The 143,367-nt window shown below is 48.8% G+C and overlaps 1 protein-coding gene and 1 long non-coding RNA gene across 3 annotated transcripts; one reads left to right on the forward strand and one right to left on the reverse strand.

The window, feature by feature from the left end:
* Positions 1-742: 742 nt before the first annotated feature.
* On the reverse strand, positions 743-62,228 carry Dap (death associated protein). Of its 2 annotated transcripts, XM_047555599.1 has the most exons (4): positions 62,026-62,228; positions 49,073-49,169; positions 2,136-2,178; positions 743-1,030 (listed from the first exon to the last, which is right to left on the reverse strand). In XM_047555599.1, exons 1-4 carry the CDS (start codon positions 62,078-62,080, stop codon positions 917-919), a joined length of 309 nt encoding a protein of 102 aa, XP_047411555.1. In that variant the 5' UTR covers positions 62,081-62,228; the 3' UTR covers positions 743-916. The 2 variants fall into 2 exon arrangements, with proteins under 2 accessions (XP_047411555.1, XP_047411556.1); XM_047555600.1 differs by lacking the exons at positions 743-1,030; positions 2,136-2,178 and adding an exon at positions 25,617-28,075.
* Positions 62,229-76,366: 14,138 nt separating this feature from the next.
* On the forward strand, positions 76,367-87,726 carry LOC124986501 (uncharacterized). The gene is made up of 3 exons (XR_007109014.1): positions 76,367-76,709; positions 81,374-81,523; positions 85,838-87,726. It is a non-coding gene; the product is annotated as an uncharacterized LOC124986501 (long non-coding RNA).
* Positions 87,727-143,367: the final 55,641 nt, after the last annotated feature.

Consider the following 143,367-nt stretch of genomic DNA (forward strand, 5'->3'; position numbering starts at 1 on the left):
GAAGGTTCTAATGTCTGGCTGAATGAGCCCTCTGGCGTTTTAGAAAAGCAGGGCATGCCTGGGCTCGAGGAGGGACAATCGAGGGCAGGAGAGCTGTACAGTCTGATGGGCCCAAGCGAGGAGGGTCCGGGCGGATGTGGGCCGGGCAGGAGGGATTCTGGACGGGGAGACAGGCCCACGAGTGGTCTTTCTAGTTCAGGGGAACGTGGTCATCCCTGGGGGCAAAGGCAGGCCTGGACCCCGCCTTTCAGTCTCAACTCCCGTGCTGAGCACCCCAGAGCTAGCTGTGCCCTCCTCCACCCTGGGCAGTGGTCACCTCCCGAGGGCAAAAGCAGCCTAGAGGGACAGCTGAGCCACACAGGCCCGTCCACTCTCCCGGGGGCCGGCCTGCTCGCCAGGAGCTCACGGCCCAGACCTCAGCACAGCGGGCTCTGGAGTGAAAGGGGCTCCTCAGAGCCCACTGCTTTCCTCCTGCTGGTCCTGTGACGCCTGCGCGGTGGGCTCTATGCCTCCGCTACTCTGCCCTCCTGAACTGACCGCACTGTTCCTGAACCTTGCTGAGTCCTCCCAGCGGCTCCTCGGTTCCAGGACACAGGCAGGACTTCAGACCACTGCAGGCAGATTAGGCCAAAGGGCGAAGGACTTCACTTTACTTGGGTCTCAACAGATTCTGCTAATGGTGCTTTTCGGGGAGGGTGCAGTGATCCTTCAACACACCCCAAGACTCCTACAGACACACCTGGAGGTTTGAGCTGTTTCTATTTTACATATGGAAATTTAAGACAAAGGAAGGAGTGCCCGGCTTTGTCTTAGATTTCCCAGCTGCGCAGCCTTGGGGAGAAGGTGCTGGTCTCCTTGGGGCCATCACGGGAGGCGAAGCGGGGCACCGCCGGGGCGCTGGGGTGCAGGCGCTGCGTCACTTGCGCGGCTGCTGGATGTGCTGCGTCCGGGGGGAAGAGTGCCTGTCCATGGAGGCGTGGGGCTTCTGGTGAGCCACCTGTGCAGCCGCTGGGGGGAAGTCCTTGTCGCCCTGTCAGGAGACACCGACACACAGGCTGAGCCACGGTGAAAGGACAGCTAGCGAAGGCCCCGCACCCAGCGTGCACTGGCTTCCCGCAGGGAGAGCGGGGACTGAGGGGTGGCGCAGCAGTGGCCTCTCAGCACCAGGAGCCTCTCTCCTGTGGCTGGGGGCCGAGGCGCTCAGGGGCCCTTAGGACCAGGGGCAGCGCGGGGACTGCAGAGACAGGCACAGGGGACCCGGGCCCTGCACGGTGCTGGCAGCTTTCCTCTGCTAGATCTGCTCTGTGGTCGTCTGCACTGGGGGCAAGAAAGGACCAGAACCAGAGCCTCAAATTCAGATTTGCCACCATGGCCAGGGCCAGGCCTGGGTGCAGCGGGGAAGGAAAGGCCCAGCAGAAGCTGGCGGGCTGTTTTCCAGGGAGGGATCAGTCGGCCTCTGGCGCCCACAGTGGGTGTGTGTGGGGGGGTGGCAAGCGAGAGCCCTGGCTGAGGTGTGGCCGCACACTTGTGCTGGTGTGGCGGACATGTCACTGTCTGTCCCACGGTCTCTGGATGGCTGTGGCTACGGCTCCATCAACAGAGCGGGTAGTGGCGTGGCGTGATGGGACCTGGCTGTGCTGAGAGCAGCAGAGTCCGGTGGCATCATGGAGTTTGCAGGGAGCCTGCGGACAGAGTGCCGGCTCCCCAGGGCACGGGTGGGACAGGAACCATGCATTTAGCCAGCAGGGGCAGAAGGAGGCAGCCATAGGAGGAATGGGCACGGGCTTGGCCACGTGCTGCTAAAACTTTATTCGAACACACTAAATGTGTGTTTCTTTTAAATTCTCATCTGACCAGGCATATGATTCTCATGTTGATTTTTAAAATCATTTAAAATGTGAAATCACTTTTAGCTCAGGTGGCTTAAAAACACCTGAGCCGGGTGGTCTGCGGAGCCTGGCTGAGCGCAGAGGCGGGGCAGAGGCAGGTGGCTCGGCGTCCACTCGGCTGCCCGCTCCGCACCTCTTAACTGCAGACACACGAAAGTCACGGCCCGGGAGGAGCCTCGCAGCCGTCGGGGGCTGTGGACTGAAGGCTCAGCGGCGGGCCCAGGGCAGGCGCGGAGAGCGACTTACCCGGGCGATGACTCCGGAGATGAACACGGTGGGTTTAGGCGGGCTGGAAAACAAGGAGGGAAGAGGCAGGTGTGACGGCCGCCCGCAGAAGGGGCGGGGCTGGCCGCCACGTGGACATGGACGGGATGGTCCCAGGCGCGGAGCGAGCCGCGGAGAGGCAGAGGAGGACCGGGAGCAGACCTCTTCCTGTTTCCACTCCCACCCGGCCAGCCCTGGGGCTCAGGAGCCTCCTTGTCCTGAGGTGAGCCACGCAGAGAGGGAGGAGAGCAGGCTGCAGAACAGAGGCCAAAGAACTTTTCTTCGTTTGTTTTTTGATCAATCCTCAAATTTTCACTATGATTCCATGAGATCGTGGAAACAGGTGTGTCCCTCACTCCAAGCAGGAGCTTCACTGGGGTGAATTCCCTCCTTACCCACCAGGGGCTTCCCTGCCCGTGTCCCCTCAGAGTCCATGACTTCCAGAAACTTCTAATCAGTGAGATCCCAGAGCCGACACAAACTCCTGGCCCCTGCGGATCCCCAAACATCACAAATGCAAGGTCCTTGTCACGCTAGCTGTCCCTTCTTGTTTGTTTGTTTTTGGTACCGGGGATTGAACCCAGGGACACTGAGCCACTGAGCCACATCCCCAGCCCTGTTTGCTTTATTTAGAGACAGGGTCTCACTGTGTTGCCTAGGGTTGCTGAGGCTGGCTTTGAACTTGTGGTCCTCCTGCCTCAGCCTCCCGGGCTGCAGGATTACAGGCATGCACCACTGCGCCCAGCGAGTTCTCACTTGTTAACATGTGAATTCATACCTGGCTCCCCAAACTGTCAATGGTATTGAGGGGGCAGAACATGGCACCAAAGTAGCACAAGTTCCTCCCTGTGCCAAAGCGTGCTGAGGATGACCACTCTTGACACCGTGGACCGTGGTCCATTCCTGTGAATAAATGCACACGCTTTTCTTATTAATTTTGTTCCATACGGAATTAGCCACGCTGTTTTGTGATGCACTTTCTAAACTGAGAAGATGGTGAACCTGCTTCCAAATTGTGACATATGCTGGGGGCAGCAGTGCATGCCTGTGATCCCAGTGGCTCAGGAGGCTGAGGCAGGAGGATTGTGAGTTCAAGGCCAGCCTCAGCAACTTAGTGAGGCCCTAAGCAATTTAGCGAGACCCTGTCTCAAAATAAAAAAATACTAAAAAGGTCTGGGGATGTGGCTCAGTGGTGAAGCACCCCTGGGTTCAATCCCTGGTACCAAAAAAAAAAAAAAAAAAAAAGAAAAGAAAAGAAAAAAAATGTGATATACTCTGCTCTGCCTTTTTCTCTCTCTCTCTTTTTTTCCCCCTGGGAGTTGGTGGTGGTTAGCTGCGTATCTCATGATTTAAAAACATCAGACACAGTTGGAAGTGGAACACGTTTCCCAAAGCGTCTGACATGACTTTCCCAGAGGTAAGCAGACCTGAGAACAGGAGGAGAATACAAGGTCACAGCCCTGACGGACTGGGTGGGAGATGGATGGTGTGGTGGGGAGGGAAAGGTGGTCCCCTTGAGCATGGAGCTTGCCAGTCCTGCTGGGCATCCCACCAGCTCCCAGCCTGCTCTTAGGTCTGCTGCTGGGGGTCATTTTAAGGAAACCACTCGTCTTGGTTTTGTTTTGCCACCGGCAAAGTTCCAGTATTTCGCTGGCTGCGTACATCCCAAAGAGCTTAGCAAAAACACTTGAAAGTCCCCTGGTGATTTCTGTACTTCATGAAGTGAAGGGCTTAAGTCTTTCTATGGGCACAGAAATGCCCTGCCTTGCTTTGGCTTACTGAGTGTTTGTTGTGTGACTTACTGGGTGGAATTTCTTTTTCTTCCTCTATGTGTATGGCTTAACTCTAAGATTAGTAGCAGAGAAGAATCGGTATGCTCGAGTTTAAGGCTTCCTTGTGTAGAGAAGGAGTTCAGGACACGCAGTCTCCAGATACGCTGGGCTGGCGCCTGGGTTACTTCAGGTGGAAATTACCCGGGGAACCGTGATGGCAGGAAGGACCAGGGGCCTGTGATTTCCTATGTGCAGTGGCTGAGAATCTCTGGGGAGGGCTGTCCTCATACCAAGGTAAGGAAACAGCTGTAATCACTAGAGACTGGTAGCTGGGTTGTAATGAACCCGAATAAACAAATTCATCGGAGTAAACTTCACCGTCCGCCTGCATCCGCAGGCCCCCGTCTATCTCTTGATGACATCCCCAGAATCTGCTAGCCTGGTTTAGAGATGCAGGTACCCTGTCATCCTCCACAGATTTATTGTGTCTGACTTTGGTTGCTCCTTCACACTGCACTGTCATGTGGAGACCTCCACGAACACACAAAACTAGTAAAACTCGTGTGCTTTTCTCTGATTAATTGGGTTCCTCGATCTAGCCAAAGGGCCCAGGTAAGAACTAAAGGCAGGGTAGGGGGCCCTCTCGTCCTCTGCAGTGCTACGCTTGGGTTCACCTGGATTCTCAAGCCCCACCATGCGGGCAGGTGGGCTGCCGGCCCCCCCGGGGGTTTGGGGTTGAGGGGTCTGCATGCATCCGGGGCTTGGCAGCCTGGCTGGGTTCTAACTCTTGCAGATGCTGCAGAAGGAACAGGGACGTGGCAGCACAGAGGCCTCTTGGGTCATTTTGGGTGTTCTCTTGAGCACTAGAGCAGCCTGAAGCAGGGCGGGTTCCGTCTGGGAATGGCGGACCATAGATGCAGCCATCTGCACCAGGTGCGCACGCTCAGTCAGTCTTCCCCATGTTTAGCTTTCCGACCTGAGTCAAGGCCCGGAAGGTGGGAGCACAGGGGACTCGTCTCCCCCACAAGAAGGGGGCAAGAGTGCTGCGCAGAGAGCGAGTGCCGTCAGGGTGAGCACGCAAGAGAGGGGCCAGCTTCTCTCTGCCCAAGGCAGCCCCCCAAGGTGGCCGGGAAGCCCAGGTCATTACAAAAACCGTCCCCCTCCCCTGCGCGCTCACGCACACACTCACTGTTGAAAAGCAGGGGAGCAGAAGGAAGTCAGATCGCTGTAGCTCTGTCACTCTGCACACACTGCGCCAGTCCAGAGCTGGACTGTCAGCAGGATCCCCTGCCTGGCAGGTCGCGCTTGGTGGAGCAGGTCTGGCTGACCCAGGGGGGCCTCTGGGCTACCCGCCTCCCACCTCGAGGGCACCAAGAAGCAGGGTGCCAGGCCACAGTGGCTCTGCTTGGGGTTCTGGCCGCTGAATATCTTAGGAACAAGTTTGCTGGATATCTGTCCCCAGCATCTGCTCCCCATGGTGTGCGCCAAGGACGGGGTCCAGGCCCCGTGGACGCCATGGGTCTGGCTCCTGCACCCAGCGACCTGGGAGCTGCATGGGGGGATTGTGCTTCAGCTGTTTCCACGCAGCCAGGCCCTCGGTGTCTCCTGAGTCAAACGCTCAAGGCCTGGGTCAGAGTGGCCTCTGGGGAGGTGTGTGGACTGCATAAGAGGCCACCACACCTGGCCGGGCCCTGGCTCCTAGGCTGGCTGCACAGAGCTTTCTTTTCCGGCTCCACTTGAGCCTCCGGTGGCCCTGGGAACCTCTCAAGGAGAGGGTTCCTTCATGGCCGCTGAGTGGCCTTGAGACTCGGCCGAAGCAGAACTCGGCAGGAGGAATGACCCCTAGTCCCTGTCGTCCTGGGAGTGTCCACGGATCCTGAGCATCCACAGGAGGCACTGCATGGACGCTCCTCGGGCCTCTAGCCCTGCGATGCACCTGCCCCCCTGCTGAGGGTTAGCTGAGCGCTGGCTTCTGCTCATAAAGGGGACGGTCGAGGAAACGCGTGTGGAGCTCAGAGCGAGGAAACACGCTCTGACACATCAGGGTGATGGCGGAGCCAGGCTCAGGGTGCAGCCGCGGGGTGCGCCAGCGTGGTGTCACACTGTGCACTCTGTGGCCAGTTAGGCAGGGGTGAGGGGATCTCTGGATCCTTATGCCTGAAACTGAAGGCGCTCTTCTTGGTTAGGGAAGAGAGGAGGGAAGAGACAACAGCAGCCGTGGCTCCCATGGGGTGGGGAGAGCCCTTTGGGAAGGAATCCAGAAATGGTAAACATTAAACACCACAGAAGTAAATATTAGGTTTTTATATTGAATTAGCATTAAATATTTAAAAATGAGTAAATACTAATGAATAAAGAAGTAAAAGTTCGAGTGTGTCACCTTTTCAGGCTTATTTTGGGGATATGTGTTTTAAGATGTACACAGCCTATCGGAGCGCACCAGAGCACACACGACGGGCACCCCTCGGTGGTGACGGACACCCCTTGGTGGTGACGGACACCCCTCGGTGGTGACAAGCGGGCACGGAGAGCAGCGCACAAGCTCTCACTTCACCCGGAGCCCACTGGGGTTCCCGGGAGTCATGCGGGCTGGGGCAGTGCATGGGTCCCCCCCGCGGTGGCTCAGGAAGCAGCTATGGCCACACCAACCCTGTGTTCCGGCATTGCAGCCACGGCAGGGCCCCGTTTGCCCATTTGGGGTTGGTGTTTGTGACTCTGAGGTGGTTGGCGTGACCCTGGGTCTGGCAGCCCCAAGGGGACTCAGAACAGAAAGGGTGTGCACCCGCCCTGTGTGCCCTGATCCTGAGCTGATTCTGGCCCAGTAGCAGGGACGGTGATGGGGACGGTGGAGCTCAGTCCCACCCTGAACACTGTGCCTTCTAGAACGTCAGCAGGGGCGAGGGTGGGGCGTGGTTCCCGCCTGAGACTTCATCCTGCTCTCCCCCACTGCCTCTGGAGCCAGTAAGAAATGAAGCACTGAAAGAAATGAGGCCAATTCCTGCGTATGAGGCACACTGCGAGCACGGTTCTTGCTGTAAACGGCACTTTAAAACATAAGAATTGTGCTTGCATGTGCAGAGTCTTCTAGCCAAGAGGACACTTGGCGGTAGTTGAGACAAGTCACGAATGAGGACCCCGGGTAGAGTCGGGTGTAGTGATGGGCTCGGAATGGCTGGCGCTTCAAACCCCGTCAGGACCCCGCACAGGGCCACCTGCATCCCGGTTCTGTAGACTGGGAGTGCGGCCTTGGGGATCTATTTAATCTGATGAGATGGTTCTGACAGGCGTTGAAGACACACCATTATTCTCTCTCAGGAAACAGGGAAAGCCGTCGTCCCTTCTCCCCAGCCCTCTGGCCTCGGCAGACTTAATGACACTCACTAAAGGCAGAGGCATGCGAGCTGAGGACGGTCAGTCTGGTCGGAGTACCAGGAGCACTTCCAGTATCGCCTGTCACATTGGGGACTAAGGGGCTGCTGAGTGCCCTGGTCCTGGGCCTCCACTGCTCGCCTGGTAATGACCACAACCCTTACCAGGGTCACTGGTCCTTAACGAAAGTCCCCCATTCCTCATTCTCTAAATGTCCTCGATGAGTAAACTTCCGCCACATTGGCACTTCCTGGAACCTCAGGCTGGCAGGAAGAAACGCCAGAAAGGACAGCGCAGGGAGGAGAGGCCTGTGGGGAGCAGCCGACATCGCGACTGGGTCAGGGACCCAGTCCCTGGCGTCCCGAGGGCTGAGGAACCTGAGTCCCTATTCTTGAAACTCCCCTGAACTCCAAAGCAGCAGTGACTGAAATCAATCGCATCATACTTTATTTATACCCCAAATGCTGCCATCTCAACATGTAACGGGTCAATAAATCACTAGGGTGACGCGCCCTTTCTTGAGTGTCCTAGGACTTCACAACTTCTCGTCTGCACGGCATTCTGCCCCATCTCTGAGCCACACATCTGGCCTTAAGGGCCAGGCAGGACCTTAGGGGTGACCTGACGCCTGCGCTTTTGTGGTTCTGCAGGCCAAGGCCCCCAGGTCTCGGGTGACAGGGCTCGGGTTCCAGCGCTCCGCCCAGAGGCCCTTCCTGAGCCTAATGCCTTCAGGGGGACGGCCCTGCGGCCCTGGGGAATCCGAGGCTCTCCCAGGCTCAGGGCGTGGCCTCGGTTCCTTCTCTCCCAGGCCTCTCCCGAAGGCCTTCCAGCGTGCTTTCTAGCTTTGCCCAGAACGTCCGTAGCCCACAGGGACCCACCCAGCCTCACAGGGCACCGACATCGACATGGCTCTCCCTGGGCAAATGATTCCGAGAGGACTGACGGCTACTGATCGTCACGCAGAGGGCTGCTGCTAGGCAGTGGGGTAATCTACCCAGTGTGAGGTCCCCCCTTCACCCTGGGGTGTCCTGCACCACCCTTGGAAAGAAGCAAAGCCCTCTGTCACCCCCAAGGGGACTCCTCGTGGCAGGGAGGGTTCACTGGCCCTCGACTGGCCGCCTGTCCTTCCCAAGCACCCTGGTGGAGACTGGGGTGGGGGCTGCCGTGTGGGAGCATGGGGAGGGGAGGATGTACCGCCACGCGTGCACGTGGGTCTGACTGGAAGCCAGGCGCGGCAGGGGTCGGGTGGTGGCACGGGCAGGTCTTCAGGTTGGCATTTGACAGGGTTCAAGTCCAAGTCGTTTTCTGCAAATGCTTTTTCCTACCCACATGGACACCCTCTAAAAGAGCCAGCTGAGGTGTTTCCATTGAAGACGGAACACCCACCTTTACGCCCTTCTCTTTTCATTTTTTGTGATGGGAGCCTTGAGCATGCCAGGCAAGCGCTCACCACTGAGCTACACCTCCAGTCCCACATGGGGCCTTCAATGCATGGTCTGCATTCTTCTCTCAAGGACAGGGATGATCTTAGGTGGTAATAGCTACTATTTATTTATCATTTGCTATGACCAGGCTTAGAGTGAAGTGTATTACTTAGAATTATTGCATCTAAGCCTCTCAATCCAATGAGGTAGGAACTGCTATCTCCATTTTACAGACAAGATGGTAAATCAGAGATGGTCAGTCATTTACCTGAAGGCTATACAGCAGCTAAGTGCTGGGAGCCAGACTTGAGACAAAGATCATCCAGGGTACATGGCTGTGGCCAGGAGCCTGACCCCCTCATCTTAAGGGAACTTAAATGATGGATTCTGTCTTTTGTATATGATTTAGAGATGCAGATCTTAAGATAGTCATCTAAATGCAATATAAGAGTCCCTTGTTCAACCAGCTAGTACATTACGTCTATCTAAACATTTACTTTCTAACTTGAAATGGATTTTTTTCTTAAAAGCTATCATTTATGTCTGTAGCACTTAATTGGTATGCAGAGTACTTCTGCATAAATTACTAGCTCACCCAAGTCTCCTCAGCAGGTGTGATTTCTATCTGATGGAGGAAAACAGAGGGTCAGAGGGGTTGTAATGTGTTCAAGGTCCCAGGGGCAGAGCCCAGGGGCTCTCGGGTCATACCCCACCACCCCAGAGGTCTCCGTTCTCATCAGACACGGTGTGTGGTTTCAAACTACTCCCCTGAACAAGATGCAGTGGCCAGGTCGAGGTGGGAGGACAGGAGGCAAGGTGGCAAACACACACCTTCCAGTGTGGGCTCTGTGTTCAAACCTGACTTGCAGTGACCAGCTGGTGGGAGGGTGCTGGACCTTTCTGAGGCCAGTTTTCCTTATCTGTGAAATGGGCTAGCAACAGACCCTACCTCACTAGGTGACTGTGTGCCTGCGAGTGTGTGCGCGTGCGCACGTGTGCGCGCGCACACACACACACACACACACACATGCATGCACACACTGCTTAGCACACAGAAAGCACTCCGTCGGTGCTGGAGTTGGTGACCATGACAAGGACCACACGTTCCTTCCCCACACGCTGCTGGGCATTTCCGCTCATTCATGGCTGCTCCAGCTTGCTCACTTCAGATCCTACGGCCATGTGTGGTTGCACTTTGCTTTTCTGGAACAGACGGATTTCCAAAGTAAGGAAAGAAAGGGCCTCAAACCCCTGGACGGGCTTCTCTCCAGGCCCTCCTCTGTCTGGGCGAATGTTTGACATGATTGAGGCAGCACACTGAGCTTCCTAGCCCACTGAAGACGAGAGAGACAGACGCAAGTGACACGGTGGCGAGCGCCCCGGGAGGCTGGCGTGGCGCCCTGGCTCCAGCTTCCCTGAGCCGGCAGTGGAGCCGGCCATGCTCCGGGAACGTGCTGGAGGGGAGGGTGGGGAGCCTCAGCGACGTGCCACGTGTGATGACAGTCCAGGAAACAGTGATGGAAGAAACCACAAGGTCGACGGCGGTCAGTGGTGCAAGGCGCCATTGGGGCTGGGAAGGGCCCTTCTGTGCCACTTCCCTTTCTTCCTGGTCTGAAAGCAGCCAGTGCTCAGAGGGGATATTGCCCTAAAATCTCCCTGCAAGGCCGAGTTGGCCGGTGAGTCAGGGGCAGGGTGCGAGCTGTGTGCAGAGCCTCGGTTTCACTTCCCAGCTCAAAGCCAAACGGCTCATGAGAAGGCGCCTATCTGAGGACAAACCACAGCAAGCTTGGAAGGAGCATGAGGCTGCTCCAATGCCAGGTCCAAGGAGGGTACCTGTGCCCTGTCAACAGGAGGGGGAGAGGCTGCTGGGCTTCCCAAACCCAGTCCCCCTAACGGACACTCCTGGAGTGTGCCCTCCTGCTGGCGGCCAAGGGGGTCAGCACCCACCGGAAAGAATGCGATCATCCCTCTCTCGGGGCTTCAAAATCACTCCCATGCCTCAGTCGACAGACTGAGTCCTCCTCTGCACCAGGTAGAGAAGATGGGGACAATTAAAGATCAGACGTGGCAGCTGAGCTCTGAGGTGTGCACACGAGTGTGCGTGTCTGTGTACGAGAACAGAGTGCTTGAAGCCAGGGAGCTCAGCGTTGGGGGAAGGGCACATTTTAATTAGTTTTCACCAGGGCAAAGCGAATCAGGTCCCAGGGGCCTCGTGTGGCACCCTGGCGGGGGTGGCCGGCTCTCGTGGCCCTCCCCGGGAAGCCCTCTTCCTGCCCACCCTCCTCCTGGAAGCCCGGGGCTCTTGAGGCAACCTGGAAGCATTCTGAAACTCTACTTTGACTTTGCTCTGAACATGTGGCTTTGTGTTTTCATGAAGTTTATGGAAAAATCTATTCCCACCTGGGGCTTTCAAAAACATTTTCTAGTAAACAGCTGGGAAACAAATTCTTTCCTGCCATTTTTAGCTCTTGAAATATCTTCCTGGCCAGATCTTAATTTATTGGGGTTATTCATTTTCCGGACACGAAAATAACAATTAGCGTGGCTGGTGAGCAGAGGGACGGCCTTGCTCCGTGGCCTGTCCCTCCGCCCCGTCATTCTTCCAAGCCTGACCGGCTTCCCTCTGCAGCTGGGAACGTCCCACAAGAGGGCACTGCTGGTCCTCTCAGGGCTGCTCCCAGGAAGGCGGGAACCAGGCGCCCCCTGCTGGCCGGTGTGTCCCTTCTCCTTCAGGAGTCCCTTAATTGTCAAGTGAGTGACTGAAGGTAAAAAACAAAAACAGGAGCACAACGTAAGTGCTTTAGGCACGATTCTAAACCCCGAGACCACGCTCTGGAGCCCGGTTCCTTCCGGATTTGGTGTGTGGAACTTACACGCTTTCCAAAAGAGCCAGATCAAAGGAACTTGGCTGGGGCGGAGCCTGTGAGCTCCTGTTCAGTCTGGTCCAATGACATCGGATTTCCAGTGAGAAGCCGGTGCTTCAAGACACAGAATCCCAGTCTTCAACTCCTCCAATGAAGGGCCTGTGACCCAGCGAGTGCACTTCCGCCTTCTTAGTGACCCATTCCCTCCTGCAGATCTCCCACATCCGGGCCCACAAATCCGCCAAGCCTCATCCCTGCCGGTTCCCCTGAGAGTCTCAGATGAGAGGGGCAGGTCTCCACTGGGAGGACAGCTTTTGCTGGGGATTCTAGAACTCGTCCCAGAGCTTGGCTAGCTGTTGATGGACACCTGGAAACCTCACCCACCCGCTTCTGCAGTTAGAGAAGGCTTGAACCTCCCTTCTGAGTGTGGGGTGTCCACAGCTTGCACGGAGAGCGGGCCACCGTGGGCCTGTCCCTTCATCCCTACACAGAGGAGAGAACTTCCTGACCGGTGGGGGAGTGCGGTCCCGTGCCCAGCAGTTCTGCCACTGCCCCTCGAGAGCACAGAGATTCTGAAAGCCGGGTAATGGTGCATCTGAGAGCCTGGGCTTTGGAGACAGAGCTCTGGGTTCACACAGGAGCTTCTCTGTGCTCGGTGTCCATCTGTAACATGGAAACGTGACCTGTTTCATAGAGAATCTGGGAGTTCTAGTGAAATAACATTTTTACCCTGCTTAGAAGGCACCCCTATTGACAAGCTCGTATTTAATGGCAACAAGTGATTTAATTGCCTATATAAAGCCAGTCTAGAGCTGGGCATGGTGGCACGCACCTGTAGTCTTAGCCACTTGGGAGGCTGAGGCAGGGAATCCCAAGTTCAAGGCCAGCCCGTGATGCTGGGGAAGGCTCCCAGGCCCGACCAGGAAGTGCCTGCTCATGGCCACAGCACGGGAACAACTTGTGTGATCGTCAGACAGCCTGTATAACTATGTAATGTGTATTAAAACTTTACAAGTTACTCAATTTCAGTAAGTACCACACTTATGGCGAGTCCATCTTTGATTCTGAACACACTGATGTTTTAGGTTTCTTCCTTTGAATTTTAATTATGAGGAAGTGTCAATGAATAACCAGAGCTTATTAGACAGCTGGTGAAAAGCAGAGTATTAATTGTTCCATCTTGAAATGGGACCTTCAGGTTCAAGGGTCATGTTTTAAAATGGCATGGTTTTGGGGAAGAGAGTATTCATGGTTTCAAGTGCAAAGTGTACATTTGGTACAGGACAGATATCATGGCTTAAAAAGGAGAATGATTATGTAGGTAGAAAAATTTGATAAGACAACTGCTAATAAAATCCCTATTAGAAAGGACATGATAATCAAATACAGACACTGAAAATATCATTCTCTGCAGCTCATCCCATCTCCAGAAGTACAGGTGGCTGGCTTTAAATGGGACCAGCTGTCACTAGGAGGTTTTTGTGTAGAACCCAGAAATAAAAGAAGAGACATGAGATTTCCCTGCTCTCTGGATACATCAAGCAAGAGTCAAAGCGCAGCCAGAGTTCAGCACACTGAGCAATGCGAAGTGCTTTCTAACTTCCCTGTTGCTGGATCCACCAGCGGGGCCACCTGTGAGGTTTGCCGGAAGCTGGAGTGGAAACAGGTCATCATGATTTTCTGGGAACAGAGTCGTCCTCATTTCAGTGCGGATAGTACCTGTGACGACCATGAGGAAACTGTGTGCTTATGGATGGGAAGAACTTCCACAAGACAGAGCCTCTGTTGAGAGCGGACTCCCCCAGGGGTTCCTGGAACATCTGGGCCACAGCATCTCCTTAAGCTTCTCATATGAGGGTTCGAGCCACGAGTGAAGGAGCAGGGCACGAGGCATTAAACCACACGACGTCGGTGGCGGTCCCGAGCCTCGACTTCCTCCTTCCCCATGCTCCATGAGGGTCTCCTGCCCTGAGGCCGCCCAGGCTTTCCAGGGGACGCCAGGTCCACTCTCACCAGTGCAGCAGCCAGCCTGCCTTGTTGTCTACAAAGCGAGGCAGCAGACGCGAGCTGGGGCAGCCCCACAGGCAACCCGAGACCAGGGCTGGACATGCATGTTCTAACCAGAGCAGACTTGGACTCTGGACTTCAGCTTCCTTTCTAAATAAGGAGCCGAGCACCCCCTCTGGAGCTTGCAGGTGCTTGGGGAAGATGAAATGAGCCTCCACACATTAGGTGTGCAGCACGTGCAAAGGGTGACTCAGGAAGAAATGCGTTAGCGACATGTCCATTGAAGCAGGCTGTGAGGTGGACGGAGGACAGGATCAAGGCTATAAAGTCAGAGCAGGGAGCACCGTCCTTAGGCGTGGAGGATGCTCCAATCTGGAGTTGGGCTCTGGGAACACAGCTTGACCTGCCCAGCACTCTGCGGACAGACCAATGAACAGTGACCTGGAGGACCCTGAGGGCCAGTGCATCGGGGAGTCACCCATGCCAAAGCACAAAGAGGGAGACCCAGAGGCTGGACAAACTTGCTTCCAGGGACGAGAGGGCTAAGTACACACTTGCTGTTAGGAATCAGAGGAGCGTTCATGGCTCATGAATCTCGCTTTGCGATGGTGTGCGTGAGCAGACCTGACACTGGAAACTTCCCCCGTCCATCATGGCTGGGCCTGTAGGTCCTCTACCTCACTCCCAACCCCGCTACCGTGAGCGAGGGGAAGTGTAAGGACAGTGCAGCTGCTTTTCAGAGAGGTTTAAGAACGATCACCGTCATCACCAGCCAAGGAAACAAAGATGAAGGACTCAGAAGGTTAGGTAAGGTTAGGGCCAGGGAGGAGCTGGAAGGAGGCAGGGGTTGAGCTAGGGGAAGGGCATTTTCTGTGGCATGCCCTGGCTGGGGAGCTCTGCATGGCACTGTGGAGCCCCAGGACACAGTAACTAGCATGTGGGGAATCTGTGCCCGCTGTCACCTACCCTGTGCCCACCCATCAGATACCGTCAGTGAGCAGCCCCAGGGCCTGCCACAGCTCCAGTGCTGCAGACTCATGGCTGTCGGCACCGAGGGGCCTGCCATGCTGGAGCCTGACTACACCAGGTGCTGGGCTCCACAGGGAGTGGGCTCAGGGCAGCTCTGACCTGCTCTGCATACTCACCCACCAGTGAGGAGTGTGTCTCTGGATCAGGTAACCCTGCCGCTGTGCTTTCTCCCATCCAGAACCAGAACACACTGCCTGCCATCCCCCAGTCCTTGCGTGGGCAACAGAGAGAATGCAGAAAACCTGGGGTTGCAGGCTGTGCCTGTGCTGCTCTGTTCTGAGCATCCAGAGGAAGGACCCCAGGGACAGGTGACCCCAGGAAGAAAACCAGAGAGTCTGGCTGGGGCAGTGGGTGCATGGCCAACACCTGAAGCCTCTGTTTTTGATGAAGATTTCTTTTCCAAGAACATAAAAGGCATGGTGCTTAAAATAAGAAACTCGGACAAAGCCCCAGAGAAGCCCTTTGCATCTCTGCTGCTTGTTCTGCAGAGGCAGGTGAGCAAGGAAAAGCAGGGCTAACTCGAACGCCATGTAAAGGCAGTGAATTCTGTCACGCAAGAAGAGTGCGAGTCAAACGGGTTCTTTTCAAGTTCAAGATGCAATTTGTTGCTTTTCCTGAGCATTTGCCGCAAAAGGTACCAATTTGAATATAAAGAAAACACCAGCATCTTTATGGTTCAATAACAGGGCTGAAAGAGAGCCCTAAGATGGTTATCGGGGACATAAGTACAAACATTTTTCTGCACTGTGGTTTTCAGGATGATTGCGATGGCAGATGAGATTGTATTTATCTTCCTCCCTTTTTCTAAAAAAAAAAAAAAAAAAAAAGCGGCAACCAATGGCCTGCTGTTCCTTCTCTGACCAGTAGAGGGAGAAGACTTCACTCAAGGAGGCAGACCTAGGCCAGTGTTCCCCAGGGTGGTCACACGCTCCAAAGGCCAGGGCAGCTGGGTTCAGGCGTCTGTCCTATGTCCTCGTGTAATTTCTGACAGCGCCTTCTTTCTCTCGCAAAGGTCTGCCAGACTAAACATGCCGTACAGTCACTCCGAGCTGAGACATGATTCTGGAATGATCCTCAACTTTACCAGGGCACTCAGGAGTTCCATTTCTGGTGGAAGAAGTGCTGGCATGAGAGCTGGGGCACCAGCTTCAAAGGCCGGCCCACTTCTTAACTTCCCACCGCCTTCCCTGACCCTCCCAGGGCAGAACTTATGCTTCCCCACTGTGTTGCTGCAGGCACTTCCCACTCCTGCTTGCCTGGCTCCCCTTCAAGGTCAAGGACAAGGGTGGCATTTGCTGTATGCCTAGCATCGTGCCTGATGCACACAGGTGCTCAATAAATGCTGTTAGCACCATGAGCACATCTGGCCAGCCAGCCTCAGCTTGGTACAAGTTTGCAAGAGCGATCAGAGAGAGAATTTGCCTGGGTGGCTAGTCTGGCTCTTTGTAGCTCCCTTCTTAGAAACCAAGTAACTCCTTTGTGCACAGTGAGCCTGAAAGGTTTGCAAAAGAGTCACCGGATGTATGTGGATTTATTTTTGTTACCTAACAATCCAGCCAAGCTGGATCCACTGTTGACAGGGCACTGCCTTAGATTTCCCAAGCAAATGGGCTCTTCCTCCAACTTTTGCTGGACCTTGAAGATTAATAAGCAGCTTTTCTTCCTCTTCAGAGGGAACTCAGGCTAAGATGTACTTCTTCAGATAGTCTTGAGTCAAACTTGAGAATTGTGATGGAACCAGGTTGAATCTTAATCAATGAGGTGGCTTCGCTGGGGGCAGGAAGGGAGAAAGGGTGCACATCTTATCAAAGACGCCTCTAAGAGCTGAACGAGCACATTTACCGTGAGAAAGCCCTGCTGCTTCCCACGGGGCAACTCCGGCAGTGGCCACAGGCCAGTGTTTCTCCACAGGACCCTGGCCATAGTTCCCCAAACATCTGCACTTGTTCAGAAGGTACAGGGGCATACTCAAAGGCAGCTGTCTTGTAAAGAAATCAGTGCCTTCCCAATGTGTGAGGTCACTCGTGACACACAACCCAACTCAATGCAAAACAGCCCCCCGCCCCCCGGCATTCTCACAGGACTAAGACCTGCAGCCCCAGTTCTCACCCCCAGCGGGGACCACCTGACCTGCTTTGCCTCCTCAGCCTGAAGGACGCAGGCCTTCATTCTGAAACATTCTCCTTACCCAGGGCCAGCCCACAACCACTAGGCCAGGTCATCACGGGTGACCACTAGGAAACAGGCTATGTCCCTTGGCTTCCTTTTCTCAGTGAGCACTGGGAGCAGGAGCAAGGCACCCAGAGCCTGTGGGAATGACTCTGGGGCTGAAGGCCAGCTTGTGAAGGTGCCCCCGAGTAGAGGCACCCTTGGTGGACACAGGAGGGTTTTCCCAGGTCTCTAAGCTGCTAGAATACGTGGAATCCAGCTGGATACTAATTCTCAGAACTGAGACGTGAGACTGGCTGGCTTCTACAGAGCTGGGGCAGCCCGGGGCCAGGGCCGGGGTCACCTCCCATTCCTGTGGGCAGGTCTATTTACTGTGTGCTGAGTGATTTCAACTCAGGGACAATTGTGTGGGATTCTATTTTAGAATTCTGGAAGCATCATTTCGAGGGAGTAGCCCAGTGAACTGAGCTCTAAAAAGTCTCTTTCCCTTATCAATTAAAAGAAATAGACAAAAGGACCCATAAGGGATAAATAAATTATTAAACTATTAAGAAGTTCCTATAAATATGCAATGTTGGTTCAATAATTCATAGTGGACTAGTACAACAAGATTCTTCAGTTTCATAAAGCACTGCTGGCTCTGGCTGTAGCTAGCATCCTGGGACACGTGCCAATAGCTTCTTCACTCGGCAGCCTGGGTACAGGGGTGCCAGGGAGCCTGTCGTGGGGGGCAGAGCAAGACCTTGCTGTGTGACATTTCCTGTAGCCTAATGGCCTCTGTTGATCCTCTTTCCTGTTTTGAAACTGCAGATCTCTACTTGCCAGTGGGCGATAGCCGGGTTGCATGGGCTTACTCTGAGGAGCAGGTTAAAGGAGCTCCCATTTCCTCTGTAACTGAGCACTGAGTGACGTTGCTGCGACTCTGCAGGTGAGCTCCTGCACGAAAGGCCTGTGGCAGGAGCGGGGTTTGTGACCGCATCACATGTTCTTAGACCCTGTGACCAGGCCTGAGGGAGCACAGGGGATCGTGTGTGCCTCTCAATAGGGGAATCGTGTCCCCGACAGACGCAAGCCTTATTTAGCTGAATTTCACTAATTTGAAGTTTGTGCTTATTGGGTAAAAGGCCACAGGCAACATAAACAAGATGGATGAAGAGCAAAAATCCCCAAGAAAACAAGGTTGGGAAAACCCAATGATATCCTGTAGTGAAAGCTTACGCACAAATAATTGATGTGCTTATTACAAATACTCTATTTGTGCATTGAATCATGTGCCCTCGAGAGGAAATTACTGGGCCCCTCTGCTACACGAGTCTGAGCCTTGGTGTGATCTTAAAGTAGCACCACACTTCCTTATAAATATTTTATAATTTGGATTTTTAGAAAGCAGATCAAACTACCACTCACTATAATTAATACAAGCTGTTGAGGTTCTACAGAACGAGGCCACTGCATAAACGTTTCTATGTTTGCTATTCAGAATACGCGCACGCTTCCTGCAGAGACCCAGAGGAATGGCTTACCATGGAGGATAAGCCCAAGCCAGCTCCAGCCCATGCGGCTGTCTAGTTAGTGGGTACAAGACCCAGACGCAACACACAGGAAGAGCAGGCAAGGTGCTCAATAAGTTCCCCTGGAGAGCCCAGGTGGGCTCATAAACATTCCTCTGTGCTGCTCAGGGGACTGCTTCGTGGCCGAGCGGGTTTGGCAAGTGTTGGGTTAAGCAGGGTTGTGTGGCTTTCCCTCAGGCAGGGCCACCCCTTGGCTAGGTTCTAAGCTAGGATGTGAATTCCCAAGAGGCGGCCCTAGGAGGATCTTGCCTATGTCTGTGACCCCTGACTGAACTCGTCTTCAGAGTATTTCATAGAACGACTAAGAAAGATGTCGCACAACAAAGACTGCTCCCACACTCCTCAAGGACAGTCAAAGGGCCGTGTTTAGGAAGGGTGTGCCATGTCCCTGGCCATGCCTCGAAGGGAACAGTAAGGGCTGCTCCCCAAAATTTATCAGCGCTTCTCTTACTCACTAGGGCAGTAGGTCAAAGTGGGGTCACAGGACTTAGGCATGAGCATCGCCTCACCCCGGAAACAGTTAGAGCTGCATATTCTGAAGCCACACTCAGACCAGCTCCATGGGAATCTTGGGGCCAGTGACCTGCTTTGAGCCAGCCCAGGTGATGCTGGTGTGGCTCACGGTTGAGAACTTGGCTCTGCTTGGAGGGACTGGCGTCCACAGGAAGGGACAGCCCTGGGGGCCTCAACCACTTTCACCTTTAGGAACAAATCAGGGAAAAGCCAGTCCCAAGGCTGAGCGATTGAGAAAAGGAAGGAAGCACTTTTCAGTCCCCCTCCCTGCCAGCCCTTTCGAGAAAAGTCTAGAGCTGAGGCCCTGGGTGAGCCTGCTGCTGGCCAGGTGCCATTCACAGGCCTTGGACCAGACTTGATCATAGAAAATTCTATGGGCAGGACGTCACGGGCCCATCTCCAAGACAGGAAACTGAGGCTCAGAGAGGTAGAGTTATCTGCAAAAGACACAGAGCAGTCATGCAGACCTGAGTGGGCCCCCGCTCTCACCCTGTGCTCAGCTCACCACATCAAGTCCTCCTGGGAGCTGTGTCCACAGTCAACACCACACAACACTGAAGGGACCACGGGATTCTTAGGGGATCCGGGAGACAGATGGCTCTGGTGAGGTCAGGCTGCCTTTGTCACCGGGTCTGGATGCCTGGCAGGATGTAGGGAGCACAGGAAAGTTCAGAGAGGAAGGAGGGAGGGACCGTCCTGGAGGACGGGTCAGTGACTGGGGCAGTGTGTGGACAGAGGTCAGAGAGGCACCTCCAGGAGGGTGACCGTGCACAGCCTTCTGAGGACGATGGCGGCAGCTGGTGGGCTTGCTCCTCACCTGAGCCTGGCACGGCTGGGGTACGGGCAGTGGGTGGCTTCCACTGGAGCCTGTGGCCCTGCCCCAGGGAAAATGCCCAGGTTGAGGCCAGGGCCAGGCCAGCGTCCCCGCTCCAGCCCCTCCCAGAGCGACACACATGACCCTGTGGACGGGAGGCCTGCCACGGAGCGCAGCACGTGTCCACCACTCTCATGGCTTCATCTGCTTCTTCGTGTGGCCAGTGAGGACTCTACGGAGGGGAGGCAGGTTAGAGCCACCCTGTCAGCACACCGCGGCTTAAGGAGAGTCAGAGGGTTCCACGGAAGCCAGGAAGGGGCGTCTCCCCTGGCGGGGAGCTCAGTGCGGATGTGAGGGCGAGCTGGGGTCAGGAGGTGGGGAAGGGGAAGGCTGGTGGCCTTTTGCCGTTGTAAGATGGCCCCATGCCAGGGATGGAGAAAGCACGATGGCTGAGGCCCCAGTGTCCCCAGGGCTCCCACCCGCTGGGGCCCCAGAGGGAACGCCAGGCAGAGGAGGAACCGCAGATGAGCTGCCAGCTCAGGAAGTGGAAATTCCCGAGAACTGAACGGCAGAGCGCCTGCTGTGCGGCTCCCGGAGTCACCAGACTGTGTGACTCATTGCTGGAAACATCTAGACATTTCATCCCAGGCAGAGTCCCCTGCACACGGGCTGCAGGCGCACACACAAGGGGTGTGTGCGTGCGTGTGTGTGCGCGTGCGCGCGTACGCCCATACGCCCATGTACGGGGTCACGTGGGGAGACAGGATGGGCCAAATGAAAGCGGTCTGGGGCAACCCAGGCGAGGTCTTTTGGGCACGCCCGTGGAGGGGCAGCGGCAGGGCAGTGACGGTGATGGACATGCACCACGTGGAAAGCTGCAGCTGAAAGGAGAGTCTCCTGAGCATGTGCGAAAGGACAGGGGGCAGAGGAAAATGTTGTGTGGCTAATAAGGAGCCGCGGGGGCGTTAGTTAAACCTGAGCGAATGTGTGACTTGACCCCTGAAACATGTGAACTCTTTAAGCAAGAAAGACATCCTGCCGTGGGCACAGGCTTCCGGGCGTGAGAACAGGGCGGAGGAAGGGTGGCACTCCTCTGCGCGGTGAAAGGGCAGTCGGAGCTGGGCAGAACCAAGACTCGGCATGGCCACCGTGCCCACAGCTGCCCTGGGAGGTCGGCGGCCTCCTGCTGGGTTTGGGCTGGTGCTTTTTCCTTCGTTAGAACCTCAGCCCAAAGCCAAGAGCTGTATGCCCCTGCTACCCCTCTGCCGAAAGCCAGCTCCAGCCAGGGTGGGGCTGGGGACAGAGGTGTCCAAATGGAGGCATGTTTTCCTTGGACCCGGCTGAGGACTCCTGGTGAGCCCCTCCCGAACTCCTGCTCCGGCCTCTCGGCCCCGGCCCCCTCGAGTGCTGCGCTGTGGAGGGCTAGGCTGTCCGCCTCGCTGACGCTGTTGGCATTTTAAATCCTCTGAACTCCGACCGGGCTTTCTCTTCCCCTGTGCACTCGGCACACCCGGCTGTCCTGTCCTACAGTGCGGTGTGTGTCCTGTCTTCTGATCAGACCGTAAGCACCTGTTCAGGGCGAGGTCCTATTACAGCCTCCTCCCAGGTCCTGGGATAGGTCCTCAAGCGCCCGTTACTCTTCGCCGCTCGCAGACCACGCCTGAAGTCAAGGCTGAGCTTCGCTCCTACAGTGGACTGGGGCCCAGCATTTGCCAACCGTACAGGGCACAGCACCATAGTGTTGGACTTTTCCTCAGAGGGGATGGTCTCGGAGGAAACAGGGCACCGGGCAGGGCAGCAAGGACCCGAGGCCATGTGACAGCGAGAGGCTGTTCTGACGTGAGGTGTCCTCCACCCCAGGTTCCTATGTTGAAGTCCCAGCTCCCAGAACCTCAGAAATGAGGCCCTCAGGCAGGCCCGGGTCCAGTATGACAGATGTCCTTGTGAGAACAAACGACTAGGATGGAGACATGTGCAGAGAGAGTGTGAGAAGATGCCATCCCCAAGCCAAGGAGAGCCCTCTGGAGAAACCAGGCCGCCAGTGTCCAGACAATGAGACGGTCAACTTCCGTCCTTTCAGCCACCCAGACGGTTGGGACTTTGTTCCTGCCTCCTAGCAAAGTAATGCAGAGGCTCACACAGGAAGTGCAGAAAAGCCAGGAGGGGACACACCCTGGCCTGCAGCTGCCAGGAAAGGCTTTGTGGAGAAGCAGCTTATGTGGACCTGGAAGGAGCCACTCCAAGGGCAGCAGCAGCAGTGAGCATCGTGTGCTCCCGAGACTGCGTAGCCGCTGGCCGGTTCAGGTCTTGCTGGAGGGGAAGGCCGACTGGGCTGAGACTGGGCAGGGCCTAAAGACAGTGACAAGGAGCAGGAGCCCGTGAGACCCCTGTGGCAAGGTGGGGAGGGCCAGGCTTTGGAGTCCAGGGGAAACCCTCAGCCTCAGGGCTTCTGTTTATTCCGTTCTAGAAGGAAGGTGCTGAATTACAGTGAGGCTATCAGTTCTTTTTGGAGTGGCAGGAGAACACCCTTTCAAAACATCAAATCCGAATGGAACCCCCGGGTATCAAGTGGAGCGGGGGTGGATGCCCTTGTTGAAGTCGGGAAGGGGGCGCTGAGGTGGAGGGACCCCAGGGCATCTCCCATGGGGCCCAGGCTCTGTAGGGAAGCTCCCCAAGGCAAAGACTCTGTGATCTACTCCCTGGAGCAGTGCTTAGCAAGGGAGCCAGAGGGAACCTCAGGAAGGCAGGCTGTATGGGAGTCCAGGCGAACTGGACTCGGGGAGCCTGGGTACAGGGAGGCCAGGAGGATGCTGACCACAGAAAACCACAGCTAGGATCTGCGGCAGTTGGAGCGGTTCCTTCTGAAAGTGATGTCAAAGGAATGAGGAAGGATTGGGCACATAAAAGAGGAGGAGATCAAGCTGACCACTTTTAAAGCCCAGATGGAGTAGAAAACGAGGAGGCCCTTGGCGGAAGCAGAGAATGACCAATGACTGTCCTTTGCAAAGAGCCAGTGCCTTTTCACTGGGAGGGGCTATTGTTTTACCCCATTTTAGACTCAAGAAGTACAGCTTTGAGAGTTTGTGACTCTCCACTGTCCCATAGGGAACAAGTCACAGAACTGGGACGTAAACTTCGCCTTCTGACTCCATCCTTTGCTCTGCCCTCTGCCACACCTCAGAGGTTGAGGGACTCTGGACATTGAGGAGTGCCTGCCCTCCAGCCAGCAGCAGGCTGGGTGGCTCGAGGAGGCACAGAGCTGGGGTCAGCCATGTGAAATGACTACTGTCAGGGACCAAGAAGTTCTTATTCTGAGAACATTCTGATCTTTACAATAAGCAGCAGCGCCCCTCCCTTCCCGCCGGCGCAAACTTCACCTTCCCGGCGGCGCGAACCTCACCTCCCGGCCGGCGCGAATTTGCACCCTATCAGGAACCCAGCAGAAGAACACAGCCAACCAGCCTGCACCTTGTCACACCCCTCCTTCCCTCAGTATAAATACCCCTGTGTGAACAATAAAAATTTGCAGCTTGATCAGAATTCCTGTCTTGCTGCCTCTCCCTGCGTCTCTTGTCCCTTCATTCCTTCTCTCTCAGGTTTGCGGTCCCGTGTTGATGTCCCGCGGGTCGGGACAACTACAGCAGGAAAACAGGCAAATTCTCCAGTGGGTGGTGAGCGGTAACAGCCCAGAGCCAGAGGCGGGGTGTCAGGGACCCTCCTCTTCCGGGGAAAATCCAACGCGCCTGCATGCGTGTTTCTCCTCCTATTTGCAACGGTAAAGGTTAATTGAGACCGGTAACAAGCAGACTTGCCACAGAGCCTCTTAAATGAAGAGGCGGGTTCTTTCCGCAGAGAAGGTGCGCGTGGAGCTTAGAACCATCAGAGCCACACGGAAACCCAGGCCTTTGGGAAGTTGTCCGATGTCATAAAAGTCGAGGAGACCTGATGTGAGTTTAGACACACATGCTTTAATATAAAAGGTACCCCAGCCATCGGAACACAACACACCCAACACACCCACAGACAGAATTCAGGGCACCCATGAAGGAGGCTGGGAAAGCAGCTCACCAACCAAGCGACCCCCACATCTTCACCTCCACCAGCACCTCATAGAACCTGGCATTCCCTCTCACGGAGAGTAGCTAAGCTCCTATTTTAGAAGAGAGGGGAAGGAGGCCCACACCTCAGACGCTGCAGAGGCTGAGAACTGTGGTCCGACGTCCCGCGGAAGTGTGCTGCTGTACCCCACCCTACGGCGACCTCCTCGGTAACAGAAATGCTGACCGAGATCCAGGGCTCAGGATGCAGTGGGAGTAACTTCCCAGCCTGTCCACGGCTGGCACACACCACGACCAGGGCCACTCTAATGCCTGGCCACATCTGCTCCAATCCACCCACAGGGACACACACGGAGCAGAGGCTCGATCCGTCGTGATTCCCAACTCAGTGCGTGTTGACCAAGCCCACACGCTGGCTAACCGACAGTTCCCGGGGACCTAGCAAACGTCCCTTTAAGATAGCTACTGTGTTACTTCTCGGTCGACAGCACCCCTCCAAGCAGCGGAAGAATGCGAAGAGTAAACGCGAATGTTGGGGAGGCAGTGAGTTAACGAGGCCTCAGGAAGACGGGAAGCTCAGGGCAGGCTGCTCTCTGCGCGCGCAAGCTGCCAGCCTCTCCATCCTCCGCCCCACGGCGAACGCACCGTGGAGTTTCAGATCCAGCTATTTATCACATTCTGCACATGTCGGCTTGCAACATGTAACAATTAATTTGATGATCCCAAACTGGGCCTGACGGGACACCCTGGTGATACACCATGCCCAGATTTAGCAGAGATAAACACCCCTGCTAATGTCTCAGGCAGAGGCTGCTAGTATCAGCCCAGGATCTCTTTTCTTCATTTCCAGTCCCCTCTGGGTGCCCGCCTCCTATCGACTCTGCCCCCTGGACCTAATCGCATGGCCAGTGTTGAGACACATGGGGTGCCATGGTGTCTGCGGACCACTCAGCAGTTTAGAGGCAAAGAGGACATGAGGGGAAGGGACAGAAATTGAGTGCTGTTAATTGAAAGTCTGAGGGGAAATGAGGCTGGTGGGGCTCACACTGGAGCTTTCCAGGGACACGTCCACCATGCAAAACAAACTTCTCTGGAATTAGATTCCTGTAGGCAGCAAGAAAAATAATATTATCTAGCCTTTCTCCCCAAACTGTCTCTAATACGTTGACTGCTGCCTGGTGGCTGGCCATTGTCTGTCCACCTGCACACAGATGCCACCGGAATGTCACCCTAATGAAAACCACTGGATTGGTCCTCAGCACCTCCCCCGCAAATCCCTTAAAACCATCGCAGGGAGGGTGACACATCAGCCACCAGCAGTATTGCCCTCCCCAAACCTGCCACCCAGTGATGGACAATTCTTTCCTGAAATTACTATTCCCCAGCATCCTCGAGGGACTGCAGTTAGGAAGGAGCACACAGAAATGGGTATCAATCACAGGAGCCGCTGAGCCAGGCAGTCAGTGCTCCATGTACCGAAAAATCCTCTTTACACGTCTTTATGCTTCTGGCCATTGCAGCCGCAAAGTCCGAGCATTAGAAGGGACAGCCATCTTTCAGAGCTGTGTTCCCTGATGAAATGAAATGTCAATGCCAAAGAAATACAGGAGACATGCCTTACATATTTGTGGTCTCTCTTCCCTCTTACCAACATGTGCTCCTCTAAGAGAATAAGTTATTAAAAATAAAAAGCCAACTATTCAGTTCCTCTAAAACAGCATTTACAATAGACTTCTGCTGACAGAGGAGGAAAGATATGGTATTAATAGCCCATCAGATTAGAAAAGCTAGAAGAATGATAATAATCACAGAAATGAGTTCAATTCTCTCTCTAGTATTTATTTTTCCATCTTATAAACATACTTTGGTTCACACAAGGCCACTGGTAGGTGGTATGGCTGCCCCACCTCGGCTCTTTTATTGGGTGTCTCCTGAGGGTCTTGCACTTCATTCGCCCCAGGCTGTAGGAACAATTCAACCTGCAGAACTTTGGAACCATGCCTGGCTGCTCGGGGTCAGTACAAGAGACCTGAGGGTGAGCACCGGGGGAAGGCGCCCGGAGGAGGGCGGCTCACTCGGAGAGCAGGCCTTAGGACCCAGGCAGGAGATGACGCGAAAGAGTTCCTGAACATTTTCAGTAAAGAAAAAGCCAGCAGGCTCTAGTCCCTAATTAACACATAGCACTTTCCACGCAGAGACTCTAGCCCAGGCTGCAGGCCAGTCACTTCAGCAAAAGAATAGATGCGTGGAATCAGGCTCCCCTCTCATTAGAACAACCTCGCCTGCCTTGGCTGCACATTTCACCACGCGCCACTGTCTCGCCCTCAGCAGTGCTGACTTCTGACAGCTCAGTGTTGGCAGAGCTCCTCAGGATTCTGCAGACAGCTCGTCCACCTCGCTGTGCATCACGGGGGGCTGTTTGTCATCCCCTGCATTTGCCAGGTGTCTGTTTGGACGGTGATGGAAGCAAAGGTCAAAACACAAATGGCACATTGTTTGGGTGCGGAAGAAAAAGAAAACAAACGGCACAGAAGTGAACCTGTGAGGCTGGTCCGGCGCCCCCGGAGCGGGGCGTTCCACTTCTGGTGCTGCCCTACAGTGATTGACAGTCGTTTCTGGTAGAAACTGTAAATTAAAAGCAGTGAAGAGCACAGCACCTCTAGTCTTATATGAGACTGAAATGATTTATCAACACCTACCCAGCACCTGCCCTCCCGCCAAGGCCGAGCAGGACTAGCCCATCTCCGTGAGCACGGGCAGGCTCTGGGGGCTTCCTGCAGATAGGTTTCTCTTTTCTTAATTCCTCCAGTGTCTGGCGAGCTTTCAGCCTCATTAGCAGAAAACACACAAGAATGAGGCTGTTATTAATTCATGCTGTGCTTTTAATCCTTTCCATAACTTTCAGATTCTCGTTTTTATAGCATCTTATTTTTACCATGAAAGTCCTTAAAGAGAAGCAGACACATGCATAAATCTTGTGCTACAGCCATGCCAACAGGTGCCAAAGCCCAGTGATTCACCTGAGGTGCCCAGAAGGCCTGTGCCTGGGACCCTGGGGAGCCCAGGGCTCCTCCCCTAAGCTCTGGACACTCCCAGACAAAAAATGTGTTATGCATACTTCGGGAAGACCGGAGGGAGGAGGCTGGCTTTCAGGGACTGTGTGCACCTAATTTGCTTAATTCAGGGTCATAAACAAGGTCTATGATAAAAAAAGAAGTTAGAAAGACCTCATGGAGAGGGCAGGGCAGTCTGGGTTGGATCAAGGTCAAGACCCAGGCAAAACACTCCCCTTTTCTGGCTCTGCTCCCTTAGGGATGCAGACAGAGCTCAGGGACTCCAGGGAGGCAGGGCCCTTCCGCTCTCTGGGGCCCGGGGCCTGGGTTCTCAGTGCCTGTCACCCAGGGATGTGGGCGGAGCCAAGCTCTGGGGGGTGGTTTCCTAACCATCCCAGAAGCAAGGATTCCACAGCCCATAGGGACCTTCCTTTCTACGGTCCCTGGGGTCCCGCACCCCTCTGCCTTGCGGCAGCTGGAGAAGGTCTGCGTTCTTTCCTGTCTACCATCACACTTGGACCCTCTGGAGAGGAAAACACACGCTTCCATTCTTTAGCAGCCTCTCTTTTGGGCCCAGTGGCACCACCCTTTCCATTTAAGGGTAGTCTGGTTTTTTTTCTACTTAAAGTCATAACGAATTTAGTAGCAGTGAGTCATCAGTTTTTACCCCGACTCAAACTTCCTCTCTGTACTTTTCCCTCCTGATTTCCTTTCTTTGCAGCTGCCCTTGGGGACCTCCACTTTCTGGCCTAGAAATCGAGGTGAGGGCTGTCGGTGTGCCCTGTGTCTCCAGTCTGGAGATGTGGGGCTCCCACATTTGGGGCCAGATGTTTCCTCTGGGGATGGTCCTTTTCCTGGCTCTGAGACTCCTGGTGCGGTGGAAGTTGGGAAGAGGCTAATCCCACAGAAGCGATGCCTCTGCTGAGCATCCTGCACTCCCTGGTACCTTGTAAAACCATGAGCCTAAGATGATGATCAGGGATGGAAAATCACAGAGACTCCTGCATCTTAAATGAGCTTGGGTGGAAACCAGTGCCTACTAATGTACTCTATTGCCAAAAAGATCTCTGAACTTAAAATTGCAGGTAGAATTGTAGGTGTTCTTCTCAACAATCTCCCTGCCCAGCACTTTGGGAAAAGACCACTAGCTGCTAGAAGAGATGGTGGGCAGCGGAGTAGCCTTCAGACTTTCTGAGAGTTTGCTGGAATGACCTTGGGCATATCCTTATCTTTCCACAGCAGATCTCCTTGGTCATCCAGTTGGGTAGCGTCCACACACCTGCAGGATGTGAAGATAAAGGAAGACTAAGGGGAAAGTACCTGATCTAAAGGTGCATGCATTGCCATTATTTGGCTTTTAGACTTTCTGAATGATGCTGAATTGCTTGTTTAACATCCAGGACAATCTTCAAAACTTCTCATTCCCCAAGGCAATGCAAAGATAGACCTAATCATAAATTCAGCAGGCTGAATGCCACACGTTTCCAAAACAAAGTCCCAAGGAAAAAAATACCCAGTTCTGCTCTATGAGCAGTTCTCACTTATACAGTCTCCCTCTTCCCCTCTGAAGTACCTGTAAACAAGGTGGTCAATTTGGAAGTGTAATTATCCAGCCACAACTAACAGGTAAGTCATTCATCCAGAGTGCGCACTTCAGAGACTGGGGTGTGCATGCCTTAGAGCTTTGCTGCTAGTGTGGGTCAGCACAGGCGGTGCCACATCCCGGGGACCTGGGGAGGCTGTAGAGAAATAGCCCCAGGCTCTGCTGGTGCAGAGTCTGAATTCTGACCAGGTTCCCAGGCGATGTGCTAGCACATTAGAGTTAGAGAAGCTCTCTTCACTCCTGGTCACACAGAGGAGGCAGGTCATGCACTGGTCAAGGTCCTGACCAGGAACCCAGGAGACCAGGATTCTGACTGCTGCGCAGCCTCTGTTCTAACAAGTTAGCCACAGTCTGTGTGTGTGTGTGTGTGTGTGTGTGTGTGTGTGTGAGACAGGGTGGGGGGAAGTCAGAGAAAAAGAGCATTTATCACTCACAGCAAAGACAACCAAAACACCCAGATCCAGAGTTGTGTCTTTGCCTTTGTTCCCCAAGCGCTGATTTCTACAGTGACAGTGACAGTGGGGTCCCTGTGCATTTGGGACCACCATAGGAGAGCAACCCTGATCTTATCCTGGACTCTGGTGACCTCCCTACCTCCTCTCTGGAGACACAGGGACAGAGACTTACAGCTGCAGAAAGTCTGCACTTGTTCCTGGGAGGGGAAGGGAGCCTTCACTGCTCGGGTCACCTCTGGGGAGGGAAGGTCCCCTGAGCTCCCCTGGTCTGGAATGTTCTCTTATGCAAACATGATTAGCCTGGCTGTGTAAGTCTTTGCTCAGAGAATCCAGAGTGCAGAAAGAAGCCACGTCTGTGGAGAACTGATGCTCAGTGTGTCCATGTGTCAGGATAACAGGTAGCTGGGACACGGCAGGGGACATTGGCTGCTCTGCCCCAGGGAGCTTGTAGCAGAGGCAGCCATAATCACATTGCCCAGCTGGGAGAGGGGAAGTCCCATGCGTCCATGGGAACACACAGACCACCAAAGCCTGCCTCCTCCGCCCCAGCCCAGGGAGTCAGGAAATGCTGTTTGGGAAGGGTCCCCAGGGCTGCTGACCTCAAGCTGATTCCCAGCGTTCAGGATGTCCGTTTTCTGAGCATAAGGCAAAAAGCCAGGACAGACAGGTGCAGGGGGTACACAGGATGGGGCTCAGCCTTGTTCCCGATGCCGAAGGACCCAAGTTACGCTGAGGTTCTGGTCAAGGGGGACGGGAAGAAGGAGAAATGACACCAGTTACGTGATCCTGGTGTGGTTAACTCAGAACTGAGAGCCCAACACGAGTCTGAGAAGCCAGAAGGAGGGCGAAGGCGGGGGAGGACGGCATTCTGAGTCTGCCGGACACAGACTGAAGTCCATCAGTACGTAACTAGTAGGAACGGAATAGAACGGAATAGAACGTCAAGAGTCGGCTGTGTTTTCAGAAGCCAGGGAGAGTGACGTCTTATTTATTGTTTGTTTGTTCACTAATAGTATTTGTTTACAAATATTTACTCTTGTGAATTGTTGTGTTCTTTCTAATCCATTGGGAATGTGATGTGTTTATTATTCATTTGCACAAACTTCCCATTGGTTCTGACTGTCTCTTTGTGGCTACTTTTAAGAAGCTAAGTATGGAGTTATTTAAAATGCTGGGGAAAGATCTAGAATCAGCTCAAGGGACAGCAGAAAGACAACAACGGGGACCTCTGTGGCCCGCGACCACAATCTTTTCCCCTACTTTTCAAGCTCTGGGGAAATGAGGTATAAATAGATGAACAGGCAGCAGATTCTGGGTTAAAGGAATTAAAGTACTGGGAGAGATTTATAATTTTACTGATTCGTGAATCTTCTTTAGACACTTGACCTGCCAGCAAGTCATAGATAGAGTCACCAAAATCCTACGTTCAAGTTCATGGCAAATCAGGAAAATGTACCTTGTCCCACATTGCAACTGTTTGACCATGGCCCCAACACAGCACTTGGGCCGGGGCCAGGCAGGCGTTGAAACCTCAGGGAGAAATACAACACATGGCCCCTCAGAAGAGAGAGAGGTGACAGGCAGAGGGAAGCAGAGCGGAAGGGGCGGGAGGGAGGCGGCCCCGCCCTCTCTTCAGCATCAGCACCAAGGATTCTACCTTTTCAAAAGGTCCGTGGGTGTGATTCCTCTTGGCCAGCACGGACTGCCTGTGTGTCCACCTATCACACTTCTACGTGTGCTTCTAGGTTCAAAGAGCATCACTTTTACCATATAAGTTAAAGAGCATGCTGATCAATGACTAATTTTAATTGTCTGAGTTCTTCTCTCAACGCACAGAACTTACGTGGTATTACAAGGGTTTGAATATGGTCGGAGTGTGTCCCCGAGGGGTCATGTGCTGAATTTTAATAGCCACTGTGAGGTCTTAGAGGATCAAAACGTCATCACACCATGGTGTGGCCCTTTGGTGATTAGGATTAGATGGGGTCAGTGGTGTGGGGTCCATGACTGAATCCTGGTGGCTTTACAAAGACAGGGGCAGAAACCAGAAGAGGCACACGCCCATGCACACTCCCTGTTCTTGCCATGTGATACCATGCACAGCCTTGGAGTTGCCCCTTGGCCTTGGACCTTTGGAACCATGAGACAGAATAAACCTCTTTTCTTTATAAATTTATCCAACCCCAGGTGATTTGTTAAGATAATGCAAAATGGCTTAATACAGCAGGATTTCAATAACCCTTTTCGCACCGAGAATATAGATTTCAAAACTGTCAAAACAATCCCCTCGCGTCTGCTTTCTATTGAATCCACGTGTAGCTGAAAGTTAATCTTCGCTACAGAGGTCATGCTGTTGCTAATCCGTAGGTAGGGATGCTAGATAAAAAGAATGAATCAGTGCTTGTGAGCAGATAAAACTTTATCCTTGACCATCGTCTTTCAAAACGGGCCCCACATCAGAATGTGTGGATTTCTACCCCATCATCTTGGAGTTTCTTCTCTCCTTTCTCCTCTCCCCTTCCTCTCCTTTCCTGCTCTCCTTACTCCCAGGGAATGAGCAGCCATTACTCGTCTCCGTTGGTCAGGCTGGCTGAACTTCCCTGAATTCCTTTATCGTCGCACTGAGTGGAACGGCTCCGAAGGAACACCTTGCAGGTGTCATTTACAATCTTCTTTATTCTCAACTTAAATGAATTCAAAGTGATCTACTTAGCGGTGGCAGTCCAACTTTTTTGACAAATTCTTGGCACACAAAGACACTCTCTCTCTAGTGCTCTGTGGTTGTCCCGCTGGGGATCTGTGTTGTCGAATGCCAGGGAGGCGGCAGCCAACCAAATTCGGACGGGTGCACCAAACAACTCGCAGTGACTCTGCGTTATTTGCAAAACCCTCAGCCTTAGACCTGCCGTGTCCACAAAGATTCCGGCTTTCTGTAAGCACCAAACTCATCTTTGCAGTGTCCCCAAGTCAGCGGTGGGGTGGAAGTGCTGCCCCCTGGCTCAGAGAGCTCCCGCGCCCTCCTGGGCAGGCAGGCGCTGCGACACCTGCCCAGCCACGCCTCCGCTTCCTCTCTTTCCACGCGCACTCTGCACAGGCCTTGGCTGCCGCCGCGGTGGTTAGGAGCACTCCATCCGCCGTCTTGCATGCGCGGTGCTCTTCGGCTTTGCGGCCCTGGCCCAGCCTGCGCTGGTTTCCCGCAGCACTGATGCCCCCACTTGCCACGGCACGCGTTCCATCGGCGGTGTGGGTACCAGCCCACTGGAATCCAGGGGAAGGGGAGGGATTTCGTTTACGAGCAGGACCCCACTGTGTCCAAGAGTGCCTGGCACGTAGCAGGTGCTTACAGGAGCCAGGGGACAGATGAATGGTCGAGGACCGTGGAGTGGGCCACGAGGATGCACACACCTCTGGAAACGGGTCACAGCTGCTGCTGAAAAGTCAGTGACGTGACGTCCCCGTCCCAAGCACGTCTACCAGATGAATGGGGACGGTGACATTCTAGGAACGTACACGGGGGTCCCTGGTCAGTTCCAGAGGTGGCTGTAGGGACTAACTTTTGACAAGATCTGGCTTTACTCAGAAGCCTGTTTCTCACTCTGAATGTGCCTGGGCACTACCTTGTCTATTTCTGGGTTCACGTGTGCCCATTCTGGGGACAGGTCTGGCTTTCTGAGGGACTCTACTGGGGGCTCTGGGAGGGGAGTCCTTCTGCAGTTCTGGCGGATGCCAGTTGTTCCCGGGCTCTGGCCTGGGAGTCCGACTCCTGCAGCCAGCCTCACGGGGTAGGACCTGGTCCCACGCTCTTCAGGTTCTGATGCATGACTCGGTCCCTCCCTGGCTCCACCCCTTCCCCGCTTATCTGGAGCACCTGCGCATTCCCACGGTTTCCCGTGACCTTCGTGGCCTGGCCCTGCCTGATGCCTGGCCTGTGGGACTGGCTGGGCCTGCTTCCCCATCCGCTCCACTGCACACCATAGATCTGAGACAGCCACCATGTTTCACTCAGGGAGTGACGTGACCCAACGGTGGCCGATGGCTTTGCCAGGGTCTTCCAGAGGAACTTGTCTTCTCCTAAAAAGAGATGCAAGGGATTCCTGTTTTGTCTCCTGGATCCCCCTTGTCTGGGCGTGAGCCTGGACCTGCAGTGCCGAGCCCTCTGTAGCCGGGAAGTGACTCCAGGGGAGCCCAAGGGCCCCCCTCTGCTGCAGCCAACGCCACCCTGGCCCTTCTTCACGGAACCTGGCATGCGCACACTGCCTCAGCATCTGCCCCGCTGCAGGAGCATGCCTCGCCTCCCCCTCCCCAGCACAGCCCTGGTGTCCCGGGGACGCAGCCGAGGCCCAGAGAGCCCTTTTACCCCAGCGAGCTTCGACCTTCCCAGCTAAGCAAACTGGGCTGGACTCAAGATAAAGTCCCCATGTTTTATACATAAAGCCTTTTGTTTTGGGAGGTAACGTTCGCAGGACGCGAAATCCGCCACTCTGACCATCTTAAATCCTACAGTTTGGAGGCTGGAATGCTCAGCATCTTGTGCAGCCGTCACCACTGTCCAGTCCTGGACACTTCCACCGTTCTCAGAAGAAGCCAAGCCTGTCACCCAGTCACTGCACATTCTCCCTTTCTTCCCAGCCATTGGCAACTAGTGATCTGCTTTCTGTCTTTATAGATTTGCTTCCTCAGGACATATAATGTAAGTGGAATCAAATAACATGTGAGCAGTTGTGTCTGGCTTCTTCTACTTAGCATAATGTTTTTCAAGGTCCATCTGACACTGTAACAGCAGCCAGTACTTCATTCCTTTTGATGGCTGAATAATATTCCACTGCACAGATAGACTGGATTTTGTTTATGCATTCACGCATTGATGGATGTGTGGCTCGTTTCCATCTTTTGGTGCCTGTCAATAGTGAGGTGATAAACATCCAAGAATAAATTTTTTTGAACACTTATTTTCAATTCTCTTGGGTAAATACCTAGAGATAGAATTAATGCTGTTTAGTCTTTGAGGAGCCACCAAGCCACCTATAATAGCAGCCAGTGCCTGTTTGTTGTCTTTTGTTTAAAAGATGATTTTAGTATGGTAAAAATAGGTAATAAAATTTATCTTAACCACTTTTAAAGTGTACCCTTCAGTAGTGTCAGGTGCATTGACATGACTGTGAAACAGATCACCAAAACTTCTCTGTCTTGTGAATCTGAAACTGTACACAGGAAACGCTAATTCCCACTCCTTGCCCGGTCCTCAGTAGCCACCGTCCTGCTTCCTAACCTGTGAGTGTGGCCACTTTAGATGTCTCATAAAGGAACTCATACAGCATTTGTCCCTTGGTGACTGGCTTCTTTCAATTATCTCCATGTTCTTGTGGTAACTAAAGACAGGTGGGATACGGCAGGAGGCGGGGGTCGCTGCTTGGTGTGGCTTTGGGGTGTGTATTTTGTTTCTGGCAAGTGGAGCGTCTCTCTGCTGCCTGATCCTCGTGTGAGCTGCTTTCTTCTGCTGCCATGATGTTCAGCCTCACCTCGAGTCCTGAGGACTGGAGCCAGTTGTCTATGCACTGAGACCTCTGAAACTGTGAGCCCCCAAATAAACTTTTCCTCCTCTACAATTATGCTGGTTGGGTCTTTTAGTTGCAGCTGTGACAAACGCTGACTAAAACACTTACCTAGTACATGTTTTGCTTTTGGAGTCTAAATCCTTCTGGGTCCTCAGCAAAGTCTGGCATCTGGCCCCTGGCGGGCCCCACGGGAGCACGTCTGGACTGGGGTCTCTCAGTGGGTCCAGCTGCACCCGCGGCCCTCCACCTCAGCTCCTCCCTTCCACATTATTTCTGTGTTAACTGCCGCAGCCCAGCCTGACATACACAACTCCAAATCAAGCAAACATCCCATCTAGAGAGAGAGGAGAGCCTCCACGACTTGGCTGTATGGACTAAGAATTTTCTTCCCCAGCACTGGGGTGAACACGTCCCATTCACCACTTTCACCAGGTAGTAAGAAGTGATCGTGCTGCTAGGTTACATAATCTTTAAAGAATCAAAGTCCAAGCTGCTTATCACTGATGCACCAAGTCCTCTCAGAGTGCTGTGCCTTCCTACGAACAGGGTTTAAGTTTCAGGCAAAGAAATTTTGACGTAAGAAGCTCAATAAGGGGCCCTTGTTTCTATGTAGTTATTATCACGTGTTTCATTCCACAGAATCCAAGGCAGGTCACTGATTTAAATCTGGCTCACGTATTGACACAGACTCCTGATAAGCAGCGCAACGCTGTGAGTCACGCCATAGGAACAGAAGCGTCGTCTGTTCAGAGGCCGACCCCAGCGCAGATGTGCGGCGCAGGTCTGGGAGGGAAGGCCGTGGCTGTGCTTCCTTCCTGTCTCTCCCCAGCTGACAAGAAGAGCTCTCCTGGTGGGAGGCGGCTCAGCAGCCAGGACATCACACCTGGCTTCCATGCCCGTCATGCAACCAGATGCCGCACGAACACTGCCCAAAGCCTCGCCAGCACCAGGGCCCGCCGGGAGGAAGCCGGCCTGCTGTGCTTCTCTTCCCCAGAAGTGAGGAGTCCAGCCAGGATCCGGGACATATGGGCGTCCATATGCTCTGTGCCTGCACAGCACTCGAACCTGCCAGATTTGGGCCTTCCCCGCTGCCCACCAGCGAGAGGAGGAGCCAGCCCCACGCAGGAGACGGCAGAGATGGAGATCCTGGCAGCACCCTGCTGTGATTTCTAGTGCACAAAGTGTCACATCTCACACATCAAGCTCTGCCTTCACAGGGTGACTCTGGGCAAACTTCTTAAAACACACACAGCTGAACTCCTGTTGACCATGCTAAAACACACATGCCCACAGGGTTTGGAAGAAACGTTTAATTTCTACCGTGCACAACAATGAAACTGTACTGGGATCTCCATGGAGCAAGCAATGACTGAGGCAATTCCTTCCGCTTCAGAAGGCTCTGATTTAGTTGGGAAAATGAAATAAACATGAAAATCTATTCTGTTTAGTTTTTTTATCCAAAGAAACAAAGCACATTATGTTTTGTCACTGTATACTATGTGGATTATTAAATTTGTCTACAGGCAAACTGTCCCTCAGCTGACCCCATGGTCCTGAGGGCTTCCAAGGGAGCTCTAGGTCACTCCCCTCAGGCTCTTTGTCCCAAAACTTGCTTTCAGTGTCTTGAAACTCATGTTTGACTGTGCCTGAGTGACAGGGTGATTGAATTCTCTGGCAATCTTCAATAAATCCCAAGTACCCAACACTATGCTCAAATGTCACATTATGAATGAATTTAAATTAAATTTTACGAAATGGACAAGTGGATTAAGACAATTTCTGTGAGCCAGGTGTGGTGGTGCACGCCTGTAATCCCAGCGGTCTGGGAGGCTGAGGCAGGAGGATCGTGAGTTCCAAGTCAGCCTCAGCAATTTAGCAAAGCCCTAAGCAACTCAGTGAGACCTTGTCTCTAAATATCAAAAAAGGACTGGGGATATTGCTCAGTGGTTAAGTACCCGTGGCTTCAATCCCTGGTACCCCCCAAAAAAGAAAAAGAAAACTTGGGATGCATTAGTAAATCTGTATTCAAGCACAAGTGAACAGTACGAGGGTCGGGCTTACTCTCAACTCATCAACGACATCGCAGACACCAGGGATATAATCAGACCTGACAAGCAGCACCCTCCCCCACAAAACCCGAAATCACCAGAAGGTCATTAGAAATTCAGATTCGCATCCTGAATCAGTAATGAGAAACTTCACCTCAAGGGTATTTGGACTTTGAGATATTAGCTAACCGAGTCTGAAGTCACGATGCTTAGCAACACAGGTAAGACATTGCTCATGTCACCTTTACCTAACACGTCACCTCTCACTTTTGTACACAGGTTGTACCTCACACATGTGTGATTTAAGTTGAACACATGCACATTGGAGATGAATGCAGAACACAGTCCTTGATGGGGTGGGTGACGGGCGGGGGCCACCCTGCTGGAAGGCAGGCTGCTGCAGCGCTCGACAGGAACTGCCGGCACAGGAGGAAGCGGGAGGAAGTGGGACTCTTGGCCACGCAAACCCCAGTTAATGAACTATTGTGCAGCCATCGTCCTTGGGATGTCCAAGGAGCAGGGAGCTGCCAACCCATGCCCAGAGCAAGATGGTACCCTCAAAAAAAAAGTGTGTGTGAGTCCTGACCCTGGGACCCCCGAATGTGTGTGTGCAAGTCCTGACCCTGGGACCCCGAATGTGCGTGTGCAAGTCCTGACCCTGGGACCCCCGAATGTGCGTGTGCAAGTCCTGACCCTGGGACCCCCGAATGTGCGTGTGCAAGTCCTGACCCTGGGACCCCGAATGTGCGTGTGCAAGTCCTGACCCTGGGACCCCGAATGTGCATGTGCAAGTCCTGACCCTGGGACCCCCGAATGTGCGTGTGCAAGTCCTGACCCTGGGACCCCCGAATGTGCGTGTGCAAGTCCTGACCCTGGGACCCCGAATGTGCGTGTGCAAGTCCTGACCCTGGGACCCCCGAATGGGATCTTATTTGGAAATAGGGTTCTTGCCGATGTGATGGGTTAGGAGGAGAGCATCCTGAAGCAGGTGCCTCCAACAGGCCTGCTCGCCTTCTGAAAGGGGACATCTGGACACAGACAAGTGCACAGGGAGAAACGCATGAAGACTGGAGAGCTGCTGCCACATCCCAGGAACTGGGGATGCTGAGAGAGGGACCTGGGCAGACCCTTCCCTGCACAGGGAAGCGCGGCCCTGCTGCACCCTGAAACGTCAGCCCCACATGTGAGTCAGTCAACTTCAGTTCAACCGCCCAGTCTGAGGCATGTTCCTAGGGTAGTCCTGGGAAAGGACTAGTCTGCTCAGAGGACTGTGACCTGCTGGCGGAGAGAGCAAGCCGGCCTGAGCAAGCCAGCCTGAGCCGCCGCAGAGCAATGGAGAGAGAGGCAGCTGCTGGGTAGACTGTGGGGCAAGGGAGGCTTGGTGGTCTCTCGTGACGCCACCTCAGAGGCACTTGGTGTGCAGCTGATGATGGCAGCCAGTCTGGGCTCTGCCCAGGTCACCATAGGCAGGTGGTCACCGCACCTCTCCCTGGCTGGTGTGCAGCGCCCCGTTTTGCCCAGGGTCACACAGACAGTGTCGACAGGAAGAGCCACCTAATAGCCACTGCCTCCCATCGTTCTTACCCGGGCTTCTGGGTGTTTTTCACTGTTTTGTGCTGCCATGAAACTTGCCTTTCAAGTGCTTTTGATCTGAGGCTCCCACTGTGCCTTCCGACAGCTTCTTTACTGAGGCAGGTCAGTCCACAAGCAGGTGACAACCAACCAGCCACTTCATAGGGACACTGTGTGCCACATGGGCACTGAGCACATGAAAGGGCTGCCTCTGGCAGGACGGGGCTCTGTGGCCCTGCACACCACACTTGGTGCTGGCTGGTGCTCAGCATTCCTGCTCAACTGGCATCTCCGCATGCCCCGCAGAGAGGATACACTCTTTAAAAAGGCAGCTGACAGCCGCCGGCACACAAAATCCGACATTGGCCTTCTGGGGATGTCGGTCGACTTTGGTTCACACGAGGAGCCGTTAGTCGCACCTGCAGGCCACGGCTCTCCGCTCAATACAAACGTTCCCAGGTACGGAGGCCATGAAATCCCAGCTGGCACACAGCTGTGCCACTTCTCAACCTCAGAGATCTCAATATTTTTCCTTAACAATTAATTTTACTAAGAGAACCTTTTAAAAACTGCCATGATCACAAGATGGCATCTGTTTTGGGTTTATTTGTGTCCTCCAAAAAGAATGTGTTCAAGACTTAAACCTCTAGGCCATCAAAATACGACCTTATTTGGAGATAGGGACTTCTCAAATGTAATCAGTTAAAATGAAGTCATCGGAGTGGGCCCCAACCCAAGAAAAAGGGGAAGTTTGGACTCAGAGACAGACACACAGAGGGAAACCGATGAAAAAGATGCAGGGAGAGCACCAGGTACAGGCAGAGGATTCTAGAGGTGCATCTGCAGTCCAAGCGTGCCAGACTGCCAGCAAGATTCCAGAAGCCAGGGAGAGGCATGGAACGGGCTCCCCTCCAAGCCTCCAGAGGAGCCCACTCTGCCAACACCTCAATTTCAGACTTCCAGACAATAGATGTCTGTTATCTGACGCTATCCAGTTCACAGCACGTTGTTAAGGTAGCCCTAGAAATTTAGAGAGTATCCTGACAGTGATAATTGTTTCAGACAAAAATCATGAGTGAATGCCAAAGTAGCAGGTCAAAGTTTGATGAGAAGGAGAACATTCAGATGACCTCAAAGCATTTCCCTACAAGACGTGCACTAATTACAAAGGGTAAAATGGAAACTTTACAGAGGGGAAACTTGGCAGAGGCCATCTTGCCCAGGCTGACAAAGTTGACATTGCCAGTAGAAGAGCATGGGGACATTGTGTGCCTTCCAACTGGGCCTCCCAAGGGTGGGGAGTCCCAGCCCCACAGAACCTGGACGCCCTCTTGGAGAAACGTCAGAGAAGTCAAGCTGAAGGACATTCTACAACATAATGACTTGTACTCTTCAAACACGGTGAGATCACGGAAGGCTGAAAAATGGCTGGAGGACTGTTCTAGATCAGAAAAGACTAACAGATAAAACTAAATGAAGTTATTATCCTCGATAGAAATCTGAGCTGGGAACAACTTATCAAATCTTAAAAAAAAGTCTGCAGATTAGATAATTACACTGCTTCAATGCTAGTGTCCTGATTCTGACACTTATGGGGTAAGTGCAGTTGAAGCACTGTTTTGTATCTGGAACTCACTCTCAAATGATTGAGGGGAGTGTTCATGCAGACAGTCAAAGATTTGGATGTGTAGGATGGTAAGAAACAGAAGCAAATGAGGTAAAATCTTACCATGCAGGAAATGTGGTCAGAGGTGGATTAGACTTCTTGGTACCTTTTTTTTTTTTTTTTTTTTTTTTTGCAACTTTTCTGTATGTCTAAAATTATTTCAAAATAAAGTTTTAAAAAATGATCATAGATGAACTGGGGATATAGCTCAGTTGGTAGAGTGCTTGCTTCACATGTGCAAGGCCCTGGGTTCAATCCCCAGCACCCCAAAACTAACAAACAAAAGATCAAAGATAAATTAATGATTATCCTTTGCTGAATATTTGAAATGGTTTGAGGCATTTATATATATTGCAAATATAATTCCCGACAGCACTTCAAGCTTCACCCAGAGTACCATGCAGAGTCCCAGCAAGGTAGAGGGAGACAGGGGAGCTGAGAATCTTCAATTGCACATCAGCAGAGCCTGCTGAAGTCTGAGACTAGGGCAGGAAAATGGAGACAAAACTTCAAGTGCTCACAAACTAGGCCATAATAAGTGGGAAGACTAGGATCCCCACCTCCAATTAACTTGAAATTTGTGGTGACTTGAATCCAACTAGGACAATGACCAGCCCTGGCCCAGTTCAACTATAGATACTAGATTGGCTCAGAGTCCATGTGCGTACACACACACACACACACACACACACACACACTATTGGGCTTGAGCAGAAAGGCATATTATTTCTGAACTAGAGTAAATGTTATTTACATCAACCTTCAGTGTTTTTAGTTCTTCTGCTGCCATTCTTTTACATATGAGTTATTACTTTAACTAGGAGTTACTGGATATATGAAAAGTTGATGTGAACCACTGTAAAGAAATAAGCAGTAAACAGAACCAGGAAACAGACCCAGATGGCCCAGATGTTGGAATCATCAGATATGGACCTAAGAATAACAATGACAAAAGTTTGAAAAGACAGGAAATTTCAGCAGAGAAATGGAAGCTATATAACTTTTAATTAAAATTTTAAATTTTAGCTTTTTAAAAAATTTAAAGGTCAAACGGAAATGCTAGGAATGAAAAACAGGATCTCAGAAGTGAAGAATTCTTTTGGTACACTTAGAATAAGACTGGATACAACAGAGGAGGGAATTGGTGATCATGAATATGGATCAATGGAAACTAATCAGAAATATAAAGATGAAAAAGAGTCAGGGCACAGGAGAAGGACAGATCATCTGAGGCCTGAGGGCATGTCAAATGGTTTACTGTAGCTACTGGAGTCTTAGAAAAGTAGAGTGAAGCAGAAGCAATTTTTGAAATGAAAATGGCTAATAATTTTTCTAAATGGATGATATTAAATCAGACCCAAGAAACTTAGAGAACCCTGAATAAGACAAATTCAAAGAAAACAATACTTCTTATATTACAAATTATTGAAAAACAAAAACAAAGAAAATCTTGAAAGGTACCAAAGGTAAACAGAATGATTATAGAAAGGAACAATGATAAGAATCACGGCTGATTTCTTGCTGTGTACAATGGAGGCCCGAAGACAGTGGAAGGTCACATTTAAAGGATTAGAAGGAAAAAACATAACTAGGAATTCAATAGTGAAAACATATATTCAAAGTTAAAGCAAAACAAATTCATTTTCAGACAGAGACAAACTGAAATAATTCCATCTCCAGCAGACGAATACCTTCTTACAACTTCTTATTAGAACATTTTCTGTTACTATAATGCAATCTGGGGCAGGGTAACTTTAACAGAAAGAGGTTTTATTTTGGCTTATGATTCTATCCAAGGTCCTGAATCTGCTCCAGTAAAGATGCTCTTGCTGGTAGAGTTCCAAGGTGATGCAGGGAATAACAGAGAGTGTAGATGGATTTCCTGGGGTCTCTCTCCCCCCTTCTTAAAAGCCAGCAGGATTCAACTGTGGAGGCTCCACCCTTAAGACCTATCTACTCCTAATTGCTTCCTAAAGGCCTCACCTCTAACCACCATAGTCACATTGCTTTTCCACCCTCCTGAGACTTCACAATGGAAATTAAATTTCAACACATGAACCCCTGGGAGACACTCTCAAGCCACAGCCTGATCAGAGTACCTGCACTATGAGATGTTTTTGTGAAAATACATAATGGATCTTTATGAATACTTCACATCTTTCTTTATAAGGCATTTGCTGGTAAATGGATGGAGTTGGAGAATATCATGCTAAGCGAAGTAAGCCAAACCCAAAACACCAAAGGCTGAATGTTTTCTCTGATATGTGAATGCTAATTCACAATAAGGTGGGGGGTGGCACTAGGGAAGAATAGAGTTACTTTAGATTAGGTAGAGGGGAGTGAAGGGAGGGGAACAGGTATGGGGGTAGGAAGGATAGTAGAGTGAAACAGACATTATTACCTCATGTACTTATATGACTGCATGACTGATGTGATCCTAAAATATGTACAATCAGAAAAGTGAGAAATTACACTCCATTTATGTATGATCTACCAAAATGCATAAATGCATTCTACTGTCATATGTAACTAATTAGAACAAATGAAAATATTTTTTAAGAAGTTGGAATCATTTCATAGAAGGAAAAAAAATCTCTTTAAAAGACAACTGATCATTAAAAACCAAAACTAATAACTTTTCATGTGGGGTTGTAGCCACTAGTGTGCCAGGGCTGACTGGAAGCATCTCTTCACAAGTCCATGATCAGTAATGTCATGAGCTCACTTGAAACTGGCCCCGGGGGCCAGTTACACATAAAGACCATCAAGCTACCAATCAGGCCTTCTGTGCCACTGCAGAGCCAGTGGTGAAGTGGCACCTGCACATTATTCCTTGTGGAATAGGTAGAAGTAAAGTATTCGACAAGGGCACAAAGTGGGAGGTGGCAATTCCAAGGGTACAGTTGGAAAGCTCGTAAGTGCTTATGGAGCAGAACATTTTTTGAAGGTAGACTAAATCAAAATAGGGGCCGGCAAAGCTTTCCTAACAGGGCCACACAGGAAGGAGTCCACGCTCGCTACTCACAGGCCCCGTTGCTGTGAACTTGCCGACCTGCACACCCTGCAGCTGCTCTCAGGGTCGCTCACAGACCTGCACACAGCAGCGGAAACTCAGCCACTCAATACGCGCTTCCCCAGCTGGGGTCTCGCAAACGACACTTGCCTGCATAATCCTGTAAACACAGGTCCTTTACATAGTTTCTATTGTAAAGACACTCTCTTTGTGTTGTTTTGTAAGTAATAAATATATTGAGGAAAACACTTTGAGACTATGCAAATATCCTGTTCATTTTAAATTTTCATTCCCAAATTCTAATTTCCATGGGTGAATTTTGCTTATAAAAATTACTATATTGGGCTGGGGTTGTACTCCGTGGTAGAGTGCTAGCAGCCTAGCACATGTGAGGCACTGGGTTCGATCCTCAGCACCACATAAAAATAAAGAAATGAAATAAAGATATTGTGTCCATCTACAACAAAATTAATTACTGTACTGTTTGCCTAATGGCAATATTCTAGTTCCCTCCTTCTTTACATATTTACTAATTGGAATTATTCAGTAAATAAGAGCTGTCTTTTACCCCTTCTTTATTTATTTATACCAGCATGGACTCATGGATATTAATTTACTGTAGGGGTTACAGCCCAGTGCTACCACTGTATATTTTGTGGCAGAATGTTTCAACTTTGGCCATTGAGAGATCCTCCGAGAAGTGGGCTTCTGTGTGTTCTGCCATGCCTGTGCCCTTTTTGAAGCACTTCCTTATGTTCTGGCATTATGAGATGCTCCAGGCTAATCTGGTCTTTTTCTTGCCGTGGTCCTGGTATCCATGATTTCTCCAAGGGACCTTGCTCCCATGACTGGGAATACTGTGTAGAAACCAAGATGTCAGCCCTAGGATGCTTATGGCTTCATGGGTATCAGTATCCTCTCAGTGAAGAGAGGTAGTGAATATAAGTATGAAATACTAGCATGTATACTAACACCTTATCTTCATTTATTTTTGCGTAGATGTATGCATCTTCTATCCATTGTCCAACCATCTAAAATCATCAGTTCTTACAGTTTTGCCTCTAACACCCATCCAACAGTTCCAAGTTTATCTGAATCTTCCCTCTATTTATAACCTCTTATTCTGACAATGAGAAACTTGGTTATCATGATCTACAACAAATTTACTAACTTGTTCAATTCTAGTGTATACATAAAGCATTTCAATATTGCTACCCAAGCCCCTTTGGAATACCTGTTTACTAACTGGAGTACAGTATTCAGGTATAGATCTTTTTTGTCTTCAGCCTTACGGTATCCAATCAAAATGTTGTTTTACAAAGTTACTTAGGCAAACTCCTACTCCCTTCCATGTGGTGATATTAACCAGTTGTATTACAGCCAGCCTCATCTGCTACTGTTTGTTTGCAGGTTGAATCCCCCACTCCTGCATTTGGTTGATGTGAATGATTTGCTTATTTCTTGGATGCATAGAACAATACCATGGTTCAAGGTCAGAGCGACACAAGAAGCCGAGCTCAGTGAGGAGCTGTTGCTTCCTCAAGATCCTGACTACTCATTCCATCCTCTACTTCTTAGTATCCTTCAAAATGCATTCATTTGCTGGGCATGGTGGCCCATGCCTGTAATCCCAGTGGCTCAGGAGGCAGAGACAGGTGGATTGCCAGTTCAAAGCCAGCCTCGATAACTTAGCAAGGCCTGAAGCAACTTAGTAAGACCCTGTCTGAAAAGAAAAGTAAAAATGGGCTGTGGCTGTGGCTGGGTGGTAAAGTGCCCCTGGGTTCAATCTCTGATACACAAAAGCAAACAACGAAACAACAACAACAAAAACAACGCATTCTTTTCTGGTTTACTCTTTCTGACACTCATTGCTTTTTAATGTCTTATACTAAGCCTGGTTCATGGCAGGTCCTCGATAATACTCAAAAGTTTCCTTCAGTGAATCCTGACTCTTGGAGCCCATTCCACAACGCAGCTCCTGCTGTACACAGTGAAGCTGGGCACGTTGTCTTATTATGCTCAACAAAGCCTCTGAGGACAACCAACCCCTGCTTTCCTCAACTGGGCCGCTTATGAGATGGAATCTAGCAGCCACTCAGGAGGGAGGCTGCTGACAGCACAGCCTCTTACTCGCCTTGCACGTAAAAACTCGCAGACGACTAGAACTCAGCCTGATGGGAATTCTTGGGCAATGTTTTCACAATCCAGTCCTTTCCTCTTTTTTTTTTTTTCTTAAAGTAGCATCTCCCAACAATTTAGCAGCATAAGAGGTTATTTTGAAATCTATGAAAAATTACAAGATTAAAAGGAGTAAGAGTTGCACAAAGATTTCTAAAAAAAAAAAAAGTAATTGCAAAAAAAGGTCTTGGGATTTCTACTGGTCGCATAATAACTTTTCCAATAATCCAGTTTTTTGCTTGTTTGTTTTCTCTGTAATCAGTGCATAATTTCTCAATGAATGGGGAGGGAAGCCACCAGAGAAGAGTTGGTAAATTAAGAACAGTCTCAAGGGGTTGGGGAGATAGCTCAGCTGGTAGAGTGCTTGCCTCGCAAGTGCAAGGCCCTGAGTTCGATCCCCAGCACCGAAAAAAAAAAAAAAGAATAGTCTCAAATATCAACCAACACAACACACTTATCTTCGTATCTGAAGAACATTGCGTCAAAACACGAAAAAACACAAAACTTTAGGATTAGGATAAGGTTGAGTCATATGCCATATGACATTTCCAAGAGGATTATTTCATGTCTTATAAATTCTACAAATAAAAGACCTTCTCATATGTAAAGTGAAACCAGCCCAGCCACCTGGAACCTTGTTGTGAACTGATAATTAGACCATCTCTTGATGATGAGGCTGAAGAAGGGTAGGATTATGGGGTTGAGAGGTATAGACGATATTATGGGTGACTTCACAATACTGAGCTTTATTTATGAAGGGATCCAGACTGCGGTCTATGTTGATCAGGGGCTTCTGTAACAGCTTGGAGATTTGGGCTTCTGTTACAGTTTAGATCTGGAATGTTCCCAAAAGCTCGTGTGTTGCAGCCTGGTCCCCAGGGAGGCAACGTTGAGAGGTAGAGCATTTGGGGAGTGATTGGATCATGGGGCTCACCTCAGTGGTGGGAGGACCCACTGATGCATTCATAATTTGATGGCATTTTGGGAGGTGGGAGATGTGGTAGGAGGTGGGGCCTAGCTGGAGGAAGTAGGTCGCTGGGGCATGCCCCAGAGGGTGTGTCTTGTCCTGGCCTCTTCCTCACTTTCCCCCTTTCTCTGCCTTCTGGCTGTGATGAGATGAGCAACTTTCTTCTACCATGGTGTTCTGCCTTGCCTCAGGCCCAGAGCAATGGAATCAGCCACCCATGTATTGAAACCTCTGAAACTATGAGCCAAATAAGTCTTTCCTCCTTTAAGTTATTTTTCTCAGGTATTGTGTCACAGTGATAAGTTGACCAACACAGCTTCTAGTTGAGACAGACTCAGGGATCAATCCTAGCCAGGAGACTGACAGGCTACATATCAATGGGTTGGATAACCACCTTAGCCTTTCTTCATCTCTACAAAGGGCACATTGACACTTGATGTGTTAATGGTATAAAACCTGATGAGAAATGGGAACCAGTAGTCACGGCTTTGTGAAGAATCTGGACTCAGCTGCCAGCACTCTTCCACTTATTTGCTGTGTGACATTGGAAATATCACTTAACTTTCTGAGCCACTGAAGAGGGAGTAGTAATCTGGAATGGGGATAACCCAACTTTGAAACAGCAAAAACAACAGAGTAGTTATGAGAATCCAATGGATTGAGGACAGAACACTTGGAACAGGCAGACTCACTGCACCATGACTAGAAATGACATTAATGACTGCAATTATTCATTTGCCCAACAGAAAAATAGGTGGGCTTGGTGGTAGAAGAAAACTTACACAGGGTCCCAGGCCTGATGTGGGGTTTTAGGAGTTGTATTGGCGACACAGATCAGAAGCTGAACAACAGGGCTGCCCGCACTCTGCGCACTGTGTCACATGGTTTAACCCATGCTGGTGAGGAGCCAGCCAGAGTGAAGAGGACAGAGCCAACACACTGTAGTTCAGCTGCAGAGAACAACCACAGAGACACGCCTCATGGCGCCCACCCTGCGGCCAGCCTGCTTCAAAACATCAGGTCTGTCGAGACAGAGAGTCATCTTTTGGGGGAAGGAGATGCTAGGACAGGAAGTGCTGGTGTGTGCCACCTTCTCTTTGCCACTGTTCACCGTCTGGCATAGTTAGTAGAATTACTCATCTTCTATAAATGTTGCATCTGAGCTCATGAAAAAATCAGTTGGAAGAAAACCAACAGACTGCTCTGCCCTTCTTTCTCAGCATGCAGATAACTTATCATGTTGGGCTTCTTGGTGCTGCACTGAGCAGGAGACAAGTTGTGTGTCCTCGTCCCAGGGACACTCAGGAGGCACCTTCCCTTACCCTTGCAGGACCTCTTGTCCTCTTCCTGTGTCTTAAGGAAGGAGCTAGACCGGAGGAAGGGCAGTGGCAGCAGGTTTCCCAAAGGAGGAAACTCCTGCAGGCCACATGCTCTTGCCCTAATTCTAGAATGCTCTGAAATTGTGTTTCCTTATGTCCCATATGGACGCAAAACTTAACCTGCACTTACACACAAGTCCCTACAGGTGAGCATTCAGCCCACCTGGCTGGAGGGCAGGGAGCAGCTTGGGACAGGTGCCCGTGTCCCGCCAGCCGGATGGTGTATGCACTACTGCATTACGTCTGCATTACTCTCTAAAGCCCCAGCGCGTATGGCTCGTGAAACATACTGGGCTGCCAGACCCACAGCTGTGGGCCTGGAGGAGTTACTGCTGCTGTTACAGCCTACATGCAGCTCTGTGAAAACAGTCAGTGAGACATCATTGTAGAATTTTCTTTAAATCACTTTCTTCTTTTAAAACCAGACTTCGGGTGCACGCTCAGCATGCGCAGGGCCTGGAGTTCCACCCCAGCACCAAACAAAAAGAGTTAAAAAAAGTAACACCAGAACTTAGGCTGAACTTCCTTTGACGTTGCTAACTCATAGTTCAAAACAGGCAATGATCACACAGAAACCTCACCCAAACATCTTCCCCTCAAGGGGCTGGACGGTGAGGCATCCCATACGCGGCTTATGGAAAATGCCCAGGTGGGGACATACACCAGCAGACACGTGGTACCAAGTACACATGCCCTCTTCTTGGTGTGCTCTCCTGGGAGCCCCCTTTTGGAAACCTGGCCAGCTCCAGATCCCACGAACCTGCATTTAAATGACTGCTATCTTAACCGGGAAAGAGTGGGATGTGGGCGTGCTTCTGGCTTCTGTGGGATTCTGCTTCCTCATGAGTAAGTGGGAGAGAATGCTACCTGCTTCTCAGGACTACAGGAGTGAAGTGGAGTCAAAGCCTGTGCCTGGCCCGCAGGAGCCAGAGTCCACTCTGTCCACACTCTCCTTCCTTCCCACCCTTCGTTTCCTCCTCTGCTGTCTGGAGACAAGTTATGAGCAGAAAATTTGATGTTCCCATTCTTCTTTGTGGACATCTCCCAGAGAGGTGCCTATGTCCGCAGTGCCTGCTATGCACAGCAAGTCACACACAGTGAAGGACGAGGCCCTTGAACCAAGCTTGAACTCAGACCCTCCAAGGAGAGGAGGTGCCCAACAGAACGGTAAGCAGGACCCAGAGGGCTGGGGCAGAGATGTCACGTACAGTTTGCCTGTGAGCATTTCTTAAACCAGAAGTTCTCCATCCTGGCTGTGCAGACGCCCAGTTTCAACGAGTGTGGTACCTCAGGGTTCCCGGGGGTTTCAGAACTGTAGCCCCGGTGGAGAACTGCAGTCCACAGACTGTTAGTACGTACTTCTCTGGAACAGTAAATTGAAACCGAGAGTACAGACGGCCTGCAGCTGCAAGAATTCACCTATTTCCTCCACTCGGGCCTGTGGGGGAGGGTGCCACCCACCAGAGACCCAGGGGCCACAGTCAGCTCCTCCAGGGTCTCCTGCTTCTGCTAGGCACAGCCCCTTGGCTTGCAGGAAGGAAGTAGCCCTAACTTATCCAGGGCACAAGGGAGACTCTGTGCCTGCCAACACCCGTGCAGTCCCTGTACCTGCCTGGGCTTTTGGGTTGTCACCAGGGAAAAAGGTGCATTTTACATGCTTTGTCTCCTGCCCCACAGGCACAAAGTCCTGCCTCACTGACCATGAAACTGAGAATACACAGCACAGGTCCAGCTGCCCAAGTGTTATCAGAAGCCCAGAGCAGAGAAAGAACAAAGGTTAATGTTTAGCAGAACGATGGGTATTTGCAAAGTCTGCCAAGAGTCAGCAGAATTCTCCCACCTGGGGCTTTCCCATTCCTGGTCATCCTTGTCTTTCTCCTCCTTGGTGTCTCCCGCATGCAGGTGCTTCTGAACGATCCGCATTCCGCCCGCTTTCACTGAAATGCAAACAAAGGGCAGGTACGATTAGTGGGGAAGTGGAATTGCCTGGAAAGTTTCTGGTTGCCTAGTGGTGGCAAGTCAGTCATTAACAGTGACTATCATTAACTGGGGGTGGGGGGCAAGTCTGGTTTGGAGGTGATTCAGTGGAGTATAAGGCACAATGCTCTCTCTTGCTCCAGATGTCAGAAAATTCCCAAGACTCTGGGTTTCCTTTTTGGTCACCTCTCACGTATTTCATAAGAACAGTCACACAACCAGAGTATGAAGCATGTGGAGAAGTGGCTTAGTTCTGCACATCTTCTGGACATGAGGGCCCCCTAAACCCTGCCCTGTGGTCATTGTTTCCTCAGATATCAGTGATGTTTTCGACAGGTGACACTGCCACAGGGGACATAGAACAGCTACTGTGCCAGTCACAGAGCTCAGTCAGGAGCAGCAAAGATGTCCAGCACAGCCCTTCCCAGGCTGTGCTCCGAAACCCTCCTTTTGGTAGATATTAATTCTGCTTTTTAAAAATATAGCTTAGTTGAGATATACCTTATGTACAATTCACCCATGTCGATTGTATAATGTAGCGGTTTGAGTGTATTCAGAGTTATGCAACCGTCACTGCAATCAACTTCCATCACCTCGAGCTGAAAACCCCATACCCGAACAGTTGTTCCCTGTTCACCTGTCCACCCCCCACCCCTGCCTCCCGCAACCAGTCACCTGGGCTGGTCTGTCCTGGATGTGTGGAATAGAAATGGAATCACAAAACAATGGGCTTGGGTGACTGGCTCCTTTCAGACAGCACGAGTTCAGGGTCATCTGTTCTGCAGCGTGCCTGAGCACTCATTCCTTCTGGACACCAATACACTGCACCGCCGGGATGCACCACCTTCCATTCCTCCGTTCATTGCGGAGGACACTGGGTTGTTTCCACTTTTCAGCTGTTATGGATAATAAGCTCTGAACACTTTTATATGACTTTTCCTGTGTACATGTTTTCATTTCCTTAGGTAAATAATATCCTAGGAGGAAATGCTGGGTCACATGGTGACCGCATGGACACTTGTGACGAGCCGTGGACTGCGTGCACCACTTTCCATTCTCACCAGTGTGAGGGCCCGCCCTTGTGCATGTGTGCCCAGGCTTGCTACTGTCTACTTAATCACAGCCATCCTCGTGGGCGAGTGCTATCCCACAGCAGTTCGACTGGCACTTGCCGAATGTTAACATGTTAACACTATTTTACAAGGAGGAGGGTGGGACATGGGGACCCCAGGATCTAACCGGTGTAGGAAATACTAGGTTGAACAAAAGCAAGTGCGCTTCTTCCAGAGAGATTTTGGGGCCCTTTAGCATGCTAAGGTGCAACGTGAAGTTTTATGAGGGGCATGGACATGCAATCTCCCCCAAGATGTTTCCTTTTCCTATTGTGTGTGTGTGTGAACTGGGGATTGAACCCAGGGGAGCTTTACCAGTGAGTAACATCCACAGCCCTTTTTTAAATTTTGAGACAGGGTCTCACTAAGTTGTCCGGGCTGGCCTCAAACTTGAGATCCTCTCGCCTCAACCTACCAAGTGGCGGGGATTACAGGCATGCCTGGCCCCAAGTGCATTTGACTTCGTTTTTTTGAGATATTTTTGGTTTTGCAGTCATGCTGTTATCATCTTTTGGCACCACAGTGTCTCATGGAGGAGAGTTTGGAAATGCTAGCCCTATATCCAAAAGGCTGACCTCACATGGCAGTGTGGAGCTGAAGTTCTCTGAAGAAGCTGCATCCTTAGAGAAGATCCTGCAGACTGCTTGTCTGGCTGAGCAGAGCATTGTGATTGTGGAGAGATGGAAGATTCCAGGTCTCTTTATAGCCACTTATGTTCAACCCTGGTATCTGCCCTAACATCCTCATAACTTCAGGTAAAACTCTCAGAATAAACCACTAAGCTCTGCAGACACATAGTCACTACCAAGCATGCATAGGGTAAAGGTGGAACCCACAGGGAAGATTTTCCCACTCTGCTGCAGCCAGCCTACCTGATGCCCCACCAAGCATTTGCTAAATGTTTTGATTAGGACTTCCTCTGTTCTGTGGCTATAAAAATTGCATTGTGAAGTCTGTCATTCCCCGACGGTGACAGTGTCACTTCCCGGACCACAGTCTCTCCTATTTGGCTTGGAGTAAACTCTTTTCTTGTTTCCTTTAAAGCAGTTGTTATTTTACATGGACACTGGTTGCCAGCACACCACTTCATCTGCAGAAAGGGGAGAAACCTCCTAAGATGGGGACAACGGAGGGGACAGCAGTGCGGGGGAGTGCTGGATGGCGAGGAGGGTTTTGCATTGGCCTCGGTTCCCGCTGCAGGCCCCACGGAGTCCCAGCCTCGCCCCACTAGGGCAACCCCTGAGTCTCCAGCCACTAGGCCGCCACATTCCACACTATAGTCCATGTGTCCCTCCAGGTCCTCTGGTGTTCCAAATTTGGGTGGACCTTGCTGATTCAAAAAGTTAAAGCAAGTTAAGAGGTTGAAAAACAGGAAGGAGAATGTGAAGTCACCTCGCTTCACATGCTCCAAGATAATCAGTCTTCAATTTCCCTGGGAGACCCCGCCAGCCCCGGACTTCAGGAAGACCAGGATGCTGGATTCTCAGGGCCACGGGTACTCTAGCAGCTGTCCCACAGACGAGGACAAAACAGGGAGCAAGTAAAATAGAGGGCTGTGTTTAAACAGTGCAGATGCTGGTCTGGGACTGGAACTAAAATCTCCCTAGGGCCCACTGCTTCTTCCATGGAGAGGGCACATTCTACTTTGGAAAGAAAGAAATGGAATCCTGTTCGGTGATTCGCTTCTTATGCCAGCAGTTCATTTTTAATCATTCTGCTTCTCAGACTGCTAGCGCTTATGCTTTGTTGTCCCAAACTCATCAGGTCTTTATTTGATAGGGTTTGATTTGGTTCTCAAGTTCCCCATTACAAAGCATTTAGTCATCTGGGCACACTTGTATATGCAGTTATTTTGTTACCTGAGGCCCTAGCGACTCAGCCTCCTGTTTGTTTTTGTCTGCTCATTCCTGCTTTTGTGCTGATGACTGGATTATGCCCTTGTCTTCACCGGGCCTATCAGTGAGGATCTTATGGGGCCTAGGCAATTCTTTGGAGAAATGCTGCATGTGTTTCTGTTAGATCAAGAGGAAGGAGCCTGGAAGTCCTTTCTTAGAATTTCTTAGAATGGAACAGCCAGACCAGACAGTGTGAATTTGAACCCAAGACATTGAGGTAGGCCACATTTACAAATTCTCAAGGAGTCTTGTGCCCACGTGGACACCCAAGGGTGGGATGGCCCATCTTTGCCATTCCACTGTGTTGCTGGGCAGGTTCCCCTCCACTGGGTCTCCCCCAGGTTTTGACTTCTGAGCATCGAGCCTTATCCCGGGGCCTGGGGTACCACTCCCTGCCTTATGTGGGCCAACTCTCATGCTGTCTGGATTTCAGTTCTTTCCTTGTTTTTGGTTCCTAAAGAGTTCCCTCACTTTAAACTCAGATTAAAAAAAAAAAAGACAAAAAGAATTCACTCTTAGTGGACAGCTTTTAAATCTAAGATTTCCCAGCTTATGTAGTCTGTTACCACATTAGAAATGGAGTTTGAAAATAACATTCTGTAGTACAGTAAGATGAATTTCTACTCTCTTGAAATAAGGGATTTGAGAATTATGAATGTTTTTGACCAAAGGAAGAGCCTAGAGGAACTGTCCCATCAAAGGTAGAATACATTTTCCTTTTCTCGCCACCTTGATCCCATGCCTTTTAGAAATTGATGAAAGATGCTGTTATGTTTCCTCAAAATGCATACATTGAAGTCCTAACACCTTAGAATGAGACTGTCTTTAAAGAGGTAATTAAAACTGGGTTGGATCCTGATCCAATAAGATTGACGTCAGAAGAGGCACATCCCTGTAATCCCAGCAACTCAGGAGGCTGAGGCAGGAGACTGTGAGTTCAAAGCCAGCCTCAGCAACTCCACGAGACCCTAAGCAACTCAGCAAGACTTTGTCTCTAAATAAAAACATAAAAAGGACTGGGGATGTGGTGCAGTGATTAAGTGCCCCTGGGTACAATCACCAGTACAAAAAAAAAAAAAGAGAGAGAGAGAGAGAGAGAGATGCAGGGAATGCATGTGCACAGGAAAAAGGCAGAGAGAATAGCCAACTGCCAGCCAAAGAGAGAGAGGCCTCAGGAAAAACCACTCCTGCCCATACCTTGATCTTGAACTTGCAACCTCCTGAACCGTGAGAAAGAAATGACTTGACATTCTGTTATGGCATCCCTAGCAAACTCATTCACGTGCCTATTTAAAAATAATCTCTGGGGCTGAGGAATAGCTCAGTTGGTAGAGTGCTTGCCTCACAAGCACAAGACCCTGGGTTCGATCCCCAGCATCGGAAAAAAAAAAAAAATCTCGAAATCAATTTCAACTTGCAGACATAAAACATTTAAACTGTATAATATAAACTAAAAGTAAAAAGGGCTCTGAAACTAACTTCAAAAAAAAACTGATGATGAGCATCAAGGTGACATTTGAAATAACTTGTCTGGAAGCTCTGGTGGAAAGGCCTGTCCAGTCTCCCATTGAAATAAGGGCACGGTCAGGGCTTAGTCGGCCAGCATTAGCACTTGCATTTAATTCTGTTTCTAAAAACAATTAACTTCATTAATTTCTCTCAGTATGTTTGGTGATTAATGCAGCAATAAAAAGTGGCAATAATAATAATAATTCAAGGCTGAGACAGATTCATTTTAACTTGCAAAACTGCTCCAAAAGATGACAGCACATATTTCTTGTGATTGTCGTATCTGTGTCTCAAGAACTTTCCACTGGTAAAACTACAATGGCAGAATTATTTTCTCAGAAAACTCTGTAGAACTATTTGCAAATCTAGGTATTTTCATGAGAGACATTAGAAAGAAACTCAAATTTTTATTGTGGCGGTTGTTATTCAAACAAGAGCTTCAAATTTAAGAAATAACAACCTGCCTTTCAGCAAGAGTGCTCTGCAGAGGTGAAGCACATGGAAACTGGGGCCGGACCCCTGGGCTCAGCTTCCGGGTCTGCCTGCGTGTTTGTGTGCATGTGTGTGCACAGGCATCTGCACGTGTGTCAATGTGCCTGAGCAAGCTGCCAAAGCTCTCTGTGCCTCAGGGTCCCCCTCTGTGAAGAGTGACAGTATCCCTCCCTCCCAAGACAGCTGAGGACTATGAATTAGCATCCTTGAAACACCTCCAGCAGGGCCTGACACACGGGAGGTGCGGAACTGGCAGCTAGTCTCACCACACAGCGTTTTGGTCAGCTTTCTCACGCTGTCACCAAAGCACCTGGCGAGAACAGTTTTAGCGGAGGGAAAGTTTATCTGAGGCTCTGGTGTCAGAGGTCTCAGCCCACACATGGCCAGCTCCATTCCTCAGGACCCTCAGGGCTGGAGGCGAGCAGCACATCATGGCCGAAGGGTGTGGTGGAGGAATGCAGGTCAGGACAGGACCAGCAGGAGAGAAGGGAGACAGAGACAGCTCCCCTCACGGACAAAACAGAAACCCCAAAGGCACACTCCCGGCCACCCACCCCCTCTAGCCACACCCCATCTGCCAGTCACAACCCCTATTGGGAAATCCATGCATATTAGGTTACAATTATTTCACCTCTGAACTTTCTTGCCTTCTCTCACTTGAGCTTTGGGCACATCTGAACCAATCAGGCAGGTTTTACAAATTAGGATCGTGTGCCTGGAGACCTGCGGAGCTCAGATCCCTGGTGCTGGCTTGTCTCCTCCGGAATTGAGGACAGGCAGCTAGTGTAGAAGAGGAAATCTGGGCAAATCAAGGCACGGAGGCCACCAGAGTCTGGGAAGTTGGAGGCCCCTGGCAGATTGGAATGTCAGCATCAGAGCCCTTTTGATTACCAAGGTTACCTGCCTAACTCCCAAAAAGCTGCAGGCAAGGAGCTGCTAATTAATGCCCCCTGGGCTCTACCTGCCCGAATCTCCCTGTGGCCCTTCCCCTGCCACCTGCTTCTCACTTTTTTTGCTATGTCACGGGCATCTCCTGGGCCTAGTCACGTAGGCAGGAAGGAGAGAGATAAGTGGGGAGAGAACCGGAGAACAGGAGACCTTAACCTATAAAAAAGATGTAGGGTGCGCTCACTTCCTGGGACTCATCAGCCATGGACCCCTTCTCCCTCCTGGGAGAAGTCTTATTATTACCTGTAAATAAAACCTGCTTCATATGCTTGCCTTGGCGTGCTTCTCTGATGCTATACTTCAACACCTGAGGAAGCAGAACTTGTCACCGGTAAACAGTGGTATCAATGACAGCACCAACCTATGACCTCCAGGTCACTAAGGAATGAAGGGAAGCCTCCAAAGTACTTGGCCACTGTGTGCTGATCATGTGGCCAGCCAGCCAGCCATCACCGGGTAGTCACCACTACTCACCCCTGAAGCAGGGAAGCTTCCAGAGAACCTGGATCCTGGATGATCCTCCCACGTCCACTTTCTCTGTCGCCACTGTGCGGGCACTGCCCTGACCACTGCTGCGCACGGTCCCACTCCATCAGCTCCCCATGGGGCTGGGCCTGACGCAGCAGCCAGCATGCACAGCCAGCCGGCAGCACGGCAGGATCAGACCCAGGAGCCTGCTCCCCTGATCACATGCAGACCTTCCCTTGCTGGGGCTCCTTCCAAGAAGCAGAGCATGGAGGCTCTTCAGTGATACAAAGCCAGGGCCTACAGGTAGGTCCTGACTCTTCTATCACCTCCAGGAGGGACCCGTGAGAGGGAGCCACTGGCACTAGCTATTGCTAAGGCTCAATGGCCAGCTAGAAAACTCAATAGCAGGAAGATGGAGGTGGGGAGGAGAAGGGTCTTCCCAGGACCTCTCAGTACCTCAGCAGCCACAAGAGCTCCCAGGTGGTGCCAGAAGGGAAGAGAGGATTGTGGATGCACACAAATGTCCCCAAAGCACTGACTGTGGAGACTTGAGCATGGCTTAGAAGTGTCACTACCTTTGCTCTTGCCTGAGGAGGGCTATTGAAATGTTATTCAAAGGGACGCTAATCCGCTACAAGAAATGAAATATTCCAAGAGGATCATCCTGGTAGGAAGAACAAAAGAAAACAAAACAGAAAACAACCAGAGTGTTGTAGGTTAGGATTAAACCTCACGCTCTCAGATAGGGCACTGTAGTGACAGATAAGCAAAGGGATGGCATGGGACCTGGCTTGTGAGATTAGAGGGTGAGCCTCCTGAAAGGCACAGGGCATCTAGTTTAGTAGGGAAGTGGCACTAGGGTCCGAGGGGTGAGCCACTGGCAAGTCAAGGACCCCTCTATGGAGTTTATCACCCGGTTCCTGTAAGGACAAAGTGTCAGGGTAAGAGGCCAGAGGCAGAGGGAACCCACCGGACACTGGGTTCTAACATCTGGACTGAAAACAGACACCAGCTGTGGGGGATCCCAGTGAGGCCCTCTCCACTGTGGGCCGGACAGGGGCTTTCTGGTACATGCACACGGGGAAATAACGGCCTGTACTAAAACTTGAGCCCCTGTATCATCGCTGAACTTGCACCCCAGGTGGCAAAATGGCTAAGGAAGCCGAGGAAGGAAGGGAAATTGCTACTGTGCATTAGAATCGCAGATTGTGCAGCTGCTAAGACACTTGGGCCACAGAGGGCGACTCCTTGCACTTTCCAGGGGTGGAAATGAAGTTCAGAGACATGGTGTGACCCGCAAGGCCCTGAGGGCTTTGACTCAGCCAGAAAGGCTGGGTGTGTCTCCCACAGAGTGTGCTCTGTTCACCACACAGCTCTGACCTCAAGGACAAACTGGGTGGGGACCAGAAGGGGACCCTGTCAGATAACTACACCCCTTCAAGCTGAGGAATGTGGGGGACAGCTGTGTGGGGAACCTTGAGTTTAGGGAGAGAAATTAATTCTAAAAAATCCACGGGAGAGTAGGAGCCGCTGCCTGGAGGTGCCGGGGAGAAACCTGGCACTACAGACTGCTGGCTGAGGTTTGTCACTCCAGGGAAAAGTGACTGGTGGGCAGCACAATGTTGTCATCCCAGGAGCTTAATGTGTTCTATGGCAAGGGGGAATCAAGGCTGTGGATGGAGTAGGATGCTAAGCAGTGGATCTTAACATAAGGAGGTCATCCGGGAGGCCCCCCATGATCATGAGGGTCGTTAAACATGGACGAGGTAAGCCGTCAGTCAGGGTTGGAGGCTGCGATGAAAGAAGGACATAAGCAGCCACGGTGGCCTCTGAAGATGGAGCAGGGTCACAAGGACTGTGGGCAGGAGAGCGTTCTCCTGGGCGCCTCTAGTAGGACCCAGCCCTGCAGACACCTTGACTCTTCTGGACTTCTCACCTCCAGAATTGTAACATCATAAAGAACTGAATTATTACCAAAACACACACAGGGGCCCACTTCCCACTTGACTTTAAATAAATACGACCATGTGTATAATCACTCTAAGTTTCCAGTGGTTTTAAACAACCAAGTTTATTGTGTTTTGCTACAGTAGTCATAGAAACTAACCCAGTAGAGCAGGCCACGCGCAGGGGCCACCAGAAAGCCCGAAGCACGCTGACCTACACTTATCCCCTCTGCAGGCTCAGCGTTGAAACAGCAGTGTCCTGCAGCAGGAGGGGTCTGGGCCTCTGTACTCCTCGTAAAATGTCACCCAGGGGAGAAATCTACCTTGATTTGTTCAGCTCACTTAGTGTACCCAATCTAGTACTTTTTACAAAAGTGAATAGTCTTTACATAAGTAAAAAGACTTCTGAGGTTGGGAAGGGAAAACCATTCACAAAACCAAGTCAGAATGTACAGAGCATCGGCTGAAATGGAAAGGACACACACAGAAGGTGCCAGAAGGGGAAAATAAAAAAAGGTGGTTAGGGAATAGTGGTAAAATCTAGAAATGCTGTGGTCCAGCCTGATCAGAAGCTTCTGGAGGGAAAAAAAAAAAAAAAAGGTGCAGCAACTGAAGGGTCTTTTCCCCTTGGCATGCTGGGAGCAAAAGCATACCAGCTGAAAACACCGGGACCCTGTTGGGCAGTCTGTGACTAGATGCTTAATACAACAAAAGACAAGGGAGCTTCACATGTCTAGCAACAGAATGGCCTGGATAACTTCAAACCTTCCCACAGGAAGATAATTCAGGGAGAAATGTGACGGACAACCTATAAAGCATCCTTAACTCATGACCCACTGGCTAATAAAACAGAGAACTGAATTATTTTGATTACTAAAAATAGCAAACTGATCTATTTACCATTTTACTTTAAATAGTCACTTGACTTAGTACTATGGGGGATGCCATCTACTTTTTGAAGAAAGCTATATAATATTAGTAACATTCAACGCTATCACATCAGACTTACGAGACTTCACTGACACACAATTTTGGCCCCTCTGAAAAATGGGGGCGGGGGAATGTGGCCAGCAACATGTATTTACAGAAGAGACTTTATCCATATCACTGCCAAACCCTACAGAGACTGGCAGAAATGAGTAACAGCGTGGCTTGTAATTATGTCCTCCTTTCTGTATGGAATGCTATTACCGCTGTGGGATGAAATGGCAAGGAATCTCGCTAATTTTAACTGTGCTAATCACTCTTGTAAAATAAGCGTTCTCATCCCGTTTCTCTGCAAATATTCTGTAGAGGAGAGCAGTGGTGGGGAATCCAGTCACTAAGACGGATTCCTTCTCCAAAGAGTCGGCAGAATGGTGCAGCGCCATCCATTGCTCTCAAGTGAGGACACTTCGTATCTGCACACGGCCTTCCTCCCATGCTAACCAGGAGCCGTTACAAACTGCCCCAATAATCTCACACCTTCAGGGGGGCGGCACCTGGCAAGTGACAGGGTCCCCTTTCTGGATGTGGGAGGCAAAGGCCCTTCAGGCTAGTAGTCCCCTCGTTACTGGCTCAGAGTCAGCAAGACATACTCCAAACAGTTCAGTTTTTTAAATGACACTGTCCTCAGTGTCCCGATGGGTAAGGTGACTACTAATTTCATGAAAGTGCCACATGCTTAGAACTGTGCTGGAACAGTATTACACTCCATAAGTGACAGTCACCATTTCCTGCACTCTGCAGCATGAGTGAGTGGAGGGGACCCCTTGCACCATCAGCACACACTGGAGAGGTCTGACGGGGAAGTTGCAGGTCGAGCATGCTAGGGGGGAATAAAAGGTGAGAAAGGCCCTGAAGTCACTCCCAGGAGCAAGCTGTTTACTGATATCTTGTGCCGGGCCTGGGGAGGGCCCTGGGATTTAAAGATACCAATGAGACCCAGCCCTGGAAGCCAGGAGAAGAGAGGCAGACAGGTGGAAGTAAGTGCAATAAAGAAAACGGGACTACTGTGGGGAGAGGGAAGAGGGATCTGGTCCAGATAGCAATAAAGAGAAAACACAAAAGAATAGCAAGGCAGTCACTGTAAGAGAACTTTATTATTTCTGATTAAGGATTTAAGCACAAGTCTGTTATCCAATTTAAGCACTTTATAAAAGTGTTCCCCAAGTTTTTAAGGCAATTATTTTGATTTATGAATTATGCTCGTGGCTATCTGTGATGATAATTACAGTGGCTTGCAGCATGGCCTACTCTCTGGCAACACCAGGCTGAAGAACACGGGGAGCTTCCTGGGAAGAGGCTTGCGCACAGGTTCTCTGTAGGGTGGGGAAAGCGCGCCTCCCAAGGGCACTGCTGAGTGGCCAATACTGCAGCTTCCAAGTACTGCACTTTCCAAGTACCTGTCTTCCGAGGCCTCTGGGCCAAGAGCCCTGGGCTCTTCCTTCAACTCTGGCCAAGTCTTACTGGCCCTGAAAATGCTGAGTGACAGTGACAGCTACCCAAAGCACTCCTGCTAGACTTGGGCCCCACAGTTAAAAGGTATGCACTGAATCCCCTGGTGTTTACTGTGGAATTAATTGTCCTGGGGGCTCTGATCCTGAGGAGGGAGGCTGAAAGCAATGGAATAGTCATAGCAGCAAAGGCAGAACCTGGTGACTTATCCAGAGGAAGATCTTCAGGCCATCCTGGAATTTCATGGATGAGGAAATCTGAGACCCAGAGAAGTGAAGTGGCCTCCCTCAACACTTGGAACCCAAGTTCACTGATACATAGGCGCAAATAAATTGCCTCTGCTCTTGTTAGGCATAAATAAACCATTTATTTTTAAGTTAAAAGTCTAGCAGTTTACAATTCAAGCAAAATTAGAATTCTGCATGAAAATTTCTCCCAGAGTTAATACGTACAGTTGATAGTTTTGATCTGAAAAATCTCCATATGGATGTCTCTGTATGCAATGTAATTACTGCTACTTTGATCTGGTATCATTTCAGCAAATACACTTGAATGAATTCATTACCCTGGGGGAATGGACAGCCTCAGTCAGGCAGACTGCTACTGCAAGGTTCTGGAGGGTTAGTCTTGCCACCCAGTGTAAATAAAGGTGCTCCTCCCTACACTGAAGCACAGAGTTACAGGCAGCCAGGCAGGGACCTCTTGCTGTAGAAATTAAAGATCATTTATCCTTATAGGAAATCCCTTTGAGGGTGGTTTTGCTTGAGTTTGTATTGTTTTTCTGTGCTAAGGACAGCAAGCAGGGCGTCAGGTACTCTATTACTGAGCACACTCCCAGAATCTGGGGGGCTCTTTGTTTTTGGTGTTAAGCCAATGTGACACAAAAGCTCCCAAAGCCATTCCTATTACAGCGGGACACTTTTCTAACACAAGCTTCATAAGTCCTTTTTGAACAGTTAGCCATTTTTTCACTCTAGAGCAAGTTAGATTTGTTGCTGTTGGGCAGCTGTCACCAGTGAAGCATAATCCTACTCTGCAGTGTAACATACTTAAAGAATTGTCCCTATTCCCTGTGATGAGGCAGAGAATTTGTGTCCTACAGTGGGAGACGAATTCTTCACTACTACACGGCCATAGATGTGCCACAAAAAGAAGCCTCGGTCCTCCAAGGATTCTGTCAGAAAAAGACAAGAGTCTCTAGTACTAATGTTTGCAATTAAGACCCCAAAAGAACCCCGAACCTTGGTGTGACTTGGCTTCTGCAACCTAAGTACTCTGATCTGCTCACCAAGTATCCTTCCATATGGATCCACTGTCATTTTAAAGGGCAGCAGAAATGGAAATCAACCATTCTGGACAAAGTCAGAGCAAACAGGAACTGTGAACACAGAGAAGAGGAGGCCACCATGAACATAAAGGCTGCTTAAATTCCTATTTTCTAAGAAAGATGGCTACTTCCTGGGTTTAGCTTCTTTGGCTCAGAAGTTTAGCATTTTCTTTCTTTCTTTTTCTTTTTTTTTTAAGCCACTTCTGAGAAAAAGCTGAACGTGAAAGAAAGTGGGGTAAGAGAAGTCATATTGAGTTATCAGTGATACTCCTTTGGTTCTTTCATCAGTACCCTACGCTGTCAGGCTACAACTAACCATCCCGATACTAAAAACACAGACTTTTGTTACTCTTTCTTAAAAAAATATCTGAACATTCTCGGTAAACGACAACGCTCACACTGTCCGGTAAAGTTGTGCAACTGGCTCGGGCGCGCTCCTTTGCAAGGCACGGCCACAGGTACGCTACGTGGCGCGCACGTCGGCAGCGGGTCTTCGCGGGCGCGGGCCGGGGGCTGTCAACCGCAGCGGGTCGGGGCGGCGGGGATATTCCGCACCGGCGGCCGGCCGCGCGCCGCGGGCGCCCGCACTCCCCTGCGCCCCGCGCTCGGGCATCGGGGCACGCGGACCCTCCGGGGCCTCCCCCGCCCGGCGCCCCCGAGAGAAAGCGGAAACGAGTCAGTACCGGCGGGCGGGTGTCCAGCTTTAGTCTCTAGTTTCCCTTCGGGAGGCGAAGACATGATGCCACCGGGGTTCCGCGGGGCTGGGCGGCGGCGGCGGCGCAGCTGGCGGACCAGGAGGGAGTGCGCGTGTGGGAGCGCGTGTGCGTGCAGAGAGCGAGCGAGCCAGGAGCGCGCGCGCCGCGCGGGCACCCCGACCGCCGCCGCCCGGTGGCACGGCCCCACCCCGGCGCCGTGCGCGCTGACGTCACCGCGCCCGCTCCGCCCCTCCGGCCCCCGGCGCGCTCGTACAGAGTATGCGCAGCAGGCAGTGCCACGTTGGAAACCGCGATCGCGAGTGGAGGGGAAGGAGGGCGTAGCGTTCGGGTTTAGAAGAGGAAGGGGTCCCAGCTGGCTGGAGACAGGGAGCGTAGTAGGTGGGTAAAAAGGGCCCAGCTTGAGAACAGCGCCTTCCTCCGCGGAACCGCTCCGGCATTGTCCCCACGTGTCCGGCGACGCGGTGGGCAGCTGAGTGTCTCGTCCGCTGAACATTCTCAGCCAGCCCGCGCTGAAACGAAGCGCGGACTTGAGACCCCTGAGGGGCGAGGGTAGGATTTTATTAAGAGACGACAAAAAGGGATGAACCTTACTCGCCGGAGAGAAGGGCGGCACCGGGAAACCCGACCGAGTCCGGGACCGGTTGCGTGGGTGCGGTCGGGAGCCGGCATCTTCCTGCTGCGCGGGCTCGTGCATCGCCCCAGCCTTTGCCACTGCGGAGCGCGGGCTCCTGCATCGCCCTAGTCTTTACCACTCCGGAGCGCGGGCTCGTGCATCGCCCAGCCTTTGCAACTCTGGAGAACTGAAGAGCCGCCGGTCGCTGCTGCCGGATTAGCCTGCAGACGTGCCTAATGCCTTTAGGAAAGGGAACACCTCCACCTCTCTTGGCTGTGCTTTTGCCTTTGGCTACAACTGTTCAAAGTGCTGGGCACCTCGCCCCTTCTTACCCCAGTTAAATTATTTGACTTTCACTAAGCTCCCCTGCCGCTTGCCCCAATCACGGGAAGTCCTGTTGTCAAGGTCACTCATGACCCCCATGCTGCCACATCCAGTGGTCACTCTTCTACTGTCATTCTACTTGACCTCTTTGCAGTACTTTGAAGAAGCCAACCATCCCGTTCAACTTCTGCGATGCCATAGTAGTGCCTTGTTTTGCAGTTCTGTGCCACCCTAGCTGCACAGTTTAGATTTCTGAATATTTGAGTGTCCCCAAGCCTCAGAATTGACCCTCCTTCCCTAGGCTTTTCTTAGGTGGTGTCTTTGTCTGTTTTCTGCTGCTACAACAATATCTGAGACTGGGTATTTACAAAGAACAGTTTTCTTTGGCTACTGGTTCTGGAGGCTGAGAAGTCCAAAAGCATGATGCTGACGTTGGTGAGGGCGCTGGTGCAGCGGTATCCCAAGGTGAAAAGTGAGAGGGTGAGTGAGTAGTGAACTCACTACTGTAAGGTGGACCCACCCAGTAAAAGCAAAATTAACCCATGGGGGCAGAGCCCTCAGACCGAACCACCTCCTGTTAGGCCCCATCTCCTGCATTGTTGCACTGGGGATTAAGTTCTGCACACGAACCTTGGGTGAACCTGTTCGAACCATAGAACATCTGTGCCTTCTATCACATCCACATGCTTATGGATCCCAGTCTGCAGACCTATTTCTCTGTCCTTGATCTCTTGACTGATATATTCCACTGGCTCTGAATCTCCATCAAAGAAGATGCCTTGTTCAGCGCTGCCCAACTCTGCATCAGGGCCACACACCGGTGCTCACCATAAGTTGACCTCCCCTCCGTGTTTCTGTCATCACTAGGGGCTGTGGGCCACCTGACAGTCATGATACAGTTGTCATTGTCTTGCATTCACATTCAGAAGTCACAAACCAGTACCAGCAGCTTAGAAGGAAATCCTGGAATCAATAGCAGAGCACACTTCTTTTCTCCTGTGTAGTGTTGGGGATCAAATCCAAGGTCTCCCACGTACTAGGCAAGCATTCTATCACCTAGCTACACCCTAGCTCCAAAGTGCCCTTTTCACTTTGAAAAGCACTATTTTATGTAAGAGAATCCTAAGATAGTGACTTGGATTTTGAATGGAGAGAAGCTTTAAAAATAACCAACTAATTTTACAAACATTTTCCTTTTTCTGTATATGCCCTGTGACTAAAAACTAATGCCTTAACAAGCTAAAAGAATCATTTCTAAGAACTACAGAATAAAAACTTTAGGTTGAAAGAAAACATTGTATTACAGTTTAATTGGCAACATTTACCCCCTTTCAAGTTGTCGCATGAGCTGTGGTGTCTCAGACTCAAAAACAGAATTGCTAGGGAATGCTGGGGTAAAAAGAACTTTCTTAAATTTTTTTTTTTTTTTTTTTTTTTTTTTTAGTTGTAGGTGGACACAATACCTTTATTTTCTTTTTATGTGGTGCTGAGGATCGAACTCAGGGCCTCATACATGCTAGGTCAGCACTCTACCACTGAGCCACAACCCCAGCTCCAAGGAGGAGCTTTTTGAAGAAGGATCAGAGTGACCAAGGGTCTGGTCTGGTGACCCCAGACACCAATGGGATAGCCTGAGTTCTGAGAGGATTCATCTTTGCTATCACTTGTCCTTTAAGACTAGACTGATGGGGCACTAGTGTAACTGCATGTCCAATTCCACATGTTCAGAGCAGAGTTCCTGGTCACCTGCTTACCCATCAATAGCTTCCTGTCTGGAGTAGAAGCCAAACTGCTCCAGCAACTTGCCAAATGGGTAGCATTCCCACTAAAAAAGATACTGTCGTTTAAGGAGGTATTGAATTTAGCTTTAAAAGCACAGGTTTTCAACCTCCCTTGCAGCGAGAGGTGGCAAGGTGACATATTTCTGACCAGTGAAATGTAAGTGGAATCTATAAGGGGATTTCTGGGGAAATTTTTCATCCTTGATAGGAGACCAGCCACTCTGCCTGGTGACTGCATTGTTCATGCCACCTTGAATTCTGGCAGAGGGCAGAGTGTCATGGTTTGGATCTGGAGTGTCCCCCAGGATCTCAGGATTTCAGAGGTGGGGATTTTGGGAAGTGACCTCATCAGAGCCATTGAAGCTGAATGGACTACAGGGAGGGGGGACCTCGATGGAGGAAGTAGGTCACTGGGACCTTCCCTGGAAGGGCTGGGCTTTTCTCTTGACCCACCCCACTTGCCTTACTGCCCACATGAGCTGGGCAGTCCTCCCCACACCCTTCTGCCACGGTGTTCTGCCTCACCTCATGCCCAGAGCAGTGGAGCCTTTGGACCATGGACTAAGAGCTCTGAAACCATAAACCAAAATAAGTCTTTCCTCCGTTAAGTTGTTCCCAAGAGGTATTTTGATCACAGAAAAGAAACGTGTTGTAACCTGGAGGCAGCCAAAGGCTTGCAAACTGCACACAGACAGTGGCAGGGCAGAAGGCCAAAGACACACGGGACTCTGAAGAGCCCCGGGGGCTCTGCGGGGCTGTGACTTTTGCTCCAGACCTGTGGAAAACAAGTCCCTGTTATGCGGAGTCCCTGTGCCTGGAGCCTGCATGGACCGCCAAATGCAAGCTAGAGCCTTTGTGGCCCACCAGGCGCGGCACTGTGGGATCCTGCCCAGCTGTCAGCTCATCTCCCTTGGCTCTTCTGGTCACACTGACCATGTGATGCTCCTTTAGTGGGAGCTGATTCTTCCCTGTGGGCCTTAGCATCAACCGTTTCCACCACTAAGAGCCCTCTCTCCAGATTCTGCATGATGGACTCCTTCCTGTCTTGGAATCAACTTTCTGAGGGCTTATCTTGAACCACTGCATGTGAGGAAGCCACCCAGAAACTGGGCTGATCCCACTTTTACTGACTTGAATAGCTTTCCATCCTTATCTGAAATCCCTCATGTATCCATCTGCCCACCCACTGTCCTTCTCCACTGACTACAAGGTCAGCTCTGGGAGGGGAGAGGCCTTGTCTGTCTTGCCTGGAGCACAAACACACTGGATGTCTTCTGTTTACCTAGATGGAGGAAGCACAGGAGGACTACATAGGGAATGAGGATCACACCCAGAATGCACAGGGCACCTGCCTCTAATCTTTTCTGAGATTCATCTTCATTTGTAAACAAGTGTGTGCCTGCCTGCCTTGCTTTTTCTCTTCCTTCCTTCCTCTCCTCTTTCTCCTCCTTCTCCTCTGCAGTGTGGTACTGCAGATTGTACCAGGGACTTGCAAGTGTTTGCACTGAGCTACATTCCCAGCAGTTTTTAAAAATTTGAGACAGGGCATCACTAAGTTGCTGAGGTTGGCTTCAAGCTTGTGTTCCTCCTGCCTCAGCCTCCTGAGTGCCTGGGATTAGAGGTGTGCATCACTATTCATGGGGTCTAAGTAGGTTTTTCTCTGGTCTTATGTTGTTTTGAAAAAATGGTGTCCAATCTGATACTACTTAATGGGAGCACCTGAAACACTGGAAAGAATGTTTGAAGAAGAAACAGAATTACAGATTCTCTCTTCCACATGTGTATTTGGTAACCTTGGTGACATCACAGAAACTTTCTGAGCCTTAGTTTCCTCAGCTGCAAGCCAGACACAGGAACTTGAATCTTGTGCTAGTCAGCTTTCCACCATCACAACAAACACCTGCAATGAATCAGTCTATAGAGACGATTGGGCTGTGGGGTAGCTCAGCGGCAGAGCACTTACCAGCATGCATGAGGCCCTGAGTTTGATCCCCGGCACTGTAAAAATAAATAAATAAATAATAAAAAATTTAAAAAATAAAGAAGAACGTTCATCTTGGCTCATAGCTTTGGAGGCTCTAGTTCATGATTGATTGGCTTCACTGCTTGGGGCCGGTGATGAGGTCGCACGTCACGGTGGGGGTGACGGTGGGAAGGAGCGGTTCACGTTATGTTCTGGGACTTCACCATCCCCGATCCTCAGGACACCCCCCGATGGCCTGAAAGCCTCCCACCAGAAACCACCTCTTAAAATTTCCATCACCTCCCAACGGTGCCAACCTGGGCACTAAGCCCCTACCACATGGGCCTTTGGGGGGTGACCAGAGGAAACCCATAGCACCCCCCAGGGACGTGAGAGTTCAGGGCTTCAGATTAAGGCACCTGCATTTCTGTATCAGCTCATTCACTGCCCACAGGACCCTGAGGTGTGGGGACACCTCTGACCTCCTTGGTGGAGAAACAGCCTGTGAAGAGCCATGCAGTGCGGGCACCTCAGCGGGAAGGCCCTGGAGAATCTGCTCTGCTCACCGCTCCAGCCGCTTGTTGCAAACTGTCCCGTCTAGAGAACGCCCTGTAGTAACAAAGGGAGTCTTCACCAGCCTTCATAAAACGTGCAAATTGTCAGATGTCATATTAAATTAACCCCATGTAGCAATCAGTTCGATGAACATTGCTTTCTTATCCCAGGCCAGCCCCTAATTTCTGTCTTCTAGTGCTGTTGTCTGGTGGATGAGAATTTTTAAAAATTGATTATTTATTTATTTTTTACAGACTGCATTTTGCTTCATTGTACACAAATGGGGTACATCATTTTGTGCAGGATGTAGATTCATACCATTCGTGTAATCATACATGAACATAGGGTAATGATGTCTGTCTCATTCCACCATTTCTTACCCCCCCCCATTTCCCTCTACATAATCCAAAGTTCCTCCATTCTTCTCTCACCTCCAACCCCCACCCCCATTATATATCATCATCCACCTCTCAGGGAAAATATTCAACCTTTGGTTTTTTGGAATTGGCTTATTTCACTTAGCATGATGTTCTCCAATTCCATCCATTTACCTGCAAATGCCATGATTATATTCTTTACAGCTGAATAGTATTCCATTGTGTATATGTACCACAGTTTCTTTATCCATTCATCTGTTGAAGGGCATCTAAGTTGGTTCCACAATCTAGATGTTATGAACTGAGCTGCTATAATGTCGATGTGGCTGCATTACTATAGTATGCTAATTTTAAGTCCTTTGGATATAAACCGAGTAGTGGGATAACTGGATCAAAAGGTGGGTCCATTCTGAGTTTTCTGATGATTCTCCACTGTACTTTCCAGAGTGGCTCCACCAATTTGCAACTCCACCAGCAATGTACAAGTTTGCCTTTTTCCCCATGTCCTCACCAACACCTATTATTGTTTGTGTTCTTGATAATAGCCATTCTGATTGGAGTAAGGTGAAATCAGAGTTGTTTTAATTTTCATTTCTCTAATTACTAGAGATGTTGGACACTTTTTCATATGTTTATTAATTGCCTGTATTTCTTCTTCTGTAAAGTGAATGTCCAGTTCTTTGGCCCATTTATTAATTGGGTGCTTTGTTATTTTGGTGTAAAGTTTTTTAAGTTCTTTATAAATTTTGGAGATTAGTGCTCTATCTGAAGTGCATGTGGAGAAGATTTTCTCCCACTCTGTAGGCTCTCACTTCATATTGTTGATTGTATCCTTTGCTAAGAAAAAGCTTTTTAGTTTGAGTTCATCCCATTTATTGATTCTTGCTTTAATTTCTTGTGCTTTGGGAGTCTTGTTAAGGAAGTCTGATCCTAAGCCAACATGATGAAGATTCAGGCCTACTTGTCTTCTATTTGGTGCAAGGTCTCTGGTCTAATTCCTAGGTCCTTGATCCATTTTGAGTTGAGTTTTGTGCATGGTGAGAGATAGAAATTTAACTTCATTTTCTGCATATGGATTTCCAGTTTTCCCAGCACCATTTGTTGATCTGTTCTCCATTGTTTGTTTTTGGTTCCTTTGTCTAGTATGAGGTGACTGTATTTATGTGGGTTCGTCTCTGTGTCTTCTATTCTGTACCATTGGTATACTTGTCTATTCTGGTGCCAATACCATGCCATTTTTGTTACTATTGCTCTGTAGTATAGTTTAAGGTCTGGTATTGTGATACCTCCTGCTTCACTTTTCCTGCTCAGAATTGTTTTGGCTATTCGAGGTCTCTTGTTCTTCCAGAGAAGTTCATGATTGTTTTCTCTATTTCTATGAGGAATGTCATTGGGATTTCAATTGGAATTGCATTGAATCTGTATAGTGCCTTTGGTAGAATGGCTATTTTGACACTATTAATTCTGCCTATCCAAGAACTTGGGAGATCTTTCCATCTTCTAAGGTTTTTCAGTTTTTCTCCATTAAGAATGGTGTTGGTCGTGGGCTTAGCATAGATAGTCTTTACAATGTTGAGGTATGTTCCTACTATTCCCATTTCTTCTAGTGTTTTAAGCATGAAGGGGTGCTGTATTTTATCAAATGCTTTCTGAACATCTATTGAAATAAATATGATACTTAACTTTAAGTCTATTGATGTGATGAATTACACTTATTGTTTTCCAGATATTGAACCAAACTTGCATCCCTAGGATAAACCCCACTTGATCATGGTGCACTATCTTTTTAATATATTTTTGTATGCGATTTGCCAGTATTTTGTTAAGAATTTTTGCATCTATGTTCATCAGGGATATTGGTCTAAAGTTTTCTTTTCTTGATGTGTCTTTGTCTGGTTTTGGTATCAGAGTGACACTAGCCTCAGAGAATGAATTTGGAAGTGTTCCCTCCTTTTCTATTTCCTGGAATACTTTGAGAAGTATTGGTATCAGTTCTTCTTTAAAGGTGTTGTAGAATTCAGCTGAGAATCCATCTGGTCCTGGGCTTTTCTTGGTTGGTAGATTTTTGATGGCTTCTTCTATTTCGGTGCTTGAAATTGATCTGTTTAAATTGTGTATGTTTGCTGATTCAGTTTGGGAAGATCATATATCTCTAAAAATTTGTCAACGTCTTCAATATTTTCTATTGTTTTGGAGTATAGAATTCCAAAGTAACTTCTAATTATGTTATATATTTCAATGGTGTCTGTCATGATCTTTCCTTTTTCATCATGAACTCTAGTAATTTGAGTTTTCTTTCTCCTGTTTGTTAGTGTGGTTAAGGGTTTATCACTTTTGTTTACTTTTTCAAAGAACCAATTTTTTGCTTTGTCAATTCTTTGAATTGGTTCTCTTATTTCAATTTCATTAATTTCAGCTCTGATTTTAATTATTTCCTGTCTTCTACTATTGTTGGTGTTGACCTGTTCTTTTTCTAGGACTTTGAAATGTAATGTTAGGTCATTTAGTAGTTAACTTTTAATTTTTTTAATGTTTGAGCTCAATGCAATGAACTTTCCTCTTTGAACAGCTTTCAGAGTGTCCCAGATATTTTGATATGTTGTGTTGTTGTTCTTGTTTACCTCTAAGAATTATTTTTTATTTCTTCCCTGCTGTCTTCTTTATAGTCTTATTCATTATGCAGAATCTCTTTTCCATTTTAATTTGTCTTATAAAGGGAGGGCAGTAGTCATTCTTGACTTTGCTTTGTAACATCGAGGATCTATATCTTTCTTTTTCCTTCCTTCCTTTGTTTTTTCTTTTTCTTCTTTGTTTCTTTTTTTGCAGTGATGGGGATTGAACCCAGGGCCTTGTGTATGTTAGGCAAGTGTTCTACCATTGAGCAACATTCCAGTCTGACGCCCGAGATATTTTTTATATTATATTACGGATACTTTAAGTGATATTAATTTAAATATAATTTATTTGACATATGCATAGCCACATAGAATACTAAAAGAGGATACACACCTTCTGTCCCAAAGCCAAATAAAAATGATAGAGCATTACATACCTTGCATGCATGTACTCTCTCTCTCTCTCTCTCTCTCTCTCTCTCTCACACACACACACACACACACACACACACACACACACATGAGGAATCTCAGGGGGGGTTTCATCATCATTTAGTCACAGGGTAATTGAGAAACACTTTGGGGCACTTTTCAAAAGAAATTCACCAGCTAATAAAGAACACAGAGATCAATTTTAGTCACATACAAAGTTTTACTTTAGTAAAAGATATTTGAAGAAAAAATATCCAATTTGAACCTTGGCAAAATATCCCTCTTATCTTTATTTGGAAGTTAGAAAATAGAAACTGAAAAAGAGACGACAGCGACGCAGCCATGAATACTGATTTCCCTCAGAATCTCCAAGTGCTCGCTAAGTTATTTATGAAAAATGTGCTTAGCAGAGGAACGAGGGGGAGGGGAGGGATAAATTGCCCTTCTGGCTCTTCCTGTAGTCATTCTTTGACCTTGTGAGAGCTACTTACATATTCTGTGATTATAATTCCGCACTGGAGGCAATAATACTTATCTTACTTAGGGATTCAAATAGTTATTCAATATTATGTCTTAGCATTTATCTCCTTGTATGAAATTTCTTACAAGGGTATATGAATTGCTATGAGTTAAAAAATAAACATGACAAAGTCATCAAAGACTTATTCAGCAAGACAAAATAATCTCCAGGGAGCCTGAAATTTGAAATTGAAGAATAACAGGTTTTATTACCCTCCCCCATTTTTTAACAGAATCTCTCTAGGAGACAGTGGTATGGGGACATTTTTAAATCCCTCCTTCCTTAAAACAAAGCAAAGCATGAAAACATTCCAAAAGGCTCTTCAGGTCTGAGTGTGTCATGCCGAGTGCACAGTGAGGAGCGCAGCAAAAGGGCCGGGTTCTCCGCCTTCGCCAGCCCCTGAGGCTCTGCTCGGACTTCTCTGGTGGGCTCAGTCTGGAAGGGGCGTCTGCAAATGACTGGGCACTGGGCAGAGGGTGTCTGGACCTAGGGCTGAGGCCTGGCCTTCCGGAATGCTCCATCCTCGCCAAGTCTCAGAGTGCCACCCCGACATGGGGACAGTGATGCCCGCCCAGAATGTTCACAAGGGGCACATGTGACAGTGCTCAGACTTCTTCGTAAACCTTTAGCAAATAAACTCGAGTCTACTGGACGCACACTGCTTGTTGGTAGAGAAATAGCAAAGTAGAATAGACTCCGACTACGGGGCAGAACGGGAGACGCTCCAGGAAGGGCTCGCTGGCCTTGTGTGGGGAGCGAGGTGAGGATGAGCAGGTGCCACGACCAGGAGACGGACTCGAGCCTGTCCCTCGGCAGGAGACAGGAGGGCGTCCAGGCGGAGAGGCACGAGGTGGCGACAGAGCCCAGGCCCAGCATACCTGCAGGCGGCAGAGCTCCTGCCCTGGGTGGCGCTGAAGGGAAGGCAGCCGCCCCTCACCCTGTCCCACCTTCCTTCTCTCACCCTCCTGCCTTGGGGCCACCAGAAACCGCTCTGCACGCTGGAGAGAGACGGCGAGTGGGAAGCAACAAATAACATTCATTATTATCAAAAACATAATTTCACCTGCAATTTGGTGCAACCATTATGGACATTATGGAAAGCAGTGTGGAGATGCCTCAGAAAACTTGGAATAGGGCCACCATTTGACCCAGCTATCCTACTCCTCGGTTTATAGTCAAAAGGACTTAAAATCAGCCTATTACAGGGACTTAGCCACATCAATGTTTATAGCAGCTCAGTTCACATTAACTAAACTATGGAACCAACTTCAGTGTCCTTCAACAGATGAATGGATAAAGAAAGTGTGGAATATATACACAATGGAATATTACTCAGCCTTCAAGAAGAATGAAATTATGACATTTGCCATAAATGGATGGAGCTAGAGAATATCATGCAAAATGAAAAAAACCATCCCCCCAAACCAAAAGCTGAATGTTTTCTCTGATCAGTGGATGCTAACTTACAATAAGCAGGGGGAGGGGGAAGCAGGGCTAGGGAAGAATAGAGGTAATTTGGATCAGGCAGAGGGGAGTGGAGGGAGAGGAGGTGTGTGGGGCAGGAAGGATAATAGAATAAATCAGACATTATTACCCTATGTGCACATATGACTACACAACCAGAAGAATGAGAAGGTTTCTCCATTTACATATGATGCGTCAAAGTGCACTCTACTGTCATGTGCAACTAATTAACACATCAGCAACAACAACAAAAAGACAAAAACAAAAACAAAACAAAACAAACACAAATACCCCACATTATTTCAACCTCCTAGATCCCCTGAATGGGCTTAGGGAACCTCCAGTGTTCCTCCTGGCACACTTTGAGAACTGCTGTTCTGGACATTCCTTAGACACGAGTCGTTGAAGGTCCAAAACTAAAAAAAAAGCAATCCAGATTGATAACGCGACCACCACAGCAGAGGTGGCCATCAGTGCCGGGCCTGCAGTGTGAGCTGCTGCAGACCCAGCGGCCCAGTCAGCAGCTGGGCTCCGACGCTGGAGGGGTGCCCGGGTCTTGTTCCCCGCCAGTGTCCCTGGGCACACAGGGCCTCCACTCTGCTGCTCTGCCTCCGGTGGAGGTTTGGGCAATCTCAGGGTTGTCAGCCGTCACGACACCGTTTTTCTAAGGGCTGTTTTCCCAGGCTTCCGTGTGCGGAATGCCCCCAGTCTTGGACCAGGAGGCTGCTGGCCCCGTTTCCTCCACGGCTTCGTGCTGTGCTTTCTCTCGGTGACACACGTGTGTGTTTTGGCTGTTTTCAAGGGAGAGCTTTTTATGAAGGAACGTTTAAAGAAAAATGCGAAGACTACACTTTGGTTAGTGAGTTTTTGAACAAATACCTGAGATAAACCACTTCAAAGGAGAGAAACTGAGTCCACTCCCCATTTCAGAGGCTTCGGTCTGCGATTGCTCGGCCCAGTGGCTTTGGGACCCAGAGTGAGGCAGTTCGTTGTGGGGAAGCCTCGGCCAGGGAAAATGCCTCCCTCACGGCAGCCAGGAGGCAGAGAGAGAGGGACAGAGAGGGAGGAAGGGACCTGGGATAAACTATGCTCTTTACAGCCCCGTCCCCGACGACCTCTTCCTCCTCGGCCCCCATCCCAGTTTCCACCCCCAGCTGGGGACCAAACCCTCACCACGTGAGCGTTGGGGCACATTCCAGATCTGAACTAAAGCAATTTTCAAAAACCCAAATAACAGAGCAATGCCAAAGGAAAAAGCCAGGCACGCTGTCCACAAGCCTGCTGACGAGCGGCACTGGACACTGACCACATCCTGTGGCACGTTGCTCGGGCCTGCCGGGAAAACCGGCAAGGACTCTCCCCAGCTGTCTCGCTCTGCGATTGTCCCTCAGATCCTGCTTGGTGTTTTTCTCACGGTCAAGCAGCAGCCTCGGTGAGGGGAGGCCCCTGGGCCACTTGCATCTTAGCGTGCAGGGCTGGGGGTGGTGCGTCAGGACAGCTCGTCACTGAGGACAGCAGCCCGGCTGCTGGGGGGTTGTGGGATGTGGTTATTGTACAAGATTTAAGCTCACATGTTGGTGAGCTCCGCTCTTCATTAGGCATCGGTGTGAACACGGGCTCAATTCCTCGTGTTTGGAGATGGTATGCGTGTCCCCCAAGACTTCCTGTGTTGAATTGCATCCCACGGCGAGGCGTTGGAGGGTGGGAACTTAATCCAACTGTAGTGGTCGAGGTGGGGTCTTGGGAAGGGATTACATTCTTTAGCAAGGAGCGTCCATCACTGGATCCTGATGGCTTTGTAAGAAGAGGGAGAGAGAACAGAGAAGACGCACATACACATGGATGCTACCTTTCTTGCCACATGTTGCTTTGAGGCTGTGCCAGCAAGAAGGCCACCATGGGATGAGGCCTCTAGATCTTACACCTCCAGAACTGTGGGCCAAAATAGACCTTTTCCCTTTATAAAGTAGCTTACTCCAAATATTTTGTTATCGCAATGAAAATGAACTAATACAGTAAACTTAGAGTTTTTAAAAATAATTCATAAGAGTCTGTATTAACAAGCATATATCTGGGCATAGTTCTGGAAGATACTTTTAGGCTCTACCCATGTTTCCTTTATTCTTTCTGTCTATTCTGGGGTTAGAGATGGCAAGTAATATCCCTAACACATTTAAAGGCCATTTTTCCAGCTGAAATTACTTGGGTTTCTTTTTAAACCAATTTTCTCCTCAGCAAGGACTTTTCCATCATTGATTAATTATTCCAATCAGGCTGAAGTATCTGTGTGTGACTTTGCAGACTGGAGAAGGTTGTAAATAATGACTTCTGTCAGATCCTGGTCCTCAGTGTGTTTGCAAAAAAGTCAGTTCTGTTCTTGTTCAATGTTAGAAAAGGTCCAAGCTTGGGAAATATGATCGCTATTAAATCCAGAGAAGAACAAATCTCAGGCCCATCCTTTAAGTTTGAAGGGGCCCTCTTGGGTGCCATCCAGGAGCTTTGCCCTGGCATGAATTAATAAATTACCTTTGACCATGGGGGAAAAAAGAAAGAAAATACCCAATTTCAGTAGCTCACTGGAGACTTACAACATGACTATTCTTCACCTTAACTGAGAGTCACGGGGCATTTGAGTGAAGACAAGCTACCCTGAAGCATTCCTTGCCAAGCTGTGTAGAAGGTCTAGATGGCATGACTTCACTCAGCACTACGTCAGAGATTGGCTCGTGGCAGACTGGGCTTGGATTTGGCTTGTTTATGGTTCCTTTGTCCCTAAAGGTTGTTGGTCCCCTTTTCTCTTTCTCTTTTCTCTCTTTCTCCATCCCTCCCCAGGAGAGATCAACTCTGAGTTGGAATATTTGTGCAATACTGGAAGAGCTCATGGAATGAAGGAGGGGACCCTTGCAAGCTCAGGAAGGAGGAATACCAGAGAAACTCTACAAGTACCAGCAAGCAACCTTCTCTCTCCAGGACGCTGCCAGGGAATGCCTCAGAGTGATGGGTCGTTTTGTGTGTGAACCCGACTATACCAGGGGACCAGATAGTTAGTCAAACATAATTCTATGATGTTTCTATGAAGGTATTTTTTTTTTGCGAGGGGGTACCAGGGATTGAACTCAGGGACACTCGAACACTGAGTCCCAGTCCCAGCCCTGTTTTGTATTTTATTTAGAGGCAGGGTCTCACTGAGTTGCTTAGTGCCTCACTTTTGCTGAGGCTGGCTTTGAACTTGCAATCCTCCTGCCTCAGCCTCCTGAGCCCCTGGGATTACAGGCATGTGTCACCAAACCCAGCTGAAGGCATTTTTTTAAGATGGGATTTTAAATTGGTTGATTTTGAGTAGAGTAGATGACCCTCTGTAATGTGAGTGGGCTTCACCCAATCAGTAGAAGGCCTTAAAAATAAAAAACACCCCAAATCAAAAAAACCCAACTGCAGTTCCACAGTTCCACGAAACCGGCTCAATCAGTCATTCTGTCCCTAGTTGATCTGTGTTCCCATCTCCACCTCTTACCCACAAACACCCAGAACCCTGACTGCTGTACTCTGCCATGCCTGTGCCCTCTCCGGGTGACCCTTCTGATTCAGAGAACATGTCACATGCTGGGGCCTCTTGTGTACAGAGGCTGTGCTATCAATGACCTTGCTGGGTACTGATCCATACGCCAAAGTGGGTAGGACACTTACAATCCGGGGAGCAGACCAGAAGTCCCTCTGCCTCAGGTCTCAAGCCATACTGAATCTGCCCAGACGCTGCCGCCTGTCCTAAGTCACCGATCCTCCCTATCAGGGGTTCCTGGAATCTGATGTCAAGAGGTAAGGACGCTCCTGCTCTCCAACCGGACCTCTCCAGTCGGAAAGGGAACCTTCGCCTCAGCTGTGCCTCCCCCGCCCCTGGCCACCGGCTCCTTGCTCCCCAAATGCTGAGTCCGCGAGGTCTCAGCTTTCTCGTGGTTTACACGCAGCCCGCTGGAGGCCCACACTGTGCATGGTGACAAGGGACAGAGGTAGGCTCTATCAGTCTCCTTTTGAACAAGCGGTGCAGCTAGTGACGCCCCTGTTTCTGAAGCTGTGGGCTGTTAGCATGCTCTGTTGTTTCTGGACAAATATTGGCTACGGTTCCTGGGGCGCATTTTCAGAGCCAAGTCCAGCGTCCTGGCACTTCTGCTTCTGGTTCCTTCAGGCAGGCTGGGCGGGGCTGGCCGCACGCCCTTCCCGCCTCCCCGTTCCTAGAGCCTTTTGAAGAGAGTCCTTCATCCTCTCTAGAGGGGTCAGTAGCTGTGGCTCAAGACCAAATCCGGCCAGCTGCCTGCGTTTGTCTGTCGGGTCTCCTGGAGCGCGGCCACTCGCTCTGCAGGGGCAGACGCCGCTCTCCCTTGCAGCCACCTGGCTCAACGGTGCAGTGGAGGTGGCGCGGGCTGCGAGACCACGCTGACCACAGTGTGGCTCTTTAGAGGAAGTCTGGAGACCCGGTGCCTAGAGCAGCAGTTTCCAAGTGCGGTCCCTGGGCCAGCAGCAGGGGCGTCACTGAAAGCCTGTCAAGAAATCCAAGTCCTCACCCCACCCAGACATACCCAGTCAGAACTCGGGGGCCCACGGGTGATTCCGAGGCCCACTGAAGTGGGAGAACCCCGGACCGTCACATGACCTGGTTTCGAGGCAGCACTAGCCTACCAGGAAGCTGGGAACCTGCAGCAGTTTTAATCCTAGTATGTCCTTATTTTTCCGTGATTGCTTAGAAAATGGATGTTATGAAGTATTGGCTGGGGAATTTCAAGAGAGGCTGTTTGTAATGGTGTTAATGATTAAGAATTGTGCTTACCGCAGAAGGGATCATTAGCTGACTTCATAACACCTACGAGGGCTAATATTTAGTTCATTGATTTATGAACATTGCATCAATGTCCCTTTTTAAAGTTAAACCTCTTTAAATTAATTTTTGATCACACTTGAGCGTAAAGCGTTGGCTGATGCCGTGTACTCGTGTGCTGTGATGGCAAACAACTCCCACGCTGTCCCGGGAGGCTGGGGTGAGCCTGATTGAAGACGTCCATGAAAGGCACAGGAAGGCGGGACCCTGGAGGAGTCCCTCCTGTCAGAGGTGAGTCACAACTGGGCCAGCGACTGTGCTTGGTCTGTTTGGTGCGCTGTAACGGACGCCACAACATTTATTCCTCCTGATTTCGGAGACTGGAAGACAGGGCGGAGAGCCTGTGTCGGGGGGCCCCTCCTTGTAGGATGGGCTGACAGATCTGACTCCATGAGAATGTTATAGGCCAGACTCTAAGGGAAATGACCAAACAGACTCCATGTTGCTCCGAGACTCCATGTTATGTAGGAAATAAGCTTCTCCCACGGGAACACCCCGCCTCTGTACCCATCCTCAGTTACTTAGTGTGACATGGTTAGCAATACAAAATGACAATTCTTATGTAATGAAAAAATACCTCTCTTGATTCCTATTGCTTCTAAACAATGTACCATGTGAACGGAGATTGTGTGGATGTTAGTAACCATTCTTTAGTTTGTACCTAGGTAAGGGTCGTTTGGACCCACTTCCTCCTCTGTTGATGATCTCATGATGTTAGTTTGTAATTTCAAATCATAGCAATAGACACTTATGATTGATGGGATTTTTGGTATAAGAACCCCTACAACCCTTGTTGGGTCTGTTCTCCCAATAGCCATTTTGGGGCATTGTGTGAGACAGTCAGCGGCCGGCTTAATAAAGACTCTCAGTGGTGATCGGTCGAGGGGAGCGCGTGCAGGAGAGGGCAGAGTTTGCACTTACAACAAACCACTCCTGCAATAATGTTAGTGCAGAGCCCTGGTGACCAGTCACCTCTCAAAGGTCCCACCTCTCAACCCTCTTGCTTGGAGGTCAGTTGTAACATGTGAACTTTGAGGGACACTTCAAACCATAGCAAGCTCCTCCTCCTCGGAGAGATCTGCACCAGGGTTACGTACTGAACTGAGTTTCAAGGTTTGAGACATCTGAGATGCAGAGGGAAAGGTGACAGGTTGGGTGGGCCCTAGAGTCCTCTGCCTGCCATCTCCAGCGGTGGCCAGATCACGAGTGAGAAGATTCCATCAGACTTCTCAGACTTGTGGCTTGCCTGACTCTTGTTTCTAGGCACTCAGACTTGAGAAATCTTAACCAAACCTCTTCCTTGCCTTTGTTTCAGGTTTAGTAATTATTATTATGAGGCTTTTCTGTCACTTACCTGTAGCCCTCAAGCACATGGGATTTTCATGGGGCACCCAGTAATTTTTTTGTCAGTCAAAAGAAATAAATGATAGCCCTATTCCAGGTGCTTAGGTGGAAATTCACCATTAGGAGAACAGAGGAAAGATTTCAAATCTGACCACACTCACCTCACTGGTTTGGCAGTTTCACACAACTTTTTAAAATTATGATAGACAACAGGAGATTTCACAGATCACATTTTCAATACTCAGACGGTGATTACCAATACAGCCTCTGAATATAGCCCGCACAGATTTATGTACACACATTGTATACATGTGTCATCTTAATGCTTTGTCAGAAATAGTAACACACTGGTTTGAGTTTAAACTTTATTTCTAATTTTGTTTTATTCTCTAATAGAAGTCGGGCTATTCTCTACTGCAGAGTCGGTCAACTGCAACCTGTGGGCCATGTCTGACCTGGGACCTGTTTGTGTAAATAAAGTTTTATTGGAACTCAGCCCTGTCCACTTGTTGACATAGTGTTTATGACTATTTTTGTGTGACAGTGGCTGGGTTGAGTAGCTGTGACCAAGGCCATGTGACCCTTGATGAGAAATATTGTAAATGTCTGTCCCTTTATGAACAGAACCGCAGCTCCGCTCTTCTGTGTCACTTGATGGCACCAGCCGGGGCAGCGTTTCAGGGTTAGACGTGGATTTATTGGCAGACGCTAAATGAGGTGGAGGATGTGTTCCTTCAAGTGTTGGCTTTGTTGTAGGTGTCAGTGCAGAAGCGAAGCAGAGCACTTTGTACTCAGTATTTTGAATAATGGACGACAGTAGAATTTTCTATGATTTACTTTTAACCCTTTATTCTTTATATAAACTTGATAGAGGGGGATCCTTCCAGAGAGTGCCATCTTTCTTATTTGTCACGGGAGCTGTGAGGAGCAAGCTCCTTATGGGAGAATGTCCTGGCAAAGCCGCTGATGGTAGAATGTCCTTGTTGAGGCGACTTTGACGCTGAATGTGGGAGGTACTCTAAGATAGGCCCCATCGGCCCCCTCCTGGGCTTCTGCCCTGGTGCAGTCTGCCTGCCTGTGGGCCAGGTCTGGAAACTGGCTTCTAACGAGTAAAGCAAAAGTGCTGCGGTGTCACAGCTGAGACTGGGCTGGGGGAAACCGTGACTTTCATCTTGGGTCCACTCTCTCCCCCTGTTTGCTCACCCTGGAGGATGCCGGGGCGGTCATGAAGCAACCCTGTTGCCATGGTTTGGGTCTGTCTCCTGCAAAGCGTGAGTGGAAACTCAAACCCTAGTTCAACAGTGTCGTGAGCTGGAACCCAGTGAGAGGTGTCCAGGCCACGAGAGTAAAGAATGAATCAATGTCATTATCACGGGACTGAGCTCATTAGCAAGGGAACGGGTTTCATATGAAAGGATGAGTTTAGTCTCCCACCCCACTCTCTCGCCCTCTCTTTGTCTGTTCAGCATGGGATGGTACAACAAGGCCATTGCTAGACATGGCCCTTCCTTTTAGGACTTCCCAGCTTCCAGAGCTCGGAGCCAATACGTTTCTGTTCATTACAGTTGCCCAGTCTGCAGTAAAAAGCAGCAAAAAGCAGACTAAGGCACTGTGAAAAGACCCATGTGGCAAGAGTCCAAGCCCTAATGACAACGCAAGTGGCCTTGGAAGCAAATCCACATCCACCGCTCCAAGTCAAGCCTCAGATGAGACCACAGCCCTGGTAGACAGCTGACTGCAACCTCACAGGAGACTCTGAGCTGGAGGCACCCAGCCCAACTTGGCCTGGACTCCTCACAGAGACTGTGACATTAAAAATGTTTATTGTTTTAAGCCACCAAATTTTATGGTAAACTGTTCAGCAGCTACAGACTATTACCCAGAGGGAAAAACCTGGCTGAACTAGGAAATGACGCTGTCATCAGGTGACAGAGCTTATTCAGTCCTCTTTATTTTAGTTAATAGAATTGGAAAGTGTTGCACAGGGATAGGTAAGTCAGCATCCTCCTGAAGTGCAGCCATCCTCCGTGTCCAGGGGGATTGGTCCAGGACCCCGGGAGATACCAAAATCCCAGACACTCAGTCCCTTATGTAAAAGGGCATAGAGCTTGATGTGATGGTGCATGTCCATAATCCTAGCAGCTTGGGAGGCTGAGACAGGAGGATCCGGAGTTCCAAGTCAACCTCAGCAACTTAGCAAGGCCCTAAGCAACCTAGTGAGACACTGCCTTTAAAAAAGAAAAAAAAAAAGGGCTGGGGATGTGACTCAGTGGTCAAGTGCTTCTGGATCAATCCCCAATACCAGCAAAAATAAGTTTTATTAAAAAATAAAATGGCATGGTACTTCAGATTACTGACAACACCAAATACAATCATAAACACTATGTAAGTAGTTGTTATATTTTAAAATTTATATTTTTATTTAAAACATTTTAAAGTATTTTTGTTCTGTTGCAGTTGAACCCATGGACGTGGAACTCACAGGTACAGAGGCAGAGTGAGCTGTTATGCCACCAGGGCTCCCATGTCCCCCTACTTTCAACACGCCTAGGGCCCTGCTCCGTCTCCTGGGTCGCACACCACTCTGGGAACCAGCAGATGTCTCAGGTGGGTCTCCGCTCGTCCTAACGCACAGTCAAAACCTCACAGCTCATGTGGAAAACGATCTCATATGTAAGAATGGGTGAATTTCATGTGAAATGAAAGGCCAGGAATTGTCCACTTTGAAGAGCTGTCTATTCTTACAGGAGCGAAACCAGGCACATTATAGGTGCCCACACCTGTACTTTGTAAAACTCGAGCTCTGACCTGTCTCTGCTTCCGGGCAGGCCTGGTGCCTGGGCAGACCCAGCTCCTGTGGCCAACTGGCGAGGATCTGTGAGCGGCCAGCCGGAGCAGCTGCCGACCTGGCATCCCCCGGCCCATGTCCTATTGGCCTTTACCGCTCATCAGAGCCCTGACAGCTGTCAGGTGGCCAGCAGAGTCAGGGAACGCTCTGTGGCCAGCAGGGGAGCTGCGAGGGCAGGGGAGGCAGAGCCCACCAGCTGCCGGCACAGCCTGGAGGCCAGTTCCATGGAGACAAACCAGTTCAACCTGATCTTCACCTTCTTTCTCTCTCATGTATCCGTGGAATCTCGAAGGTCCTCTCTGCACATGGCCTGGGCTGAGGGACACGCACAGACTCCAGCAGCAGGGCTGCTTCCTTCTGAGGGAGAATCTGCTGCAGACCTCTCTGTGGCTTGCCAGGGGCCATCGTTTTGTGCCTACTCTTGCTGACTTCCTTTGATGCACGTCTGTGTCCGAATTTTCCTGTTTTATGAGGACACCAGTCATATTGAATGGGGCCTCCGCTTCAGTGACCCACTTTCAGGCTTGATTACCTCTGTAAAGACCCTCTTTCCAAATAAGCTCACATTCTGAGGCCCTGGGAGTCAGGACTCCAACCTACCCTTTTAGAGAGTTACACAATCAACTCTTACAACAGGGTCTTCACCCAAAAGATATTATTCTGTAACTATTAAATGGCTATAGCTAAGATTCGTGGGGTGCTTACTATTCATGGTAAGTATTTTATGTGCCTTTTAAAAAATTTTAACCTTCATAGCAACCTTGGAAAAAGCTGTTGTCATTATTCCCAATTTGAGATGATGAAAGTGAGACTTGAGGAGACTGTAACTTGCCCAAGACTTTACACCTGGGCTGGGGCAGGATGGGACTCCAGTCCAGGTTGGAAAGACTGCAGAGGCCACGACTGTCCTATCATGTGTACAATGATCAGTGTTCTGCTTGTTATGCAAGTACCCGCTGCACTGAGTCAATGTTGGCTTCCCTGTGCCATTGAGCTGAACTTTTATCCTTTTGCAGCCAGATTGACTGCATTCCCTGGTCAAGGTCAGGGGTTTGTGAAAGCGTCACTCTTCCGGGAGCACAAGCTCGACCTTCCTTCAGGTGACATTACCCTGCATCTTCTGATCACAGGGCACATCTTCTCAGAGACTTCCTGTTAGCTGATGGGCATCTTGAGGTGCTGTCCCCAGAGGACACTGGAGCTGCTCCAAACATACTGGCTTGTGTGCTCCCAGCAAATAAAGTCTCCCGGTCCCTTTAAGCCAGATCACGTGCAGCTTCTGCTCTTTCCACGGAGGTGCATCAGAATGGAGGCCGAGCGAACACCCCACACTGAAACTCCCTGCGCCTTTGATTTAAGCCTGAAGAACACCTTCCCTCTGCCTCAGTGAAGGCCAAGTCATCAGCTGAGGCAAGTAGGCCCTAGGGCTCCAGGAAGAGCCCAAATCCTACGTTTTAAACTGGCTAAACTACAGAGATTGACCCTCACCTGAAGGTGCACAGCCAGAGTGGCCTGGTTGGTCTCAGAACCTGCTGTGGGGTTAGGACCCCAGTTGCTGAGCCCTGCCTCCTGCCTCCTCCAAACGGTGATGTGGCACTGATTCCAGGCATTACTCCAGATCCTGGGAACCCCAGAATTGAACAAGGCAGAAAAGTTTCCTGTTCTTACACATTCTAACTATAGGTTGAGAGGGGCATGTGTATGTGTGTATGAATGTGCATCAGTGTGTGTGTGTGTGTGTGTGTGAGAGAGAGAGAGAGAGAGAGAGAGAGAGAGAGAGAGAGAGAGAGAGAGAGCGCGCCTCACTAGGCTCCTCCAGTGCTAACCCTCCCAATTTCTGCTTCGTGCCTTACTGGTTGTAAACGCTCTCTGGTGCATTAGCACGAGGCCACAAGCACTGTCCCTGTGTCAGGCAGCTGTGCTTTTCTGTGACTCAGAGACCTGACCAGAACAACGTAGAGGAGGAAAAGTTAATTTGGCCTATGGTTTCAGAGGTTCAGTGCAGAGTTAACCAATTCCATAGCTCTGGGCCTAAAGTGAGGCAGCACATCATTGCAGAAGGGCAGTGGAAGGCAGCCCAGGACATAACATCCATGAAGCAGAGAGAGCTTCACTTCCCAGACAAAATATAAACCCCAAAGGCATGCCCCTGGTCACCTACTTCCTCCGGTCACATCCTATCTGCCTAAAGTAACCCCTGTTAATTCATATCAGTGAATTAATCCACTGAACAGGTTACATCTCTCATAACCTCATCATTTCACCTCTGAACATTCTTGCATTGTCTCACACATGAGATTTTGGGGGATACCTCATATCTAAACCATAACAATCCCCCTTTATTAGCCAGGTGAGGTCTTCAAAGTAGATGTTGAATTTATGTAACTGTGAAATTTAAACTATCACATGCACACTCAGCCAGCTTAAAGCAGGAAGCACTTCTAGACAGCGTCCCCTGAGCCATGCACAGTTCTGGACATCTGCTATGAAATGATCTGGGCCTCTGTTGTGAGAGCTGAGGGAAGCAAAGCAGAGCCCTGGAGAAACTGTAAAGCTGCCCAAGATGGCCTTTGCTTCCTGCCCCTCTGGCCTTCCATCTCCCTAGAGCCAACCTTTCTTAACCCTTTGCAATTGCTGCAGCTTCAATCTTTTCCACTTGCCAAAAACAAGAAAAGAGGTCCTATTATCTATATGCGGTTAGATGGAAGATCAGGATCCGGAGTGTTGACTGGGATCCTCTACCCAGAAATAAAGACCGTGCATTTTTCTGGAGCCTCAACAGTTTGCACCCTCCAGAACCTTGAACTTGGCCACTTGAGTTGCTGTTCAGAGATCCTGACAGGTCATCACATGAGGAAAGGAGAGCGTCCAGGCCAGTCCTCCAACCTCAGTGAGGCACGGAGGGAGCCGGGGTTGGGCTACACTGCAGAGCAAATGCTCTTCACACTGGTAAAGTCCTTCTATGGGGAACAGAGGACCCTCAAGCCCTGGAAGGAGAGGAGGCTCTAGCGGGTCCCTTGTTTTCCTAAGGCTCAACTGGACAAATGCCCCCAGAGTCTTCCGGACTCCTTGTATTTAGCCAAAATGGAGGTAAAAATTCTAGAAAGCTAATTTTTTGGTTTGTTTTGTTTTAAACATGGCAGACCATTTATACTGTAAAATAGAAGGCTCTGGCCTCTATACGTGATCTGTATTTCTGTCTTATCTTTTTATTAATTGTATCTAATAGGGGTCTGGGTGTGATACCCCACACAGGCATATGGTAGGCACTGGTCAAATCCAGTCTCTTTTGTTTGCCCTCCCCGCCCCCCTTCCCAGTGCACATCCCAACCCCTATTAATCACTGTTTTACATTCAGGGCGACTTTTTCAGCCTCCACGTGTGAGAGGGAACGTGCAGTGCTAGTCTTCCTGCGTCTGGCTTTTCTCACTAAACAATATCCTTTAGCTCCATTCATCTTGCTGAAAATGATAGACTTCCCTTTTTCCTTATGGCCGAATAATATTCCTTTGTGTCCATGGATATGTAGGCTGATTTCCAATCTTAATTATGATGGATTGCAATGGAATACATCTTTTTGTTTTTGTCTATATCCCAGAAGTGGGATTGTAGGATATGGCAGTTCTGTCTTCAATTTTTTGAGAAACCGCCCTTTATGTTTTCATAATGGCTAAACTAATTTACACTCCCGCCAGCAGGTCACAGGATCTTTCACGCATCCCATTTTCTGAGCAGTCAGGGGTGGTGGGGGCTCTGCTCAGCCTGGCCTCTGATCCACCCTGAAATCCTAATCAGGGTTAGAGCAGTCCCCAAGGGACCTCCTGGCCCTCCCAGCCTACTCCAGAGTGGCTAGGGGACAGGGAATTATAATAAGAAATGGCAAGCCACCAAGGCCATGCCAGGCCATTCCCCATGTGGCCCCAGCTCAGCTAGGCAGCCAGGGTCTCCCTGTGGCAGCTCAGGACAGAGGACATCATTTCTTCAGAGTTCTGCCCTGCAAGATAGCTGCTTCCTTCCCATCTTTCCCCACCCTTGCTTTTCTCTTAACTTCTATTCCTTCTCCTCTTGTGCAGAGATTGCTGCTCTGTAGAGCTCACTTCCTGTGTGCTTTGGTCTGTCCTCTGGATCACGCTGCGGCCTCGTTTTCCCCCTCCGGACTCTGAGGCAGAGACACCACGCTGTAGTCCAGGAGCCCGTCCTTCCTGTACTCGACTCTCGATCAAAGCCAGAAGCCTGAAGCAGGAAGTGGGAAGAGGAAGCAGGAAGTGAGAAGCAGGAAGCAGGAAAGAACACAGCTCCTGACACTTCTTCAGGATCCCTTCCTCTGGGGCCATGGCCTTTGAGACTACAGAATCCTGACCGTGGGGGTTTGCTGTAGTTTGGATGGGGAATGTTCTCCCGGCCCCTGCAGTAGAGGCTTGTTCCCAGTGAGGTGCTATGAGCATGGTGAGACCCTTAGAGAGGGGCTCGTGGGGTGCCCTCAGATGGCTGAGGGTGCACCCTCGAAGGAGATACTGCGACCTCCGTTTTTCCTTTTCCTTTCTTTCCCTTCCTGGCCATGAATTGAGCAGTTTTACTCTGCCACTCATTTCTGCCATGGTGTGCTGCTTTGCCACAGGCTCAAAACGAGGTTAACTGATCGTGGAGTGAAACCTTCAAAACTATGAGCCAAAAAGAGACCTTTGGCTCTTTATTTCAGGTATCTGTTATAGTGATGGAAAACTCACTCACAGTGTAAAACTGTAGAGAATATTTGAGGAAATTACTAATTGGGATGTTGATTTCAACTACTAGAAAAATAACAATGTGAGAAAGAAAAGATTTTGGGGAGCCATCAGAGAAATAATAAAGATTATTTGAATGCACTATTGGAGAAAACTGTTATACACATTTCAAAAGTGTCTATTCTGAGACAAATTTTCTTCAATTACAGAAATTAAGCATGACTCAGATGTGTCCCACTTTCCTGATATGTGGCCCAGGTACTAGATCTAAAAATAACAAGACAGACTTCCCTAGTCACAAACATGAGGTAGGCACCTCACTGAAAGAGTTTATCAAATACAGTATTTGTACATCTTCCTATTCATGGTTTACCTGTCATGGAAACACTGAGTACAATTCAAAGTGTCTTAAGTCACATAGTGTTTTAAATATTCTTTAAATCTGTATCTTTTGCACACATTCTCAAAGGAGAGAGATTGCAAATGGGGTGAGAATTTGAGGGGATACACGTGTGCAAAACATAGTATTCTTTGGTTGTTGTTGTTTTGGTACTGGGATTAAATCCAGGGGCACATGACCACTGAGCTACAGTCATTATATTTTTAGTTTTTATTTTGAGACAGGGTCTCACTAAGTTGTGTATGGCCTTGCTGAGTTGCTTAGGCTGGCCTCCTACTTGCAATCCTCTTGTTCCAGCCTCCTGAGTCACTGGGAGTACAGGTGTGTGCTGCCCGGGTCCAGCATAGTACTCTTTAATGCATCTTCTCACATATAAAACAAAGATGTAAAAATAATGCATAAATCCCATATGTCTTTAACATTAAACTTTTCACCAGGAATAAATGTCTACAAAGGCTGGTTGCAGGGTATGGGGGATGATGAAACAGATTGAGAAATACTGCTTCGGAGAGTTTTGTAATGTTCTTCTTTTTTAAAGTGTTACTTAGTCATTCATGTTCAAACAGGAACCTAGATATTTGCATCCTGTTTGCTTAAAATGAGACAGATCTACAGAAAGCTTGTCAGGACCACAGGGCAACATTCACAGAGGCTCCTGGGAGAGTCTCCCAGTTGGAAAATATGTGCCAGGCTATCACTAGATAATAAGGCTATTTGCTGTCCACTGCTCATGGGAACAGTCTCTTTATTATTTTATGATCAGATCTCTTCAGTGGTAATAATACTAATAATTACAATAACATATTTCATCCAAATCAAGGTCCCATTAATGGTAAGATGCACCATTAAGATCTGACACAGTAGTAGGATGTCAAAGATTGTCAGATGTACAAATAATAAAGCATGAAAATGAATGTCTTAGGATTAATGAAATATAGAAATAGCTGCAAACTACTGAGCCTCCACCAGGTGCTGGGCAATACTTGGTTATCTCATCAAACACTGCCAACAGTGAGGCCTGGTGCACGTGGCGATCCCTGTTATCAATTCTGGTTTACAAATGAGGGACTGGGAGACAGAGGTGAGCAGGGAAGCAGCTGGAGGGCCCCGGGACCCCCTACCTCCACATTCTGGTGCCCACGGGGCTGCACTTTCCAGTACCTGCCCTTCTCCCCTTGGTACTGTCCCTGCTGCTGCCTGAACAAGCAGATTCAGCTCAGTTCATTCAGTGCACGGGTTTCTAGAAGGTGCACCAAGTGGAACGCTGGTGTTTTTCAAATTCTCAAGGGGGACATTCCTTGTTAAAGGAATGTTAGGAAAGCGTGCTTTAGGTAGCCTGGCATGGGATCCTGCTCCTGACCTGGAGAGACAGCTCCACCTGCAGCTGGGACAACTTCCGCTTGGTCCTGACTCCTCCGCCCTCCAGCTCTGGGAGCAAGTGGAAGCTCACCTTCCCCATCTTGGTTCCCTCACTTGGGAGCCCCTGGTGATCAGGGTGGAGTGAAGTTGGACTGCATCACACGAAGCCCAGCCGTTTGCTGTCCCTTTCCCGTGTCCATGTGTGTCTGTGAATGCGCCTGGGGATGTAGCACTCACCTGGAGCGGCCACTCCCTGAGTCCTGCATTCCTCTCTTAGAAGCGGGAGGTCAACATTCATCTGAGGTTGGAGAGAAGACTATGCTTCATAAATGCAGGCTCCGATGGTCCCACAGCTTCAGGATGGTCCCCAGCTCCTGGAGGGTGTGGGATTAAACCCTCACTTCCCCCGGGGCCCAGCCCTTCTGCCTAGGCCCAGCTCAGGGTGCGCTGGTTTCAGCTTCCTGTCTGCTCTCGCTCTGATTGCCTTTCTGTAAAGGAGCGCGGCTGGCTATCCAGTGTGTATTTAGTCCATTCTGCTGGGCTCTTCCTGAGTGGTACAGAGATAACTAATTGTGTAGTTTATATTAGAATCGAGAATTTTGCCTCCCCCAAGAATATTATCATCTTAACTTATTGCTGGAGGCGCCATTGCTTTTGGATAAACACAGACTGTGTTTTCTCTTTCCCTCTTACGGTGGGCAGTTTTTCCAATGGACTGTAACGGGAGCTGTTTCGTTTGCATTGGGAGTGCTCTCAGGTCCACATCCAGAAAACCTACTAAAAATGTGAGCCGAAAACAACTGGAGGGACAGAATGAAAAGCAGTTGTTTGGAGAAGATTTTGCAGCACGGTGGCGGGAGGCTGCTGTGTGCAGCGGCCTTAGTGATTGCTTAGGTGGGGAGTTGGCTTCTGACCAGCGGCCAGCCACTCCTGAGCGTTCAATGACCTTTAATCCTCATGGAAAGCGTTTTCCTACGGGTGAGTCAGCACCTTTTCCACATCGGCCGCACCTAGTTTAGGGTGCATTTCTACAGGATCCCCTTTTCTCTGAAGTCAGTGTGATGTGAAAGTGTTTAAAGATACGATAAGCAAAACCAAACGAAGCAAGCAAGAGCGTCACCAGAGTGGACGTCTCCCAGAGCGTAGGCTGTGCATCTGTCACTTTGCCAATATCGGGACAGAAAAAAAAAATTCCACATTCGTTAACTAAAATATGTGCCAGATTTTCTTCTCATGACTTCGCCATTTTTCGAGTTTAGTGGACGAATATTTCCAGTTGAACAAATCAGTCTGGGCTGGGAGAGGAGACATGTCATCTCTGTTCCCGTTGGCTGTGGGCATCCCAGGTCTTGATTTGATTCACCAGCTGTGATGCCTAGTCCCTGAGCTGCCGGACCCGCTCACAAGAGCTGCTGTCTGTCTCTTCCTGACCTCACTTGCGGTGGCCTCACGCTGGTAGCTTGGAATTGGCCATGAAGGAGTCTTTGCATATAGCAATTGGCAAACCCTGCGGCTCGGGCTTTGGGCTTCCTCTCCCCACGCCCAGCGCTGAGTGCTGAATGTTTGCAGCCCTCCAGTGCTGATGGCTGTCAGTTCTCAGTGCCTCAAATCCTAGAAGACAGGTGACAAGTGTTGGACACAGTCACTGTCCAGAAAGCCGAACTGGGGCTTCACAGACAGATGCGGATGATTGCCCAAAGCTGGCCATTGCTACTGCCACTGCCCACACTGCCACTCAGCTGAAAATCATAGCTGCTCCTGTGTGTGAGGGTGCCTGTGTGTTTTGTATGTAGGAGCCTGTGTGTGGCCACGTCTGAGTGTGCAGTCATGCGTGTGCCTGTGTGCCTACCTGTCTGTGCACATTTACCTGTACATGTCTCTATGCACGCACACAGGTGTGTATGTACATGTATACACCTGCATGTCTGTGCATCCGTGTGTCTCTGTGCACTCATACAAGTACCTTTGTACACGTTTGTGTCCATGTGTACCTATGTGTACACACATTTGCCTGAGTGTATCTGTGCAGGGGTATGTGTGCAATGAGTGTGTGTTTGTGCTTGCATGAGTGCTTGTGTGTGGGCACACGTATGCCTGGGTGTACACATGAGCATGCATGCAGGCATGTCCTGCCTGTGGCCATACATGAGTCTGTGTGTGCCGTGTGTGTCTGTGTGTGTGCACGTGCATGCGTGTGTGTGTGTGCATGTGTGTGCTCAGGGCCACACATGCGGTGGAGATGAGGAATGATGTTCTCTAGGAGGATATGGAGATCTGGGGTGACTCCTAACCAGATCTTCCCCTTCTCTTGTCCATTACTCCTCCTTCATCATTCAAACTAATATTTAGGAACCTTTAAAGAGGAAAACACGCCCCAGCGGGGAGGCTGGTGGGAGTGAGGAAGGAAGGAGACCAATGCTGTCTGTTTGCCTGGAAGTGCTGGAGAGTCTGTGGACCACCATGGTGTCAGATCCTCTGGGCTTCTTAGGATCTCTCTTAGGGTCTCTGACTGCTCATCAGTGAAAATGTAGTCTGATCTCAAGAACCTGAGACTTTTTCCAGCTCATAGTTATTGTGTGGCCTCTGCAGTCATGGTTTAGACTGTTAGAAGTGGAGGCCTGAGTCACCACCCAAAGTGAGAGATATGGGCTGGAGCCCTGGCCTCCTCTTTGGGTACTGAGGCTGGGCTGCTGTGGTTGACAGTTGTCTTCCCTGCTCACTGCCCTGCTCACAGCTGCACAGGCTTTACATATGATCCACTTTAACCCTCAGGGGTCCTACTGAGCCACGTCTCATATTCTCAGTTCACTCTTGGGAGATTGAGGTCCCAAGAAGGGAAGTAACTTGCCCCAAATCTAAGACCAGTGAGTGTCAGAAACAGAGTTAGAGGCCCAAGTTCTAGGCTCACAACTAAATTCCATTCAGGGACAGAGTGACTTTTCAGTTTATTTGGGAGTTTCTGTCATCTCCAGTGTGGTTCTCTCTTCAACCACTTCTGTAGCTCAAATGTAACCATAAATGAATCCAAATAGGTAGGCAGAAATCCTACCTTCCCAGGGCAAGGCGAGGGCTTGGCATGGAATTCCTTATAGCAGGGCCTGCTCCGCTCTGGAGCCTGTAACACCAGCTCCAGCTCATGCCTGAACTTGCTGCACCCAGGAGCTGGCCCCTGGTACAGACCCAATAGGTTAATGATGGAGGATAGTGTCCCTCTGCTGACCTGGTCCCTTGCTCGATTGGGGGGCAAGTAAAGCCAAGAGGGTGAGAGATTTGCCCAGCAAAGAGTGCTGGACTTCAGGCACAGCCAGGCCAGCTCAGGCCTGTCCTGTTCTCTTCCTGCCACCTGAGGGTGCAGGCTGTGTTCTGGGGCTGGGTGGAGGTAGGTGCACAGGGTAGGGGGTGGCCTCCACAGGACTAGGAGATAATGGCCACGGCTACTGGGAATTGCTGCAGCAAGAAGTGAGGAGCATGCCTGAAAAGATCTGAAAATATCCCCGGGGCACGTTCGGGCTGCAGATACCATGTAAGTGTGAAGGCGGGGGAGGAGAGGTCAAGGCTGCTAACGGCTGGGGCCGGGGCTCTTGGCACTGCCTGGACCCTGACCCCACAGAACATCATGGAGCTGGAGGAGGATTGTTTCTTAACCTCTGAGGTGATGCTTTGTGCAAAGCAGGTGCTCCAAATGTCCACTGATGACTGAAGAGTCAGCAGGGATGTGAACGCCTGCAGTGCCTGTGGGGTTGACTTGCTTGGCTTCTCTTCCAGAGCGTGCATCTTGTGGGGAGCCGCCCCAGAATGATCAGACAAGGCTGGGGATTCCTCAACAGAGCTGCTCGTTTGTTGTTACTTTGCTGCATGCTAGTAACAGGGAATGTGCTTGAATTCTACAGGTTTATGAATTTCATAAAGTTTGATATTTAACGGGTGTCATGGCGAATGCCCCACCTTCCTCCTAGTGAAGGGAGAAGTTCTGGTTCACTCATAAAGAAAACTGTTCTTCATAGTGAACAAAGGCACTCACGTGTTTGGATTTATGGACAGATGTCCATTTCTTTCCTACTTATTAACTGTTGCTAAGGCATTTGATCAAGTCTGGTCTTTCGAATTCTACCAGACAATTGAATATTTTTAATTAGATACTTAAAATAAATTTGAATAATCTATTTTGAATTTTATGTGTTTTGCTGAAAGTTCCTTCTAGTTTAGAATAGGAACATGTCAAACCTTAAAATATCCTATAACTTAGAGGCACCTGGATGGAAATGATGATATTCCTTTTGTGCACCACGAAGTTTAGAGGGATTTGTTTTTTAACTTCTGTAGAAGAGGTGTTTTTACAAAACACATGTCAGAGGCACCTGACATCTGCAATCTGCTTTTTTTTTGTCAGAGGAATCAAAAATAAGTCGAATAAAACTCAATAACAAATCCCAGAACATTCCTTACTTTTAGGGGCTGTGGAGATGAGATGTAACACTGTGTGCAGACCCTTTTCACAGGAGGGCCTGACCTGGATTGTCAATTTAGTTCGATTAAGAGATGCCCAAGTTTCAGAGACTTCTGGGTGTGTCGATAAGGAGGTTTCCAGAGATGATTGGCACATGGGACAGCAAACTGAGTGGGAGACCCACCCTAAGTGTGGGTGACACTATCCAATAAGTTGGGGGCCTGGATGGAGAAAAGATGGTAGAAGGAGGAAGCACACACAGATGCAAGCTCCATTCTCCCTGTGCAGGTGCTTGGGTAGCTTGTGCAGTCGCCGGAGGACTTGGACTCCAGTTCTTTATCCATCCAAAGCGGGTTCTGACCAGCGGTTCTTTAGGGAGTTTCCAGGCCTTCAGGCTGAGGCCCATCATTGATCCCTCTTCTTCTGAAGCTCCAGCTTCTAGGACCGAGCAGCTGCTGGTTCCTCCAGTTCTCCAACCTACAGTGAAATATCTGGCTTGAGGTTCTGTACGTCTTTTTAATAATCATATGTACATATAATTATATCACACACACACGTGTGTGTGTGTGTGTGCATATGTGTATGCCCTGCTGGTTCTGCTCCAGTGGCATTGCCTAGGAGGTGCTAACAGCCTTCACCTTGCTGGCAGTCATTCTCCGTGGTCTGTTTTTAGGTGGGAGGGCTGCTACCCTCTTATGCAAAATTATCCCCTTGATCCCTTAATCATCAAAGAAGTCTCCAATGATGCTTTCATAGAGGTTCTACTCAGTGCATATTGACTGGCTTAGGAGGGACCTATAGTTGTTTTCCATGATAAGACCAGGGCCATCTCACACGCAGTTTTCTCAGCCCTCAAAATTCAACACAGACAGTGGGCCGCCTTCCTTCTTTCCCTGTGGCATCTGGTTTCCTCCCTCCTGGTGTGGTCTGGCCTTGCGACTTGCCCTGGCTTCAAGAATGCAGCTGGTGTGCGGTGCTGCAGGCCCGGGCCTGGGCCTGCAGAGACCTGGCAGACGTCGGTCGGCTCAAGCTCCTCCATTTCCCCACAAGAGCGGGACCAGGACAGCCTGTTAGAGATGAGAGACCACGTGCACTAGAGCTGAACTGTCCCAGCCTAGGCCAGTCTAGACCAGCCCGTCCCCAGCCACCCTGCTAGCTGACTGCAGACACCTGAGCCAGCCAAACTGAGAACACTGAGCCAGGCCCATCAGAAAACCACCCAACTAACAAATGATAGATGGTGTGTTTTTAAGGCGCTGGATTTGGGGCATTTTATTATCAACAACTAATTGATATAATTCACATTCGGCACGTGTAGCTAACATTTGGGGTTTTCCATTCAGCTTGCCAAGTAAGTCTGGGTTTCTCCAGTGTGCGGCCCTGTCCCTTCCTGTGTGACTCTCCTCTGTCGTACCTGCTGGGCTCTGCTCTCTACTCAGCACAGGCATTGACTGACTTCATAGACACCGAACACCCTCTGCTTTCTGCTCGTCATTCCCCATACAGAAAAACAAACCCAAAGAGAGTCTTCCCAACTGAAGAAAGAACAGACTAACTCAAAACTAGATCTGTGACTCAACTCTAGGAACCGCCGTGTGGCACCAGTTTGACCTATGTCTTTCACACAGGGCATGCACATCACTCCTCATGCTCATGGTTGACCCCGAAGTGCTGAGCCCAAGTGGAGGACAGGCTAAGTGTGTGTGGAATGGAACTGAAGCAGATGAGCAGAAGCTCCTGTCCATTCTGGAGTGCCTCCCACTTGTGCCAGCTCTCTGCTGCTTGACCTCCGCCCAGCCATCCTCTCTAAATGCGTTTCTTCTTCTGTAGATAGGAATGGTTACTCTGCTCTACTGATCTCATATATCACTGCAAGGATTAACTTAGATGGCACGTGTGAAAATGCTTTGTAAACTCTGAATAACTATGTAAGGCAATGCAAAGCATTGTCAGGATTGCTACTATTTTGAGCCCACAGGCGGAGACTGGACCTGGGAAGAATGGCAGATGGCCCAGGGTTGTGGGCAGGAGGCTGACTTGTTTGCTTATCAGTGGAAAACACACTGTGACTCATATCAGGAAAGGAGCCTGGCAAACATTAAAAAAAAAAAAAAATGTCAGGAGAAAGCTGATGAGCCTCCAGTTGGAATTCAGGACTGGGATTTAGAAACATAAGCACCGGGATGCTGAGAACATTGGATGGAGTCCAGGGAGAAGCCACAGTCCCTCCAGAACAGCAGGTCCCCCTTGCCAAGGAGTCAGTGTGAAATACGTGAGCTTTGGCGACCAGGAAATCGCTCTTGTTTGTCAAAGCTCTTCTGTAACCAAGCGTAATAGGTTCACTGCTTGCTGAGTGCAAGGCTGATAAGCACAACCAGGAGATCCGAGTGAAGGTAGGCTTACGGCTCGCAGCAGGCAGTACGCCTTGGAGTCCGACTGGGGAAAGTTATGCATATTCATGTGTGAAAGACTGGTCATCACCTGTAGGGTGGGCATTCATGAGCATGCTCAGTGGAGATCACAATCCCATGTTCAAAGGTAAATGGTGGGTGTGAACAACTCTGGTTTACTCTCAGTCACCTATCAAGGGTGAGTCAGAGTGACAAGGCAGTTTTGGCTGGTTCCTTGTAAGTTTCTCTGGAGGACCTGAGCAGAAACAACACAACACAACTTGGAATAGCAATAACTGTCATTGAAAGGGGCAGTGGCTTTCTGCCCCGTATGCACAGGTGATTGTCCCTAAAGACCTTGCCTAGCAGCCAGTGTGTTCAAGAGGAAGATGCTTCCCACCTCGTGCTCTGGTGAGGCACAGGACCCCCAAACTCTAACCCCAGCCTGGGTGAAGAAAACAGTGAGAGATGCACCAGACGGAGAGGAGCCCAAGCTTTTCATGTGAGACAGTATTCCTAGCAGTTAGGATGCTTTGGGCTGCAAGTAACAGACAAGCGAACAAAGACTAGTTCTTCCCTTCATGAGAAGTCCTGAGACAGGCATGTACTAGGATGGCTAGGTCACCAATTTAACAAAATCATCTACGTCTGAATCCCTCCCATCTCTCCTTTCTGTGGTGCTGGGTAGGTGATTTGGTTTATCCTTTTAGGGTGGTTTCTGACCTGCAAAAGTGGCTGCTGCAATTCCAGGCATACCGTGCAGATGACAACATCTAAGCAAATGACAACATATCAGTCTCCTTTTAAGGGCAAGGCGTAACTTCCCTGATGTTCCGCAGCAGATTTCCCTCCCTTTGCACTTGACCGTAACTATATGACTGCATCTCTTCCCAAGTTGGATTAGTCAGGATATATATCACAAAGAATTGGCTCACATGATTATGGAGGCTGAGATGTCCCAAGATCTGCAGTCTTAGGGCCTGTGATTTAGGAGAGGTAATGGTGTGGATTCTAGTCCAAGTTCAAAGGCAGGGAAGACCATCATCCCAGCTCAAAAGCACATTCCCGCTTGCTCCACTTTGTGTTCTAGCCAGGCATCAGCAGATTGGGTGAGGTCCACCAGCATTGGAAGGGGCCATCTTCTTCGCTCTGTTTACTGCTTCAAATGCTAACCTCATCCAGAAACACCCTGACAGACATACCCAGAAATGACGATCAACCAAACATCTGGACCCCCATGACCCAGTTAGGTTGACACATAAAATTCACCATCATACAAGACTAAATCAGTCACCAGGAAGGAGTGATTGTCAGGCTAATCAAGAGCCATGCTAAGACTTGAAAGGGAAGCCAGCCCCAGAAACCCAGGCCTTCCAATCCCTGAACAGCTGTCAGGTAAAGAGGGGAAGAACTGTTGGATAGCTGTATCCCTCTGGTCCTTACGACTCCTAGGTGAGGCCCCCCAAATGTAGTACTAACAGACAGATGCTATGTATTTAGAGCCTTTGCCATAGCTGACACTTGTTGGGCAGTTATGTCTGCACCTGGTGCAGATGTAATGTCCAGGAAGATGACACTGTATAGTTGTCCTCTGATTCAATCATCTCAGACGCCTGGAGCTCCAAGTCATTGACTTTTCTTGTGTGAGGAAGAGGGAGGAAAGTTTAGTAACTGAATCTCCTTAGAAGAGTCCAGAGTCAACATTCCTTATACTAAACTTCTCTCTATAAATACCTGTTTTGCTATGCTCCTGTTGAATTTCTATTTTTCTTTTCTTTCTAGTAGTTACCCTCACCTGGCACCACCGTGATTTCTGCCTGGGTTGGTTGGTTTCTTAGATGGTGTCTGTAGCATAGGTACCCAGAACTCAGGGAGAGTCAAGCGATATGAAAACCAGTTCAGAAGGGAGAACCCTTTGAAGCTCCATGGTTATTTATTTTTTATTTTTGTTTTTGATTGTTTGAATTGGCACACACAGTTCTGCAAAAAGTTTCAAGCAATACTAAGTTTCTGTTAAACACAGGTTTGCTTTCCTCTCTGGGCCCTGCCCAAAGCAACTCACCCATTTATCCTTTCCTGTTTATTAATGGGCTATAATTCCACAAAGGTGTGTGCTAACTTTGGGCTGGCTCTAGGAGTTCTACACAGTTATCTCTGGTTCCTTCCGTTTCACACCCCTAACACCACCAGCTGTTGAGTGCCAAGCAACCATCTTCTCAAAATGTTTGACCTCCTCATTCCCTGTGCACGGTTGATCCTCCTTGGGTCAATTGTGCCAGCTTCTACTGGTCTCCCTGACTTCATTGCCTCCTTCTTGGTCTTTTTTCCATCTTCTGAAGAATGTTTTTTGCACAGACTATGTCATGGGCTGAACTGTATCTTCCCACAGCATCTCCATGTTGAAGTTCTACCCAGTACCTCAGAATGGGACTGTATTTGGACATAGAGCCCATGAATTTTAAATGAGGTGTTTAGGGAAGGCTTTAACTTAATATGACTGGATTAAGACAAGAGTGGGACATTTGCAGAAGGAAGACCATATAAGACACAGAGGGAAGATGGTCATCTGCTAGCCAAGGTAAGGCTGAAGAAGGAACCAACCCTATTTTTTTTTTTTTTTTTTTTTTTTGTGGTACTGGGGATCGAACTCAGGGTCTTGTGCTTGCAAGACAAGCACTCTACCAGCTGAGCTATCTCCCCAGCCTGGAACCAACCCTATTGACACTTTGATATTAAATCTTTCCAGACTCCAGAATTGGGGGAAAACAAATGTCTAAGTTTTCTAATTGGTGTCACTTTGTTATAGCAGCCCTAGCAAACTCATACTGTCTGCCTATAATGAAATCATTCATGGAAAGTCCACCTGTTTCTTAATACCGAGGCCATCTCCTTACCAGATCTCTCAGTGTCCTGCTATTCTGCCATTCCATCTTCTCTGCTTCTTGTCCGTGCTCCCCGCTCCAAGGTTGACTGAATTTAGCAGACTCAGCTGTGCTTCCCTGCCTCGGTGCCTTTGCACAGAATCTTCCCTCCATACAAAACAGTTCTGCATCTCCAGACATGGCTCTCCCATTCCTACCTGCTGAAATCACATGGATTCTTCAGACCTCGGTGCCAACTCCTTTGTAACGCCATATGCTCTACCAGAGCCACAGTCGGGCAGAATCACTCTTTTGCCTTCTCTGCAGCATTTTGTAAAATTCCACCACAGCCTCAGGTCTGCCTGGCATTCCACTGCAGCCTCCCTCTTGGCTGTGATTCTCTAACCGAGGTCTTCATCCCATCTGTCTTTTAGCCTATGTCCAGGAGGGTTAGACAGGGGCATGTTTTCACAGACACGCATGGAACTGAAAGGGCAGGCTGGATTGGAACATGGATTGAAAATCAGGCCCCAGATGAAAGTAATGTCCATAGAAAATAGCAAATAGCCAACGGGAATTGAAATGGAAAGTCTGGGAGGGCGAATTCCCGTACAGAAGACAGACTTAGCTGCCGCCCCTGACACTGCAGCTACATTTGAGAGGATGTCTCAGAGCTGCCTAGGGTAGGATTCTGGTTGAATATTCTAGAATGTTTTCTGAAAGGAAAACATTTGATCCCTGGAGATAACTCAACAGAAGGTTCACCTTGGAAAGGTGCCTGGACAACAGAAGTGGGTGGGGTGGGTTGCTTTCTTTCTTTTTTTCTTTTCTTTCTTTTTTAAGTCCTAGAGACTGAACCCAGGGTGCCTCTCACTAAATTGCTGAGGCTGGCCTTGAACTTTGAGATCCTCCTGCCTCGGCCTCCTGAGTAGATAGGATTATAGGCATGCACCACCATGCACAGCTGGATGGAGGGATTTCTGAAGTCCTTTTGCTCTGTAATTTACTTGTTTTGAAGTGTCCTGGTAGATGTAAGCAGGCTTTCAAATGAAAACACATGCTTTAAAAAGCCATCTTCCATGCAGACACGTAGAAATCGTTAATAAATTGTAAGTGTGGTTTTGCTCAGATCTGCTGCAAGATGATCAAAGCAAAGTGGTTCATATAGCATTCCCTGCACCATTTGCCCCTTGGGCTGTCATTTGGGTGAGGAACCTAATTAAAGATAAAACAAGAAAAACAAAACACAAAAATGCTACTTCTCTCCCAAACTCTTGCAAAACCAGGAAGAGAAAAAAAACAAAAAAAACAAAAACCACTTTCTTCTCATTTCTGCAAAAGAAAAATAAGATCCGAAACTCTGAGCCAGGTGGAATCTAGCAGGGCGGCTTTATTCCCTAGTGAGTCTTAAGGCAGCAAGAATTTGTCCCCTTGCTTTTCTTTTCCTTCCTTTTCCCCCTCATCTGTCACATGAGTGAGGCTTGCTGTCAGGGACTGAAGAGGTTCTATTGGGCTCCCCAGGATCCCCAAACATAACAGCATATTAAAATGCAGGTGGCAGCATGAAAACCCACTGGGGAATGAGGAGGCTGGTGTCCTTGGGATGCTGTGTGCCCCTGCTCAGCGGAGAAGAGGGTGGCGGCGCATCCGTGGGGCCTGCCTGACAGTGTTTCCCATTCTCTGGCTGCCCAGGAGTCTGGCACTCGGACTGGGTGGAGGCAGGCTGTGCAGGAGCAGAGGATGGGGCAGGAGCCTCCAGGCTGTAAAGGGGCCCTGGGTACCAAAGGTCTTATTCAGATGCTGAGTGACTTCAGCTGGGTTCCCCAGATGAAGCATGGGGCAGGGAGCCTGTGCAAGGGATTGATGAAGCAGCATTCTGTGGAGAAGGGAGGGGACAAGAGGAAAGGGTGCCGGTGGGGTGGAACTGAAAGAAGGAAATGCCCTGGGGCTGCCCCAGCTGGGTCCCAAGGAGCTCTGCAGCATGCATCTACCACACTGTTGGCCCCTTTTGTATCTCCACGTTGGTCATTTGTCACTGGCCATGGCAATACCGAGGTGGGTCATCCGACCAGGACAAGGGGAACAGTTCTCAGAGGGAGGGAGCAGTAACGAGTGACCAGCTGCATTCCAGACCCCTGGGCCACAGCGTTGAGGATTTGGGATTTTTTTTTTTTTAACAAATGTTGAAAGACTTGTTTATGTATAATAAGAGATCTTGAGATGGGATTCAAGACCAAACACAAAATGAATTTATGTTTCGTATGTACTTCCTGTGCAGAGCCTGAAGGCAATTTAATACAAAACGCTCCAGATGTCTCATTTCAACAGAAACCCAAATGTGAGGTCAGGTGCAGAATTTCCCCGTTGTGTTGTCCTGTTGGTACTGAAAGTTTCAGATTCTGGAGCACTTTGGATTTTGGATCAGGAACAGTCCCCTGTACGCTGCATTGGATGCTTAAATGACAGAATGTGTCCTCTGAACAGAATGTGGAGGCTGGAGCCTGGGACCTAGCGTTGGCGGGATGGTTGGCTGGGAGGCCGCCCTCTTAGGCTTGCAGCTGACCCTCTCACCGGGTGTCCCCCTACATCCTCCCTCTACAATTTGTCTGTCCAAATTTCCCTTTTCATTAGGACACCAGGCCCATGGGGTAAGGGTGGCCTCTAACGACCTCACTTGGACTCATTTGTCACTGTAACGGCTGTTTCTCCAAACGAGGTCCCATTGTGATATACAGGGTTAGAACTCCAACCGTGGAGGTCAGAGGACAGGGCAGTACCTGCTCCTCGTAGAACCTAAGATTCACGGTCCCCGCTGTGACCCCCGGCCACATCTCACGTGGGCCGCCTCTGGGACGGACAGTTCCACAGAGCCCTCGTGGCCGCCAGGCACTGACATCTTAGCACAGACGAGTTTCAAAAATCGCTTTTTCTTCATAAAGATAAAGCATGACCAAGAGGCACAGCGGGAAAACCGGGGAGAAGGTACAGGCGAGAGCGAAGCAGAAAGCTCTTCCGACTGGCTGGTTTGGCCCGGGCCAGGCGGGCAGGAGAGGCAGCAGCTCGGCCGGGTAGGAAGGGAGAAGGAAAGCCACGGCACGAAGAAGCAGCTGCCACGGTGGAAACGAGCCCCTGGAAGACACGGGACCAGCCTTCGACAGCGGCAGGGCCAGGGTGCAGGTCCCCCGCACAGCAGGCCTGGGCTTGCTCCGAGTCGTGGACGGGTGGCTGGAACTGAAGCGCCCCCTCCCACCTGCTGCTGGACAAGGACCAGGTGAGGGGAGCTGCTCGCCTCTCCCTTAGGAACAAAAGGCAGGTGCATTTCTTCCTGGGGGATGACCCTCCCGTCACGGGCTGGGTGTGGGGTCTTGCTGAGTGGACACTTATTTTGGAAGCCTTTTGTTGTGAGAGGTGGGTGCATCAGACAGGGGCCACAGGTCAGGGGCTGGAAAGCAGAGCTGGAGGTGGGAATGGAATAGCGCAGTGCAGAGGGTTTAGTGCCTTCAAAACCTGCTTAGAGCACTTCTAATTATTCACCAGGCATTTAAAGCAAGGGGTGTGCTGTGTGCTGGACTGAGGACATAGCTCAGGGACAGACCTCTCGCCCGGCATGTGCGAGGTCCTGTAGAGCAAAAAATAGATGGAGCGATAGCTAAAATGAGGGGCGTCTCTCCTATCACACACAAACCAGACCGCAATGCCGCCCCTTCATAAGCCCTCGGTGCTCTTTCCCCATCACCTCATCCACGTTACACATCCGTGTTTTCCGCCATGTGTTTCAAACCTAAAGCAAACAGGCCCCAGGGATGGTTGGGCGGCGTCCCTCTTAGGACTTCTCACCCTCTCCACCTCCTGGTCTTCACACACCTGTCTGCGGAGCAGCTGGGTATTCATCCTGCAGAGCCTGGTTGTGCTGGTTTCACCCCCTGGGCCTTTAACCTGCCCCTGCATCTGCTGCCCTTCCTGTGAAGTGGCAGGTTGATGGATGGAGAGGCCTGGTCAGATTCCGATTTGGGTCACATGACACAGTGGCGTGATCGGTGTTGGGCGAGCATCCTTTCTGCGGAGTCACAGAGATTTCCCTTCTGGTTGGACAGCAGGGATGAGCTAGTCCTCCAGCCCCTTGGTAAGGGTGCTAACCCTACTCCTATCGGATCACCTTACCCCTACTTAAAGACCTCACCCCTCTACTGTCACCTTGGTTCTTGGGTTCTACCATAAGAACTCGAGGAAGATAACTGTATCCAAACCCTAGCATTTGCTGATTTTAATAACAGTGAGTTGGTTACCCAACATTCCCCAAGGCATTCCAAACTATTTTCATTGTGAACATGCTACATATTTAACCATATGTAACATGTTTGGGATGAAATTTGCTATCTCCAACCAGCTGACCCCTGAATATACAATTCATTCATTTAAAGGATACAATTGAAGGGTATCTAGTATATTTAGAGTTGTGCAGCCACCCCCACGATTAATTTCAGAACACTTTTGTCATCCCCTGAAGAAACTCTGTGCCCCTTAGCAGTCACTCCCTATTTCCCTCCACCCACCTCCTCCTTCCCTGCAGCCCGCAGGCAGCCTACAGCGAGGCAACCACTAATCTACCTTTCAGCCCAGTCGATGTGCTCCTTCTAGAAATTTACATCAATGGAATAATGTAAGAGGCCATTTTTGTGACTGTTTTCACTTAGCAAAACATTTTCAAAAGTGAAGCATGTATCAGTATTTTGATTTTTTAAAAATTGTCGAGTAACATCCATTCTATGGGTGTTCTGTGGACACATCACTTTCATTCACCCACGCCCTGGGTGCTGGGCACCTCTTACCTTTTGAGTCTCTTGGTTGGGTACCTAGCAATCTTTGCCAGCATTCTTGCTTTCTGATAAGATAAAATGTCCCAGAATCTCCTGGCCCATGTCTGCCGCAGTCCTGGAAGAGCCTGTTCTCCAAGGAGCACCCTTTCCCTTGAGAGGGAAATGGACTGTCAAGATCAAAGTCTGGGCACTGGGAAGCCCTTAGCTGCTGGGCTGTCCACTGATGATGGACTTGCAGTGGATACAGCCAACAATATTTTTTGCTTTGTTTACTCGATTGCTTATTTGTTATTTAAAATAAACTATGTGGGCTTCATCCTGGAACTTGTAGTTCAAAGGTAGGGCCGTGGCGTTCTTACTTAGCCTCATCAAACCTACACTTTATTTTTTTTAATTGTGGTGCTGGCATTTGAACCCATGGTTTTTATTTTTGTCGTCTAAGATTCCAGGTTCACAATGACACCAACATAATCGCTCATTTGCATTATCCCATAACGCACACCGACAAGTTTCAATTCAGTGTCGACACCTGCAGGAGCAATATCTTGAATACCCAGTTAGGATTTGCTAGCAGTTGCCTTTCCCTTACAAACGTGCTGCTGGGACATATAGTTTGCGAGGTATTCCAGTAGCATGTGGAACAGCTCCTGGGGTGATAATGCTCCCAAAGGACACTCTCTAATTTCATTTGGTTCATTTTACTTACTTTCTATTTTTAAGGATTTTTAAAACTGTTTTTATTATATTAAAGGTAAATCTACAAAATAAGCTTTGTCCAAAGAAGCCTAACTTCTGTTCCCATCCCTTCTATTGTACCCCCTCTTCTTTTTATAGGCAACCACCGACAGACATTGATCTTCCCAGGTCTTTTTCAAAATTTTCAGCAAACTCTCTACATTCTCCTCCTCCTTTCCTCATCTACTGTAGTTACTGTTTTTCATTTTGCTTTTTCCACTGGGCAATCCTAGAGAGCACTTCACAGTGGAAACTTCTCATTCTCTCTTGACAGCTGCGTAATACTTTAGTACTGGTCAGTACTGTAGTACCCAGTTAATTCACCAGGTACGTGATGGATGGACAAGTGGGTTGTCCTGAGTTTTGTGCATCTCACAATTGGTGCAACAATGAATAGACTTTTGATTTTATATTTTCAAATTTTTGCCAGTATGTCAGTGGGTTAGGTCCCAGAAGTGGGCTAGCTAGACTGGAGAGCTTTATATTGTGAAATCTGGATTTTTTTCCCCAATGCATTAATTCATTCAGGGTTGCAAAATGGTGATACTTAAATCCCAATACTCTTTATTCATTGGTTGGAACAGTTCTATAAAGAAAAATTGCCCCTTACCACCTCTTTGACTATACCCAAGGACAGTGCATTTAGGAAAGACAGCCCAGATACCTGCTGGTTCCTTTTTACTTACTGATTTTCACAATGATGAATTGGTTCTCATGCATACTCCAGAGGCAACCAACGCAGTTTTTTTTGTTGTTGTTGTTAGCCTTATTTGGTGTGTTTCAATCCCCTGGTATCTTAGTATAATTTTAATTTGAATTCCTCTCACAGGACAGGTAAAAGAAGTTGAGTATCTTTTCATTTGTTTGACACTCAGTTGCATTGATTACTGATTTTTTCTATAAATTAACTGTTCATGTTTCTAGATTATTTTTTTAGTTGAGGTGGGTTTTTGTCTTTTACCAGAAACTTTTTATGAGTTATGTTTATTGATAGATGTGTGTAAATTTTCCTTAGTGTATCATTTGCTTACTTATGCTGTTTTTTTCCACAATTTTTTTAGTAATCAAGTTAATCAATCTTACACTTATTGCTTCTAGACACTAAATTATATTTATTAAAGTTTTCTTTGTTCTCAGGTTAAAGAGGAATTCACCAGTTTTTCCTAGGACCTATGGATTTCTTTGGGTTTTACATTTGGTACACGACATTGGAGATCTACCCTAGTGTGCGGCTTGAGTAGAGGTTCCATCTTGTTATCCCACATGGCTGTTCCACTCTCCCAGTGCGGTCTAGGAAGTCCATCTTGCTCTACTGACTTAAGAGGTCCTCTTTCTTGTATGCTATATTTTCGTGATCAGGTGAGTCTGTCTCTGGATTTTCTCTTCTGCATCCTGTCTATCCGGGCACCCGCATGAAGCTTCGTACAGGACAGACACTTCACAGTGTGTTCTGACATCAGGGACTAGCGCCTCCGTCTCCCCGCCGAGCTTCTTTCTGGGGTGTTAGCCTTGCTTGTCTGTTACACCAAATGAACTCCAGCATCAGTCTGTCTGCCCCAGAACAAAACTCGGGGAATTAAAAAATTTGGATTGCATTAAATTTATTTATTAACTTCACAAATCCAGTAACCTTTTAATGCAGAGTCTTGTCAAAGGACACAGGTTGGCCCTGCCCCTGTTCAGCCTGCTTTGCTACCTTCCATGAGTGTTTTATGGAGGATCAATAATTAATAAATGAGGTGTTTATGGTTTTATGGTTTTCCTCACACTGGATTTGGACCCTCCTTTGTAAGGTTGACACTCAAGTTTCTCTTCCCTTCAAAGTCATATGCAGGGGTTTGTTTAGGAGAGTAGGTACATATTCGAAGGGTAATGGGGGTCTCTCAAGGGAGACACCTGAGGGTAAGGCCAGGAACGCACCTTCCAGGGAGAATGTCTCCACCTCTAGAGGGAAGGATAGCCCTTCCTTTTTTTTTCCCCTCATACCTTCTTGCAGGTTTTTATGATGAATACTTCATTTTTCTCTGCTCATTTTAAACATTGCTTCTTCACTAAATTCTCTTAGTGCCATGGTGTCTTTCCCTTGGATTCTTTTGAATTTTCCAGACATGTAATCGTAAAGCAAAAATAATTTTTTATCTTAGCACCTTGAAGAAATGTTTGAAATCTGAATCTCTGGGAAAGTGTGTCTCTTATCAACCGCGTGAATGCCGACGATGAAATTGCCAAAACTTGTGGGAAGCCAACGAGGAAAAATATCTGCATGGAAAGCAAATAGAGCTTTCTAAAATTTGTTCTTTTATTGGTGTATTGTCATTATAATAATAGCAGGATTCATGGCTGTATTTGTACTTGCATGTGACATAATTCAGTCGCCCGCGTTCCCTGGGGCCTCCCTCGCCCTTCCTGCTGATGCACCTGCCCTACTCTGGGATCTCCCTTCTATTACTATCACTAGTATTTTCATTATTTATAAAAGTGGGATTTGTTGTGGTATAATTAAACAATGACATAGAAAAATTTGGCTGAAAATAAGGCTTTTTAAGGTTTCGTATTGCAATCTCAAACTCACAAGGCCAGAGAAACATTACAAAAAGATGTCATTCCTTTCTGTCTCTGACAGCCCTTCCTTCCTCTCTCCTTTACTCTGTTTCTTTTCTTTCTTTCTTTTTTTGTGGTGCTGGGGACTGAACCCAGGGCCTGTGCTTGCAGGGCAGGCACTCTACCAACTGAGCTCTCTCCCCAGCCCTACTCTGTTTCTTTACGCGTGTTACTGCAGTATCCAGGGTCTTCTTCCCTCACAGTCCTGCATCTTTCCACCTTTTAAGGCTTATGTTAGTTCCTCTTTGCTCTTTTGCATTTGTCTCCTATTCCTGTGTCTCTTATTTTTGTCATGCTTTTGTTTATGTTTCCACTGGTAAGAACATCGGACTATAATTAGGACTAAACAAAAAATGTTCAATGCAGGACATATCTTAAAATTATGTAAAAATATTTCCAGACACGTTTTTAAAATTTTATCCTTGAAGAAAGGATTTTTTTTGGTTTGTTTTTGTTTTTGATGCAAAGGACACAGCACCTAGCACAGCTTGTCCTGAACCTCACAGGTAGTAAGTGATGGTGCAAATCTCCATCCAGTGGGCAGGGCCAGGTACCATGCCAGACGCGGAGCTAGAAACTCGTCCATTCATTCAACAAACCCTTGGGGTGTTCCAGGCACCGTCTGCCTGCTGTGCACACCTTTTAGCCCCCACTAAGCTTACATTCCAGGAGGACAGAAAACAATGAAATGAATCAACAGACTGAAGAGAATCTTCTGCAGCTCTGCTTTCCTAGAAAACTGAGGTTTGGGAAGTGTGAGGCCAGGGCAGGAGAATGTAGAGAGAGGGGACAGAGGTAGGAGGAGGTGAGCTGGAAAGGAGCGTGGCAGGTTGTGCGTTCTCATGCCCCTGGGAGTCCCGGGAACGGTGCGTGCAGAACCAGTGTGTGGGATGTTCTCAAAGGAGACTCTCGTCAGCTGACTTACTGGCGGCTTCTTTTTCTATTGGGAAAGTTCTCCCTGGGGGGGTTAACATCCCTACACTTCAGACGATGCTTTTTGGTGGTCTATCAGAAAACCAAGCCCCAATTTGTTGAGAAGGTGACTGGGCAGGGGTGGAGCCTTGAACACAGAGAAGAAAGGAGGCAGTGACCACCCAGTGGGAGGACAGTTTGTAATAGGGTGAGCCTTGTCAGATGAACTCAGAGTGGTAAGGAGGGTGGTGGTGTAGGACCTTCTATGTTTTCAGAAAGGCCTTGGCTTTAACCTGGTGGGTGATGGGCAGCCACAGGAGGAGGGCTTGGAGCAGAGCACTGACCCACTGGACTCAGGTTTTCACAGGCAGGAAAGCCCTGCACAGTCAGTGAGTCATCCTCAAGGACATGACAAAATTTCCTGGTAGTCACACAGAGTAGGTGCTGGGGCTAGGGGGTGAACCCAGGACTCGTAGCTGAAATCCTTGGGCTACCTACCAGCTGATCTCCTAGTTGCAATGTTTTAATTCTGTGTCTCTTAAACACCTGTGTGCATTTCTGCCTGGTAGAGAAGGAAGCTGTGTTCAGTCTGTAATTTTTTCCTCATTCCCCAAAATACATGTTCATCTCTGCCATGTGCACGACACCATAAATTGCACCCTGAACGATAAAAGAGGTGGACAACAAAGGACTTTCTCTCAAGATGTTTATAGGCGAGCTGTAAAGAGAAGACAGGATTTGTCTTTAAATAGTTTAAATCCAATGATTTCCACTTTTTGGGGGGAGGGGTCTTGTTTCATTTAATTATCTGAAAGAAAATCACTGTTTCTTTTTCAAGAAGAGCCCTATCCAAGAATCAGGAGCAGATAAAATATGGGATTCCCTCTTTGATTTTATGGATTTTGACTTCCAGCCTGACTGTTCAGTTAGCACGGTAAAAGATGACTCCCCACTCCCCGCCCCTAAGCCTTGCAAGCCGACCTGAGATGGGGAAATCCAGCTGAGCACGTTCTATTTCTCGCCTCATTGCCAGGAGTAAAGATTCGGCAATCCCTGCTTAACTGACAGTGTTGCCAGAGACACCTGCTGCTGAGCCCCGGGGCTGCTGCATGGTCCAGCCAGGGAGAGCTGGCGGCCACCTCTGGGCAGCAGGTGCGGGTTCGGTACCAGAATCTGCTCCTCTAACCTTGATGAGGAGACGTGACAGTCGAATGGAGGGTTCTGGGTCAGGAGACACTGCTGCCTGCCCTCAGCTGCTCTTGCAGTTATTCTTAGGACTTGAACCCTATAGCTGTGTCCTTGGTCCCCCTGCAGGAGACCAGGAAAGCATCACATTTCAGGGTAACCAGCTCCAGATAAGGATTCACAGTGTGAGGTCTACCCTGGCCACCACCTCCCTGCGAGTGCGTGCCCTCCAAGAAATGAATCGTGGAGTCCCTCTCATCTTGTGTACCCCCCACATCTGGGTCTTGCAGAGTCCATGTGGGAAGCTAACAGGATCGCACCTGGCCCGTGTGACTCCTAAATTCCTGTTAGAAAGCTCATCTCTACTCCACTGAGTTTGCCTCCGTGGTCTGGTGACTGTGAGGAGTCTCTCTGGCTCTATGTGTCTCTGTGACCAAAATCCCTGACAACACTTTAGAGGAGGAGAAGTTTATTTCAGCTCACAGTGTCAGAGGGTCAGTCCATGGTTGGTCAGCTCCAAGTCTAAGATGAGCAGAACATCAAGGCAGGGGGGCGTGGGGTAGGAAATCAGTCACCTCACCCACTTCCTCCAGCATCCCCGCCTGCCAGCAGTTACCACCCAGTAATCCATTCAGATTATCAACCCATCAAACATATTAATCCACGGATTAGGTTCCAGCTCTCATAATCTAATCATTTCATTCTGAACATTGCTTGGCTGACACCGGAGCTCTTTGGGGGATGCCTCATATCCGAACCACAACACCCACCACGACCCTTGCAGAAGCATACGATGCCCTTCACGTAGCCAGGCTGTTCTCCCGGTTCTTCCTTTCCAGTCAGATTGCTGACAGTTGTTCTCACCTTCTACACTCTGCGGCTGCTACCTTTTGCTACCACAGCTGCTCGCCACCTGGCCGTACGTGTGAGTCATTCATTCATTCATGCACTGAGCCCTTCAGCTAACACAGCTATCAAGAGCTCTCTGCTCGCTGGGTGTGAAACCCAGCACCCATCGGGCCCCTTGGGAGACTGATGGTTCGGGGAGTTTGTCTTAATGTCTGTTGCTTTCCTATTTGAGTATCTTCGTTGTGACAATTTTACAAAAGAGGAAGCCTTTCAGGTATTATGGTTTCTTCTTTTTTTTTTTTATAGTGAAGTAACTTTTAACAAAAGTATAGTGTTGACAATAACATATTGCCTTAATTCTCCAGGAAGCTCATAATTTGCAAATAATATACTTAAAATACTAGACAAAGTTGATATGACAGTAGACCTTTAGGCTAGAAATCACACAGAAATCTAATACAACCATCCTGGTTGTATAATTTTAAGCAACTGACTCAATTTTGTCCTCTACGAAGTGGAATCTTAATTTTTATTTTTTAAAATTTTTTATTGGAGCATTATAATCATACATAATAGTGAGATTTATTATGCCATATTTATACACCCATATAACACAATTTGATCAATCTCATTCCATTGTATCTTCCCTTTCCCTGTTCTCCTCCCTCTCCTTGATCTCCTGTACTCCTCTGATTTCTATTCTATTGTTATTATAACAACAACAAAAAACAATTAATAAATGGGCAAATGATCTCAAAAGAAGAAATACAAATGGCCAATGAGTATTTTGAAAATGTTCAACATCCTAAGTAATCTTGGAAATGCAAATCAAAACTATACATAGATTTCATCTCACTCCAGTTTGAATGACAATCAAGAATACAAACAGTAAAAAGATTGTACCTTCCATACTACTATGGTTTCTTTAATGATCAATTTTCTGTATCTTAAAAATCTCCAAGATTCAGTATTGGAAGTCTTTATAACTAGAATTCCTGACTTGCTTGTCTGTAAAAATCTACTTAATAATGGTGCATTCCTCACAATCAGGTACCAAAAATGATAGAAATGAAATTACTTTTAATTTCTTTCTTCCTCTCCTCTTCCTTCTTCTTTCTCCTTTTTTCTTTTTGATTAAGTTGTTTGAGCAACTTCCTCTGGGCTACAAAAACATAAGCAGTAGTGTTATCAGTTTCTGAAATAAAACATTAGCTATGACTGCTGTATTACTAGGCGAAAGTTTCCACCTAGAATAAAATTCACTTGAAATTTGCAGAAGTTAGCCTGCTGAATAGTTTTGCATTGATTTTGAAAAACTTACATTTTTTTTATATATTGTGATTGAATTTACATATGTATTACCAAATAGTACACAAGTGTAAGAATCTAGTTTTTTTCAATTCTCAATATCAATTCATTTCATTTGTTATTAAAAAGGTACTTCTACAGTTGATTAAAATTTAAATTAAATATTTTTGTGTGTGGGCTAAGTGTATACCAAGTGAAGGTGATGGAGTGGATCATGGCAGTGGAAGGGTGGCAAGGTTTGGAATGAAGAGCTTAACAGGGAGACTACATGATAGCATGTCTTCCCAGGAGAACAGGCCCACTTCCTCCATAATCATCGTCCTTGTTCAGATTTCTTATCTCATTTTACGTGTGTGTGAGATCACACAGCGCAGAACCAATTGCAGAGAGAGTTTCACCTTCTACCATCTTGGAAATCAGGAGGCATCTTACAGTTGACAGGATGTGTTCTAGATTTGATGAAATATGGTTAGTGGGCTGGAAAGCAGGAGCCTTCTGTACATATACAGTCATGCGTGTAGGGTGTGCTTATGTCCTCTGTCTTAGACAGTGAATTAAAAGTATCTGCTAAAATGTTTTCCAGTGCCCTTGAATCTGAAGGTCTTGGAGAAGCTATGTTTGGGTGCTCAGCATTCCCAGGCATGATGACTCCTGAGAAGCCAACTGATTTCTAAGACCAACAGTGAGGAGCCACCTTGGATTCTACCAAATCCAAGGATGGAAATGACTCCTTGGGGTCTTCAGGTTGTCTTCCAAAGCATCTTTTGAATGCCTACCATGTGCACTAAGGATATGGTTGTGAGCAAGGCAGATATGGTCTCTGCTCTGGTGGACTGAGCTTCTAGAATGCTGGCGTGAATATAAACTCCTTGGTGGAGCATTAGCCTTGAGTAGGGGTGCCACGGTGTTAGTTTTCTTTCTTTCCTGGTCAGGATCACAACCTGGAAATGACGGAGAGGCCCAGCATCTTCTCATTCACCCCTTACCTGGCTCTTCTATCCCATGGTATTGTTTTCTTGCCACAAAAATTTTGCCATGTTGGCACTGGAAAAAGACATGTGGTTGTTCCTATCAGGAGCCCGGCTGGAAGAGTCGCAGCAGACGTCTGTACACATTAGAGTCTAGGAAAGTGTTCCCATTTCTTTAAGAAAACCATTACTTGGCTCACTGCAAGCTAATTGCATTTGTTCAGTCATTGTGAAAATGGATGCAGATGGGATGAGCTAAGAAATATCCTACTGTTAAATCACAAAATAAAGTCACTTGCTCAGGAGACTCTATGGCCTGGGATGAGGTTTTTACCAAGAAGTGGGAAATTGCTTGGTAAATTTCTCTTTTCTGCTTAAGTAATTCTTTTAATTAATTTTTACTGACTTACTCCTCCTTCAACACAAAAGGTGTGAACATGTAAAGAATTGGTCTTGCAGACCTTCGTTCTAAAGTCAAAAAGTGAAGAGGGAGACAGATTTGTTCTCTTTCAATTTGGGATAGAGCTTTGGTGTGTTAAGATCTGCAACTTGGTAATTAGCCACAATGGGTACAATGTTATCTCATTATCTCATTATTTCTACTTTGACATGATAAAAGCTTATGTTTTAGATAAAATGCCATAATGGGATTAATGACTAAAGCAATAAGAATCAAGTTTTAATGAGAAAAGTACACAACATCAAGATAAAAATTTGTGTGATCTCTCTACTTAAAGGAGACAGGCTAAAACTCTTAGCATCATTTCTTCTATCTTGAAGTGCCATCCTATCTACTAGTTAGATCAAATGGCACCATATTGTCATCTTTTCACTGGTAAACATAAAGGTGTAGTGTCATTTGGAAACTTGCTTCCAGAAATTATAATTGGTTCTGGAGTTTTGGGGGAGATGTTAATGCTGATCATCAGGGAGGCCTGTGTTCCAGAACACTATTGTTCACTAATCTTACCATTTTTGAAATTTATTAGTGACCTAGAGAAAAATTCCTATTGAAGGTCCAGATTGTTGTCTTATATTTTCCAACAGACAGATCATGCAGAGAGATAGATATACAAGGTTACTAAATAGTGATCATATACTTTGTATGATTAACTATTTTACAAGTAATACTGTACTCTATCATTTAAAATTATCGGAATTTAGATGTGACCCTGGACTGGATAGCTTTTATTTAAGCGAAGAATACGTATCAGCCTGCAGGACTCTTCCCCCAGTTAATCAGGAAGGACACAGGTACTACGGTAATCCTAATCATGTTGAAATATTCTTTGAGCAGAGTTCAAAGCATGCAGCAAGCAGGAACATCCGGAGTCAGACACCTGGGATGACAGCGGCCCTGATCCTGGCTTTCCCGTTGGCTGGTCAACCTCAGAGTGAAGTCTTTTCTCAAGGTCACACAGCTAGTCTGGGACTAGAGCAGAACCAGGAACCCAGGTCTGCAGCACGGGTCAGGGGTGCTCCTGCCTTTGTGAGGGAGTGGGACAGTCCCTCGTTTTCAGCAGCCTGCAAGGCCTGTGACAACAGGACAAACCAGGGTTTAATAACTCTTAAGACTGCTGTGGGACAGGCCTTATGAACTGTGTGTCCCATCTCCAATGGGGTGGCTTCCAGTTCCACAGGAAAGCAGGCGCCATCTTCACATGTCAGGTCAGGGGCAAATGGGTCCCCAACTCCCTTATGTCAACTGGGCTTCCCCTCATGACAAAGGCACTGCAGGTTTTGGTGGCACATGGGAACATTGAGGGTAAGGGTGACTAACCACCCAATCTTCTCAGGACCCAAACTGGGGATGTTCTGGACATACTGGAATTAGATTCTCACACTGTCAGGAGGAAATCTATACACTGCATAGCTGATCATCTATCTACCTACCTACCTATCTTAGTATATATGTGTATATATGTTTACACATATGCACACATATGCATACATATACATATATAGACAGATATGATTTGTAGGTCTGACTTTGAAATGTTAACTGCCTTGTTAGTTTTAGCCTCATGGTTGTTCAATTGTAGAAAGAGAAAAGAATTGTAAAAATACTTTGGCTAACAGTCTATTCAAAATTCTTACATGTATAAAAGTCTGTTCTCTGTATCGTAATTTAAAATTGATGATGGTTTGGCTATTGACCAAATCTGACACACAGCACTGAAGTGTCTGAAGTAAATTGGAGACTTTATCATTATTTATGCTTTTCAGAGTCTTAATGATTCAGTAAAGGGTGAAGACAGACTCTCTCTAAATTGCAGCACATCTAAAAATTCTCCTTCTTCCTGGGTAGCAAAGCCCATCTGTTTTTAAACAGTGAGGGAGCTGCTGACACTTTATTAAGCTGTTGTTTTACTTAAATTGCAGTTGTCTAAAGTGAAGCTTCCCCTCCACGCCTGCTTTCCAGAGTGCAGTAACCATAACTACTTCTTATTTGGGAAATTGCATGTGGCTACCCCTCCAGTTGGTTAATACAGGGAGTCAATATTTTTGCTGTATTTTAAAGCATCACAGTATGTGGCTGTTTTTCTTGGCTTTTCATTTTTCTGCCTCTTTTCCTTTCTTCCTGATACAAGAGTAGTTATGTTAAATATTTGATTTCCAGCAAAGGGAAGAAACTCATATTTAGAGCAAGTCTTTTTTTATGTTAATCACAACCTGCATTTTGGACATTTTCATTTTGCAGGTCTCAAAATGATATTGAACAGGGACTTCCAGACTCAAAGACTTGCCTTCTCAGTGAAGAAAGCTGCTTCCCAGTCTTTGGCCCCAGTCTCTGTTTTCTGACCTCCTGCTTTTCCTGCAGATCACTCCTCCTTGACCGGGACCGTGAACTTGGGCCCGCTTCTGCAAGGACGCCCTTCACCCATGCAGATGAGCACTTCATGCGGAATGTGAGGTGCTGAGCCACCTGATCTGAAGGGAACAGCTGTAAGGAAGAGTCTCAAGGAGGCATCAGATTCTTGAGTGGGAATCTCATTCCGTGCTCTTGGTACTTATTCCTCTGTTTCTGATTTACAAATTTCCTTAGCTAACTTTCAGCCATTGTGAAGACACATGAGAGACATAAGTCAAATGAAGGTAAGCAAAGTAATTTTGGAAGAATCAGAGAAAACAAACACTCTGCTCCCCACAAGTTTCGGGGCCTCCCTTTCTCTCCCTCCCTTCAGCGTCATGATTCTTCCCCATCCATCCACGGTCGAAGTCCAAAGTTGCTGAGCTGGAACTGGAGCCCCCAGCCTGAGTGGTGTCAGAGTCTTCAGATGAGAAGACCAAGAGAAAGGTGGAATGGAGTGTGGCCAGAGTTCTAGGAACCAGGATGTGTGAAGAGTCCTCTTGCCACTGGAGCCTGAGCCTGCAAAGTCCGTCACCCCTGGTGTGGTGTCCAGGCGTCTGGAAGACCACAGACCTGTCTGCCATGCGGCAGCGAGGCTAGTGTAAAGTGCACTTCTGCAAGCAAACGGAATGTTTTGCAGGTAATTCTGATGAGCAGTGCCTAAGAGTTATTTGGACTTCACCATGATTAGGAATAAACAAGGAACACTGTCAGTTCCCTGTGTTCGCTATTTGACTTCCAGTTTACTTGCGCCCCGTGTCTCCAATGGACCACTTTTCCTGATCCTTGAACTATTTAATTTCAATGTCTTGCTCCCACACACTTCTGCTCCCCGAAACATGCTCAGGGGCTTTAACTCGGGGCCTCAGGAGCTTCCTTCTCTTGAATCTCTGCTTAGCATGCGCCAGGGGATTGCCTGGGTTTGACCTGGACTGCCATGTCCCCTCTCTCTCTTTGGGAAGAAATGGGGTTCAGAGAAGGGAAGGATGGGGAAGGGGAGAGAAGGCAGTCCTTCTCACGTTTGCTCAGCCCCACAGACTTTCTGAGATGATCCCAGCCGGTCCCCCACAGGACAAGGCTTAGCAGGCATCAGATTTCTTCTCTTACCCTTAGCCCAAACTCTGCTCATTCAACTAGGTGAACGCAGACTCAGAGGCGTTCAAGTCAGTGTAATGAGAGACAGCAGGTTGGCATAAAAGGCTTTCTGCCAAAGCACAGATGATGGAATTCTATCTTTCCTGTTTTAACATGAAAAAAATAAGGATACTGCCTGGACAAAAAGGTGGAAAAAGCAAAGCTAGAGACCCTGCTGATCTTGGAGAAACTTCAGGGCTTTAGCTGTTGGCTCTTCATCTGGCCTGGTTTACTGTTCAAGGCAAAGTGTGACCTCAGAATCAGCCGGTTCAATCCCTTCATTTCACAAGTGAGGACCAGGAGCCCCAGGGGCTAACTCCTTGCCATGGGTCATGGAGCTGGCCGAAGGCAGGCCAGTCGGGACCGCCTCCTGACTGCAGTCCTGTGTTCTTTTCATTGCAACTGGTTTCCAATATCCAGGAGCAGAACAAAAGCACGGGCTGCATTGCCTGCCCAGGTTCTGCACAGGCACCTCATAGTGGGGACGAGGGGCCAGAGAGTGAGGAACCAGGGCACCGGAAGGGGCAGCCCGGCCGATCATCAGCCGTTCCTGAGCCACTTCTGCAGCTCTTCTTCAGGATCTTTGTCACGACTCCCGAGGGCTCAGCGCGGCCCTGTGAACGCTAACATCTGCTACACCTTAACGCTGGTCTATCTCGGATTGATTTCTGGATATCCGTCTAGGTGAATTTTTAAAAATCGAATGCTGTCTGAGCAGTTGTTCCTAATTCCTCTTTTTTCCTCTTAGGTTCTAGTTTTTCAAATTCAGATAGACTCCATGCCTCGGAGGTGCCTCCCCATCTGTCCTCTCTATTGAGCAGCGGTCTCGAAGTTAGACACAAAGTGGGGCCCTGGCCACCACGGAGTTCATGGAGGTCCCCTCAGGTCAACGCCAGCCTTTGCTATGGATGCCACTGTCATGAGAATCCCAAGGCAGGCGCTGGTCTTGGCATGGCTTTGTGAAGTGATCTGAAGTGGTGGGCTAAGCTCTCCGCCTGAGTCTCTTCATTTAAACATGACGACAGTTCAGAGAACTCTATTTTACTCAGTGTTGTGAAAACAGAATGTAGGTCCAAAACACGATCACAGGATAAAAAATATTAGATAGGGTGTAACTGGACCCTGTATGTCTATTCTTTGAGTCTCAAAGATCTCTAGAAAACCTAAATTTAACACGAGGTTATATTTTAGAAAACAAGTTAGCATGTTTCAAGAACTCATGAGTTTATTTAGAAAGAGAGAGAGAGCTATTTAATCTTTGCATGCAAAAAAGAATGGTTCTGCTTTAAAATTCTCTAGAAGTTCTCTGCCCTCTGGGAGCATAATCGAGTGTTATAATACTATTTATTGCTCCGCATTCCTCTGGGCACTGTAGTATGTTGAGAAAATAGAGAGCTATGCAGTAAATGGTCAATTCACTGGACTTCAATTGGGATGGACAAGCTGCTCTCTACCTCTGCTGAGCTTGCGTTCCAGGGGCTCCCATTTTGGGGTCATTTTAATTAGTCAAACCAGGGTCCATGGTGGAATAGGAGGCTGAATAGGAGTCGCAGCGTTTTAGTGTTGAATGAATCCTCGGATGATATCTGCTGTTGTTTGGATCTGAAATGTCCCTCAGAGGCCTGTATGCTGAAGGCCTGGTCCCTGGTGTGTGGCGCTGTTGAAGACAGTGGAAGCCTCAAGAGATGAGGGCTAGCTGGAGAGAGTTAGGTCATTGGAGCTGAACCCTGGAAGGGCATTAGGGGACCTCAGCCCTTGTCATCTCTCTGCTTCCTGGCCCCCATGAGGAATAGGCCTCCTCTACCATTGTTCCCACCAGGATGTACTGTGCCACCTCAGGACCAAGACAATAGAGCCACGTAACCATGGACTGACCCCTGAAGCCATGGGCAAAAATAAGCCTTTTCTATGCATAAGCTTATTTATCGCAGGTATTGGCTGCACACACAGAAAGCCGAGCATCTCAATACCCAGAGCACTTTCATTTTAAGATTGAGAAGATGCGGTGTGGAGACTCAGAAGGTGAGCTGAAGTCCGTTCTCCAGCCCGCCCCTGACTGAGGAGGGGTCTTAGCTTTTGGTCTGGGGACACAGGAAGGCACTCAGAGCAGAGGTTCTCAGCCTGGGGAAGCTTTATGGCCCCCTTCACTTCCAGACTTGGACAGTCTGATGTCATCATCTGTCACGGCTGGGTGGGGTCAGGGATTTACTAAACCTCCTGAAGTGCCCAGGGTAGCCCAAGGCAAAGCCAGAAGTGCTGAGGTCGGAAAACCCTGCTCTAGCGGATTTGTTGAACTTGGAGTTGGAAAGACTTGAATCAGACCCTGGTTCTGCTATTCTCTGACTTTTGGATAATCAATTAACTTCTCTGTGCCTCAGTTTCCTCATCTGTAAAACGGGCATTGCCATAGTGCTGACTGAGCAGACTTCTCCTAAAAGATCCATAATGTGTTACACACAGAACATACACTGCACAGACTGCTGCCTCCTGACGCTGTCACCGCCTGCAAGGTGGAGTTTCAGGCTCCAAAGCCAGAGGCACGTCTGTGAAGTAGAACAAGGCCCGTATTCTGCCCTTCGTGGTATTTATAATTTTGGGCAGGCAGATCCCTAAATTCTGCTTCTTCCCAATTAGCTCGGAAGCCCTGAAAGATGAAGCATCTTTTTCCTTTCTCTGACCCCGGGATCTGGTCAAGGTCTCAATAAACAATGGTGAATTTGTGAGTGAACTGAGGGTCCAAAGGTCATCTAGAAAGAGTGACTCCCTGTTTAAAGTACAGGGGTTAGAAACAGCTGGGTGAGGGAAGGGGCACAGCCCGGGAAGGTCAGGAGGGGAAAAGAGCTAGATGTCCTCAGGGAACTCAGAGCTAGATGTCAGAGAGGTGGACCACAGTGTGCCCAAAGACAACGGGCTGAGCCACCCTCAGGTACTGCTAGCGGTCTTCTGGTCCATGCTACTCTGGCCAGTGCACCGTACCCGGGCACACGACGCAGGAACAAAGACCCTGGAACCCGAGCTGTGCTCCAGGAGAGGCTCCTGACCAGGAGCTACAGAGGCTGAAGGGTGCCTGTATGGGAAGTGGGGGGTTGGGACCAGACGGGAGGGCAGGAGACCGGCGAGGAGGGCTTTCTACACTATACCACGAGGTTTAAATTGGCAGAGGGGTGATATCTTCATGTGGCATTTTAAGAAATAGTGATAACAGAGAAAACATTCGGCCTTTGGTTTTTTGAGATTGGCTTATTTTGCTTAGCATGATATTCTCCAACTCCATCCATTTACCTGAAAATGCCATAATTTCATTCTTCTTTAAGGCTAAGTAATATTCCACTGTGTATATACACCACAGTTTCTTTATGTATTCATCTGTTGCAGGGCATCTAGGTTGGTTCTATAGCTTAGCTATTGTGAATTGAGCTGCTATAAACTCATTGATGTGACTGCAGATGCTAATTCACAATAAGGGGGGAGCTAGGGAAGAATAGAGTTACTTTAGGTAGAGGGGAGCGAAGAGAGGAGAAGGGGTGTGGGGTAGGAAGGATAGTAGAGTGAAACAGACATTATTACCTTATGTACATGTCTGACTGCATGATCCATGTGATCCTGCAACATGTACAATCAGAAAAATTAGAAATTATACTCCATTTACGTATGATTTATCAAAATGTATAAATGCATTCTACTGTCATGTAAAACTCATTAGAACATATAAAAAAATTTAAAAAAGAAATAGTGATAACAGCCCCCAATCCTTCCCCACTCCCACCCCACCCCACCCCAGCCTCCCAAAAAGAAAACAGCCAACACTTGGAAAGCAACCGGAGGGGCCGGAGCCCGTGCTGGCTGCCCCTCCTGAGCTTGCCCCTCCGGTTGCTTTCCAAGTGTTGGCTGATTTGTCCCTCACGACAGCCAGGGACGGCAGCGTCACGCTCCGGTCTCACAGGTGGACCAGCCCAGGCCCAGGAGGCGGAGCGACCGCCGGCTAGAGGCCCAGTGGGCTGTGACCGTCATTGCACAGCCCGAGAACACGGAACGGAGTCTGGTGCACACGGAGGGGTCCCTGTGGGAGACGGGAGTCTGCAGGGCCAGTGAAAGCGGGGCTCTTGGGGGTTTGGGCTCTTCCAGTCTGTGCGGAATGGCTCCCAGGGATTCTGGGTCCCCAGGGCAGCGACCTTCAGAGCCGGGACTTTGGGAAGGAATTGATCCCGAGGCTTCAGCCTCATCCTGGATTGATCCTCTGATAGATTAGGGGAGGTGGAGACCACAGGTAGGAGGGGGACCGAGCTGGGTGGAGCGGGCCTCTGGGTGTGGTCCTGGTGGTCACATCCTGTCCCCATCCACGTGTCCCTGCTCTCTCGCTCTGCTTCCCGGCTGCTGGGAGGTGAGAACTTTCCTCTGCCACACCCTCCCGCCTCCATGTGCTGCTTCACCTCAGGTCCAGAAATAATGGAGCCAGGTGACCAGGGACTGAAACCTCTGAAACCACAGCCTAAATAGACCTTTCCTCCTCTAAGTTGCTTTTTGGAGATATTTTGTCACAATGGTGGAAAGCAGACTGACACTCACGTCCTCAGGCCAGCGATGTCTACCTTAAAGCCACCTTTTTTTATGTTCACATTGTCTTTCCAAATTCCTTTGTCTTACTTTCAGCCTGATGTGTCTTTTCCGTCCCTCTTCTTCCTGTGCTATGGCCTGTATCGTGTTGTGTTATGCTATGGTATATCACACTTTCTATATGTTTAGACTTTTTTTCTGATAATGGTACAAACCTGACAAACCTTTTCATAGATCTTGATCATGTATTCCATATTTCTTAATTTTTCATCCTTTAAACACAGTCCAGAATTCTGAGTGGGAAAGAGAAAGGTAAGGATTTGCTGGTGGAGAGACAGCAGTTCTTATCCATGAGGTGTTATGGAGTCTGAATATTGTCTGTCTGTGGTTTAGGAGCCCATGCCTGGCCAGTGATCTTTAGGGATGCTCAGCAGAAGCTAACTAGGCCACTCTGCAGAGGCCTTTGCATGATCCCAGAAGACCGATGTTCCACTGAGGATGAGGTCACAAATCAAATGCAAAACACAGGGAAAATCATCTACTACGATCATCATGCTGAACTCTGTCTTGCTTGAGACTTGGAGAGCTTTTTGAATCTGCACAATCACGCATTCCAGAGAGCTGCCAAGTTTTTTTTTTAACAAAGCCTCTCCCCCAGTTTCTCCATTTCTCCTTGGAAAACATTTTTTGTAGTCTTACCTTGGACCTTCCCATTTTTCTCTATGTGTCTCTTAATGACTTTCATGTGTGTGTATATAGATACTTCTTGATTTATGATGGGGTTATGTTCAGGAAACCCCTCATAAGTTGAAAATATCAAAAGTCTCAAATGCATTGGGTACACCTGACCCAAAAAGTATGCTGTCTTAGCTACACAGTAGATTGTACTCTGTAGAGAGCTTGTATTATGTCAGGGTTCTCTAGAGGAACAGAATCAATAGGATGTATGATTATAAAAAGGGAATTTATTAGATTGGCTTTACATGACCAGAAGCTGGGTAGTCCACAGTGACCATCTTGCAACTGGAGAGCTGGAAGAACCAGTGGCTATACAGTCCAAAAGGTGGAAGTCCCAGAACAAGAAGGATCAGCCGTGCAACCCTAGTCTAAGACCGAGGGCTTCTGGAAATTCCCCGGAGAATCACTGGTAGAATTCACTTTGGAAGAGTGAAGAAAAGTTCGATATCCTCAGGCTATTGAAGCAGCAGTCAAGAACCTGTTCAGGAAGAATCGAGCTTGCATCTGCATCTGCTTCCTTGTTCTTCCAGCTTTATTCCATCCAAGCCGCTGTCCTATTGGGTGGTGCTGCCCACACTTAGGGAGGGGCTCCACTTCAGTTCACTGTCCCACATGCTAATCATTCCTAGACACGCCCTCACTGACACACCCAGAAGCCTCTCAATCATCAACTTCTCTTAATCCAATCAAGTTGACAATTCAAATTAACCATTACAGGGCTGTTGTTTCCCCTCATGATCTGGGGACTGAAGAGCAGCAATAACTTTCTGTCCCTGTCCAGAACCATGATAGGAGACTGTACTGCATGTCACTAGCCCTGGGAAGGATCAAAAATCAAATTTTAAAGTACGATTTCTACTGACTAAATATTGTTTTAGCACCTTTGCAAAGATGATAAACTGTAAGTTGAATCAGCATAAGTCAGGGATGGTATGTGTATGGGTGTGTGTATATCTAGATATACATATAGGTATACATATTTACACATTTATTAAAATGATAAATATGCAATGTTCAAAAGCCAATTAAATTCTATAAGACTTAGGATAAAATAAAGAGAGCCCCTTCTTCACGCTAGATTCCAACTCCCAAACACTACTGTTTTCAACTTGTTTCTTTTGACATTTGTCTCAGCATTACTACATTATGGTGATACTACTGTTTTCAAGTTTGGATTTCATCCCCTGATTTCTTCCTACAGGAATGAGGAATCCCTCTCTTTTACACCTTGAATGACAGCGTTCCCCTTCCCTCTGTTATCTTTCCAACTTTTCACAAAAGTTTTTCTATTATCATTTTTTCATTTCCTAAAGGATTATTATTTTGTTTCCCCAGAGGTTTCTTTTTAAATTGCCTCCTGTTCTTGTTTCATGTGTATACTGTTTTTTTCTTTTTTTAGCTCTGAGGACATTATCAATAGTTGTTTATCCTTACTGGTTTTTCTGGTTCTGCATGTTGCTTCCACTTCTTTGAAGTTCTTTTTCTTTCTGAAACAAAACTTTCCATTGGTTTTCTAATCCTCACTTTTAAATATGAGCCTAGGCAAACATTGCCAGACAGTTGAGGGAAGTATTCACATAAAACACAGTAGATGTTTTCTTTCGCTCGGTTTTCTAAAAGGAACTGCCTGCACTTGTGTGCTTGGGGCGTAGACTTTGGCTGCTCATGCTCTCAAAACCAAGCGAGGGAGGGGGCTTGAGGCTCAGAGTACGTCTGGAACTTCACCTGCTCCCTGCTCCCACCCACTCCTTGTGGGCTCGGCCTTGGCCTTCTTACGCTGCCTGTGATCACGATGTTTTATCCTGCATCTCCTTCCCACTCCCTTGGCGTCTGAGGGTGTCCTTTCATCACCGTTACTTCAACGGAATTCTCAGGAAGGAGGAGTGATGAATGTTCATGTTAAAAGGAACCTTTATGGTTCAACAGAACCCTCTTCTTCTTTCTTGACCGTTTTCGCTGTGGTATAGTTTGAATAATTCCAGATGTTTCTAACCTCTCCAGGACGCGAGAGTCCTACTTCTTGTTCCTTCCCGACCCTTTTCTTCTGTTTCTGTGTTTGCTCAGTCACCCTTCGCCCTTCCATAAAGCATTCACTCCTAGGTGTTTTTTCTTTTTCTTTTTCTTTCTTCCCTTCCTTTCTTTCTTTGGTGTGTGTGTGTGTGTGTGTGTGTGTGTGTGTGTACATGTGTGTGTGTATGATGTTGGGGACCAAACCCAGGGTCCTGCCCATGCTAGGCGCTCACCCCTGAGCTGCACCGCCAGCCCACTCTCAGGCTTTAAGCCTGACACCGAGCTCACCTTTGGTGGACAGGGAGGCCCGTGGCCCACCTCCAGGAGGCTCGGGAGGTGCATTTGCCTATGTTCCCTCTGTAGACTACATGATTTCATTGGCCTGAGACTTTTTTGTTGTTGTTCTTATTCTTTGAGATTCCTACACTGCTTGGCTAGTGTAAATTTAGGCTCCACGCCTAAGCTATGTATAAAATGACTGTTTTGATTTCTCCTTGGAGACTTGAAAAGTATTTTTTGCCCAGATCCCCAGGCAGAGAGAAGCTTCTTCCACTCCTTGGGTCGGAGGACACTCTCTTCCTGCCTTCTGTGCTCGGGTGAAGTGGCAGGCTCTCAGCTACAGCCCCTCTCCTGCGCATTCTGCTTTAGGATGCCGGGGCTGGAATCCACAATGCACATTTGTCCTCTGCCACTAAAAGGGAGGCTCTTCTCTTTTAGCTTTTGCTCATCAGGTGCTGCGCGAGTGAGGATGGCTGTTTCCTGTTTGCTTCCGTTCCCGAAGCGTCACCCAGCACGGTCTCCACATGGCTGGCTACAGTTCTATTCCCAGCTTATTTTTGTACCATCAACCCCACCCTTATTGAACCCCAGCCTCATAGACACCATACCAGCTGGCGCTACCCCTTCTGGAGACTGGGTCTTGGGTCTGTGGGGACCCTCCTCCAAGTCTTGAACAGGAACACATGGGTCCAGATAAATAGCTGCTTGTGGTAGGCAGCTTCAAAGGTTGCCTCTGTCATCCCTCTTTGTGATTCGCACTCGTGTATAACCCCATCCCTTGAATCCGAGCTGATTGACAAACAGATTGAACATGGCACAGGAGGTGGGAAGCCGCGTCTGAGACCAGGTCACAGAAAGCTCTGGCCTCCATCTTACCCTCTGCTGCCTGTTGCTTGCTCTCTCTTGAAGTCTGGCTGTCATGTTGCAAGCTGTCCCCTGGAGAGGCCCAGAGGTGGGGAGCCGAGCGAAACCTCTGGCCAACAGCTTGTGAGGAACTGAACCCCAACAACAGGAGTGAACTTAGAGGCAGAGTCAGGCGGGTCGCAACCTTGAGCGCAGCCTTGTGAGGGATGCCGAGGCAGAGGGCCCAGCTAAGCCCACCAGGATGCCCGACCCACAGAAACCACCAGCTAATACATGCTGTGATTTAGGCCTTGAATATTTGGAATAATTTCTTATGCAGCCAGAGATGATTGCTAATGCAATTCACTTCTGGCAACAGAGCATCTTTTTAACGGTGGCAGATCCTCAAAGATTCTGGCTCCAGCAGTTCCAGTGGTATTATTCCCCACCAAGGGTCTCAGAACCCATCATCTCTCCCAACATGCTATTTAAACCCTGGCCCTCAGCCATTGTTAGGCCCGTGTCTAAAATCTGCCACTCAGGGGGTTATCTTGCAAACTCATCCTTAGTTTTTGGCAGCACCTGAAACTTTCTCTTACTTATTAACTTAGCTAAATACTTTAAAACACATTGTAATGTTTACCAGGATGCCTCTGTGTTTTAGGAAGAAGTGGAAGGCCCCATCAGCTCAGTTTTCTCCCTTGCCAGAAACTCAAAGACAAACACAAGGCCCTGGACATTGCTGCAAAGGATAATTAAAAATTAGAAAGTCTCTGTATTTTAATTCTCAATATTGAAACAGATTGATCTTTACCAGTTGTTAAAAGGCAAACTCTAGTTGGTACTACAAATGATCTCCCAGGATGAATACCATTAGGGCAATCTGGCAGCTTAATCACTTCCTCCCGGATGACTTATGACTTGGAACAGATAGGAAAGGAGAGTATCAAAACAAATGCTTGAAGTGCAAAGATAAAAAATGTTAATAATTAGCAACAGCTAGAAGCAAAGTTAATTCTCAGTGGGCCCATAATGCCAGCTATTTAATGCAAATTAACAAATGACATTTTAATGTAAAGGACTTGAAAGCTAATATTCTAATTTTCCAACTAAGATCAATAACTCAACAAACAATAATGTGTTCCAGAAAGGAACTGGGAACTAGAGCGATAACTTTATTTTAGAGATAAGTGAAATGCTACATGAAGTTTATATTTGTGGATCCAAAATTAGACTAAATTAGAGTTGGGTGCCACATGCGTTGGAAGGAGAGTCTCGTAAAAATGACAAGCACAAGCAAGAGCTGATCACACGTGATGGAACCGGTCCGATAGCACCAGATAATGAGGCAATCTCTTACCTCTCTGGAGGGTTATAAAGGGTAATTCTGAATTTAAATGGTGTTGTTTTGAAGTCTTGGATCTTGTGTTTTAAATAAGAGCTTTGTAAATGAATAATGGAAAAGTGTTCTGATTTCTGGTGCTAGTCTGCTTGGGATGAATAATTTTGACCTGAAATATAAAAACATACTCCTGCATTTAGACAGAACACTCACTGTGACCAGGAGTGACATTATTTTTTGGTCTGGTTTATAGAAAGCACTAAATAAACCACTCACAGCATGACCATGGTCCCCTTGATGCTTTGAACATAGCCCTTGCTGCTCTGCTACAGCAACTTATTTTAAAAATGGACGTATTTCCTTCTCTTCCTCTGTCCTTGCTCCTCCCTAACCTTTCCCGGGCCCTAATCTCAGGGGAAATAGGTTTACCTTTCTTCCCCATCTTAGGAAGAGTTACCTATCCTTGAGTACCACCTACCCCCTGGGAACAAAGTAATAGAGGCTTTGGGGTTGGTACCAGAAGATCTCAGAATTCACTTCTCAATTAGTAAGTGATTACAACCCCAATGGAGAACACCGGGGAATGTAGCCTTTGAGTCACCTCTCTAAAAGCCCCCTGTTCATGCTGATGGGCACAATTCTGGCCTCTGGGACAGGATTTGCTCATGAACTTTCCTTTTGAATTTGGTGTTCAGCAGACAGAATTCCAACCCACCTTCAAGGACATGGACTGCACACACCTGCTTTCTTCTCACCCCTTTACCTGGGGATTATTGTTTTACTTCAGTTAAAATAAGAAAACGTCTGTATTGAAGGTACAGGCACACAGAAAACTCCATGCGATAATTTTTCAACAACAAACCATGCTCATGTGTTTCTGGCTCTGAGAAGGAAGCAGAAAGTTGCCAGCTCCAGAAAACCCTCATGTCCCCTCCCAGGCACCACCCCCTCATCAGGTGACCGTCGGTGTGCTTTCTAATGACATGCACGTGCATTGCTTGCTTCTGCAGTCTGTGGTTCTGAAAGCTTCGGCGTCTGGCTTCCTGGGTGTGAGGTGTGAGGTAGGGACCTGGGAGTTCATCTCAGGGTTGCCCGGTGTCCCCTGGTGAAGTTATCATCCTGGTACAATATGTTATTTATGTAACATCATATAATGTATTGAAACAGAATACATTGTCCTTGTCAAAGGACGAGAGCACCGTGTTGTTTCAAGATCTTGCTTGGCTTTATTTCTGTTCTAGAACGGGGCAACACTTCGTTCCTTGGAGCAGAATGAGGGTTCCCGGGGCCAGGCAGAGGAGGCTGGTTTCACAGACAGGAAAGGGCTTGAATAAAAGGCAGATTGGTCATTTCAAAGTTATTTTCCTTGTAAGGCGGGGACAGGAAGACAGACAATAGAAAAATATCTGATTGGTTAATATCAAGTTACCTCAGGCCACCTTTGTGTGTGTGTGTAAGGATTAAAGCTGAGGGGACTTCATTATCATGCCAATCAAAACTGGCCTGATTGGAAAATTTGGCTGTTATCTCTCTAACCCTGATTTCTTGGGAGTTCAGATAAACAGCTTAGTTTCAGATTGGTGAAACTTTAGCGCGAGTGATTCCATTTTGATTTTTTAATCTTTCTGTCAGCACATAGTGCAGGAACTTATTTGAAAACCAAGAATTCCCATAATTTTTATTTTAGCACCACATATTTTGTAATACCTGTAATTATCCATTTTATAGGCAATAGGCATTTGGATGGTTTCCAGATATGGGCTATTATTAATAATCCTAATTGGAACATTTAACACAAGGTTTTTGACATATAGTCATATGGGGTTATAGGGTTTTGTTTTTTTTTTTTTTTTTTTTTTGCTTTTTCTTGGTAAAAGTGACTTAGTGTTTGGATACTGACATTCTTCCACTGGCAGAAACAAAAATTAATAAAGAGTGTAATTTTCCATTTGTATGTTTGTGTTAATAATCTGTTATATTTTTTTGAAAAGTCAATATCTGATAACACACCTTATTTGTTTGTGTTTCACCAGTTTAAAATTTGTAATGATTCACACAGGAACTCAATGGAGTCTTTTTAATTTGCAAACATTTTCTTGAAAGGTAATGTTAATTATTACTTCAATGCAAGGAGGGGTATATTTCTAATTCAAGACCTGCTCATCAAACACTTGAGAAACAACATTTACATATATAGTGCAAAGTAATTATAAATGGGTATTATCCAGAAATAAAAACATGGTAGCCAAGGAAATATCCTTTACAATAATGAACTTTGCTATGGGTCTGAGTTGACTATACTTAAGTATCATGGGCAATTTCTTTTGTAAGCTAGGCTACATTCTGTCATTCCAAATCTCCCCTATTCAGATGTGGCCCTGGCTTGCATATATGCACAGAATACTTAGCAATATGTACAACTTTCCTCCCAATTAATCAGGAAGGACACAGGGAATAAGACAATCCTAACCATGTTCAAATATTCGCTGAGCAATCTGCATGAAAGTCGTGGTGTCCCAGGCTCAGGTTGGGGACAGTTATTCATGGCATCCAGGTGCTGGCGCCTCCCCTCCTCCTTCTTGTCTAAATGCTTCCTCTGCAGAGTTGCAAGAATGGAATTTGGTCATTTACAACCCTTTTTTCACTAAGCACACTTTTCCCCTTGTTTACTGTTCAGCGCCTTGGTAAAAGTGGTAAAAGTAATTTTTCACTGATTCAGCCTCTTATTTCAAAGGAATTCTCCTGCCATCCTGAAATAACACTTTCTCCATATGCTACACAATAAAGAGGAAAGTGTGTCTCGTGCCTTAGAGGAGAAGGAGTTGGGGCATTGGGAATCTTTGCAGAGGATGTGACCTTGAGGCCAAGAGCAGGAGCCTGGGTCTGCACGGGTGGTGGTAGGGCGTGGGCCAGCAGGTGTGTTCAGGACAGAACCAGTCGTGGTTAGGAAAGAGCAGGACACTTCAGTGAACCTGTGGTTCTCTCCTTTGAGTGTGGAATGCCCTGATAAAGCAGTTACCTCTCGTGACAGTCATGCTGTATAACAAATAGTCACACAATCCCAGCAGGATACAACAATGAGCACGGTTGCTTATGCGTCTGAGGTGCTTCGAGAGGTGGCTCTGAGACACGTAGATTTAGTGAAATGAACTGTGGTCTTATGAACCCTGTGCATAACCAGGGAGTGGAAACCACAGAGGATATGTGGCAGGGGAGAAGGCAGCTGCAGGTCCCATGCCCTGAGGGTAAGTCCTGGTTCCTGGCATCCAGGAGCTTGGCCCTGGACAGGGTAGTTAGACACTTTTCCACCTGTGAACCAGGGACCACAACAATACACACCTCACAGAACCATTCTGAGGTGATATTAAAATAATATGCCTGGCGCATAGTTAGGACTCAGAAAGAATTCAGAGTGAATTTCAGAGTGAAATTCTTAACTGTTCTTTATTAACTCTTTTTGCAACATCTTCAGAAAATTAGTCATCTAGAAGACTGATGTCTCAACCTCTTCTGGTTGCTGGGTTAGAATAGCATATACTGGGTAGCTGAGGTGACAGACATTCATCTCCCACAGTTACGGAGGCTGCAAGCCTAAGATCAGGGTGCCAGCCTGCTTGGGTTCAGGGAGGATCTCTGGTTATGTACTCACATGGCCTTTTCAATACAAGATTTCCTTTCTTTCCCGAATTACTGACAAATGGCGAATTTGTGTGTGCCTGAGTGGGATTGTGTGGCTGGGTGTGGGAACAAAGGGAGCATAGCAAGAGATGTGAGCCCTTTTCAGACACCTGCCCTTGACCTGCTCAGCTCTCTGGGATTCTTCACTTCAAGTGCCTGGTGGGAAGGGGGCTCCCCTGATCTCAGAGTGTGAGCTCTTTGCTGGTTGGTCTCTGACTTGTCTCAAGCCCACCTTTGGGCATCTCTTAATTCTAACCTCTCTGCAAATGGAAGCTCCAATCCCACCTGTTCTTGCGCCACCCGCTGCCCCCAAGAGCCAGCAGGGATCTTTTCTTCCTACCATTCTTGTAGTTCCTAGCTGAGCCACACGGGGCACTAAAGGTCACCACCAGACGCGTAGTTTACATGAGAAGTCACAACAGCCAGCTTGCAGAGGGCTTACCTGAGCACCACACTCAACTTTTTTTCCCCTTGTTTACTGTCCCCAGGTTTACTTACCTGAGCTCATTCAACTCTCAGGACCCTCCACTGAGCAGAGCATGATTTGTAAATGGCAAGGAAAATGTCGTCATTCCCCAAACAGATTTTAAAGGACTTTGTCTTTTGGGGGGGGGGCACAGTGGGGTGGACCTGGGATGTGGTGGGCACAGAGTAAGAAATGACAAATTGACCAGAGGAAGAAAACTGTCCACATCTTCACCATCCCCTTTCCTCCCCAACTTCTTGCTGTAAGACTTTTAAAATAAAAAGTGAGAAGAATGCATATAACAAGAAGTCAATTCCAAGTTCAACAATTGCTCATATTATACACATGTGAGTTACTTATATCACATGTATCATAAACATGTTCCTCTCTAAATCATTTGTAAGTATGTTGCCAATCGCTTGACCCTTGCTCCTAAGTCCAAAGCACACAAGTCCTCAAACCAAGAGCACTCGCTTACCCAACCACAGTACAGTCCATACCTAAGGTGATTAACTATAAAATTGAGTGTTGTGTGTCTTTTCTTCCTATCCCTAGGTGCTCAATAAGAAAAACATTTGAATTGGGGTTTACTGCAATCTAGCATTGGATAGCCTCTGCTTCCCTGAAAATGTTATAGTCGGTCTTTCCATTTCCTTTGAGGACATCTGCCACTTGGATGAGGAGAGCCACCACTTTTCTTAACACTCTAAAAACTGGGATTCATCCTCTCACTATAGTAAATATGAACTTGCTAATGGTATTTTGGGGAGATTAAGATGATAGTTACAGTCAGGAGTTTGGTGGATTTGAATTCTAGATTTCCCCCCGAAAGTTCAGTTAAATTTAGAGCTAATACATAATGCACAGATGCGACCTCTAAGAAAGGGACTTAACAGTTTAATGAATGAGAAAGCATACACAGGTCCAGAATTCTACAGTGAGCAGATGGGGCTCGAGCTTCCACCTACAGAGCGGGTAGCAGCTGAGGAAGCAATTGCCCTGGTGAGCTGGTGATCGATGGTGTTTCTCTTATTTCATTTATGAGAAATCACTATTTTTGCTGACCAAAGAGAAATGCACCTTTAAAAATCCTGAAAAAATAATGTGTAAGCTTTGCTTCATATTTGTATCCTCCGTGCCAACTGGCATCTCCAGACTCCATGTTGGCTTTGGTTTTCCAGTGACTCTATATCCAACTCCTCAGATGCACTCAAGTTGCCTGAAAACTTTACCAGGAATGGAGACATTTTTGATTACTTTGACAACACTGGCTATTACTACCTTGTCTCTGAGGCAAGGTTTGCCTTTTAACCTCTGGGTTTGGAACTATAATTGGTCTTTCCTAGTACTTAGAGATAGAGGAAAATGTTGCATAATATTTTAGGAAATATCCAAATAACCAAGAAGTATTCAATGATCATATTGTGCTAACAGTGGAGGAAGTATTAGTTTTACTGTCCAGGAAAGATTAGGAAGTGTTGCAGAAGAAAATATTGGCCTTAACTAAAAAGCTGCTACACTTTTTTTTTTTAGAGGTCTCTATTATGAAATGAGGCTGCCGTGGGTTGAATTATATCCCCCCAAATGGTTGGAATTCTAACCTCCAGAACCTCAGAATGTGACCTTGTTTGGAGAAAGGGTCTTCACAGATAATCAGGTTAAAGTAGATGATTAGGGTGAGCTGTAATTCAACATGACTGACTCTTAATAAAAAAAGAAAATGCATACACATGTGTGTGAGCACGCACGCGCACAGGCACACACGGAGATGAAGGCAGACATCAGGATGGTATCAGTGTCTGCCAACTAACCAGAAGCTGGGGGAGAGGCATGGAGTCGATTCTGCTGACATCTCAATCTTTGACTTCCAGCCTCCAGAACTGCTGTTGTTTAAGTCACAGGTCATGGTACGTTGTCGCAGTAGCCCTAGCAAACTACAGTCAGGGCCGGCTTCTTGAGCTGGTGCATGGGTCTGTGAGGTGCGACACTTCCTCAGAGGCTGGGTTACAACTAATATTACCACCAAGTCTCTGCTGGGGAACAAATAGCAGTCAATGTGTTTATTTAAGGAGCCTCCAGCCTCAGGTTCCTGGGAGTAAAATTAACTGGCATTTCATTTCTAAGTGGATCACGTGGATGTTCACGTACACTGGGGATACCCACACGCACAAGGGTTTGGCTATTGAAATATCAGTAATGACTACGCCTCTGTCCCTTGGGTGGTGAAGTGGCATGTGCCAACCTGCTTCACTTCTCCTCACCTGGGAAACACCCCTGCACCGTGGTCTTATTCATGCTCTGTCTAGTAGTGTGGTTGGGACTCACTAGTACTCTGACCCAAGGGTGGCCAGTGGAAGTTCTCTACTTCTTTGATCACCGTAATTGGTTCAGGGATGAGGATGTGACCCAAGACAGATCCATTAGATTGTTCTCCAGGAATTTTACTGACATGGTCAGGAAATGTTCTTTTATCAGGAATTAGCAGATGAAGATTGGTGCAGACATGTGTTCAGGCATGGGACCCTCAACACAAATGGTGGAGCCATGCCACGGCAGTCTGAAGTTTTAATCCCTGGATCAAACTCTACCTGAAACTGCGCAGAATTGTCTTTGGATTCCCCATTTATATGAGCCAATAAGTTAAGTTCTCGCTTGAGCTCTAAGCCAGTTTGAGTTGGGTATTTGTTACTTAAAATGAAAAGTGTCATAATGTATCTCCGAAGTGTCATCTTGACTCAATTTCTATCCCCTCGAGGCCTCTGGAAGCCTTGGGTTGTGCCAGTGCTAGATCTTTCGGGAACGTGGTAAGCCCTTAATGAGAGTTGGTAGAGTGATTTATCCTACGTTGTGAGAATAAGATGGATTTCCAAACTAAACAAAATGGCACTGGGATGATTTTCCTGTGAGATGGGCCAGCTGCAGCTCCTATCCACCCTCACCCCTGAGGCAGGTGTGTTGTCCAGTGACGGCCAAGTATAGATCAGGTCACACCAGTTTCTTACCGCAATGCTGTTGGCCACCGGCCCAGGGTGTCTGTGTTTCCTCCCCATGAACGTGGATTTGTGACTGGTTCAGCCAGGAACACATGGTGGAGGTGACGCTGTGGGACTCAGGAGGCTGGGTCACAAGGAGACCTGGCTTCTGCTTATGTTCTCTCAAGGATTGACGTGTGCGAGGAGCTGGGCACAACCATGTGGAAAGCAGCATGCGGGCTCCCGGAAGGTGAGGAGAGGAGTGGAGCCGCCACAGGACCCAGCGAGGCCACTCCTCAGTCTGTCCTAAAGAACTAAAACCACCATACAATAGGTACTGCACACCACGTTTACAGCAGCGCAGCTCACGGCAGCTGGACCATGGTCACGGTCAGCTGTCCATCAGTGGATGGGTGGATGAAGAAAATGTGTTAGACACACACAAAGAAGAACAAAATTAGGTCATTAGCAGGACAAGAGAATTTGAGAACGTTGTGTTAAATGAAATAAGCCAACTCAGAAAGTCAAGGACATGCTCTCTTTCATATATAAAAGCTAGAGAGAAAAAAGAGGGTGTCTCGGGAAAATAGAACTGGGATCCGTAAAGAGTATCACCCACCAGACCTGTGAATAAATAAACCTCTAGCCACACACCATGGAGCAGAGATGACCATGGCTACGGTGACGTGTCCCAATTCCTGGCTGACGGAATACGTGGGCATAAGAAAGGAGTTTATACCCCTGAGCTTTAAGGCAATTTAAAAAGTAATTTAAAAAAAATAGATACCTATGTATAATTTATTTTTAATTTACCCACAATGATTGACATATTTTGGGGGTATAGCTTGCTATTTCCATACAGGTGTATATGTATAATAATCAGATCAGGGTCATTAGCATAGCATCACTCAAGCATTTCTCATTCCTTACTAAGAGGCCCAGGTGAGGCTGTTGGCCATGCTCTTGTTGACTAGGCTGCACTCCCTTTCACAGACTCTGATTCCTTATGTTTTGGTCACGAGTACCCCAGGAGATCCTTGTGGGAGATTTGGAGGGCAGAAGTGAAGTGGCGGCCAGTCTGTCCTCTGGGTTCCAGCTTGGCCATGCTCCACACGGTTCATGACCATCTCCTCTTCCTGCTTCCTGCCCGGTAGACTGCAGGCCCCAGCACAGACTCTAGGACACTTCCACAAATGTGAAAGGTCCAACCACTGCTTATGTGAAATGCACAGCCATGGAAATGACATAGAATCACAGAATACACGACATGCAATGTACAGTGCAGAAAGTACACCACGTAGTGAGTGACGGGTGGAACGCGCACACCGCCCCGGGCGCAACCTATGCGTGGGTCTCCCCAGCTGCTGCCTCTCGGAGCCCGACTGACGTGCGTGGGAACTGGACGCACATCTGGCTCCCTGGTCAGGCGTTCCTCCGCTGCGCTTCATTCCTCTCCCATTGTCACTTGATGTCACCAGCCAGCCACTTTCCTCTGGCTCTCTCTCACAGCACCTGTTCCCTGTTTACATCTGTGCTGCTGCAGACCACGCCGATTTGCAAATATGAATACATTTTGATGATTTAAATAACCTTTGAAAGCAAGCAAGCTGTGTCTGAGGAGAACTTTTCCTAGTATGTAAGAATAGATGGATATCCACATTGGGCCCAGCCAAAATTCACATTAAGAAATGGATTTGCTTCTTTCTCCTTGTTCCCACGACGATCCTTCATCCAACTTTTTAGACCAACATGTCTTAGTTTGCCCAAGCTGCTATAACAAAATGACATAGAAGAGGTGCTTTTAATGACAAACATTTATTTCTTCCAGTTTTGGAGGCCAGAAGAATAAAACCAGGCTGCAATTTGGTCAATTCCTGGTGAGGACCTTCTTTTTGGACACCTTCTGATAGATGGACACCTTCTCAGTCTGTCCTCACCAGGCAAAGAGTGAGCTCTGTTTTTCTTCTCTTCTTGGGACACCAATCCCATCACAAGGGACACACCCTCATGAGCATCCAAATCCAATTTCTCCCTATAGGTCCCCCTCCAAATACTGCAGGGATCCTATATTTGGGGTTAGGACTTCAGCATATGAATTATTTTGTAGGGGGTGAGATACTTTCAGTCCGTCCTAAAAGATGATTAAATCCTATGAAGAATCCTATGAACAAATCCCATAACCTATGGAGACAGGTGATGGGACTCTAAATGTTATTTGCGGTTGAGTGGGTTGGAATTTGGCTCTCAAAAGCACCTCTGCCGTTAGACAGGTGCTGGGAGGGGGCTGGAAGGAGACCATGTGAATCTTCTCCATGGTTTCCAGGGCAAATGTGGTCTGCGGTATTTAGCTGCACCTGATGGGGGTCCCTTCCTGTGCTCACCACGCTTCCTTACCACGGAGGAGACCCCTGCAGCCAGGGCACTGGTGGAAAGATGCTGAAGATGCAGAGGATGGCAGCACCTTCCACAAACCACCCCCGTGTTCTCTGCTAGCGGAGGCACCTGGAAGAGAAATGTCCCAACACAGCCTCCGGTGTGACAGAGGTCTCCGTGTCCCATGGTTTTGGGTAACAAAACCCACGTAATTTTTATCATAGTATATTGTTATATTTTCTCTGTTTTATTGCTTTTAATCTCTTACGGTGCCTAATTTATAAATTAAACCACATCATAGATACATATGTATAGTAAAAAGCACAGCATATATGTCTAGGGTTGGGTACTGTCTGAAGTTTCAGGCAGGTACTGGGGTCTTGGAATGGATCCCCCGTGGATAATTGGGGATGAGGACATCTTTGTGAGGATCAACAAGACACTGAGAATATAAACCAAGTAGGTAGAATTACTCTTTTCAACCCAAAGTGTAGAAGGGGCAGCTAAGCATCGAATGCACTGGCATAAATTGCACACTGTGGTATGTCTGCTTGGCTTCCGGTTGTGCCTCCTTCTGTTGGGACTGCCTGTACTCTTACTGGGATTACAAAACCCTCTGGGCCAAGTTGGTTGGGCCAGGTGGAGACACCTGACCTGGGCTGGTCCCACTAGATTCTTTTCCCTGGGAACTTGGATTTTCACCAAAATATAATGCACATGTTACAAGGGTAGTAACACTTTAATACGGTAGAGTAGAACTATTTCAGGAACAAATGGTGGATATCCTTCTTGCTTACTCAGAAGGGCATTTATTGACTTGAATAAAACATCTAAAGGTAAGACTCAGTGAGGGTGTCGCTTGATCCAAGAACCTAAATATTATAACAGGATCTAGACCATCTCCATTTCTTGATTGTTTCCTTAGTATTGGTGTAATCTCAGATTGCGGTGCCAAGAGAGCTGCAGAAGCTCCAGTTTACAACTCCCAAGACCAAGTCCAAGTCCACAAGGAGGAGTGCAGCATTAGCTCCCCAAAGGCCCCATGGCGGGGCTGGCTGCATCGCCTAGGCTCTGCTTGAATCACGTGCACGTGGCTGAGCCAGTCCTGGTGGCTGGGAAAATGTGAGGCTCTGACTGTGGCTGGCCTGGAGCCGTGGGCAGAGTCAAGGATTCCGAGAAGCAGGAGAAACAAGAGCAAGAGAAAGCCGCCAAGTTGCCAAATGTCCACTGGCCCCTGGAGCCCGGGAGAGACGTGTTCCGCCGTGCACGCAGAGGAGCAGAGGAAGCTCTGACTCTAGGGAGAGAGAGGCCGACCTGAACCCGCAGAGGGTGAGAGACCTAAAGCACAGGTGCCCTGGCTCTCCGAGGCCGGCGGCTGCCTCTTCCTGAGGCTGGAGGCAGGCCTCTCCTGGGGTTTCTGTGGCTTGACAGTTTGTCCCTTCTCCTGTCCCTCCACGCCCTCCCTTGCCTTCTTTCCCCCAGGCCCTTGTGTGGGTTTATCTTGCTTACAGCCAAGGACATTGACCCATCAGTGTGTTTTACTTACAGCCAAGGACATTGACCAAGGAGTTCGCTGGAGTTTTCAGTAATTCTGCAACGAGAAAACAAATGGCTGTTCGGGAACCATTTGTCTGCCTTGGAAGAAGAAGCAAAACAGAAACAAGCAAAACTGCTGTAGTCGGCTCCTTGCCCCACAGGAAAGCACCGCTCCACTGTTCCCCAAGGATGCATTGTGGGTAAAGACTGCTGGCTCTGTTAAGCTTTGGAGCGGAGACTGACTTCCTGATGATCACGTGATGTAATCCTCACTCATCACAGCTAAAAGGAACCACTCTCTAGTTTGGGTTGGAAGTATCAGGGAAGCATACTTTATTTCTGTTGGAATGCAAGCAGATTGCAGGGCTGAACTGTGGCAGATCTCTTGTGGCACATGGGTCCTGAGCATGGAAATCCAGAGATACAAGCTGGATCCCTGTGAGGTTATGTGAGACCTGGATCAAGCTCTACCTGAAGCAATAATGCCCTCTGGATTCTTCAGTTGTGTGAGTGAAGAAATTCTTTTTCCTTCTCTTAAGCTTATTTGAGTTAGGGTTTTTGTCACCTGAAACAGAAAGAATCATAACTAATACAGTTATGGGAAGTTGGGTTTGAGGAAAGGTGTCAGGTAATCTATAAGATGGAGAGGTTGAACTATAAACAGAGACAGGTTCTAAAACTCCGGTAGGCACACTTCTCCTTTTTTGAACTCATAAAACACTTTGCTTCTACAGTAGATATGGTGTATATCACACACCACCTTGAATTACAATTACAGTTCTTGTATAGTAAGTACAAATTTCACAATCATAAAACTCCGGTGTGCAGAAACGTAACTTTCTTTATTGTTTTATAATTGAGCTTAATTTAGCTCACAAACTCTCATTTTTGCTAATGGCGGAGAACTTAATCTTGCCAATTCCAGGCAATTCTGGCAGTCCGGGTTTGAAGTGTCTGGGGGATGGAAACCAGCTCAGGATTCCAAATTGCTTTCCCCTGGGGGTCATCTACTTCCCAGGGGCCTGGCGTGGAGGCGAATCATCTGGTCTGGGAGCTGAACTCTGGCCATGGAGGGCAGCAGGCTGTGGCCGGTCCTATGGAGCTGGGCGGCCATCCCCGGCTCTGTCCTTGCCCAGTTCCCAGCTCAACTTCTGAAGACTGAATCAGGTTCTCTTCTAGTCTCCAGCTTGGGCTGCGTGCAGACCCTGGGCTCATAACAAAGCCCCTCTTATCAGGCATGCCAGCTGTTGACCTTCAGCGCCCCTTGGCAGCCCGCTCCAACATCTGGAGACTCCTGGCTCTTCCCTAACCTGCAGGAGTGAGGAGTGAGCGGCAGGGTCAACTCGGCACCCATCTGCCTAAACCAGCTCTGCTCCCACTTCAGCTCCAGGGACCACTTACGATGCTTAATTTTAGCAGTCAACTTGATTGGACCGGAGGGTGCCCAGACACTTGGCTGAACATTGTGGGCGTGTCGGTGAGGGTGTTTCCAGAAGAGGTCGGCGTTTGAATTAATAGGCTGAGTGAAACAGACATCTTTCCCCAGGCACCAGCCAATATGCTGAGGGCCTTAATAAAACAAAAGGGTAAGGAAGGAAAGACTCGTGTGTGTGTGTGTGTGTGAGTGTGTGTGCGTGTGTGTGTGAGTGTGTGTGAGTGTGTGCATGCGTGTGTGTGTGTGAGTGTGTGTGCGTGTGTGTGAGTGTGTGTGAGTGTGTGTGCATGCGTGTGTGAGTGTGTGTGTGCGTGTGTGTGAGTGTGTGTGTGCGTGTGTGTGAGTGTGTGTGTGTGTGTGTGTTTGTATCTACGTCTATAAAACCTTCATCTCCGTCTCCTGTCTCCTTGAGTGCTTGAGCTGGGTCTTTGCTCTTCAGTCCTTAGCACTCCTAATCCTCAGATCTTGACATCTGGATTTGATCTCATACCATCGCTCTGTGTCAGGCCTCAGAACTATACCGCAGTCTTTCCTCATCTCCAACTGCACATAGGAGGTCATGGAGCTTCTTAGCCAGTCTGTCTGTCTGTCTGTCTATCCATCATCCTCCATCATCTATTTATCTGTTATCCATCACCTATACATGTGCACAGACTCCTATTGGATGTGCTTCTCAGGAGACGCTGAGTGACCGACCGCCACAAGGCTCATAGCAGCGCGTTTGATCTCAGGTGGGGTGCAGGCGCCCCTCCTCACCTCTCTTGCTCTCCTCCTGGGCGCTCGGCAGCCCTGGTCCAGGAATGGCCGCTGTCCTCACTGTGCACCGTGGACTGATTTCCTTGCTCAGGCTTCTCTCCATTTCACTTGGGATACAGTAAAAACCTTCTCTCTCACCTGCCTGAAGCTCTCGGCTGAAACCCTTGGTTTCCCAGGTGGTGCTTCTGTTCTTGATTCTGAGTTGGTTCCGCAGCGCCCGGGGGCAGAGTGGATGGCTTGCTCAGGCCTCTGTGGGTCAGCTCCTCCCTGGGGCCACAGACCTCTGCCTTGCCGTCCTGTTTCAGTGGAAGGAAGGCCGTGGGGTGACAAGAAGAACTATGATAAGGAGAGCCACTTGGTAGGAATTCACAGCGTGCTCTGCCTCCAAGAGCATCGCTGTTTTTCCAGTCTCGGGAAGCACCAGGGTCTTGTTCTTCACGTGGAAAGATCGCGGTGCTCTGCTGTCTGTCTGACACCCGCGCGGGGCCAAACTCTGCCCTCTCCACTGAGAAGCACGGCCAGCCAGAGGAGTGTCCCCTTCAGGTGTAGATGTTCTTTTCCTTTAGCCAGTTGGCCAGGGTGATTGTTCTTTTAGTCACCAAAATTTGGCCCTAGTGTTTATTAGCTGCTTTCTCACCAAGAAACCAATAGAGAGATCCCTGCAGTGTTGCTCGGATGCGGTGGACTCTCTCTCCTAAGGGCGTGACCCCTCAGTGTCTGCAGAAAAGCTGTGTTGAAGTCCTAGCCCCTTCCCACTACCTGTGAAGCTGACCTTGTTTGGAATAGTCTGCGTAAGTAAAGGATCGACTGGACTATGGTGGACCCTAAATTTAATGACTGGCCTCTTTAAGAGGAGGAGAGGACACACAGAGACACAGATGCGCAGGGAGAAGACCATGCAAGAGCAAAGGCCGAGATTGGAGTGAGGGATCCAAGGGGAGGATCACGGAGCGGGCTGGACAGGCCTGTGGAGGGAGCCTGGCCCTGTGACAGTTGGACTTTCTGCTGATTTAGTCCCCTCCCCTGTACTCCTCCATCACAGGGCCCAGGAGTCTGGGACCTCCCCCGTGTCCCTGCACTCGGTCGGATACCCTGAGAGCAGGACCCTCTTGACTGGGCTGGTGTCCCCAGCAGCTGTGTCTGCACTTCTGGTGGCTCAGAGCTGCAGTCCTTGAGCCTCCCTCTCCGGGCACGGAAGCTGCCTCCCCCAGGAGGGCTTGTAGCGTCGGTGGTGGGTCACTGGCCGACTCGGTGCCAAAGCCGTTCCTCTGCTTCTGGTGGGACTGGCTCTCCTAGGAGGCAGGCCGCGACCCGCTCTGAGGGAGACCTTGTCCTCGCCCCTTCTTCTGCCCCTCCTGCCTCCCTTCCTCTTCTCTGAAAGGGCAGTAGACTCTGTCATCCCCTGCGCCCGAGTCCCTGTCCCGGGTTTTGCTTCTTGGAAGCTCCCAGACGCCCTGGATTACGGCTCTCAGAAAGCAGAGCCTGTTTTTTGTCGCTCCACCCCGTGCGGGATGAGGCCGGGGTGAGCAGTGACCGTGAGCTCTAACGCACGTGGGAGTCACCCAGAGAGCTCGTCCACACACAGCTTCCGGGCGAACTCTGAGAGTCAGCCCGGTGGAGGCTGGGAGCTGGCAGGTGTAACGGCCTCCCAGGGCGGCAGCAGCCCTTGAGGACCTCGCCTTGATGACCATACCTTGGGACTCGCTGGCCTGAGCTGCGGGGTTGATGGGATCTCCTTAGGTCTGGGCAGGACTGGTGGCCTGAGGCTGGGTAGGCTTGGAGGGATTTGCAAAAATGGGTTTGCAGGTGGGATTTCTGAGGTTGGGCAGAGAAGTGAAGAGTCTGTGAGGCGGGTTGGGAATCAGGAGGTGTGACTTCAAAGGCTGATTGCCCGGCCCAGCCCTGGACCTGCGTCTAAGCCTGTAGAAGTGAACAGGCGCCGGCAGAACCCCGGAGAGCTTAGCCTCTTTGGAAGTCTGTGAGAAAGGACGCCCCCAGCCCATTCTACCTGTGCAAGAGACGTGTCTTGACTCAGAAGAGAGAAGGGGCCCTGTCACGTGGACACATGTGCACATCACACCAGTGCGAGCTTGCGGCATGTGCGCACCCAGGCGGGGTCACAGTTCACGGGGTGTTTTCTGCTTTACCTGGGCAAGACAGGCCTCCACCAGCAGCAGATTCCAGCACGACACCCCTACACTCACCCGTGATTCGATTTGGTTTGAAATCTTCACTCTGTTGTGCAGGAATCTGTTTTTGTAAGAAAGCTCTCATCTCATGATGGTTCCTGAGGAATCTGGGTCTGCTGCTTCCAGCCTCCCTGTCCAGCCCGTGAAGTCCCTCTGCCAGCCTCCTTCCTCTCTGCGGAGCTTAGCATGCTCTCCGGCTTTGGCTGTTTTCTTCCCCTCCGTGAGCAGGTGCTTCGTGGCTGTAGACAGTCTACCTCGCAGCCAGTGGATCTGAATTCTCTCACTGTTCACAAACAGAGGGGCCTAGGGCCTCTACCTCTGCACAGCAGCTCGGGCTGTGCTGCACCATCTGCCAGCAGGTGGCAGGATGTCCATCCCGTTCACTTTGCTGCTGGATTCCAGGGAAGAGCAGCACCCACCTGCCCCACGGGTCTCTCTCTCTTGAATGAGTTGCAAGGGTGGGGTAGCTCAGGCTCAGAGGTGAGTTAATCCTGTTCCTATTTCCAGAACATTCTACCTTCTCGCTGTCGGAGGTGCTGCTCCCTTATACCTTCTTTGGTTTCATCCCCGTTGTGGTGCCGCTTTGCTCCCGGGCCTCGTGGTGCTGCTGTAAGCAGTTCAAACGTGTTTGCGTCTGCAGGTGTGATTGGAGCCCACCCAGCCCCTTGGCGGGGGCGGGGGTTCTTGACCCTGGCAGGTGGAGTGCTGCTGTGGACAGCTGCCTGCCCCTGGACGGGGGCAGATGCTCTTGCTGGAGGGACCCTTGATGAATGGTGTGACCACTGAAGAGCACCCTGAACACGCTCCCCTGGTTCCCACTGAGCGCTGTCTGGACCTCTCCTGTACCCTCCACCCACCCAGCCTGCCTCTGCCCTCTGCCCTCTGTGCCCATCCTGGGTGCTACCGTTCCCTGCAGCCACTTCTCTACGGACAGAGGGTTACCTCGTCCTCTGCGTGACACAGACAAGCCCTCCGTGGGCCTCCTTGCCCGTGGACCTTGGCCTGGAGCAACGGCCCCTGAGTCTCAGGAGGAGATCCTAAACCAGGGCCCCTCGTGCGTGGCGGCGTGATCCCTGGACGGCTCCTGGGCTGCCCTGCTTCACAGGCTGGCTCTCCTGCGGCAGGGAGGGCCCCTCTCCGTCCCCACCCACGTTGGTTTTCCATCACTGTCCTGCTTTTCTCTGCGTTGCAGCCCCTCTTGGCGTCTCCGTATGCACTTGCTGGAGGCCGCGCCCCTCTGCTAACCACTCGCTGGTTTTTTTCCCCTAATAATTTAAAGAACTTCTTTGTTTACTCTAGACACGATCCCTTGTTGTTTTATACAGTGGAAACATCTCCTCTGAGCGGACCATCTGCCTCCTGTCCTTGTTTATGGCACCCTTCATTGCGCGGAAATCCTGAAGAGCTACTGCCGTATGTGCTCGCTGTCACACGGGGATTTTGATGAAGTAGCTTATTTATATTTTGCTTGGCTTTTACCACAGTCCTCCAACAGGACACAGGTCTGAGTCCACAGGGGACTGTGTCAAAGGACAAAATCATGCTGTGTTCTTCGCTGACCCGTAAGACCCACCTTCTGCACCCTGGCCAGCCCTTCTGTGAACTTGAGTTCTTTTCTGGGGTTTTCCAGGCCCTCTGGCACTGCGAGCGCTGGGGGGGCCTCCCCTGAACCCTGGCGGCTCCCCGACTCACTTAAACTGCACAGAAAACACATGTCAGCTCGCCGAACTGGTCCCCTGCCACGGTGTGAATGAGGGGAGTGCACAGCCCTGCAGCCCTCAGAGGGACTTCTCGACTCTGCATCTGGAGAGGTGCCCAGCCAGGCGGCTGCTCTTAAGTGAGCACACGGTATCAGAGCCGAAGCCCAGATGGATGCTGTGGGGCCTGGCAAGGTCTGTGTCCCGAGGGCCGAGGAGCGAAGTTTACTTAGTGAGTCCTTTGGAGACCCCTGGGGGGCTTCCATGGAGGACCCAGCACTCCAGAAGGTTGACATTTGTGCTCCAAGGAGGGAGAATTGGAGGATGACCTCAGTTTCCCCAGGAGTGTCTGTGAGGAGCCCTCAGAGTGGGTTCTCAAGGTGGCGGGCTCAGATCCCGAGTTGGCATTACTGCCAAAGCTGGCAGCTATCAGCCTGGACCGTTGCCTGGGCGAGTCCTCAGGCGTTCTCTGTAGAGCCAGAGCATAAGCACGTCAGGTTGTGCTGGTCAGCCGCTCTCTGCAACAACTCCTCCTCTCTGCCAGCACAGTGCAAAAGCAGCCAGAGACGGCGTATGGATGGATGGGCCACGTTTCAATAAAACTTTATTGATAAAAACAGGCCAGATTTGGTCTGTGGGTTACAGATGGCTAAGTCTTGACCTCTGCTGACACCTAGTCCTACAGTGGGGCCTAGTGCTCCTACCTCCAAAGGGGTTTTGATGATTCATAGTTATTTTGATTGACTTGAGTAAGACCGAGATCACAAAAACTAGATGTAGCAGGATTCCAGTAGTATCTGTGACATAAGGATCTTATCTAATATATAATGGAGAACCCAGGGCAAGATTGAACCTGGGAAGGGGTGTGGGAGGCTGCCCAGAGCAGAAGTAGTTCTGATGTAGACCAGTCTGGACCCCGAGCCCAGCGGCTGGCTCCACTGTCACCAACTCACATAAGATTTTATTACTTCGGGTCAGGCCTAGTCGGTCAGAGGATACAGAGCAAGTTAGTATTGTCTCCAGGGTCTTATGGACACCAGTGTGAATGAGTGAGGGCAGCGTCTTAAGCAGGGGTCGGTGACCTGTGGCCTGGGTCCAACTCAACACACTCCTATTTGTCTAAGTAGTTTTTTTTGGAACACAGCTATTTTAGTCCACTCACCCCATGCTAATACAATACCCAAGATGGGGTAA

The sequence above is a fragment of the Sciurus carolinensis genome, chromosome 6 (assembly GCF_902686445.1).
Source record: "Sciurus carolinensis chromosome 6, mSciCar1.2, whole genome shotgun sequence".
NCBI lineage: Eukaryota > Metazoa > Chordata > Mammalia > Rodentia > Sciuridae > Sciurus > Sciurus carolinensis.

What these genes read in the sequence shown, in the direction of transcription:
- Dap (XM_047555599.1), bottom strand. Translation starts at nt 62,080, where the DNA reads ATGTCTTCGCCTCCCGAAGGGAAACTAGAGACTAAAGCTGGACACCCG. An exon ending in AGCTGGACACCCGCCCGCCG is followed by an intron (nt 49,170 to 62,025) that starts GTACTGACTCGT and finishes TTTGCATTTCAG; the next exon opens with TGAAAGCGGGCGGAATGCGG. An exon ending in CAGGAATGGGAAAGCCCCAG is followed by an intron (nt 2,179 to 49,072) that starts GTGGGAGAATTC and finishes CTTGTTTTCCAG; the next exon opens with CCCGCCTAAACCCACCGTGT.